Source organism: Condylostylus longicornis, unplaced genomic scaffold, assembly GCF_029603195.1.
Source record: "Condylostylus longicornis isolate FDR11 unplaced genomic scaffold, ASM2960319v2 ptg000046l, whole genome shotgun sequence".
Taxonomy (NCBI): domain Eukaryota; kingdom Metazoa; phylum Arthropoda; class Insecta; order Diptera; family Dolichopodidae; genus Condylostylus; species Condylostylus longicornis.
Window position 1 is genome coordinate 464,594 of NW_026578015.1, and position 144,179 is coordinate 608,772.

Genomic DNA, 144,179 nt, shown 5'->3' on the forward strand with positions numbered 1-144,179 from the left:
AATTTTTTAAATATCTTTGTCATAATAATATTTTTATGTATGTAGCTATCTATGTAATAATATCGTAAGATTTTTATAATGCTAAAATTACTTCTTTTTAAGAATTTGTTTGTTTTTTAGCAAAATATAATTATTATAGTACAATTAAGTCTTAAGATTAAAATATTATTTTTTCTTTTAGATATGAAAAATGTACAAAAAATATAAGAATTTTTTAAATATTTATTATTATAATTTATATATTTATAGTTTTTTTTTTAAATAGAATAAGCAACAAATTTTTATTTTAATACAAAATATAAAAAAATAAAGCTATTAAAATAAAAATATATTATAACTTTAAGAAGTAAGAGAGAAAAAAGTGATGCATAATATAAGAGTTTCAATTTATTGAGAATGAACAGCAGTGTGAATGGAAATGAACAGTAAGAGTATCTGAATTTAACTGAACTGTAAACAACTTTTCTAAATAATTTATTGATTTTTTATTTGCATACATAACATTCTGTTAAATATTTGAAAAACTGTTCAAAATTTTATACTTTTCTATTCATTATTTTAAAAGAGAGGGGTTTTTAATTTTGTTAAAATAAAATTTAACTGCTATGACTGCAAAAAATAATTATGTAAACTATTCATTCGCTGTTCAGTGCTCTTCTCACAAAATGTTCATTGTTCATCTGTGATGAAAAGATTAAATAAAATCAATGTAAATTTTTAAATTTTTTGTGTTGCTTCTTTAAATTTTTTATATAATTTTTATCTAAAAAGTATTAAAAAATTAATTATTTATTTTATATTGTTATATATATTTTCATATACAAATAAAAAGAATTATTTTCATAATCGCAAATTTTAATTATTTTTTTCATTTTCCTATTTTTTTCCTACTATTTTGCAGTGTTCGCTTGAGAATAAATTCCTACATTCATAATTATTTCTTTTTTTTTTTTATTTTTTCATTGACTTTCGCGAATTTTTTACTTTCTTAATTATTTTAAATAATTTTAATTTTTACACGAGATTACTTTTTTTTAAATATACTTATACATATTATTATTTTTATGTTTTTTTAATGCTATTTCATTTTATTTTAAGTAAAGAATAATCGGAACATATAATATAACTATATAGATCTTATAATTATTTATTATATTTTATGATAATTACTATACAGCACATCCAGGTCGTGTTCCATACATCGCTTTCAATTCGGGATATATAATTTTTTTAATTAGTTGATTTGTTTTTGTTGCTAGCATTGCTCTTCTTGAATCCTTCTTTAAAATTTTTATACCTGGTTTATGTACTAAGAATGCATTATCTAATATATGGAATTCATAATCTAATGCACATAGTGCATAACCCTGTTTTAATGAAAACAAAAAAAAAAAATATATAAAATTAAAATAAATTTAAAATTTTAAAAGAATATTTTATAATAAATAAAATATTGAATACAAAAAATATTATTATAAATGCAACTAGAACCGTTTCAAATTCTAGACAATATCCTAAGTGTCTTTCCTGAACAAATTATAAATAATTAAATTATATTAATATAAATGTATTAAAATTATATTATGTTAAAAAAAATAAGAAGTAAATAAAATTGATCGATCACTTATATTTTTCACTTCATAATAACTTGAACAATTAAAACAATTTTAAAAAAAAAATTGTATTTTAGAAAATTATAAAACAAACCTGAGTCATTTTATCACTTTTGCCTTCCCAACTTAATCGTTCATCGTAATGGGGATCAGCATGTGTTCCAATATAAATTGGTTCCCAATGTACAAAATACCCGACACGTTTACCTATATGAAAAACACCTAATTCCTCAGTTTCATTTGTTGCCATCCATTCTTTTGATTTTGGAACACCATGACAACTTGAGCATACTCTCTTATGAAATGGAATTGCTTTATTCGTTCTTAATAATTCTTGAAGTTCAGTTTTATCTTTTGGTACTGGAACGGTACTTTCAACTTCGAAAATTGACAGAGGGAAAACTCTAAAATTAATTAAACAAATAAAAAGAATTTAAGATGATTTAGAGTATTTAAAATAAATTGCATAAATTTAGGATAATATAAAGTTTAAAATATCTCAAATTTTTTGAGTGATATTTTATTTTAAATTTTTTGAGCAATTTTTTGAGTAGAAGAAAACAATTATCATGAATTAGACTAATTTCCACTGTGTTTGTATTTTTATAAGAAAAATTACCTTGGAGATTTTCTCTGTAAGTATGCATCATTTCTTGCTATCATTTCTAAAAATTTTTTAACTAATCCTGGATTCGGATATAATTCAATATCACTTGCTAATATAAAATGTGTTAAAGCTGCATCTCTTGCAATATTTCGTCCAACATTAACTGGATATAATAATTTTTTCTGTGTTTTATACAAATGTGAAGATGTTATATTAATAAATGGTGGCGATAATGTGCAATTATATGGCGTTGCTAAAACTTGATCATATTTCGGTACATTCTTTGGGATATGTTTCGTACTAAAATATATATGAAATGTAACCAATTGTCTTACTAAATTACTTTCGGGTAAACAGTCTCTTAAATATTTTATTGAATTAACAGTTGGTTGAAAATCACCACCTGGTGCATGTATTGCTATACTAACAGGTGCATTCCATCTTAAAAATTTTAAAAAATAAAATTTTTAGAATTAATTATAAATAGAATTAAAGAATATAATATTGAGGAAATACAATAAATACCTTTCTAATAAAGGAATTAAATTATCTAAAAATGTATAATCCGCATGTGTAGTATACGTAACTGTTTCGTGGCACTTTAATTCACCATGATCAGCTCTAATATAATTTTTTAATACCCAAAAATCACCTCGCTGTAATGTTTCTGGTATATAATCACGATCATGGCACTTAAGTAATGAACGTAATCGTTCATCAAAATCTTTTTCATCTCCACTAACAACATAATTATCAGTATTTGAATTATTTACAAAACCACCATTTGGATCTGGTTGACCAGCAATTTCACTTTGACTTTTCTCTTGTGCAGCTATTTCATTTGAATCAGTTGGCACTTCAAAACGTTTTTCATCAGCAGGTGATGCCACAGGATTTTCTCCATTATTTGGATTAACAACAACCCCTGTACCAGCAACTGCTGAAGCAGGAGCACCACCACTACCAGCAACATTATTACCAGCATTAGCTGTATTATCTTTTGATAATATATTACTATTATGTTGTAATTGTTGTTGTTGCTGTTTTTGACTAACTACTTGTATTATAGGTGGTGCAGCGATTTCTTCATTTGGTCCTGGTATTGTTTCTTCATCAATTTGAGCAATTTTATTTAATTTATCACTATCCTAAAATATAAATAAAAAATATATTATATTATCAAAAATTATAATATGATTTATATAAATATTAATTAAATATTTATTATATTGAAAGACCTCCAATTTTATTGATTTATATTTCAACAATATGTATAATGAAATAATGTAATATTAAATTTAATTAAATTTCCATAATCTGAACGTATAATGAATGATTCTTTTGTAATATATTGTTAAACCAAAATTACTCATTAAATTTATATTATGTTTTTATAAATAATTAACATAATAAAGCGAGTTTAAATATAAATTCTGTAATTATAATTAATATATTGTATTGTTAAAATATATTTTGGAGTATAATAGTATTAAATGAAAAAGGGCTAAATTTAAGTTAATTACATCTATACGTGCATATTATTAAATCATGTATTGTATTTCATTATTATTTATAGATAAAGTAATTAAGAGCCACAAACTTATAGTTATTGTGTAATAATTATTTGAAAATTTTTTTATTACTTATACAGTTTATGAACATTTTATATTTAAAATAAAAACAAAATGCAAGATAATAATTAAAACCATTTATTTTAACTTTAATTTAGTCTTTTGCACACAGAAAGTTTTAATAAAATTTCATTTTAAATTCAAAAAGAAAATTTTGTGGTTTTATTTTCAATTTTTGATGTGCAAAAGTTGCTAATATCCAATGACCAGCGATTACTTATAATAACTTGTAATAAGCAAGTCGCGAAATTTTTAATTAAATATTACCTTTATGATGTGGAATAATTTCATTATTTATCATTATTTACTGTAATCTATTAAATGGAGCAAGTAATTATGAAATTAAAATATTACATTACATATTTACATTTTAATGCAACACAATATTATTTTGTAACTATTTATTGTTTACTTGCTCACATAATTATCTTCAATATCATCCGGCAGCCCATATATGGGTCTTAATTCAAAAAAAAAATTTTAATACATATTGTATTAACATTTTCTATCGATCTATTAATTTGAAAAGTAATTTATTTCTGTTATATTATTAAAATATAATCTTTAATAATTACCATAAATTATTCTGTCATTATAAAAGGATAATAATTATATTTCAATATTTTTATCATAAAATTTTTCAATAAACTTAAGCACAATATTATACAGATATAAACGAAGTTATAGTACATACTATATATACAAATATTTAAAACTAACCTGTTCTTTAACTGGTTTATTACCAGAATTTTTTGATGAAGAAACTATTTTCATAATAACATCACCACCTGTACCATCATTATTAATTCTAATATTATCATCATTACTATTACTATCAATTAATTTTTGTTGTTGTTGATGTTTTAAATGATGATGATGATGTTGTTGTTGCTGATGTTGATGTTGCTGTTGTTCTTGTTCTTGTTTATTATTATTATTTTCAATTATATTCGATACAACTATTTGTCTTCTATTATTATTATTACTATTTGTATTACTATTAGGCACATCATCTGCTGATTGTATAAAATATGCTGGACCGGTAGCAAAATTACCACCTCCACCAATCATTACATGACTACATATATATAAAATAACAGCAATATTTATTAATATACTACATCTAAGTAACCAATTACGTCTCGTAAACATTTTTATTTTTGTAATAATTTAGTAATTCTTTTTTTTTTAATTTTGATTTATAATAATTAAAATAAAATATAAAATTTGAAAATAAGGCCGATAATAAAAATAATGAATTGAAAGGTAGATAATTGATAATTTTATTTTGTGAATCCAAAATTATTTTATTTTTATATAATATGAGCTTTCCCAGAATTGTCCTAAAATTAAAATAAAATAAAATCAAAAATTTAGTACATAAAATTATTTATTTTAAAATTTTTTACTTACAATTGTGCAATTATAATGAAAATTTCATTGAATTTTTAATTTCATTGATTTTCTTGTAATTTATATATAGATTTTTAATGTTATTTCCAATATAATGTTTTAATGATAACTGCAACAACTTGTTCAAATTTCCGGAATAATTTTCTTGAATATTTGTAGATATTCTTGTGAATTTTTTTTCAACAGTTGGAAGTGTACTATTATATAATATATTTAATAGAATTTTAAATATTTTAGTCTGGATGTTGGTTGAAACTGCGTATTTTTTATACGTAATAATTTGGCATTTAAAAAATATTGAAGGAACTCTTTTTGAAGAAAAGCGCGATATAGATGTTTATATATGCGATTCGACAATATAATAGTAATGGATGTATGTTATTTTATTGATGGCAATTCTAATAGTGTTTTTATTTTAAAATATTATTTTATATTATATTTATATAGACAATATTTTATTAAAAATTCAATTGATTATAGTTATAGCTAGCTACGAGCAAAAAAGGTAAATCAGTATATGTATATATAGGTGTTTTTTTTTTATTATATTTATAGTTTTAATTATTTTTAAGTTATATAAGATTAATTAACTTTTATTATAGAGAAAGTGCCAGAAAATATTTGAATTTTTGTGTGAATTTAAAAAGTTTTTTGTTTTTCCCTTTATTTTATTCTATATTTTTAAGAATATTTTCTTTTGAAGCTCTGGTTTGTTCAACGTTCATTTGAAAATTTTTTTATATTATTATTTTGATATTGTTATATTATATGATTTATTATTTTAATTCCTTTTTCTAAAATTTGCTTATTTCTTTAAGTATAATGTTAGTCTTGTATCGCAATTTATAACGTTGTAAGCGAATATTTTTGTTTTTATTCTTGACTATTATTAAAATCTTATATAGAAGAAGCAAAATATTTTTTGTTTATTGTTGAATTTAAAGTTGCGTTTTTAAAAAATTTATAAAATAGTTGAATGGAATTTAATGAATTTTGCTATTTTCTGCTGCTGTTTTAGTTGTTCTTTTGTTGTGAAGAAAAACCAATAAATATTTTTGTTTTTTGATGAGGTAAACATGGAAGTTTGTATTTAGGCCAAAAACTTTTTTAATATATAGATTTATAGTTGTAAACAGGTACTAATGTGAATATAATTATATGCTTGTATATAAAGTGTTTAATACGTCTGAAATTAAATAAAAAACAAAAAATAGAATGAAAAATTAGTTTAATTAATTTTAATTGTATTTAATTTTAATTGTGTTTAATTATAACATAGTATTTAATTTTATATATGAGCTTTAATATGCTGTTATGACCGGAATATCGACATTAAGGGTTATAACTTGGCATTAAAATTTCAGGAGAATGGGACATTCCGCTAACGATCTCTGCAGGAGTCGCTGTGACGAGTAGAAAGAGGAGACGATAATTTATTTTCTTTGTTCATGTTCAGCTTTAGCACGGGGAAGGCAGAATAACCTTGGATTGCATTCCTTTTTGTGAGTTGCAAGCCCGGCGAATGTAAATTCCAGGAATCTACAATGATTTATTTAAGACTCGGGTTGATTCAAATGAGGATCGGAATATGTAGATTCAGTTGTATTACAAAGGGCGAATCTAGGCTAAGTGTATTTTTTTTATAGCCGTGTCAACCTAACTTAACCTAATCTATTCAAAAACTTAAATGATTTTTACATTAAATTGTGTAAATAACTTTATAGAGTTGATAATACCCTAATATAATAAAGCTCATTATATGTTTCCCAAAAAAAAAGTTATAAATTCTTCCCAAAAAAATCTTCTTCAATGAATTTTGATATGGTACTTAACCGGTTAATTTTTGTTTAATTTTTGTTTTAAGATTATGTTAAAGAATTACTCTATCCGTCTATCATGAGACTATGATAATATTTTAATATTTTATTCTTATGTGATTGTTGAATAAGGCTACTATCAGCAAATTAATCAGTGTTTTTGTTACAAAACATAGATGAGACACAAAATTTAAATATATACCACTATTTATGATGGAAATCACTCTTAAAACTATGAAAAAGACCTTTAAAAATATTTTACTCTATTTTTATTTTTAATAACCTACACATGTTCCGAATCATTTTAAACAGTCAAGTCAATTAGAAATTCAAATAGAAGATAATTTTTAATTACAAATTCTTTTTAAATCGTATATGTATTTGAAAATTTCGTAAATAAATTGTATATTATAAATTTTAATACATATTCATTATGCATATAATTCTAAAATCTAATTTTATATAACAATGTAAATTTGGAAAGTGTAAAGAACTTTTAAGAAAAACTTAGCAAAAATTTTGACAAGAAAAACAAGTTTGTAATGTTTTTTTTCTTTTGCCTTTTGGGTTCAACCTAAATTTTTAATGATTTTTGCAATTTAAATATTCAACTCATTAAAATGAGTATCTAGAATGCTTTTAAAATAAGAACAAAAACCGAAAGGTAAGAGTAAACAAAAGAAAATTAGCAAAAAAAGAAAAATAAGAAAAATGTATGCGAATAAAGGTGTACGCGATTAGTAAAAAGCAAATCATTATTACTGTACAGTTGCTGTTATACATTTAATGATGTATAACGTAAATATATAAACGCGAATATGTACATACAAACGAAAAAATTTGATTTTTTTGTAAAAACTCTAACAACATTCACACATAGTTGAATATTTATTGAATTAATGGAATTCGTATACTTAATTTTATGGTGAGAAACTGTAAAAGTTTTGCAAAACTTCTTGCTAAACTTATTTTAAGAACTTTTTTTTTTCAAATCTCTTTAACGAGACAATTATATGTGGTAAGAGAAAAAAACCACTTCAACCACTCAAAAACAACAGAAAAAAAAATCTAAATTTTCATAAGTAATTTGTAGATATGTGAATGTGATTAATCATACATTTAATTTGATTGACTCATAAAATTTGTTGATTTTTTTGTTCAAAAATAATATTAACACTTTAAAAATTCTTGTAAATTTCACGGTGTCATACATTTAAAAAAAAATCAGTCATTGAACTTTATTTTTAAATTCTTAAAAAGTTTTTCCTTACAATTTCTTTACATATTCTTATATTATGAACAACATATTTGTGTATTTAAATGTAAAATACTTGTTTAAAGTTTTCACACTTTTTTTCTTACTTAATAATATGGTTAGTTTACTTAAATTCGGGTTATAATAGTAATAATAACAACAAGAAATTTAGGTATTTGCACTTAAAATTTACATTGTACTGTTACTTTTAGATATGCATATATAGACACTAAGTACAAAAATTTTCAATTCCTTGCATAACACACTTGTATGCAACTTAAAAATCTAAAAATAGCTTGTACATAAATAAAAAAAAATTGTACATTTTTGATATTAAACACAAAATGTATATGTACATACTTATTAAAATTTTTAATTGATACTATAATTGACACTCTTGTGTTTAAATACAATTCATATAACATTATTCTGTTCTGGAGAATTCTGGAGAAATGCAAAAATTTCTTAAATAGAAAGTATAGTGAGAAAAAAATTAATATACAACAGTATCCAAAAACGTATAAACTGTTAAGCTACAAAATAAAAATATGACCACTGCAGAGAGAATATTCCTAATCTCATAAGAAAAAAGAATAACCAACTAAAATTGGATTTTTTTAGATTTGTATTTTAAATTATCATTAATTCTCGTGCAATTTAAATTCAAATTTTATGGTATTAATTAAATTAATTTTGCTTTTATTTTCTTCTATGAAAACATTCAATTTAGACTCAAGTATGTACAATTAAAATTTAATGGTTATCAAAACAGAACTTAAATAATTAAATATTTTTCAATTTTCATACAAAACAACTGAATACCAATTTTATGTATTATATCTGCTATTTAATTTTAACAAAGAGTAACAAATTTTAACAAGAGTTTCTTCTCATACTAAAATTATTTTGACTATAAGGGTTCAGATAGGCATGCAATTTTTAGTTTTTCAACTGCTGTTTGATTGTAGAATCATTGCTAGCTAATCTAGCCAACTAAACTAATGTGTCCAATTCAAATCGAATGCGTTAAATAAAAATTGTATGCGATCATACAGTTGCATATGTGCGTGCTGGAATATTAATCTACAAAATATAAATAAGCAATCAAACAGTTGCAAAACTAAAAATTGCGTGCATGCTTGGGCCATAAGGCGGCATTAAGGACTTTTGTACTTCTATTCAGCATTTTGCATTTATTTTGCTTAAATTAATTTTTTTTTTTTTTGATCAAGCACAACAAATTCATGAGCATTAATGTAAATTAAACTTTAATCAAATCAAACAATATAAATGATCATTTAAAATCTGACAAAATATTATAGTTTGTAAATTTGTATTTTATTTCTAATCACGAACAAAATACTATAAAAATGTTAAACTTTTATCAAAGAATTTTAATTTTCTATAAATCTGTTAAATTATAAATTTTGTTGTATATCAAAATCTTACAATAATGTAATAAAAATTGTGAAAGTATTAAAAAAGTTTTTTCAAAAATTAATAATTTTCTTTTCATAATATTTTGTTATATTAAATTCTCATTCTTTTCATTTTGCTTATAACTGTTATAATATCATATACGTGCTCTGATTAATAAATTCCTTATTATGGTACTTAAACATTTTATGTGAGTTACAAAAACAACTACAATTATTATTAAATATTTAAGATTTTGTTTTCATTTTTTATTTTCAGGAAACTAAATTTGAAGAATAAAAAATAAAGATCAGATTTAGCTTATTTTTAATTTACCACCTTCTCTTAAACTTAAATTATATCGTTAAATTTCGTACAAAATTTAAATTCGAGAACCACCACTTGTTTTAACTTTTAATATAAAAATTTTTTGAGAATAATTTTAATTCTGAAAAAAAAAAATTAAATCTATAAATTTAAAATATTTTCTCAATTTTTTGTATTCCATCAACTCTCAATAAAGTGAAAGGTTAGTTTTTCTCTTCTTCTTTTCCTCTCTTTTATTTTTTATTAAAAATTATATCACGTGATTTTTATAAGACTACTATATGGATATTAAGTAAAATTACAAAACCAAAGAATTAGAAGAAAAAAAAAATTTTCCTATTATTTTATAATTTTCTCATAATAACATCCTTTATAGTAACAAATTACGATAATCAAAACAGAACAACAACAAAATAAGAAAATAAAAAATTTATTGAGCTTTTCTTTTTTTCTGCTATATTTTTATTCTTTTTTTTTTTTTAATATCCTTCCTATTCAAGTTCAAAACCAATTTCAAAACTTAAAGGATATATGTAACTATAAATATTGACTATTATCAATAGATTGAAAATGTTAGTATAAATGATGTATGTAGATTTATATACAAAAACAATAAAAATAGAGAAAGAGAAAAAGAAAAGAAAAAAAGAAGAAAATTAGGAAAATAAAAAACGTCCGCAAGAATAACAAAAAAGGATGTTAAATGTACGGCGTTGTTTTATAATGAACATCTAAAAGAGAAGAAAAAAAAAAAACATTAATGAAAAACAAAATAGAAATATAAGAAAAAAGAAGAACAAGAAGGATAGAAAAGAAGAAAAATAAAAAAAAAAAAACCGAATTAAATAAACTTGAAACGAAAGGCAAACATTCTCAAGGCTATAATATTATAGAATCCTCCTCAATCTATTTATTTTCTACTCATCTCCTTTAATTCTCTTATTATTATTTTTCTTTGTAAATATACAATTTAATATATTATTTATATTCTATACGTCATGTCCATGTATTATTAACAACTAATGTGTATAAATAATAGATAATAAATTTGTATATATTTTCTTTATATAAAAATATAAGCGAAATTATATATAAAATAGAGCGCGAATTTATATTAAAAAATTACACATTTATATTATTAGTTTGGTTGCAAATATTATATGACTATCGCGTGGCATGTGTGATATATTATAACATTACATAATGTATTCTCATTCTCTTTATATTTAACAAAATACTATAAGCATTTCACTATACTGACATTATAATGTTGTTCTTGCCATACTTATGATATGACATTAAAAGTATTTGCATACATGTTTTATGTATATTAGCCACAGGCGTCAAGAATAAGAGAAAAAAAAATACAAAAACTATTTGTTTTACTGCACCACACCACAATCTTTAATTTTTTACATTAATTTGTGAAACTAATTCAAAATAATAAAAAAATATAATAGGATTTTTTCATCGTCATAATTAAATTTTACTGTTGCACAAAACATGACAATAAAATATAAAAAAGAAATTGAGTAATATTGAGAAATTCTTAATTTTTTATGAGTAAGTAACAAGTTGAACTCAAAAAAATATAATTTGAGGTGTCTTATAAAAATTATGCATTTATGCATTGGCAGTTTCGCTATATTAAACAAATAAATCGGATTGTGAACAAGTGTATTAATCTCAAATTTTAATTTAATTTAAAATAAAATCAAAAGTAAATGCAAATAAAAATATAAAATCATGTAGGTAATTGAAATTTTAGGTAAGCGAAATTTGCATAAATAGAAGGTATGTTAATAAGGAATAATAGAAAGAATGTTAATAAGGTAAAATTCATATCAATTTAATAAAAATGAAAATAATACTTTAAGGTTCCCAGAAGAAGAGGAACAATAATTTCGTTAAGAAGCATATAAAAGTATTCACTAATACAAAGTTGTATGAACAAAATTTTTAAATGAATTTTCGAGATTTGAATTAAATTTAACAAATTCACCGCATTATATTAACTAAAACAACCTATTCTAACTTTTTTACTACCATGAAGGTAAATTTGAATAGTATAATATAATTACAGACAAAATAAAAACAATTGTATCATTTTAGAGATGTTAAACTACATATTGAGTGAAATTTATGTGAGCTGTCTGTGTCATACTTATTATTATTGATGATGTGATGACAAAGGGAAATACATAATATAAATTTGGTTTTCAATTCTATAATATTATTTGTATTATGTTATATAAATCTACTTATACCGTATAACCATACACTTGAAGGCATTTCATTATTATTTAAATTACAGAATAAATATTACAGAAACGAAAAAAAAAAAATTAAGTGATAACACAAAAATATATTATTTTATAAGCATATTTGTGGTATATATATACACTCATTCACATGTTAAGATATTTGTGCAAATGTAGGCAACTATACAAGGATGATTTTTCATGCCTTTATTTAAATATTAAAATCATAGTTAAACATTATCAAACATCATCGTTATCATTGAGTTAAGCAATTTATTTTTTCATTAGTTACCAAAAAAAACGAAAGAAAGATAAAGTAGTTTATTTCATCGTTATTTTCTTATTTCGAAATTTTATTACTTTGTTTTTCCATCATAATATCCTTTGACATTCACACTTAAATACAAAATTTATATAATATATTATGTATGTATGTATATGTTAAGTATATGAATTACATTAGAGATTTTCATAGTATTAAATTTATGTTAACGACATTTTCACTTGTTTTTTCTTTGTTTTAGTTTTCTTCCTCTTTTTTGTATAATATTAATATAATGTCAAAATATTTAACTATTCGTTTTTCGTACATATATTATATACATATACCAATATAACTGGTATAATATACAAACAGGATATAATATAAGGATGTTAATATAAACACTTTATGAATATATACGAGGAACTGAAAATAATATCAGGAAATTAACAATATAATAGAGAAGAATAAAAGGCGAAATATAATTATGTGATATATTCTAAAATATATAAATGTTAGCTTCTGCAGAACCGATTTTGGATGAAAATTTTGATTTCTTAATTTTTGAATTATTAAGCTTCTTTGGATTTAACAAACAGAAGTAAGCTGATTATGTTTAGTTTAAATCAAAGAAAGTTTATTTGAAGTCACTAAATATATGTTACTTTCTAAATTACGAGTATTTCTGTATATCGAACAAGTTCTTTGAAAATTTTATTGTTTGTTAATACAGAGTTTATTTAACAAAATATATACAGTTCTAAAATGAATTCCACTCGCAGAATCCAGCTAATTACGAACTTAGCTGTGGCGTAGACTTTTGAATGACCATAAATTCTACTCGTAGATATTATGAATCAGCAAAATTAGTATATTATTTCAACTATAAAATGTTTAGTTAGTTATTTAGTAATTCAGAATTGATATTATTATATTCGTAATTTTCCGGATTTGAAAGCTACGAACGGACTTTATGATAGGGATAGTGTTATTCTATAATTAGAATATAAAATTTGTAGAAACACTGTATATAATTTATTTGTATAAACTGCAATATATATGTATATTTATATGTTATATAAATATTTACATTTTCTTCATGTGTTGTAACGATTTGCTTTAGAAATCAAAAATTGTAAATTAGCCTTTGTTTAAGATATAAGTTACAACAACACAAAAAAAACACAAATTGCCTTAAATATATTATAATTTACAATAAGTAAAAAAAAGAACAAAAATGGCAAAAATATGACCTATAGTTGTTTTTATATGCATGTATATAATTTGAACACATAGTGAGAAAAATAGCAGCAACGAAAATTGTTTAAGTATTTTGTGAGGTTAATTTAAGAAAAAAATATTAGGCTGCGGTTTAGAGTGTTTATGTCACATTCAAAATTTTCACTCCTTATTATGTGATTTTCAAATACAAATGTAATTGTGTTGGCTAACAATGTTCAAAATTGGATCTATGGCGATTTAAGAATTAATATAAGGATTATGGTATTAAAAAATTAAAAAGTTCTACGAGCTTATTATTTTATAAAACAAGTCTTTCCTAATAGAAAATTTTCTCACATCTGTGATTTATATATATTTTCAGTAACAATAAATTTCCATTATTAATTTGAGTTCAATTGATATTTTTAATTTTAGCTTGGTTCTAAACTTACAAAACTATTTTCTTGTAATGGTAACATATTTTCTGCATTATTTTGTCTGCATCAGTTTATTGAATGTTCATAACATGTACACATGTATGTATATTCTTTTCTTTGTTCTTATTTAGTAGACAATAAAAATTAACAAGTTATTGTCCCATATTAGACAAAAAAAAACAAAAAATCTTAAGAATTAAAACAATTGAATAATTCACTATATGGCAACAACATCAAAGTTATTTACTTTTGAATGACATTATGATATTTTTTAGAAATTCTTTTAAAAATTTAAGAAAATTTACAATCTTTATTTACAGTGTCTTAATTATAATAATAAAATGAAGGAAAAAAAATAAGCAAAAATTTCATCTAGAAGCTTTCTTTCATTGTCCGCATTGCATTCTTTCTCTATTTTACGTGTAAGAGGCAAAAGATTTAAAAGACATTAAATAATAAAAAATGAAAAAAACGTAAGTAAAAATAAGTTAGTTTACTTAAAACATTATATCATGTACAAGTAGGTACTGTTATAATATTATAAAAGTTTTTCATTTTTATTCTTACTTAATATAATATGTAATGTGAAAAATAAACAAAAATATCTGTAGGTGCATTATTTACGCTAAAAAATATATATACATATTTCTTTTTCATAAATTTCTCTTTTTATTATAAAAAGAATTTTAATAAAAAAATTAAAAAGATATTATGAATTTTAATATAAATTTATAACAGTTATGGGAATTGAATTGAAACGATACGAGCTTAGATTGCACCAACGACAGATTGATTAGCGAGATTTAAGACTAAGAATGATAAGCAAACCTCTTTATTTTTTATTTCAATTTTTCATTAACTGAATTGAGAATAAATTGACTGACGACGTATCATGTTTTCGTTCATAAAACATAATTATTTTATTATCAAATAAGAAAAATGTTTATCGTATTCATTTGTATATAAGTATTTATTTACAAATTTGTAATTATATATATATTTGCCTTATAGTTTCCGTTTGTCATTTAGTCACTGGGTTTTCTGAATGAGTTATAACTATAATTTATATTTAGGATATTTATTTGGAAATGTAAATTTCAAATCGAGTATCTAATTAGATATTCGATTAAAAAAAAAAAAATAAGAATTATAATTGAAAATATAAAAAAAGCAATTGGAAATTCCAGATTTCAAAATTCAGCAATTGAGAAATTCAAAATTTTAAAAGTGACTAAAAAAGCTATATCTTACATTTTTTTAAAATAATGCTCTCTTATATTATAAAATAATTATCTCTTTATAAAATAATGCTCTCTTATATTACAAAAAACTATCACGGTATAAATTCTAAATGGTAAGAGTATTGCTTTAAGCCCATATTTTTTATTAAAATTTCTCTTTGAAATTTAAAGTTTTCTATTTCTTCATTTTTTGCAATTAAATTATGTAGCATTGTAGCCTATAGCAAGAGATAACAATGTAAAAATATTTTTTGTTTTGTGCTTTTAATCTTCACATCTATTCTTGCCATCATTCACCTATATACGAACTTAACGTACATATATAAACACATAACTATTATTTTAAAAAATTTTGTTAATTTACACCAGAATAAAGTGTGTACGTGTAATAAACGTTCATTTAAAGATGAAAAACAGTAATAATAAAAAAAAGTGAAAAAGTGAAAAATAAGTGCTTTTTTTTTTCTTCGTGTACTTATAAAGAAATCCGAGAAGAGGAATGACCGACAGAACAATTTACCAGCGCGTACACCCATTGTTAGCACCAAATCGGACAGGTTACAGATAACAAAAGCAAGTATAAGAAAAACAAGCAAAAAAATAAAGAGAAAAGAGATGAAAAAAAAAAAATTAAACTGAACCATCAAAAGAAAAGCAAAATTCTGAAATTGTGATAATTTTTTTTTTCTGACAGTGTAAAGTCTGCGATGGTGTAATTGTACGGTATTTTCCATGCTTTTAAGTTATTTTTGTTTTTATTTTTGTTCTATAGAAGGTGATAAAAAATTATTTATTTTATTTTAATTTTTCTCGTTTTTTTAACTGGGTGTTATATGGGTTGGTCAAAAGCATGTGATGATAAAAAGTTAAAAATTTCAAAAGAACAAAAAAAAGGAAAAAAGTTTAAATTGTTAAGTGCATCTGGAATTACTTAAATTCCTGTATAGTTTTTGTTGTTGCACATATTTTTGTTACTTTTATCTACTACAAATGCTGTGTACTCTATAGATACGACCTTTGCAATGTAATCGCATATACTTCCCTTCCCTTCAATCTTTCTCAATTATTTTTCATATACATACATATACCAATATAATTTCAATGAAAGAGGATTAAGTGCGTATAGTAACATATGATATAATGATAGTGTATCTAAAAAATTTGACATTTTTCTCACTAAACTTTTTAAAATAATTGCATATCTTCACACATAATCATATCTATATAATATACTGTCTTACATTACATTATATGAATATTTATGTAATATGTATATACCTAAATTAATTTTACATGTTATAAGTAAGCAAAGTAAGAGGTCAAAAGATAAAGAACTTTTACCATTAATGATTAGTACAAAAAATTATATTTTAAAATACAAAAAATTTTTAGTGGTGTTTGGGGCTAATATTATTTCCCATAAAGTGAATTAAGTATATGTTTTTGTGTTTGTATATTTGTGGCATACAAAATGGGTACATATATGAGAAAATTATTAAACAGGAAATTTATTTTAACAGGAAAATTATTTTATTATCATATAATAATTATTGTGATTTTATAATTTTTAGATTTTATCAAATGATTTTATGAAATATTTATAAGAATTTTAGTATGTTCTTTACACAATTTTAAATAAATTATTATGAGAGATCTTGGGATGAGTTGAAATCTTGACTAAGTTTAAATTAACTTAGTTTCTAATTAAAGATTTTAAATATTTCGAAAAATTAAGAAATGATTGTTAAAATGATTTTGTTTACATGCATGAATTTCGACTATTATAGAAGTTTAATAATTGCATTCAATAAAATTTGCATTTAAAATATGATCATTAGAAGAAAAGATAAAAAAAATTTAAGGACTCTGGAGTTATGATTCTTCTATATACAATAACAAAAATTAAGGATATCTGTAATTTATTTTTCATTGATTATGACAATATCGACAAACAACTTTTTTTGGTATATGCATTGAATTTTGCAAGGACAAAAATCTATAAGATTTAAGTTATGCAGAAGTATCTATAAAAGCAAAATAACAGCATCATATTCGACATAGAAAGTCAAAAAATTGCTATTTTCAAAAGTTTACAATTTGACATAAAAAATTTTTCCGTTATCACATTTTGCAAATAAAAATTTTGATTTCTTCATAAAAACTATATCAATCGTAACAATATACTTGCAATTTAAACTAATGAATCATCCAAATAATATCACGACATCACAGATAAGTATTTTAAAATTACATGAGTATCTTATATATTTATCACACCCAATGTCAGTATTCAATCAGTACTCCTATACACTTTACGAGAGAAGATAATGAACTATATAAAATCAACCTACATAATTACACATTTCTTATTCTTAACAATTTCTTTTTAGGTTCTGCAATTCAATAATGGCATTATTCATGAATATTAAAATTACTCTTATTATTCTTTCGCATATTTCTCAATTAACCCGTAATATAATGTTTTTAATTCATCCTATATCATGTTTTTTAATTCACTGACATCGTGGGGTTAAAAAATTACTCCAGATAATATTTATGGATTTGATAGTAATCGGCATTTTCTTCAGCTACGAGAAAGTTTTATGAGCATTCTTGTATGTACTAAAATAAAGAAAAAATAATTGAATTAAATAAGTTTAATTAAATCATTTTAAGAGTAATAATACTGTCGATAATAATACAAGTATTAATATTTTTAATTTAATAAATAAAAATTAATATATTAAAATTAATATATTTTTTTAAAGTGGCATCAGTATAATTGTGTATGTTTTTAATGCTTCAAATTCAATTAGATAAGAACATTTTAAAAGATCTACTTTTATTTTCTATTACATTGATTCACTCTTCTTTAGCTTATGCAAAATATATTTTGTCAATGAAAAATAATTCGACTATAGTGATATTTTCATAAAAAGAGAGGACTATAGAAAATATATTTAAAAAGTAACTTAGGAATAGCAATGCAATCTTATTTTGATCAATCACTCAAAAATGTGGATAAGTGAACAATACAACCAAAAACTACTATAAACAACTAAAAATTCAACTAAACACGATTTTAAACTAAATTCCTATAAGAAACCCTAAATTTATATAGAATTAACCTGATTTTTTTTAACATGAAAGTGTATGATCCCTTAAAAAAAATCAAAAATATTCAAAATTTAGAAAAATATTTTATAAGAAAATTGGTGCTTACCTCAAAATATTTATAAACAGCGAAAAAACTTATTTAAGTATAATGGTAAAAAATGGTAAAATATAAATAATTAAAATGCAGTATTTCGGTATATTTGAAGAATAAAAAACCATTAGTCGAAGATGAAAACTAAAATTTAATAATGCTGCACTTTCTAGGTTATATAAGTGTTGAGTTTAAATAAATATTGGTAAAAGTAGCTCTGAATTTAAACAATTTACAATTTTGTATATGAAATTTTGCCAAAAAAATATAGAAATAAAAGATATCCTTTTGCTTTTGTTCGTAATTTGAAGATTTTTTTTTTTCCTTTACGTCCTTCAATTTTATAATAAATTTTTCTCCTCTTCCTTTCACGGTTTTTTTTATATATCTGTCTTGCTCCTCTAGAATTTGGATTTTTATCACGTTATACTTCTATTGTTTTTTTTTTTCAAATATAATTTTCTTTTCTGTTTTAATTATGTATAATCCTTTTTCCTTTTGATTTTAATTGCTTTTGTAGGTAATGAAGAAGGAAAAATTCTTACAATAATTAATTTCATTTCCTTAAAATTTTTATATTTTCATTTACAATATAATTATTTGAGCATTTGAAAAAATTTTTTATGAAAAAAAATTATTCGCATATACGTGTTGATAAAAATAAATTCTGAATTTTGTCTCCTATATAATTATTATAAGGTTATATAATAATTATATTTTCATGTTAAGAAGAAATTTTCAATTGGATGCCTAAAGTATGTAGTAAAATTTACAAGATATTTTAATTTCTTCCTTCTTCACATATACGAAATTCTTTATATTTAAAAAGATTATTTGCTGAGTGTGTAATTATGGATGCTGTCTTCAAGAGTCCTTTTCTTTTGTTTTTTAATATTGTTAATAATTTCAATGATGTTTTTCAAGGTTTTATTTTTTTTTTTTTGTTGAATTTTTTTCGCAAATTTTCTTCGACAGAATATCCTTAAGTTGGTTCTCTTTGTTGAATGTGTAATTTTCAAAATTTAAATGGCTTTTATTTTTAATGCAATGTTATGCGATTTTCACTAAATGTTTGACATTAAAGTTGTTGTACGAGCACAGTTGATATTAAATTTAATCTAAAAATATAAAAAAAAAATATAATAATTTTTTTATGATTAATGATAAAAATTCTAATAAAAATTTAAAAATCATTTATTAAAAAATTATTTTGATATTTTAATTTAATGTGCAAAAATATTAAAAAAAAAAAATTATTACAATGTGAAGTTTAAGTTACGAGTACTATATGAAATTTTTTTTAGAAAGAAACTTAAATTATCTGAAAATTTAAGAAATACCCAAAAACATATTATAAAGTTTTTAAATCTAAGTAAAAAATAAAAAAGGAATTGGGCTTGATTTGGAATAACAAAAATTCTTAAGCCATTTTTTACTTAAATGATATTATTTTAAGACCATGGCAAACTTATCTGTTTTTATTCCTTAAAAATACTCAATTTCAATGTTATGGTTGGTTGGTTGGTTAGAGTGGCCGGTGCGACCCGACTGGCCAACACCCCAATTAGCACTGACGTGCCGTTTTGCTACCACCGCCTCGTGAAACCCGGTTGTCAAAGTACGTTGGTCCAGGGCCAGCGATCAGAGCCACCCCGTTCTTTTAAGGAACTTATTTACGTCCCCGATACTTTTACTAGAAATGTTCCCCAGTTCCATTATGTCCGTTTCCCCAAATGACAACAACCTGGCCCTTTGAAGAGCCGGACACTCGCAGAGATAGTGAAAAAGCGTCTCTTTTTTGTCTATCTCCCGACAACTGCGGCATGACGTATTATTCAATGTTATACTTTAAATAATCTATTGATAGACCCTTCAAACACTTATTCCCCTTTTCTGTTGAGGGCTAATATTTTGACATTTAATTGATGTTATACCTTTCCATTTTGTTAGATATTATTGTGCATATACCAAAATATAGTGGATCAAGCCATAATATTGCATATATTTAGGAAAAAAATTTAAAGTAATAATATTCTAGGCGCAATTCTAGGTAAATTTCTGTACATTTATAGAAAATTGAATGAACAATTTTCTGCACAGCTCTAAATTTTATGAAATTTGATAAATTGTTGCTCGAGAAGTGGGCAAGTATATAGTTAAACATTAATTCCGTTAAAACTTAAAACTCGCCCGATTTACTTTACTTACCGATTTACTTATAGGAAATAATTATCTTTAAAAAAAGGAATTGAAAGCAACAAAGGAAACAAATTTTGACACAATGGCACTAATTTTAATTGTCTAATTATATTCATCATCATGTAATTTGCTAATCTATACGATTTCTTTCAAATAAAGAAATAAATAAACAGCTTTCTGTGCCCAATTTATAAATTACCCATATGATTTGAACACAGAAAGCTATCAAAAATTTGCAATTTCACTAATTTAATCTATTATAACTTAAAGGAGAAGGAATGATATTTAGAAAATCAATGATTAATCTAGAAAGTTTTTACAATTTTCCTATATAAATTTCATTTTCATATAAAAAAATTTTAATAATACACAAAATTTCAATGTTAAAACTCATAATAAACTCAATGTTACATACTTAGATTGTTGTATATAACTATAAATTTTAACATCTGACCATATTATTATATATAAAAGACAAGTATAATTATTTTAGATTTATGATAAACGTAATTATCATTACTAATTTAAATAATTAATTATTTGGTTATGGTTTTTCATTTTTTTTTTCGAATTACCAAGCAAAACCATTAAAAATTTAATATAAATTGAAGCATAATGTTAAAAAAATTTTTTGGTTATTTTTTTTTGCTTTTTCTTTCCATATTTTAATTGTTTTGATATTTTCGATTATTTTCAAATAATTTAATAGACAATAATGCCAATCATCAATTTTAAAATAATTAAAAATTTTATATCTATGATATCCGAACATGAAAATTAAAACTAGAAATAAAAAGAAACAAAAAAAAAAAAAAGAAAATGGTATATAACATAAGAGAAGGTCGTTAATCAAAATTTTTATTAAAAAGAAAGGAAGTATTTTATGTATGACAAGGTCTTTGAAAAAATTTCAAATTTATATTTTACATAAATTTTATGGCAAAAAATTATAATTACTTTTCAAAATTCGCTTACTTTATTATCGTCTAACTCACTTTACTTATACACTAATCATTTCTATCGGCAAACATTGCCATTTGCCATTAATTACTTACATTGTTTTATTATACTTAAATATTTTTTTCTTTCTTGTCTTTTCTTTTAATAGTTTCCCATTATTTTATAGACTTAAATTGTGATTAGAAATGATGGTATCGTTATTTTTAATTTGATTGCCTCGTATGTCGTATAGGCTCCCTCCTCCGCCTCTTTTACTAATCTATACAATACAAGTTTTCTATTTATCGTAATTTTATGTATAATTTTCCTGGAATCAGGTTTTTTTTTAGTCAAATACTACTGCTGATCTTTATAACATGTGTTTATTCCATGGTTTTTTTTGCATATTAGTGAATTTGTTTTTCCGTATTTATATATGGGTGTCATTGCCATATATTATACATGAATTAATATATGTATTATGTGCATACATACAAATATTGTATGGCATCAGTTAAAACATAGTTCATAGTTTATTGATTGATTTTGTTGACAATTTTAATATTTTTACGTATATTTTATGTGGGATTTATTCCGGAAAATTATTTTCCATCTTCATACAACTTGTTTAAACATTATAATAATCTCATGTTTTTGTCATTTGATGAATTTATTTTTTAATAATCGGTACGAGTATTATATATAGCCGAGTAAAAGGAATTGTATAAATTAAAAGTATGAATTATAGTTTAAAATTTCTATTACTTCCGCTATTGGTATAAATACATGTTATATTTTGATTACGATATTATAATTATATTTACGATATCAATAATATTTAATTATTATTAACAGCCTTTGGGTTTATAAATTTTTCCCGCAAAAATTTTTTGACTTGACAACATTTTATTTGTTATATTATAACAGTTTTGTACTGTTATACAAAAGAATCGAAATATATATTCAACAAATTTTGTTTGATTGTTTTAACTCATGTGTAGGCAAAGTAAAGAATATTGAACTTTCCTACAAAAAAAAATTGACAAATTCTTTTTGCTGAATTTTTTGAATTAGTACAACAAATTAGAAATTCTCGTATTTGGGACAAAATCTGCGGGATTTCGTGTGTTTGCTATACAGAAATTCCGTTTTTAAACACAAAAACACTGCGTTAAGCATCTTTCTAATAAACTAAGATACTATATTTCCGATTTCTTTTTGGAAAAGTTTTGAGAACCGTGTGGTATAAATATAGTGTATATGTATAGATTTTTTTCAAATATAAACTACAATTTGTTATACACACATGTACTTAAACATATGCCATTTTCAGTCACTTATTTCACGTAAAAATAATATTAAATTTTTTAAATTAAACTTTCAATCATTTTTTTTTTTGTTTCGAATTTAACAAAAAAAAAAAATTGTTTATGCGAAATTCTTTTTTCTCAAATTTTTATTCTGTCTGTACTCAAATTTGTTACTGTCGTGCTGTAGCTTTATCCATAGATATGTGTAGGTATGAATTTGTACAAAAACTAATTTATCATATTTCAAGTTTTCGATACCGATCAATAAATTCGCGTAACTCTGCAGTAAACTTTAATTTTTTTTTTTTATATAAAGGTACTTTTCGAAATTAATTTGATATTGTTTTGTTATTGTTGTTATTGTTACTGTTGTTACTTTGTTATTGATGCTATATTAGTGATATATGGTGATATTGATTGAGTTGAAGTAATTTTCTGGTAGATAATTTTGACAGTAAATTATTATTTTTTCGTTTCTCTTCCTTTAACTTTATGATGTTCATTGGAGAGATGTTTTTATTTTAAATTGTTTTTAATACCATAAAAATTTATATAAGAAATTGTTGGTTCTGTTTCAAAAAAAAACTATTATTACACAATATTACGTACATACATATATTGAATACAAATTAAAGAAATTTTTTTCTTTTTTTTATAAGAAATCTTAAGTAAAATTAGCTTTCATAAAATAAAGTGACCATTACTGTTTAGTTTTCAGTGAAGAACACTGTATCTATTTAATTATTGTAATTTTAGATTGTGTGACGTTTTATGAAAGTATGTTCGCAAAATTGGTTTCGGATATATTAATTTGGGTTATCAATAATAATCCACATTTTGCTATGAGAAGTGAATTTTTTGTAAGCACCAGCAAAATTTATTCTAATTGTTCAAATTTCAATATTATATTTTGGGGTCTATAAAAAAATTATATACTCCAGATTTCCATGAGAACCCTTCCTAAATTAAAATTATTCCGGTATAGTTATTTACATTTGGCAAGCAAATTGTTTTTTTCATATTTAAATTATCAGTGTTTTAGTAATGAAATTTTTATTACATTTCTAAAGTAAAATAAATTTATTAAAATTTAATATTATATATTTTTAGTTACGAAATATTTATTACCTATACTGCAAAACAATGAATTATTTATGCGATTATAAAAATATTTTCAATTTTCTTTTTTTCGGTAATGAAATTAATACTAATAAAAAAGTTATTAAAATCTTTTTCCATGACGGCAATACAGCAAAAAAAGTGAAAAATTCACACAAAGTATAATATTATAAAAGAAAAATTCAGTTCTTTTGCAACTTTACAAAATATTATGAATTGGTGCAGTATTTACGATTTTGAATTACATATAGAATTTTTATAAAAAAAATTTGAAAAAAAACTGACTACAGGGTTATGAAACGTTACGATGAAATTACCTATAAATATATATCAAAAATTTTTAAATTAATTTATGTTATAAGGGTATAAATCTTTATTTTTTAACACTTACGATAAGATATCCCGTAAGGTATAGGATTTACGATCTTGCGATAATAAAGAGGAATCTATACTTTAAATGCTATCTTAAACGATAGACAATACCGAAGTTAGAACGAATTCAGTTAAATGCAATGTTCCCAATGTTATAAAAGCTGTTTATTTACTCATTGTGTCTATCTGTTCCTCATTCTTATGCCTATCTGTTCAAAAATCAAAACAAATCAATTTTTGTTATTGATTTCGCATTATTAACTATAACAAACCATGAGTAAAACGTCGTAAATTGCAATGCAAATATCCAACTTATTTATAGTTTTCACAGTAGGTATATCGTAATTATACTGGTATACTAAAGGATTTGTGTATTTAAATTGAATTAATTTATAGAAAAGAATAAAATTTTGTGCTATTAATACCATAGTTATTTTCCATTATTAACATCCTTGTTATCTATGAATGCACAATCTAAAATTTTTACTTTCATGACTTTAAATTCTCTATTAATTTTTGTACGGCCAGTTGATTTTATATTTCACGCAACTTTCTTTTATAGTTATTATTCCTATATCATATTTACGATCATTTACACAACATGACAACAAACACTTTCTAATATTATTAATTAATGATTTTAATCTTATAATCAATCAAAATTACTTGGAAAATCTTTAATATTACTTGTCAAAAATAAAGGATCTACTTTTATCTTCAAAAAAGTTACAAAGCACTTCATTATCCGAGTATAGTTATGACATACGAGTAAGACTCCCCCATTTTCTAGTAACTTTTACATATGCCTGTTGTTTTTTACCTTCTTATTACTTTCTCATTTTTTAAAGTTTTTAAATCAATCTTTCAAATAAAAATGCTTTCATATTGTTGGAGTAATGTGCCAATTTTTTTTCCCCCCTAACAATTTGCAAAAGTAATAAAAACTGATGAAAAAAAAAAAACTTTCAATTTTCGAATTTTTTTTTTTACCTTTACAATTTTTTTTTCACTTTGATGTCAAAGTCGTTGACGTCGTCGTCGTCGTCAGTAAAAGACAAAAACCTCAGATAAAATTACAGGAATTATTGAGATTTTAAAGAAATAAGAAAAGATTTACAAAACAAAAAAAAAAAAACAATTTTTTTTACTTTTTATTTTTTTTTTAATTTCCTCGGAAAAAAGAGGCATTAAAATATTTTCATTTGACTTTTTATTATTATTACTTTCCTTTTACTTATTTGTATTAGTCTTAATGTTGTTCTTTTACGATTTTAAAGGAAAATTTTAAAGGATATTTTTACATTTACCTTTGTGTATTTATTGTTGTCTTTGGAGAAAGGAATGAGAAAAAAGGAGAAAAAGAGATCTTTAAAGGATTTTTTTTTTTTGTTTTGTATTACTGTTATACAAGACGACTTAAGCACTCCTTTAACGGCTTTCAATTTTTGTTTTTTGTTATTAATTTTAACACTCATAAAAAAAAACCAAGAAAAATAATTTTCTTAAATTATTTACTTATTCGCCTTAGTAAACACAATAAGGATATTACTGTTATACTCGTATACAACGTTATTGTTGACAACCAGCTGAATAAAATGCAAATTTTTTTGAAAAGAACAAAACTAAAAAATTTCATTTGAAATTTTCAATTCATTTGAAATGAAAATTTTGTTCAAGGCATAATTTTTATATAATTATTTTTATAGGTTAATATCCTTATAAATTTTAAAATTTCTTGATTTTATGATAGAATTTTATATAAAATAATTTTGAATATTTTTTGGAATTATGTGCATTTGGTTACAAAATTAAGAAGATGAGTATAAAGGAGAGAAAATTAGTTGATATCTAATATTTAATATCAAGAATATGAGTTTAGTTTGGTATATGCAAGTAGTATGCAAACAGCATTCATAAAAATTTAAAAGCCTTAATATTATTACAATTTTCATAATAATTTGTGAATATATACATAACAGTAATAATAACGTTCAGTTCATTTTTGTAGATTTATCTATAAGAAATACTTGAACATATTTTTAAAAGTATATTGAAAATATAATTTGTTTGTTAACTTTAACCCATTCTTCCGACAGTGGACGTTTTTTTTACAAAACTTTAAAATAAAGCAGAAATTTTGTGTAAAACTAGAAAAGTTATCGAAAATGAAATTCAAATTTTTTAACTATGACACTCAATTACTAGAATTATTCAATTGCAATGTTATAGTGGAACTTTTTTCTAAATTATTTGATTTTAAATTTTCCCTAAATGTATGCAATGAAATATAATTAAAATTATATTAAAATAGTTTTTATAGATTTCCTCTTTTCAGGCATTAAAACCATAAAATTTCATATTTTGTCTTAAAATTTTTTTAAACAATTTGTTTTTAATCTAAAATTGCATTTTTGTGTTAATTTGATTTTTCAGTATGCAATATTACATCAATTATAGTAACAACATATTTAATATTTAAGAATTCATATTTCATATTTCTATACTTATATGTATGTAGTAAAAAAAATATCTAAAACCTTTTTAATATTTATGTAAAATTACAATTTATTTTCTTTGAAAATATAAAAAAAAATAACACGTGTGTATCATAGGTTTCCACGTATATGTACAAAATATCCTTTTAATACAGAAATCAGATCAGAAAATTAATTCTATTAAAATAGGTAAACAAAAAATTTTTCTAAACAAAACTTAAGGGATTTAAAATATTTATTTTAAAAATTATTATAAAAGAAGCAGAAACATAATATTTTTTTCAAAAATGGCAAATTTGGAACAAAAAATATCCTTAAAATTGAATTTAAATGCCACATAATAAAAAAGAAAATACATAGAAAAACATAGAATTTTTTTATTTTATATAATGTAGAATGAAAATTTTGCAGCAATTTAATTTTCACATCATATAAAATTCAGGTACAGAATAACTTTTCGAAAAATGAAAAGTTTTTTCACAAAATAACCAAAAAAAAAAACGAAATAATTTATATTGAAAATTTTCTTTTTTTTTTTTAATGGCATCAGAAAAATTCATTTCCAATTTAAACTTTATAGACTTTAAATTTTCTTTTGCCTACAATACTTATATAAGAGCAAAAAAGGTATAAGTGCGAGGAAGGGAAAAAATTGTCTGATTTACTGAGTCTTCCTAAAATCGTCTTTTCAATCCTTTATTGTTTTTTATTTTTTTCTTGATTTCTGCTTTGTTTTTCTCAAAGGACAATAATAATAATGTGAAACATTAAATTTATTAAATACGACCTTTTTATTTTATTATTAGCCCATGCTTTCATATAAAAAGTAAAATAATAATTTCTTTGAGAGTTGAAAAACAAAATTCAATAAAAAATTTAAAGTTTGGTGGGTGAAAAATGGAAAAACAGCAATAAAACAGCAAAAAAAATTTCCCATGATAATTTTTACTAAATTATTTTTAACAAAAATTGAAAAAAAAAAATTTTTGTTTTTTGTTTTAAAAATTTGATAAAAAAGAATTCAATTAAATTGAAAATAAAATTTTTTTTTGGAATTTGGAACAATTCATTCCAGAAAAACAAAACTGAAGAACACAAACAACAACAAAAAAAAAAGGGAAAAAAGAAATTCAATTGTGGTCCTTTGTCATTGGGATTAAGAAGAAACTTTTTATGTTTTGTGGTGTGTCAAAATTCCGAAAATAAAAAAAAAACAGCAGAAAAAATACAAAAGCAAAACTAAAGAAGGATCTAAACTTTTTCAACTTTCTTATATATGTATGTATGTGTATGTATGTATAAAGACAACCAGTCATTATCCTTTTTTTTTTCTAATTGACATTTTCAAAAGTATAAAAGTATTTGAGAATTTTATAAAAAAAAATTTTTTTTTTTTAATTTTAAAATTCTATTGTTTCTTTTTCCGAGAAAATTTATTTTGTGGGTTTGTTAAAATGACCATTTGACATAAAAGTCAATTTTATTAACACTTAACTCTATATAATTTATTTTCGTTGTTTTTTTTTTTTATGACAAAACTTAAAATAATATTTATGTAGTGGGAATTTTTACTCTATTCAATCATACATATAATTATATCCCTTGTAAATTATGTTTAGAATTATAATGTGTGTGTGCGAACCATAAAAATTTTGGTTAAAACTTTTATTAGATTTTTTTAATTTTCAACTCAATTATAGAGAAAAACCAAAAGTTTAAATTGAAGACGGTATTATTGATGTAAGAAAAAATATAATTAAAAATTTCGAGTTATTTGCAAGCAAGCAATTTTAGACAGAGAGAGGGATCATAAAATCAATTTCAGATCAGAGTTTTCGTAGGTATTGGTGACTATTTTTATTGAGTTTATGTCATTTTAAAATTTAAGAGAATAACTACTTTCTAGTTTCTACTCGCTTTGCTCACAAACTGTTATTTACTCCCTTAAAATTTTTTTGAGAATTTTTTTTTTTTTTTTGACAATTAGTAATAAAATATTATTTTGAAAGCTACATTGAATTTAAAATTTATTTATTGAGAACTACACTACTTTAGGAATTTGTTATGCGGTATTCATAATAAACCATTTATTTTACTTTATTTTATAATTATTCATAAAATTTAAATTGATTAAAAGTTTAATTAGAATATTATTAAAATAATTTAATTATTATAATTAACGATAATAAAGAATAAGCTAATTTTTTTCTAATTTCCGTGAGGGAAAAAAAAATAATTGAGTATAAAAATAATTCGATTTTGTTTAACCTTTATTACCTCAACTTTGTATACTTTTATATTATCCAGGATATTAAAGATGACAGGTGTATTCGGATGTAAATTAACTTTAAACTTTTTCTTTTATTTTTTGTTTTTTTGTCTTTTTTTGCTTTGAATCCGTAAATTTTCTCCGGAATTATTTTGATTGAATTATTTAGATCCTATTTTTCCTTTTCTATAATCTTAAATTGACTTTTTTTCTAAGTTGTTTCTTGCTTTAAAAAAAAAAGAGTAAGCCTACAAAAAACCAAACATTAGTTGAATATATGAAAAGAAAATCAAAAATGGAAAAGACGAAAAACTTTTTTTTTTTTAGTTTTTTTTCTTGTTGGTTTTTGTTGTCAATTTATTGGCAGCCAGATTTTTTTTTCTTTTGTTTTGAATTTTCCTTTCGCTATACACATACACAGGTATTCTACTGGAGGAAGTTGTAGCCAATATTCTTCTTAATATTTTGTGTTTTTTGTTTCTTTTTCTTTAAGAAAAGGATAATTTTTTGTATAAATAACTGTTCAAAATAAGAGAACAAGCAGAACAAAAATAAATGTTATAGGTACACTGTATTAAAATAAAGCAAGGCTTTACAATTTTTTTCGATTTGTATTAGATTTTGCTATTTTGTGTGGCATTTTAATTATTTGTATCTAGTTACCTGTTAGATCTCGAAGAATAGGAACATGAATAACTTACTAACTACATAAATGTATTAATTCAATTAAGAGCTACAAAATGTTGTAGCAGCATTTTTATAATAGTTTCAAAAAAAATGTATAACAGTTCCTAAATATTATATAAAATTGCGTAACAGCTTTAAAAAAATGTATAACAGTTTTAAACAATTGTATAACAGTTTTAAAAAAATGTATAACACTTCCTAAATATTATATAAAATCGTATAACAGATTTAAAAAATTGTATAATCGTTTTAAACTATTGCATAACACTTTTAAACTATTGTATAACAGTTTTAAACTATTGTATAATAGTTTTAAACTATTGTATAACAGTTTAAAAAATGTATAACACTTTAAAAAAATTATTTAACACCATTTTTCAAATGCTCAAGGCAAATGTACTATTTTACAAACTACATACTGGTTTTATCAGACTTTATTAAAGAAAAAATTTTTGTTAATTTTTTTTATTGTTTGGAAAACACTGTGGAATGTGCACCATCAAAAGAACCATAATAAATGAAAAGGAAATGAAATTTTCGAATTTATATTTTTTTCTCTTTTTGTTTGGTATAAATATAAATAGAAAAAACACCAATTTATTTATTGATTTTCCTTCAAAAGAATTTCGATTTTTCGTTTCGTTCAAAAAGTTTAAAAAAGTGGGCGAAAATATTTTAGAATCATTTATTTTGAAAGAAATATCCAAAATATTTATACATATTATTACATTGTTTATATGAAAAATATTACAAGATGATTCAATAAGAATATCGGATTTATGTTTCAATTAAATATTCTTGCAAATATTTCGGAAACTCATAAAATTTTTAGAAAATTTCTCATATATACAGTTGCATTTTATATAACAAAAAAGTATCTTCTTCTAAAACAACGGATTTTTGAAGAAGATCCTAATGTTTAGAAAAAATTATTAAACTCAGCTCCTGTTATAAGGCTATTCAGCTTAAGAGTATATGGTTTCAGTTGAAAGTTAAATGGTATCCTTATGTTTTCAAACCCACTCATTCGGTATATTTTTACTTAGATATTCTCAATTTAAATCTTTCTTCTTAAATTATATTAAATTTTTATATAATTGACAATTGCATTAAGAGTCGAAAGTTAAAACTTTTCAATATTTAAATGAAATTTTAATTTTTAGTATTCCGAAGGTAAAAAATTTAATCAACCTTTAAGCAAATGTCAGAGCATTTTCTGTATAGGTGGTCTGACATTTACGTATACCCTTAAGAATTCTACCTTAAATCTTTCACGTTTTCTTCTGCCTTTTTTTTTTTTTTTTTTTTGTTATATTCATGCAGGATGTTGATATTAAAGGATTATTAAAGTTTTTATTAGAGAGGCAAAGTTATAACTTTTTGTTCTTTTCTTTTTTCTTCTTTTCTTTTAAATAAATATTGAAGACAATTCATTAAAATTATTTTGATCAAAATCTGTATTTGACGTTGCGAAAAATGAAATGAACATCAATAAATAATTAAAAAAAAAAAAACAAAAAAAAGAACAAAATAAAATAAAAGTTAAACTTGAATGATATAAAAAATTGATTAGGTTCTTAAAAATTTTAAAGTATAAACTTTTACTTTATTTTGGAAATTTAAAGTTAAAGAAAACTTTATTTAAAAGAAAACTTTCTGAATTTTTAAATATTAAAAATTACAATACTTGATTTACAAGTAAAATTTCACTGGGTACTGTTAATTGCAAATGTCATTGGGTACTGTACTGTTAGCTTGTTAAAGAGTACATAGAGAGCATTGCTATAGTATAGAGAGTAATTCCTACTAGAGAGCGTATTTGTCTATTTTTACCACGATATTGCCATATGTTATAATAGTTGCTTAACATCAGAACAGTAGTTTGGAGTAACATAACATTATATTTAAATTTGATCATTTTGTCTTGAAAATTCTGTTATACATATTCTGCTATACATATTTAAATTTAGTATAAGATTAAAGTCAGTCACTTTCATGACGAACATGTTATATTAAAATTTTTTTCTAGCAAAATCTCGATTAAATATAATTGTTGAAATGAAACCTATATCATCCTCAATGTATATATACGAGAATGTAGATGAAAATTTTCATTTTTCTCAAATATTTTTTTGTTATTTTTGAAAAATTGTGTCTGTACATCGAAGATATTATTCTTTCAATATTAAAATGTAAACACTTCTTCTAATAACTTTCCACAAGGATAATAAAACTAAATAGAAAAAAACCAGACTACGAATACAAAAAAAAATAAAAATTCTCTTTTTAACTTTTCTTAAGACTTAAAACGTGAGTTGGCATAAACTTGAAGTATTTTAAAAACAAAAATTTTTCCAATTTTCTTTTTTCTTCTTTAATATTTGGTTTTTATATAAAAGTACTCGTACCATATAATAATAGTTAAAAATATTACAAATGGTTTACTAAAATACTTAAAAGGAAGACCAACATAAAAATCCATAAAAAAATGGACTAATTTTAAAAAAAAAAATATATAAAGTTTATGAAAAGTTCTTTGGACCCAGAAATTTATTCTCTATATAAGTAGAATTTCAATGAAACTATTCAGTAATATTTGATGATATTCTAAGTACTTGTTCGTATATATTTTAACAAAAAAATATAACAGAAGTTATAAAATTTTTTTATATTGATCAAATATTAAAAATTATTCTTTCTTAAAGATGCAAGATAAATATTTTATGTTAAAAGTTTGCCATTTCTACAGGATTTTATAAAATGCATGTATGTATATGAATTTTGTATGAATAACTTGCTCTATTATAGTGCATACATACATACATTTTATATTCGAATTTATTACTGTATCTTGTATACGTTATACAGAATATTTGGGGCTAAAAAAAAAATTTATTTTTCATTTTAAAGTTAATTTATAATGATTATAAAGCATGAATTTTGTACTTTTACCTATACCCTCTTTACCTTATATAACCACCTACATAACTATCATCCTATGAATAAGGATGAATGAACTTTTATTTAAGAATTTATTTGTAATTTTATTTTTGCGGATTTGCGATTTATTTGCTATGCGATTTTCACATGACCAACTTGTTTACAATAATAAAAATTTTATACAATAGAAATGTTTTGTTTTTTTGAAAAGAATTTTATATTTTTTATTGTTAAGGTTATTTATTCTATATTATATTTTTTAGTTTTAATATCCATATAGGTAGGTATATAAATATTATACAAGTATACAAGGTTTATAGTAAAGAAATTTTGTAATCGCAAATATTTTATTTTTAGTTTTTTTTTGTGATTTTATATATTACAACAGGGACTTTTTTTTATTGTGGTTTTGAAAATAATTTCAGATATTCTACATTTATAGGCACATACGAGGGTCACTATTTATATTTCGGGTCTAGCAATAAAAAACAAACATTTATCATTGGAAATGGTTTTATTGTTTTTCAAAATATTCCCGCACGAAAATTTTCACGGGACAATTCCATTTTTTGACCGAGATGAATTTTTCAAGTCACTGTAAACAAAACAATTCGCGCTCGAATGACAAAACGTTCTGAGTGAAGTTGTCCTAAAAAATGTCAAACTTTCCAATGGAAGTGTCAGATTGCACCTGGCAGCACTAGTATTGCCAGGACCCGAAATATAAATAGTGACCCTCGTATTTTACAAAATGTATCTATGTACATTTCATAAATGTACCTATTTACAAAATGTACCTATAAATATACACAACTTATTGTATGTGATGAAGAGAACGAAGAAATGGTGAATCACCTCCCATGCTCATGTCCGGGACTGGCAAACTCCAGGTGGAAATTTTTTCATCTTACTTCTTCGGGCGTATAACAAACTTAGCGAATGTAAATGTTAAGGATCTTGGCCGGTCTTTGAGGAATTTGGGTTGGTTCCAATGGGGGACGGAAGAGGAGAGATCCGGCGATACCACAATCTAACTTAATCTAATCTACAGTATTTATCTAAGTAAATTCTTTCACAAAAATATTTAAGTCCGAATGTATTGCTCGATGTTATATTCTCGAATCCTTATGAAAATTGGTCTAACAGGCCAAAAGAGCTTTCAACATTTACAATTGAAACTTCTCTATCTCGTACTCTCTATGACACAAACTCTCCTTTAACTTGAACTGTTTATTTCTGTTGAGTTAACATTTTGAAATAATTTTCATTAATACATTTTTCATCAATTTTTACAAGTGCGGATAATAAAATATGCACATAGGCACATAAATTAAAAAAGATACAAAACCTAAAAAAAGAACCAGATTAAAAATATTAAAAATTTCTTTTAATAACTAAAAATTTTCATTGAACATCCCGGAGGTCTTTTACAATAATATTAAGGTACTTAATGCATTAAAATATAATTTTCTTTTAAATTTGAAAAATATTAATTTGAATTTAAAATTTTAAAATGAAAACCTTAATAAATTTTTTCTAAAATATTTTTTGCCCTCAAAAAAGGAAAAATAAATTTAAAAAGTAATTTTAACCTTGACAAAAAAGTTGTTATAAAATTTATGGTTGCGTATAAAATTTTTAAGAGGAACGGAAATACCTTTCCCTTTGTTTTTCTTTTGTTATTGTATTTCTCTTCTTCTCAGTTTGTCGCGTACAAAAAAAAAGAGGGGCTAATGTCCAAAAATCACTTTTTTCACTTGAAATTTTATAATCGATTCTCGTTCTTTTTATTTTCGATTTTTTTTTTTTTGGAGCAAATGCATGCGTTATTTACGACGCTTAATTTTTCCTTTTTCTCTTTTTTTTTTGTCTGGATTTTTTGTTTCCTTTTCCTTATCAAATATTAAAAATCACAAAACTTTTAATATTCTTGAAATCTAATTACAAAAAAAAAAAAAAAAGAGCAAAGAAAACGAGAAAATGGAGCCATTATTTTATCGGGTCAATTTATTTTCGAGATAACAAGAGAAATAAAAAAAAAATTTTAATAAGAAAAAAAAATATTTTGTTTCATTTTAACTGAGTTGATATTTTGTGGTTATTGGTGCTTCTGTTCCTGCGTTAAAAATGCATTCATTTTTGAAAGTATTAAAACAAAATTTGCTTTGTTAAACAAAATAATATACAATAATAATAACAACAACCAAAATGTTGGCAATTCAAAGAAAGCAAAAAAAAAACAAATATATTCAACAACAGCAACGATCATCGAACATTAAAAATCACAACAAAGCCCAGCAACAAAATTTGTATGAATAAAAACAAAACAATATTATGTATGTAAGTATGTACAACGTATGTGTATTACTAATCTTTTGCGAAAATTAAAACGTTTCAGATGGAAACAATTTTTATTATTATTTTTTTTTTTGGTAAAAATTTATTTTGATTATGTTGCAAAATTTATGGTTCACTGTTTTTTTTACAAATTCGGAAATTATATTACAAGAATTTAGGTAGCAGGATTGCATGCATGTATGAAATTATGTTGTTTTAGTAACAGTATTTTCATTAAATTGAAAAATTAAATTTTTTATTACCATTGACAGTAACAGATAATTTATTAAGTATTTAGAATGTTATACATACATAATATTATTTAAGTAGTTCAATTCAAAGGGTTTAAAATGTATATACAAAAAGAAATAAGAAACTTTGTTCATTCTATTCACGGGAGATAAAAAATCAAGCAATTGTTTGATAGCAAGTCGTTTAAAAGAACATTATTGTAGCAATAAATAAGAATATTGTCTCTTATTTCACTTAAAAACTCAAATAAAAATTTGAGATGCAATGTTTTATTTAAAGTTTTCTCTATTCTATATTTTTAACCTAACAGTAATAACATTTGAAACAGTAACAATATTCACACAATAATAGTATTTTGACGGTTTTACGCTCAGTTAGCGTTTTCAGCAAACAGAACATAATGACGCGGATTTTATTTAATTAAATTAGAAAAGACATACCAACATTATTTTTGTCAGAAAGAGAAGCGAAAGAGTTGAGTATTATTCTCTCATCAATTTTATTAAAATTTACTCTTAAAATGAATTTTTGTGGTATTTTATTACAACTCAAATGTGTAAGAATAGTATAATATTTTTACATGGAAATTTGCATGAAAAATGTACGATCAGAAATATTTTACAGAAATGAAAGAAGACACGTCATTTTGCATTTCCGGACTTTGTTTATAAATATTTAAGAAAATAAAAAAGACATAATTTTGTCAGTTCCGTTTTATGATGTTTGAAAAGTTAATGATGTATTTCCTTATTTTCTATTAAGATAATCAAAAGGCAGCTTGGCAATTTTGTACCTCATATTATGTAGAAGGAAATTACCAATAACGGCGGCATTCATTTATAATAGTTTTATTATACAAACTTAAATTCCATACATCTTACAATATGTAATTTTATTTATCCAAAAAAATTTATCAAAAAATTTTGCAAAATATAAGCATAAAGAAATGTAAGAATAATATAAAAGAAATCTAAATCAACATAATTATAATTCACACACAAACATGTAAACACATATATGTATAACATATGTGTATTATGTAAAAGGAAGATATATTTACGTATATACAAGAACTTACTAACGAAAAATAAACTAACAATTCGCAGATTCTGTAGAATTCATTAACCTTTTTTAATAAAAATTAACGTTCAAAAGAGCAATAAAATAACTGAGCTCATACATAAAATTCAAAGAAAAAGAAATTCAAAAAAAAAAAAAAACATTAAAAAACTTTATGTTCGAATTTTTTTTTAAATATTATATACATATAATATGCACATATGTATATGTTATTTTATATCATCTGTTTTCACATATGTACAGTGTGGTTCAAAAGAAATTGTTCACTAAAATTTTCACTATTAAAATTTTTTCCTTTACTCTTCCATTAGAAAACTAATTGTAACGTAGCAATGCTTAAATAGAAATTAATTTCATAGAAACTGCATGTTATACAATAGCCAAAATTTTTGATCTTGATATGATTTAGTGTTCGATAATGAGGTAAAAGTGTTCTTAACTTTGTTTGTTAAATGATTTTTTAATAATAAATACAAGCAAGTGTTATAATAATCAAACAAAAAAAATATTTTAGTATAAGCAAATTTTTTTGACTCTTACTGCACTTGTTAACTAAAACGTACTGATTTATGTACATACATACATACACACATAGTATTATGTTCTTTCTTAGTTTTATATTTTATTAAAAATATTTTATTTCTTTACAAACATCATTAAAACAAGAGAATTTCTAAAGTAGTTCTTGGATGCCTTAAGGCGATACTAATTCCATTCTATTGAGTATTTTTTGAGTGTTTATAATAATTTTTTTTTACTCTTAATTTGTTTTTGTTTTTCTTTAATGAAAGATTTTTTTTTTAAATAAGAATTTCCATTTGCTAAAACTTTTCTGTCTCTAAATTTAAATGTATACAAGAAATTTTTTTGTTTCTTTAATCCCGAAAGCATTTTATAAATCAAATACCACTTTAGAATCCTAATTTAAATACATATAAGCTATGTATGTATGTATACATATATTAATTTACAATTCACTATAGTAGCCAGATTGGGTATACAATTATGTTGTTAATAAATAGAAATGGTAAATTAATAAAATTTGTTGAAATAGTTGATAGTGATAAAACTTTATGTACATATAAATACATACATATATATTTATTTTGTCGAAATTCCTAACATTTATAACACTTAAGGCGTACATAATTTTCGTTTATAATTTATATTTTGTTTTTAGTTATGTTGTTCTCTTGAATTCATGAAAATCTAGGCAAAATAAAAGTTTTATTGAACTTGTAATAAGCAGAAAACAAAAACTAAAACACAATATGTATAAGAGGACAATAATAAAAACCAAAAAGAAAAAGGAACGAAACAAATATAAAGAAACAAAAAAAGACGAAAGGGAAGAAAGAAACAAGAATAAATATTTCGATGAAATTTCCCAAGGTCTTCTCTCTCTCTCTCTCTCTCATCATTGTATACAAGTTTTAATATTATAAAAACTCTCAAAAAACATATGCGTACAAAAATTTTGTGCTTGACCCTGAAATTTTCAAGTTTTATTTTTTAATAATATGAGAAAAATGTCTTTAAGAACTGGTTTAAAAATGTGTTTATTGTGTTTATTGAAGGACTTACATATATATATTTCAAAAAGTGAAAGAGATTGGGTGATTCTCTTCTGATTGAATTTTTGAATCACTACACTTCACTACTCTACTCACTAGAAGTCTACTTATGTACATATACATATGTATATGAAATTCATGGGGCATGTATGCACATAGTAAAGACGAATAATGTGACTGTGATATATGGAACCAATATTTTAGAAAATATTTTAAAAATTACTTTGTAAAATTTACAACAAAATCTACTGACTACATAATATTACATTATGCACATATAAATTGTTGTTTGATTCTGATTCAAATATTCTTATAATCTTATACTTGTATAACAAAATTTATAAACAACATTATTTAAAATTCAAATTCATGATAAGATGATGTAATCTTTTTGGGGATTTTCTTTTTTTTTTATTTTTTTCTTTTTTGCCGTTTACAAAACTTTTTGTTATTCGATTAGCAGAAAAATGTTCCTGGAAATTATTATAAATGTCAAATGGGCAATGGTCTTTTAAGTTTTTTTTTTCTTGCCTTTACTTTTGTGGTTTTTTTTTTCAAAATTGAAAAACTAAAAATCATCTTACCATAAAGTTTTTGATCGTCATGGTTGATTTTTAAAATTAATTTTAAGGCGAAAAATTATTATTTTTCTTTAGTTTTTTTTTTAATAAAATTCGTACACCTATAACTATAAAAACTTTAAGTAAATTTAGTACACATTTAAGTGGTATAATTTCATTGATTTTTCGTTTATTCAAACTGTTATAAATCATCACTTTTGTCACAATCTCATCCCACTCCGTGTTTATTTAGAAAACGTCAAAATGTTTTATCATCTAAACTGATTGCTGCCATTTGATTAAAAGACCAAGTCATTTAATACTCGCAAACTAACTTACAGTGCCGTCTGTAAGATACTTGTGATTACCTCACAAGAAGGCGACAAATTCGATTCCATTTCGTTTGTTTAATTTCGTGCAATTGCGAGTGGGCCTTTAATACAGAACCGAAATATTTTCATCGCGTAATTAATAATTAACTAATTCAATGAGTTGAATACGTATAAACTCTTCTTTAGCTTATAATTCTTGCTTCTTTATAAGTATTAGAAATTTTAAAATACGATAAAGTTCTTAATTTATATTTTGCAAAACTTCAAATATTTTGCGGTATCCCAAAGTATAATTAAGACAAATTTCACATAATTTTTGCCTTTCATTTTTTTTACTTATAAATTTTTTGAATAGTTGAAAAATTTTTTTTTTAAATATTTTCTTCTTCATTTTGGTTAGTTAACTTTATAAGTTGAGGAAGTTGTTGTATGTAAACTTGTTGTTGGTAATTTTAATAATTGCTTAGTTTAATGATTGCTGTTGTTATTCAATGTATTATTTATGTATAATATGTACATACGCTTATGTATGCATAAATTATTGTAATTTTGGTAGATAATATTTTATAAGCATTTTCGAAACTTTTAATTTTTATAATAATTCAAGTTCAATTTAATTTACTATTAGTGGTTGTATATATATATATAGGCTTTTTGCTTTTTTACGTAGTTTTGTTGGTTATTCTCTTCAAAATGGTAATTTAATATTTGAAAATTTTAATGTAAAACTCATAAAAACTCATGTACTATAAGTGGTTAGGCTTTAAAGAAGAGTAAAATACAATTAATATTACTTACAAGGTGTTGGTGGTTCAATTATTAAGTGGGCGAAACATTGTTATTGCTTTTTAATTATTCGTTATTATTATTGATTTTGATTAAAGAAAATTTAATTTTGATGTAAGCAAATGAACTTTGACTATAATTTTTGTGTTATAATTATACAGTGCTTATAACCATTTTGTATGTGAGTCACTACTTCTGACTATAAAAATATTAAAATCAATTGAATTGAATTAAAGTATAATGTGTCGGTATTTAAAATTTAATAATACCACAACTTTTATGATTTATGTAAAGAATAGACCTTTGTTTAATATAAAACTTACTCTAGGCTATTTTACAAAATTTATTAACAAAAAATGACTTAAAAAATATTTAGATGAAGATGAATAATTAGATGAATAACTACATAAATAGTGAATATACACTAGCACCCCTCAACTCAATTCAAATTATTTATAAAACTATTCAAATTTTTAAATAATATTTTCTCTCATACATTAAAAATCATATTTCAATTTAAAATAACGCATACGAAAAATTTACCTGTCTAAATCACAAAATTTATTTACTGTTACAAGGTGAAATTTAATGTTTAGATTAATTTTCAGGGAATCACCACCATATGATCAAATTTTCATTTTTTTTTTTTAAATATAACATAGCTATGAAAAATATACAATCTCTTGTTATTTGTTGTGATTATTGCAACTAAATTTAGCAGCTAAACTGTAGTAACAACATTCATTTGTATATAGTACATTTAAATAAACAAAAAAAAATTTTTTTGGCAACTATTTGTGAATTTCAATTAAGTGAAAAGTTCATTTAAAATAACAAAAAAAAAACAAATTATGATAAAATTATAAGTAAATTAAGAATTTTGAGAATTTAGCATATAAAAAAAATTGTAGAACAAAAAAATATTGTCTGATCTATTTGAAGATTTTAGTTCGATCAACAATGTATTTTTTTGTAAACATAGAATTTTTAATTAGAAATAAACAAAAATGTTATTATAAGAAACGTATGCAAAATAAACAGGGCAAACTTGATTCAAAAATTTTGGAAATATTTTGCTACACCTAGAATATTATTCTTATATGATTAAATATGAAAGTATGAACTTACGGTAACAAATAGAATGAACTTTATGATTTATGAATTCATTTTAATTAACTTGCAAATTTTTGTTAATTAAGTAGTCAATATAATCAAGAACTTTGGTATAATTAGAAAGTAATTTATTTGGGAAAAAATTTTTAAAATAAATTAATATTTTCAATTATTTATTTGTTTGATATGTCAGATTCAATTTACAAAAAATAGAAAACAAGAGATGGCAAGAGATTAAAGAGTACCGTATGTCAACAGCAACTGTAATAAATGGCGTTAGTTATATTTTGAATGTTGAAAGTACATATATTATAAAATTCCTGTTAATGGTTTAAAATACCAGCTGAGTTATCTCAGAAATTAAAATAAATTTCTATTAACAATTAAAACAGTTTTGAGAATTTTTGTATTTGAGAAATTCAACACTCGATTATTGAGTTTGAATATCATTATTACTAAAAATTCATATTGAAGTGTTTTCTCTCTGCTTTTCATTCAACTTAATCATACTCAAATATTAATAACATTTTAATTTTAACTTGATTATTGCGAATCATTTTGAGCAAATAAATTCTTCTTGAATACGTACCATACCAATATCATACATACGTAAATTTACGATATGAATATCTACATTACGAGTATAATATACTTCTACTTTCATAATTTATGTACTCCAGCTGTATAGAGATTTGTTATCATTTTTGTCTATTAGAATTTTGAAAAATGATGTTTAACATAAGCTTATAAAAAATATGTTTAACATAAAAATCAACAATTAATTTCCCAATTTTAATACAATAAAAAATATTTTCAGAAAGAAGTGCTTTTAACATTTTGAACACATACGAGTATATTAATGAATATTATACATTAATCTAAGGAAATTGCAAATGTCATAAACATGTAAGGAATTATAAATAACATTTTTGTTTTTCTTATTTTTTTTTTTAATATTTAAGAGATATTAATGTAAACAGAAGTGAAATTTTCATATTTGATTTTGTTTTGTATTCGTAAACAAAATGAAATTTTTTTTTTTTATTTAAAAAAAGTTAAATGAATTTGATCTACGAGTAGTAGGTGAGTATATTTGCGAAAGAAAAATATAATAGAGCAAGAATGGCACATATGTACATTAACATAACAAAAGAGCTGGAGATATTTATGTATAAAAAAAGTTTTTTAATACATATACCTATGGGTACAGAATAAAAAATTCCTTAAAATTCCAAAAAAATAAAAATTTAGACGCAATTCCTTGAAATTTAACAAAAAAATTTCGAGAAATTTTCATATCTTGCGTTAAAAAATATCATAATTTACTCCTTTTCAAAATAATTCCCAATTTATTGTAAGTATTTTGAGCATTTTAATAGTTTCAATTGTATATTGACCTTTCTAACAGCACTATGTCGGAAGCAGATATTAAAATAAATACGTAAAATTATATAATTTTGGGAGGTCAACATACAACTTCCAATACAAAATATACTTATTACCTTAATAAAAGAAACAATAAAATAAAATGATTCAATGATTTTAAGCAAACAATAAGTTTATATTGCAAGGAATGCATCCCAAAAGGATAATTGTTTTTATATAAGAAAACGGTTATTGAAATTGTTGTTCTTAATGTTAAGTTTCATATAAATTTTTTGTATATATAACAGAACATATTATGCTTGTATATGTTTCCCAAAGGATTCCTTACGTTTCATATTAAACTATTTTAATAACATTTTAGAAAAGTTTTGTATAACACATGGAATGTCCAAGAAAATGTCATAATAAATTAAAAATAAAATGTTTAATAAAAATGTTAAACAATATAAAAAGTAAAGATTATTACAATAATTTTAATCAAAAACTGTTCGGGAGAAAAAACTGAAGTTAAAATTAAAAAATTTCGTAAAAGTTTGAGAAAAAATTAATTTCAAACATTTATATTTTGTTATTTTATTTTTAATATTTCAATATTTACTTTATATTTTTGAAAAAATTTTAAAAATTATTGGACATTTTTATATAAAATTTCTTAATAATCTATGAGGAGTAAAGAATTAAATGCAAATTTGATTTTATATTGTTGTACACGCAAACAAGTATGTATGAGAGTAAAAATAGGGAGCCTGATTCTGTTTTAAATTTTGTAATAATAGGAGTATTATTAGTTTTTAAGTATCACAATAAAGACAAAATGAATTAATTTTTATTTGATTCTCATTCTTTGCACCTCAATATTAATGATATTATGAGTAAAAATAAATAAAATCATTAATAAACAATGAAATTCATAAAAAGGATAACTTTTCTTTAAAAAAATTATAAAAATTTTAATAAATTTTATATTTGTATTTGCTTAATTCAAGTTTTTATGATGAAAAAGAATTTTCTTGTTAACTTCAAAGCACTACAATTTTTCGTTAAATAATCAAAGTTCATTTTGAATTTGAGTTACACATTTAGTTTCAATTTAAATAATATCGATTTAAATAAAATTCTAATAATTTTTATTAGAAATATTACATTTTTAAAAGTTTTATTGTAATAAAAGTAAAAAGACTATTGTTATTTCAATAAGACGAGTTTAAACGAAAATAGCAGCCTTATTAGAACAAGTATAGTAAATCAAAATTTTAAACAAAAAAATTTTGAATTCGTTAAGTAATTAAAGAAATAAATTCCTAATATTTTATAATAAAAAACCAATTCTTCAGTAAAATTATGTATTGAAAAATTTAAAAATGAAATTTGCAAATGTTTTAGTTAATTTTCTAATTACCGTTATATTTGAGTTTAAAAGCTAAAAAATTTCATTTTATTCCAATTTCATGGTTAATTTTCGATTAAAATCAATTTATTTTAAATTAAGAATTTTTTTTTATATTAATTCTTCTTACAAGCTAAAACTACCCATATGTATAGTAAACCTATAATATTTTCCTATTGACACTCATATGAACATAATATGTTCGTTTGCGAATTGCGTTATAGAATGAAATTTTAAGGTTATAAAGTTAATGGCCTAAGGTTATGACCAATTAGCAAAAAACCCATATCTATATATATATACATATATGAGTAGATTCTTAAATAAAAAACAAGTGTATACTATTTTTCATCATCAATTCAAAAATTTATATAGGTAATAATAAAAGAAGTAAAACTACATTATTATGAACGTATAAAATATACGGGTATACTACTAAGTACAGAAAATAATTTATGAGATTTCATCATATGCATAGAGAACGCAATTTATCTTATTATATAAGTAGATATATGTAGAAACGTGTACGTGTACGAATGCATTGTATAATAGTTTAAAATTGTCATATTATATATAAATTTTTCTTAAAATTAATTTCATATTCTTATACTAAATAAATTGGGTACTTACTTTTTATAATGTTCATCATCACCATTCAGTTTATTAAACCATATAAAATGTTTTGAGTTGCATTTCATTAATTTATTATACTGATATTTTTGGTCGATCTAAAATGAAAATAAAAAAAAAAAAGAAATTTAATTACATAGATATTTATCTTTGAATATTCTTTATTTTGTACTTATTAAGAAAAAAGAATCATCATCTATGCTATCATAAAATTTTTCATTTCATATTTTTTCGTACGGTGAAAATAATAGTAATTATAGAAATATGCTATAAGCCTTTATTATTTCTAAAAAAAAAATTTTATTTTAACTGTTTTAATTGGTATGAATAAATCAAAGTGAATGGCAAGGAAAATTAATTGTACTATATTTAAAAATAAAAGAACAAAATAAATTTTTGCCATATAAGTGCGCATATATGTATAAAGGAAAATTGGCAATTTTTTACAATGAACGCAAAAATTTTTATTAATTTATAAGATTTTGTTATTATGGCCTATAAAATTATGAGAACCCTAAAATGACTTTTTAATTATTTTTTAAAAATTTATAAGTTATGGTTAATAATTCAATTAATAATTATTTTTAAATTACTATTAATAATTTTATTATTACCGAGATGTTGATTAATGATTTTATTGGTATTTAGTTATAAAAAATTTTATTCTTTCCTTTATGCAAATCAATTTATATCTAATAATGTTTGGATGAATTTTATACGCTTCAACAATTTAAAGATATAGAGAGTAATAGTTCATAGAAGAGATGATGAGAAATGAAATCTAAAACTTTTTTACCAAATCATTTTGTCAAAAAATACATTTTAATTTTTGTAACTCTCTTAAAATTAATATTGAATAAAAACTGCCTACATAAAATTAATGATAACACTTAAAAATGTTAGAATCACATACGACAGTGCATCAATTTTTATGACTATGTAAATTCTCTTTCTTACACTAACAAATTTCAACCAAATAACATCTTAATTTTTTTCAAAATTACAAAAGTTTTTTTTCTTAATCATAAACAGAACCACTCTAATTATCATATTCTTCTTTTGTATATCACATTTATGTCAGTGAAAAGTGTTAAAAAAATTTTTTCTATGAACATTAAGAATAGGCTTTTCATATCAAAATAATTTCTCTACTTATATTTCCTATATTATTAACTTGTTTTTCTTCTTTTCTTACAATAATTCATAAATTATATTTGAATTGGTATATTATTATGTACTACATAAATTCATATACAATAATAATTACTTAAGAATCTATAAATAACATATTAAAACCGATGACATATTAATTAAAATGATATTTATAGTTGTTTTCTATTTCATATTACTATATTTTATATTAAGAATATTATACAAATAATATTAATGTACACAATATAGCTTCAATATATTTATTAAATTGGATTTTTAATATATTCTTTTATTTATATGAAAATTTTATTTATGAATCTAATAAATGGAAAACCAATCAAACACATATTCCTAAATCTAATAAATGTAATTATTAATGATATTTTTGATCCTGATGGTTTTTAAAACATATTATTATAATAACGCAGAATCATTAGAAATATTTTATTAAAAGAACTAAAATATCATTTTATGTACATACATATATATTATTATGTAATATGTACATATTTTAGAACAATAATTTTTTATTAAAATATAAAAAGTTTAATGTCATTTTATTATTACATTGATGGCTCAAGTTCAATAATTTATTATATTATAATTATTATTGTAAAATAATAGAAATTTAATTAATGCTTTTGTAGAATTGCTTAATATATGAAAAAATGTTAAGTTTTCAATATGGAAATTAAAATATTTAATTATTGAAAACTAAATATAAAAATAATATATAATTAAATACATAATTAAACTACAAGTGAATTCCATAATTACATTAATAATGAGTATACATTCACTATTTATATATAATTTATTATTAAAGCACGGATGTAATAGCTAATTAAAATTTTCAAAAAGTAAAAAAAAACTAACAATTTCTACTCAAATATTATTCAAAATTTGTGATTTGATAACTGAAATGCTACGTTATTAAATATTATATTATTAAAAATTACTTTAATTAGTTTTCGAAACGTTGCATAAGAAATTCAGGATTTATCTAAGTGGTTAATCCTTGAAATTTTATTTCAGATTACTTTAAAGGTTTTAAAATAAAATTTCATCATTTAATGCCCTTTCGGTCTGTGAAACTATAAGCATTCTTAAAAAGGCTAGAATCAACATCATGATGACATAGTACATAAAATATTATGACTTCATTTAAAATGAAACAAATTTCAGTGATCAATTTTTCGAAACAAACACCTAAATTATAATATATTATAATATCAATTTAAAATTTGAAGTGCATATATCTAGCACGTAAGCTTTAAACATTTATAGTACACAAAAATCTTCATAATAATTACCAATAACAAAAACAATTACCAACATTTCTAAATTAGATTCAATTTAGGTACATCTGTATACCTTATTATTTTTATTTTTACAATTATTTCACTTCTATAATGAAATCAAATTTACTCTATTCCAACATTACTTTAACTATAATTCAAAGTATATGTACATACATATATACTTTAAACTATACAAAATAACAAATAGAAATCATTTTTTTTGCTTTTTTTTCAAATTTTGGACATAAAGAAGTTTTTAATGTACCTTCCAACAAAAAATTAACACTTTGTATATGGGCACCACAATTTATGCCTAAAATATAAAAATTTTTTTATTATTATTTTAACTATGAAATAAAAAAAAAGTAAACGCATAATAAACTAATGATATTAAAATAAATTTATAAATAATTAATGTCTAAAGTATCTTTATTTTTTTTTTTATTTTATGTAAAATTTTTATCAATGAATCACGATAAACTTTAATTACCAACAATAATAATAAAAAAAAACTAAAGAAGATTCAACATAAACTAAACAAAAATAGCTATTTAATCATTCGTTATATTCCACCTGAGTCAGTTACCTTGTCTATGACGTTTTTTATAAATATATAGGTACTTTGTTAATAAAAATTGTTATTTTAAGTATATTTTTGTTTTTGTTTTGAAAAGATCGTCATTCAATTTAAATTTTTTATTTATAAAAAATTTTATTTTTAGTTGTTTATTTTTCATAATTTTGTTATTTTTTTTAAGGTATAATAATAAATAAATATTTACATCATCATTATTACCTTAATAATGAAGCAGAAAAAATAAAATCTATTAATAAATTACAAAAAAAAAAAAAAAAAATCCTTGATTGTAGGTAACTATTATGGTAATGATTATCACAACTTGTATTGAATATTTTCAAACTTAAACTTAATATTTGAATTATGAAATTGAAGACATTGAAATTATTAAATAAAAAAATTGATTTTAATGAAAAAAAAAATATTAAATAATAACTTCTGTCTACTTATATTATAAAAGTTCAATTTTAACACACGTTAGTTTTTATTATAAAGTTTACACAACAAGTGCTTTGTTAGAACTAAAAATATTAAATAAATCTTGGAAAATAACATTAAAAATTCTAACATCAAATCAAATCCGTTTCGTTTATTTGTATTTTTTTTATATTATTTTTATGTTGTTTAATAAAAAAAAAAAAAAATGATTATTTTTAGTATAAAAAATTCATTCATTTCGAATTAAAAATGATTTTGACCGATTGTAGTAGTATGTATAATGTGAAATGAATAAAAATTCGAGTAAATGATTCATTAAATTATAAAGAGATATTAGGGTTAATTCGCCGAATTGGAAAGAATAAGAGATTATAATCGAAATTTGTGAGGTAGTAAATTAATGTTGGATTCTTATTTCAAAGTGGATAGTGTACCCGAAATTTATTGCTTTAGAGTGAACAATATGATACTATCAATATGGAAATTTGAAACATGGTTATTCTACATACTTAATATAACACTGGTTAATCTCTTTTATTTAGAAATTCACAATTTTAAGAAAAATTTGTAATTTAAAAAATGTAGCTCATAATATGCAATACTGGATGTAATTGATAGAATTTCTAGTTGAATTTCGTGGTAAATTCATATGAAAACAGTAATTATTAATGTTTCAATATTCCAAAATGTATGGAAAATTTGAAATGAAATTTAAAACTACATAAATTTTTTTAAGAAAATTACTTGACACGCTTTAGAACCTTTAAAAATTTAAAATTTAGTTTGCCAATACTATACCAAAATTTAAATCTAAAATATTTTTTATGCCAACATACATGAAGTTTACAATAAGTTCCTTTTAATTCATAATTAAAGCAATAACATTTAGTTTTCAGTTTTAATTAATTTTTTTTTAGAACTAAGTAATTAATGAAATATCTAATTAAAATAGCCAATATATATAACAAATTTCGACAACTTCTAGAACAGTAAAATTATTAACACTAATGGCATACCATATATTGTATATTTTAAAAGTAGCTACGTTATTTACTACTTAAACCCATTATTCCAAGAGTGTAAGCAACAAAGAAAAGAAAAACAGCTAAATTGGTTAATTATTTAAAATGATCAACAATTGAACACCTGAAACTTTTATTTTTATTATAATTTCAGTTAAATGTTGTCCATTGATAAAACGAAAATTTTATTCTTAGAAAAACTATTATTGGCGTGTGTTAATGGAAATTTTTTTTTTTTGATATAATTCTATAGTATCAGGCAATTATTTATTGATTTTCATGTCTCGAATTTTAATATTTTATAACAATAATTAAAAATCAATATAATATGTAAGTATAATATATGAAACACTAAAATTTTTCAATAATTTTCATATATTACCTAGCTGCATAATATATTGTTTGGTATTGTGTTTCAAGAATTACCTTAAAAATAAAATTTAAATTTTTGATTATTATGAGGAAAATGTTATTGATGAAATCTAATTGTTTAACATTAAAATTTTAGAGTATTCTTAATTTATTATAAAAATATAATAATTTGTTATATAAAATGTTCTATAAATTGAAATTATAGATTTTTGTTTATTCTCATACACATTACGATTTAAATCAAAACTATATAAGCTATAGCCATAAATAATTTATTACTCATATTATGCTATTTTGTTCATAATTCGAAGCATAATTTTACGTTCCAGTCAATTAAATGTTTTATTGAAAACTTTGTAGGTACTTTTTCTAATTTAAACAAATTCAGATTAATTAAACCAAATCATACTTGGAAATTCAAATCAAAGATTGTTGTTATCAATTACAAAATTAGTACGTACATATTAAATTTCTAACTTTTTCGATCCAATAATTTCTTATATTTTACATTAATTTAATATTTTACCAAATGAACCAGTTAACCATTACGATTGTATTATTTCCTTTGAATGAACATAAAATCTAATTAAATCGCTTCAGGCAATGATATCTTCACAATTTTATTGAAATAATAAAATAATTCTTATATTCCTTGATTCGACACAGTCCATTTAACTAAAATAAAAAATTAACATATAAATATATCTAGAATTTCAAAAATTATTTTTATTTCCATTAGGTAAAAATTGTTTATTATATGCACGTACTAATAAAAAAATATTTAAAATGGCCAAAAACAATAAATAATTATTAAAAAAAAACTTTTATTCTATTTAAAAATAATCAAAGGATACTTATATAAATAAAAATTTGAAGATATCCTTTCATAGCTTAAAAAACAAACAAAAAAGAAAAATATAATATATAAAAGGATCCATTTTGGTCCAGAAATGGACAAAATGAAAAGCAAACTTTTAAAATCAATTTCTAAAAAACTTTTGAAATTAAAAATTAAAAACTTTGAAGTGGAACAAAAATATCAAAAGAAGAAGTTCAAATATTCTTTAAAAAAAAATAAAAAATATTTTATTTTTTATCTCATTCCTTGTTAAATACAAAAAAGAAGAATTGAAAAAAATAAAATTCTTAAACGACGAATTCATAATGAGATGAATAAACTTTAAAAAGACAAACGATTTTAGTGAATTTTATTAAAAGCCATTAACTTTTCCCATAATGAAATTTTAAAGATAAGAAAAGAATTATAATTTATTGAAATTTTTTAAAATATACATACTTAATAATATGTACATGTTTTGGTAGCAAGATACACCTATGTATACAATATGCATACGTCCTTTTCAGATTAAAATGATATACCTTGTATTTTAATTATAATAGCCATACAGCTAAAAATTTAATATTAGAATAAGTTTTTGTAAAATAACTGTTAAAATACTAATTTTTTTTATCAAGCTAGATAGATAGGTAGGTATTTAACTAAAAGGATTTAATGAAAGTATGGACTCAATTAGAAAATCCGAATTCATCAAGACTTCTAAAGAAAGTCATATATCAACTGCTGTCGGCTTATCGGCATACATAAATCTGTGACTAGAATATTCAGCAAGAAATGATCGAGGATAAATTATCCAGCAAGAAATAATCGAGTTTGTAATCGAGTTTGTAATCAAGTTTGTAATCAATGTTTGTAATTATTTGTAATCAAGTCTTATATAATTCGATGATAGTTTGTGCTGAATAAAAAGTTTTCTTTAAGGCATACTATGTATTTAAACTAATTATAATTTTTACAACTTTATGTAACACTTAAAGCTGCCTTTGTCATACCACGTACTACCAAAGAAACTTAAAGTTCATGAACTGTTTTAAAAGCAACAAGGAAATGCATATAATATAATAAAAGAATTAAATTTTATAAATTCATAAACTAAAATTCAGAATTAAAAAATAACTTGGTTTTTCTCTTTTTCATCAATTAGTAATATAAAAAATAATCTAACTTGTTGTAAAATGTTAACATAATAAAAACAAATTCTTAAAAAACTTGGAATAATAATATATAAAATAACAAGTATGTGTATTTAATAAAGTACATTTGAAAACTCTTAAATTTTTAACAGTATGTACTTGGGTACCTAGATACCTATATACGTACATACAAAGATTCCATTTTATTTAAATATCTACATAAGTAGAAATTTCTTATTTCTATTTTTATAGGTAAAATTCTTGTTTTCATCTTAATATTCAACACATCATATTAGATTCGTGTTGCATATAACATTTTATATTCCTATATAATCTTAATTCGGTTTTTCCTTAAATTATATGATATTATAACCATTAACTTCTTATACAATTCTTATATTATAGGTATCTATGTGTCTACTTGTTATATTATAATAAAGTATGTATTATAGTATCATTTTTGTTTTATAACAAATCCTTAAAATAATACTGTATGCCAGAAATTTCATATAATAAATAGGTAAAAAGTTAAGCACTCATAAAGTAAAAGGAATAGAAAAATGAAAATTTCATTTTATATAACACTCATCGTAAGTTTATATATTTTACGTAATATATGGATGAATATAAGTTACATATATATATATGTATGTAATTTTACTTACATGAAGTGAATACAGGTGAGTAGTTGATTTTACTTGATATATCATAATATCAGCTAATAAAATTTATCATGCCATTAAATTGCACGCGTAAATAATACCTTTCTAACATTTTGTTTTATTTTCTTCTCTTTCTTGTTCTCCCATCATTATTCTGTATTTTCTTTGTTGATTCTTAAAGTAAAGTATGATGGGTACTCGATAGACAATCAGGTACATTCATAGATATGTACCCAAATTATGCATGATGTAGGAATATGTTTTTACATATTTATTACAAATATGTACCTAGCTATTTATGCTAATTTAGGTAATGCCTATTTAGGTAGGTAAATATGTACGATAGCAACATCATTAGATTTTCAATAAAAATAGCGGCGCACATCTACGTATAAGTATGATGTAGACATAATTTTTGTAAATCCTTACAACTTCCTATTTCTTAGATATTTTAGTTAATATTATTAAATTGAAATTTTTAAAACTCCTACTTGTTCAAAATTTGAAACCTCTTCTCTGTAAGACTGCTATAAATTGTATTGGTTTTCCCTCAAAACCAATTTTGCTGCAAATTTTCTTCATATTTTCTGCGTTTTTATACATTATGTTCTTAATTCAAATTCATATTTGCAAGTTTCACCATAATAAAAGTATTTTTTACTGTTACAAATCCATACAATCTTTAATAGCTTATTATCGGTTGTATACTTATAAATTTTGATATTTTCTGAGAAAAACTGAAAATTTTACCCAAAAATATGTAATATTGGAAAACAAATTTAAATTCCAAACAGTTAGACGCGGACTAACTCTATCAACTAAACTGAAGTTGACATTAATCCATTTCCACAATTCCATTCCAATTCTCTTATTACGATTTTATTCGAGTCTCTAATTATTTAGCGTCTTTTTAACTTTACACTTTTAAAGCGGATTAGAGTTGATCGGATATTGTACAAAAGTAGGTTTGTGTCAATGATTGTCAGGGAATGACAATATGAGAATGTAAGTGGCATACATTTAAGTTGGGTCCAATATTTGCATAATATCGAAAATTTTTTATTTTTGATACCTACCTACTACAAATTTAGTGTAGTAAAGAAAATAAAAATAATTGAAAATTTTTTGTGGTTTTTCCGGATTTTCTTATAAAATGCGTATGACTACATACCTACATACTTGTTTTATTAAAACTATTTCAATATCTGTGACGACGATGAATTACCTAATCGACTGTATCTACTATCTTGTTTTGAAAACTTTGAAAAAATATTTTTAATTTTAGTGATGATCATCTCATAGACACAAACTTGTACATATGTATATTTAACCCAGCGTTTCATTTTCGTTTTGTTTTTCTCTCTTTCATGTTTTTCATGGAAATTGTATATTAGCTCTTAATAAAAAACAAAATATAAAATAAAAAGTAAAGTTTTTCGCATTTTCTTTCGAAGTTTCTAAGTAATATTTTGTGATTTGATTAATGTGCGTTGCCTATAAGTACCTGCATACATACAGACGTATGTATATATAATCGTATGGAATTTATGTAACTTTTTGCAAAGAAATTATGACCTTATAAAAATTTAATATAAATACGTATAAGTGTATATACATGTAATACATAAAATATCTAGTATAACTATTTTTAAGTTGATTTAACTTATAGAAATAAACTTGAAAAAGTCAGCAAAATAATGACTGTAATAATGTAAATGAGGCAAAAATAAAAATTTGTTCTACTTATACCGATGTAGTACATGTATAAGAGATGTAACTTTTTTTTTGTAAGGATCATACATAATAGATGAATTTATGTATGCAGTAGCTGAATATCTCAATAGCATTAAAGAAATTAACTTCAATTTATCATCTAGGTTAAAACTGAATATAAATGTATGTATAAATGTGTGTATGGGTAACATTAAACTTATTTAATATTTGTAATATATATTTGCGAAATAATTTAACTATGTATTTTAAAAACTTTTACCATATGAAATTATAAGCAAACTTTTATCAAGGGCGATTAATTAGCTTATAGGTACGACAGCTTATAGGTAAAAACGACTTATACGATACTTCCCTATCGTTCTCATAAATGACGAAGCTGTCGCTTAGTGATTGATATTCGCATATTGTGACTAAATGATGTTTTATTTTTGCAACGTCAATATTAGTCGTTATATAATTCAATTAAAAAATATATAATTCAATTACCATTTACAAACTTTTAATAATTCAAATTCTATATTTAGTTTTGTTGAAATTTAGGCGGTTTTTGGAAATTTTGTTGGAATCAACTGGGTTGATCTATGACTCTTTGAAATATAGATTTGAAAATAATTTATTAATATTACAGAAAATTTTATGATTATAATTAATGTTAAAAAATAAAATTTTACACAAAATACTTTAAATAAATTTTTCGGATCTTAGTTTAATTTTTCCAAAGAACTTTTGTTAGCAATTTCTAAAGAATCACAATATAGGTATATGTGCTTATGTAATCAATGTTTTCTCCCCTTCACCCCAACACTATAACCTATTTTGCTGTATATTTGAATTGCATTAAACCCGCCTTTTCTTTTGCAATTTTTTTTAAAGTAAAAAACCTTTTTTTTTCTTATCATTTATTACTTGCATGATTTATGACTTTAAAACGAATATAGCATTCAGCGGTATTTGATACCTTCCTTTTAAAGATTATCTTATTACTTATTGTAATTTGATGACACTTTTGTCAATTTATTTTGACACCACATATTTCTCTTTTGTTATACGTAAGTCATATGTATATAAATGTATGTGTATTGTATAAATTTAATGGCATTTTAAACTTGTTATACCTACAGTATAGATATAGACTTCCTTACAAATTTAATATATGAACTTGAATTTTGTTTTTCTTTTTAATATTTTCAATAAAAACTTGCAAGTGAAAAGACTTGTTTTTCTTTTATGTAAGTACCTACATATATAATTGCATATTGAATAGTGTTATTGTATTGAATTATAAATACCATAATTATACAATGGTAATACAATAATAATAATAATGTTATATAAACAAGCATAATAGTTACTTTAAATTTATTACATAAAAAGTGTATTATGGTCAACTTACGAGTACGTGTTATCTACATACATAAAATGTACATAAATTTACTACCTATAAGTTGGTAAATATTTTTCATTCTTTCTGCGTACATATCTCTTTCCTTATAACAGGCGTGTTGAATTTCTACATACATATGTACATATACAAAGGTATACGTGAACTTGGAGTATAATACTTAATTTCATGAAATATTGTAAATTCATCATATGCCACCGCCAACTTGCATTATTTCCTCATGCAACAAAAAAAAAAAAAAGAAAACGAAAGACGTAAAAGGAACAAATATCTACTACAGTATAGAAAAACAAAAACAGGTTTCTGGTTTTTGTGAGCACATAAATATAAAAGTGAATAAAAATAATCACGATACCAAGTTCGCGTAATTTTCTCGAATAACTTGATAATTAATTAAATCGGATATGCTATCGCATTTAAATTACAAAAAAATAATAATTTAAAAAAAAAATAATAATTTAAAAATAGATGCATGCTTATTTCTGAAACAATTAAAATGAGATAAAATGTGGCTGAGATCGAAAATCTCAAAAAATAGGCACTTCGAAAAGTCTAGATTCTTAAGAAATTAAAAAAATATGTGATTTACAATTTTTAAATTTGTTTTAAATTCTAACTATCCATAACTTAAAGTACATTATGCCAAAATAATGGTAATACACCTTGATTAATTCCGAAGTAATGGACAAAAATTTAAAAAAGTTCGAACTTTTATTAAGAAATTAAATATAAATTTAAAATTCGATTTGCTATTCCTGTTTTAATAATTAAGATTAAATGTCGAACTTAATTTTTGGATAAGCCAGTTTTTTCCATCAATGTATATTAATCCAAACACGATTTATCCACTAGCCCTAACTGCATCCGGCATTTGAATCATAACACTGTCAGCTATTTAATATTATTCAACCCTCTAATCCATTAACTACTTCATAAATCGAGAAAATGAAAAAAAAAAAAATAAGATGCATTTTAAGAAAATCAAGTATCACATAAATATTATTATAATATTTATATACATAAATACTTGTATAATAATAACAGACGTAAGTACTTTACTAACTGAACTATATGTATTAAGTATATGAATGCATAAAATGGGTAAAATCATATTTCAATGTTACACACCATCTACAACGGATAGATGACTTTATACTTTAATCTCGTATTCATTTTGTTGTTTTTCATACATACTTATGAGTATGAAGTATGTATGCATTTGTGGTTTTATTTTCGCAAATTGTTATACATATATCTAACATTAGATGTATGTAAAGTCTATAATTTGAGAATGAATTGGCAACTTGATCTTAAACTATGTGTTGTGTATTAAAAAAAAAATTATTTTATTTAATTGTGGTATATAGTGTAAATGTGCAATTAATAAATACATACAGGTTGTAATGCGATTTTTTTTGCTTTTAAAGTGTATTAAGTGAATAAAACGCATGTGTGTACCTGTAAAATAACTTTTATAAACAGATAAAATTTCAATATCAACCGCTTGACCATCAAGTTAAAAAAAAATTTTGTTTTACTTATTTTTACTTTTTATTTTATACAAAAAGCGCATTTTGTGGTATTTTAAATTTGTATAATGATTTTTTTTTTTATAGTACTCGTAGAGTGTTGAAAATATTTTGCATATATAAGTGGATTTTTTATACAAAATTAATGAATTTTTATATGAAATTTCAAGGATGACAATGGAAAATATTATATGGTAAATAAAATATATTAGATCGGTTGAACTTAAACGGAAAATTTATTGAAAATGAAAAAAAAAGAGCAAAATATATAAGACGGCATCCAGTTTTCCTTTCGGTAACAAATTCGAAATATTTTAAAGTTTTTAACAGGACAATAACAATTGTGTATATTTGCGCGAGTACTTATGCATAATAAAATTTTTCAATTATAATTTTACATCGGGCCGTTTATAATTTTTACAAATTTAGATATATTTTTATAGATGTCAGCATATTTTCATGAGAACGGAAATGGTTGAAATTATTATTAGCTTTTGACTTAAGTAAAATTATAAATATTTTTTGGAACTGTTTGGCAAAAAGACTGTGATGAGAATTTTAAGTGACTCAATTAATAGTCGCTAAAAACACATTCAAATAAAATTTAAATATCTTTCATTTTCTTCGCTTTCACCTCTTAATTAATTAAGAATCAAAAGGATTTTATATTAAAGTGTTTTGAGTATAAGCACGAAAAATACTTCACCGTTTCGAATACAAAGCAAAAACGAAATTCTTTTCTTCTCTTAATTTCGTCTCACTTTCTTTTCATATACAAAAATCAATTTTAATTTGAATGAATTTTTTCTTTCTTATTGAAAACAACATTCAAACTAACAAAGATGCAAAAGAAGATAATGAGAAATTAAAATGGAAAAAAAAACTTAAAACAATGAAAAAATGAAAAAAAATAATAATAATTATTCATCATTTACAATTTAAATTAGTTTGAATTCATCATTTTGTATAAATCCAATATGGAATAGAAAACATCAGTTAATCGAGCCATTTTTCCTTTAATGTCCGTTTTAAAAGATTTTCATTAAATTCTACGTTTTCCTTTATACATATAATTTTATCCTTATAAATATTATATAAAAGAAACACCAGTTGGTGTATCGGTAACATAGTTTAGACGTTATTTGAATTTTAAGTAAAATTTTCTTCTTTTTCATTACACGAAATAATTACACGTTTAAAGAGAAACGAGACTTTATTATATAAGGATAATAAAAAACAAGAAACAACATTAAAAAGAAAAAACAAAATATGCCAAAGAAATAACAAAATTGTTATAAGAAAATTGAAAATTTTACAACAATATCTATAAGCCTATACAACCGTTATTAATTTTCTACATTACTATCTATTCAATTCCCTCTATAGATCTCTATAGGCTATAATCAAACAATGGTAAGATTTGTTTTTAAAATGTCGCTGTTTCTTCTTCAATGAATGAAATCAAATTTCATTTGGATTTCTTTCTCTTTTTTTCTTTTTGTTTTTAAAGAATTCTTTTCAGTTTAATTTTGCCAATCTGTAAAAATTGTTAAAAATATTCGGCTGAAATGTACCGCAATTAATATTTGTTACAACAAATTCATTAAACTTGGTATTCTTAGGCAAGTGTAATTATAACTATGAAAGCACCGATAAATATTTCGTTATCTGGAATTTATTTTATTTGTCTTCAGCTGCGGAAACCAAACAGACAAAAGGAAGTTGTATGGGTATATTGGAAAATAGCGTTTTTTGAAAATCTGAATTTTTACAAAATTTATGCTACTTGCAAAACCTTAATTACAATATAAAAGAGCACAAATTGAGGAAGAAAAATGTTTCATTTAAATTTTTTTAGCTTCAAGGCTGTTATAGGATTTATTTTTTTGCGATTTCCAACACTCGAGATTATTATTTATTTCAATTTAACGTGCAAAATTTTTTTACTAATATAGACGCAGCTGGTTCTATACCCAAATAGTATAGTATTGTATAATATACAATTTTCACTATTAATTTAGAAAAATTACAAAACTTTTGAATAGTAATCAACTATTTATAACTTTTAAAATTTTCAAAAAATTCAGTGTAGCATTTTAAATAATTCATAATTTCGTTTTAGAATTTCGAAAGATTAAATATTAAATCGTGGATTTTAGAATACAGAATTTTTATAGGATAAGAAACTGAGAATTAATAAAATAAATAAATGTTGACTTAAATTAAGTAATTTTATCGAGCTAGTATTAAAAATAAAAGCTTAAAATAGAAAAATTAATTTTATTTTTATCTTAAAAGTATAAGTAAAATTAGCAAAATATTTTTCAAGTAAGATCTAATTTACGATAACATTGTATCTCTAAAATTTTCAATTTTCATATTCTTCATTATATTTCAATGTTGGATCAATTTAAAATACGATTTTAATAATATTTGTTTAGGTTAAAATAGAATTTTTATAACATAAAACGTTATACTCCAACAAGATTTCATTATTATTAACCCGAAATTTCAGTGCGATACTACAATATTGTCACTTAAATCAACAACAAAATGATTTCAAATGAAGCCAGAATTTTTAAACCCAACAAAATTATTTCTTTTTTTCTTGTGCTTACATAAAATGTAAAAAATATACAACAAAACTTTTAATAACATATATTAAAAGATGGATTAAGTGAATAAGTTATTGTACAAACGATGTCCTTTGTGTATTCTTTTCTCTCTTTGTTTATTGTTAATGATGTTCCGGAACAATAACGAGCAAAAACAAAAAATAAAATCGAAAAAAAAATTTTTTTGTATAATTTTAAATATTCAATAATTTTTGTTGGAAATCTTCTTGGAATTTGAATTCTTTTTTTTTTTTCAATTCTTGGAAAATTATATAGGATTTTATAGAAAACAAAAAAGTAATCAAAACAAAATATGTAAGATTTTTAAAATAAATTTACTCAAGATTTAGAAAAAGTAAAGAATAAACTTATGAGAATGAAATTTTTTAACCGAGCAGATGCCTAAATCTTTTGGGTTTTTCGTTACACATAATTTTATGGCGTATAAGTAAGAATGATTCTTCAATTTTAAAAATATTTAGTAAACGGGTGAGTATATACCGATTGTTTTAGTGTAAACCGTTTTCTTCGGTTGGTTAATTACATCTATTATTAGAAATTTTGTACAACCCTTGAAATTCAAAGCAATTGCACGTAGGCTTATGAAACTAAAAGATAAAAAGAATTACTGTGACGGATGAGGATTTAAATAGCATCGATTTTATAAAAACCTTAAATATCTGTACATTATTTATTTTACATAAATAAAATTAAATTTTGTGATGATTACTTTATCGGTAATGAATAAAATCTACATATTACATATTATAACAGACTTTATAGTGCATGCTTTATCCTTTGAAAAGTGTTAAATAAATTTTACATTTTTACAAAATAAAGAAATTAATTGAACAAATTTATATACTACAGAGTTTTTCTTGTTATTTTTGTTCTTAACTTCAATAATGTACTTAATAGTTAATTTCAATTTTATACAATTACGTGAACATGTACATCTATACATACATTAAAATCTCAATGAAAATAAGCAAATATCTACAAATTAAATCGTAATAATCCTGTGGTTTTTATCTCCATTTTTTTTTTACAATCCAGATATTATTGTAATCAAATACTAAAAATTTAAAATGAAATTTTATTAACATTAATGAGAAAAAACAAAAATATTTTAAGTATTTAATCAAATTGTAATTATATCAATGTATAAGGATAATAATAATTAAATGCGTGTAATCTTAAATGTGACATACTAAAAATTCTTTATCGTTTATTATATATCTTTTAAAATATTTTTATTTATTTTCAATTTAATGTCTACATAGTCAATTTTAATAGACCTTATGTTATTATAATAGTTAATTAAAGAGCTTTTATAATATTGGATTTACTTGTTCACAATTATTTTATATATGTATTATGTAAAAATATACTTGTACAGAATCAATTTATGTACAAGTAAATTCAATATTATAAAGGTTCTACATAATTAACTATTACACTAAGGTCTATTAAAATTTACTATCAGAAAGCAATATCGCATTTAATATTATTATTGAAAATATTTTTTGTCCTTTAAGAATATTAAATAATGTTAAAAAAAAGCAATTAAAAAATACAAAAGAGAATTAAACATTTATTAATAAAAATTAAATGAATTCCTCTGAGATTTTTATATTATGTATTATTATTATAAAATGAAAATTAAATAAAAATAATAAAACATATGTGTTTTTATGTATGTTTACATATATTGTTCAAGTGACATTCGTGGTTATTATCTCTACTCTTATAATATTCTTTTATAAATGTGTTAAATGTGGTTACTGTACAGCTGCATATTATGATAATATGGTAAAAAATATGATATTATATGGGTCCAGCTGTACAAGATAATATAAATATATTAATACTTATTAAGTAATAAAGAAAAATACCTTAATTAATAATATATGATATTTCAGTGAAGGGAATTAAAGTACATATAAGAAAACTCTACAAAACTAACATAGGTGTATTTTCATAATTAACACAGGTTGTTACCGTATACCATACGATATTATTTATATATAATATAATTAATACATATAATTTTGCAGGTCTTAATATTGATTTTGGGTTTCCAATATAAAAATCAATGTACGCGTGTGTGTTTACGTTTCCTATAAATGCGAAAATTATACTGATCTAGTATTCATATATTGAACTGGAATCTGTATACAAATCCTATATTGAATTGATAAAACTAATTTTTTTTCTACATACTTCCAGGGTACGGAAAACTTTCGAAATTTTCCGATTATTATAGACGTTGTTATATAATATACATAGATGATGTTTGTTTTCCTGTAGTATGCAAGTATATTTTCTTAGAGTTTGTGAAGGAAGAGAAAACCACCCCCTTGATAATGTGTTAATAGCGCTTTGTTCTTCAAATTTCAGTAAGGTTTTTGTAAAAAAAAAAATATACAGATAAAAAGATTTGATTCTCGAAACAAATTCATTAAGTTCCTAAAATACAACTAAAAATGCTTATAAATGCGATTAATGTAAAAAAATTACCTTAAAATATTTTGTAATTATAATTGCGTTCAATGTAGTACATTTCCTTAAAATATTTTATATTACCTGTAAAGAAAAAAAATAAAAATTTCAATTAATATTAGAAATTTATATTTTATATAAATTATTATATTTCATAAGTATTGTTTAAAAATTTAATAATAAGGAAGCTTAAAAAAAATTTCAGGCCCTTGGCGTGGTTTCATTTCAATGACAGAGTTTTTTAAAGAAGGTTCAGTTTTAGGTATTATATAAGTCATTAATTTTATAGTATTAATTCTTTTTTTAATTTTAAATTGAATATGTAAATAAAAAAAATTTTCTAATAAATCGCAACAATATAATAAAACTCATAAATATTTTAAATTAATTTCAAATCAAAATCAATTTGCCTGCATTGCAGTGGTTCATTAAATATACTTGTTACACAGAAAGAAATAATTCTTGTAAAATAAGACGATGAAAGTGTCAAATCCATATTCTTTAATTGCAAAATCTTTAATATATGAGAACAGAATATTGTAAATAACAAACTGAAAACAAATCAATATTTTTTTATAGCTAAGCTAAATCGAAACTGTTATATACATATATACCTATATACAACTAATATAACAAATAAAATAAAAAAATCAGAATCCTTATTACAATTTCATTAATTTTTTTCTTTTTTTTTTCTGTTTTTCTTATACTATTATATTTTCAAGGATATCATTAAATATGGTATTGTATACAAGGTTATTTCAAAAATATCCCTATACTTATTAAATAATTTCTATAAATTAATTTTTTTCACTCTATATCCTTACATAGTTACACTCGCTTGCTTGCGACAACATAATTTACGTATATTCAACACTCATAAACACACGCTTATAAATTAAAATTTTTGTTTGTAGACTCTTTTTTTTCTTTTCATTTCCTTTAACAATTTTCTTTTTCTTTTTTTAAATATTACGACAACAGATGATACATCACGAATCAAATTATATTTAATATTCAAATTATATTCTAATTTATAAATATTATATGTAAAACATTGCCACCAATACTGTGCCATAAAATAATGTAGTACACATGGCGTATACTTATATGCGTATATAAAATTCTTATTTACGTACCACATTTACATAATATAACTATTTTGCCGTATTGGATGTATTTTGTATATTATAGAGAATTAATAAAGTATAAATACCGTTAAGATTTTGAGAAAACAACAGAAAATCGAAATTAATAAAAAAAAAACTCAAATAATATGCAAACGAATCCTTTTCTCTTTCTCTTACAACACATAAATTGTAAAACTCTGTTGTTGTAGGCATTATGCGTAAGGTGAAACAACATAAATATTTTATAAAAAAAAAAAAAACTTATGAAAAATTAAGCTAAAATTTGTGATATTCAAGTTAAATAAGTATAAGTTCGGTATTTTGTATATTTGTGTAGATTGTGTTCTTGATTGCCGGTAAAATACGAAAAAATACAAATATTTTAAGGTTTTCATATTGCCAAAATATTTCTTAAATAATTTTCCCGTCGACTAAAGTCCTCAAACCTATTACAAATCCTTTTCAATATTCGGAAAAATTTTTCTTCAATGTTTTCTTCAATGTTCTTATCGGTTGAAAACTGGTAATACTGATGATACACGCAGTGAGAATTTAATTTTTAAGAAATAGAAAGAAGGCAATATAACCATCAGTAAGAATTATATAGTTTTTGTCCGGAGATTCGTTTACAATGATATAGCTTTTTTTTTAATAATTAAAATCACAAATCACTTTTAAGTGTAATAAAAAAAATTGGAACACATTTAATGGATGACACTTAAGCTACGATTGATATTGAGAAAACTTGACGTTAACTTGCTGATTAGCGGAATTCTGCCTGTCCAAAATATAGAACGTAATAGCAAAAATCAGTTTTGTTCACCTTACAGTTGAATAGTTGAATATTTTACGTGAACATTTAGCAACCTTAGTTAATATTGTTGTAGATCATGAACAAACTAAAATAGAAATAACAAAATATAAATTATTATGTATTATTATTAAAAGTAAAACTAACGATATATACACTTAACGTCTGTAAACTATAACCATTTATTTATTATTTATGTTATACGAGAATTTTATTAATTTTATTTTTAGTTTCTTGCATAATAAATTTTGTTTTTTTTTTTCTGTTCAGGGTTTATTTATTTTCTTCTATTGTAATATAGAGAATATGTCGTTTATTACTTTCTTTAAGTTTATTTTTGAACAATATTTTAAATTTATATATGTATGTATATAAAATTATAGACGCACCTCCATTATATTTTTACATATACATATTCTTGTATTATTGAACACATCCTTGATTAAATGAAAAAGCAAAGTCATAAAGAGTTGAGTTATGATGAGATACGAATTTTAAAAATAATTTATGCCGAAAAATTATTTTTTGCTTTCTTATTTTTTCTTATTTTTTCGTTTAATAGAATTATAGAGGCTTATAAAAATACTCTTACAATAAAAGTATATTCAAAAAAAAAAATGATGAAGAACCGAATATAATTAGGGCTCTTCATTAAAATATATTTATATATTTAAATTAATCAGAGAGGACAGGAGTGTAGAAAATCTATATATTATTAGTTATAAGTATATATAAGTATAAGCATTAGATATGAATTATGTTCTAAAAATAGTTAATCGTGTGTGGAAAGTGAATTTAAAATTTTTGTTTAACTTAATTAGAATATTAATTAATCCTTGCCCATCCTTTTCAAATAGACCATCAAGAGGTAATGTTCTTTGAGTACACCTATTAATAGGTTGAAATCTGGACGGCTAAGTATGGGCAGCTCCCGGTCACTCGGTCGTAAGGGAACATAAATTTTTTTGTAGCGCGGGCAATTGTTTTAATGACAAACTGTGGTCCGTTCCTCCAACCGTTCCTTGCGCGGAGAACTGTTGTCCTTGGAAATTTTAGGATTTCGTTTAGTAGCTTTTGGATTAAAATATAACTTAACCCACATTGTTTGAGAAAACAGGGCATTTTAATGGAAGTTCACAACTCCTTGTTCATATTATATTTTATAAATGTGAATACATATCTTATGTAAACTGGTTAAAATTTCTACAAACTACTGGTGTAAAAGAAAAATCGCTGTTATAATCAATTTGGATGATTTTTCTACATATATGTATAGGCTTTGCTGTTTTGTTTGTTAGAAAATCTTAGAATACGGGTAGGCATATTCATTCTATACATATTATTTTTAGATATATTTTAAATTCATTTCAAAGTTGTTCTTCCTGTTTAAAATTAAAATTAAATATTTTATTAAATATTAAGGGTATAATGTACAAGCAGTTGTAAAATTTTATTTCATTGCCTCAAGTATATCGGAAAATGTAATTGAAAATATTTATCACTATGAATTATTTGCAATGGTTTTAACTATCCTTTTTCTTATAAGTATTTATTTAACTATTTAGTGACTATAAGAATAAAATTCGTTTTGAAGTACATATACATTTAATGCGACAATAAATGACGTATATTGATTTTTGCATTGCAATTGAAAATAAGCATTAATAAATTTAAAATAAAAATTCTAGGATCGTATTACTTTTGGAAAATCGTTAATTGAAATCTATTCAATGAACAATATGTGGATTTGGACGAGAGAAGTTGTTGAACGGAAAAAACATAAGTGCAAAAAAACCGAAAAGCTTTGGTTATATTGTCAGTTAAATCTCAAATGTTTAAGGATTCTTTAAAAATAAATATCGAAATTATTGAATAATTTTCCCTTTCTTTTCTATAAATTTATGAACAACAGAAAAAAATTGGAATATTTACTTATTTAAGACTCCTACAAACGAATAATACGAATTTTAAACTTTTTTTTTTTTTATTTTATTTCTACAAAGTTTCCTTTATATCATGTTATTATGTTGAAGAAGTGTTATTAAAAACTTTCAGATCTCATTTTTCGAACCACAATTCTAATACAATGCGTATAAAAATACCTAGGACATATTTGAATAGAAAATATTTTTTTTTATTTAATCAGTTGTTAATCTTTTCTTCTATTCTTTTAACATAAGGTACATACCCATCTACATTATTATATTAAATCAGGTATGTGCAACCCATCGATTGGATTTAACCCGCATTGTTTTTTTATGGGGCTGGCCAAAAATTTTCAAGGTGTTTTGAAATATGACCTTGTAGCCTTAAAATATTTTTCGATAATGTTTATGAGTGTGAGTATCCAAATTCGATAAAAATAAAAACTCTCCTTCTAAGAAATCTAATCATACCCACTGAATATTTTCACGAAATTTTTTAACTTTTTAATCTGATTCACAGTTCTGTAAAGGTTGTAAATGTCTGATTAAAATAATGACTTTACAAGAGTATTATATTTACTAAATGTAATTGCTCGTCCTTGTATATTGTCGGAAGTTATAGAAAATGAGAAAATTGCGTGTATAAAAATTATTATATTTAAATGAAAAATGAAAAGAAAATAACATTTAATAAATTTATTCATTAATAAAGTGTTGTGTTTTGTTGATGAAAATTTAGTAAATGTTATTTTGAAATATTATGTAGTAAAAATTCTAATTCTTATTTAACATAATTTTTAAGTGAGAAATATTTTAACAATTTGAGTAGAATAAAATTATATAGAAATCAAATATTTAATAAATAATTATGAATAAATTAAAAAATTAATTAGATAGTGTAATTTTTTTGTCATCGAAAAATGAATTTCTTCTTTACTATTATTTTTAATGAAGTTTAATTGAATGAAGTATGAACTAAACCCTATTGGAACTACAGGAGTTTTAAATAAAAATCGAATATTTTTTAATTGTTTCAGCTTAAACGAATTACGAGAACTATTTGGAGAAGCTTCAACTATTTTCAGTAGCTTTAACTATTCGGAATTGTTTTAGAGGTTACTCGCCCGTGTAATACAAATTCAATGAAATATAGGAAAATAAGCCATGAAGTTTTTGTAATCCTATGATCTCGCAATGACTAAGTCAAGGAATGCAAAATATATATTTTGCGAATTAACCTTCTCTAACTGTGAAAAAACGTTTATACATACTTAAACATTCAACTACACACCACATTTAAACTGATAATTATATTTTACTTATAACTTTAAGCAATATTATTCTATGATTAATTTTATTAATAATCATATTTTATAATAATTACAAAATGATAAGAGCAGAAACCTCTAAATAGCATTAATTTCTATTTCTAATTTTAACTAATTTCAATGCAGGTGTATTGATATCAACAGAATAATAACGGAGGCGATGTCATTGCTATAAATACATTATATGTTCATCTATGTATGTATATATATATAGACATATAATTTCCACCACTCACAATATACCCAAGATCAAATTGAAAATTAATGTGTGATATTATATAAATATTTAATAAAAAGTGGAATACACATGAGTTTATAAAATAATGATAACATTATTTTTATATAGAATACACTTGACTACCATATGATTATTACAAATCTATTAATAATACAATAAAATTGTTCTATATTTAAAAAGTTGTGTATGTAATTGAAATAGAACACGCTTCTTTTTTAATATTTAAACTTTATTTTATTTTTAAAAAATAAAATAGAAAAGAGAAAATTCACTTAACATAATTGTATAATAACGATAAAATAAAACATTTTAGATTTCTAATGTTTCTAGGGGTATATTGAGAATTTTTTTTAGAAAAAAAAGGCGTTCATAGATTAACATTAGATTGCATATATATGTTAAAGGAATACCTTAGAATAATTGCAGAAAGGAATTCAAGGAATATAAAATATGCCCATTAGTTTCATTTTGCTTTTCCAAACTTCCATTCGCTTTTTAAGATCAAAAAGATGAAAATTCATATAGAAGTAGGCTCTGTGACGAGAAGGCAGAGAATCGAATTACACCTATTTAATTGTCAATTTTGACTTAAGTAAAATTCAAACTTAAACATAAAATTGCTTACTAGTCTAATTCTTTAGAAATAATTAATTTTAAGTAGTTAGTATAATTTTTATACAAATAGATTAAGAATTAAATCAATAATTAAATTAATTAGTTTCAAACCAAGTAACAAGAAGTTTTTCAGTTTAACTACCTAACATTTGTGGAAGCTTAACTAGGTGTTTTGACATAATTTAAAAAAAATCTTTCCTTTCCATTTGCTTAAGTTTTTCTCGGAGCCAAAATATACTACTTGAGAAAAGGTCCATGCTTAATCGGTATTGTTTAGGAGTTGTGCGTTGTTAGTAGCCAGCGCTTTTTAGGATGTTCATAACATGTAATTTATCTTATATATACGTCTTGTTTAATTGTAAAGTTTCCTGACATGGCATCATTTACATATTGGTTCGCAAATGCTTCTACTGTAAATGTATTTTGTTCTTTTGTACATAGTTTCTGTTAGGTTTTCATTGGATGATTGGATAAATATGGAACTGCAGCTGTTCCATAGGTAACTTTGTATATCGTATACTCTTGAAACGGATCATTTGATAAATATCATTTTTTGCACATATTTGTTTTTATTATTGATTGATAACTAGCGATAATTTTTTTTAATGTCAACCGTATAAATATACTTGTGTTTCCTCCATCGAGTTTTAACAGAAGTTTCATCTTGCTGAAGCTTAAGCCCTGTCCTCACGACATCATTGATAGTTTTACATCTTTTCATATAGCCTAGTTTCCCATTCCCATAGATGCCTCGTAAGTTTTCATTTTTTGTGAAGTTTTTCCATATTCAATAGGTGTACGATTGCGAATTTACACACTTCTTTGAATGGGATTCCATCAATATATCTCCCTTCAATATTGCGCTGAATAGTAGCTTCAAAAAATGGCTTCACATTATGTTAGCGCATATAAGTGTTTACAAAACTCAAAAATAAAAGAAAATCAAAAACAATAATAATTTTTCAATAATTTCAATAAAAATATTTTAAATAAAATAAATTCTTTAGGTTTTCCATGTTTAATAAATTTCAAAATTATACAAACTGTTTGTATAGTATTTTTTTCCATTAAAAACGCATTGTTATTTTATATTAATGATCATATTAAATTTTGATTTTATACAATTCATTAAAAATACTTGGCAAATTCTTGAATTTTATGAACCATATAAGAAGGATCCCCATATTCATTGAGCATTAAATTCTTAAACATATTTTAAAATTATCGTTTGAATATCCCCTGTTGATATGCAATAAATATTTCATATTCTATGTTTGCTTTTTCATGTTTTCATCTTATTTTTTTTATTTCTATTTAATATTATAAGAATCAAGTGAACATTTTAAGAAAATAAAAAACAAAAATTCTTATTTTCATATGTTTAATAGCTATTTAAATTTCTTGCATTTTTATATTTTTCTCGAATCGAATAATGGTTAAAATAAAAATGAAAATTTGTGTAAGAAAGAAAAAGATGGTTTCGCTTATTTCTTTTGCTCCTTTAATTTTATTTGATTTTTTATTTTATAGCAGAAAATTCAAGAAAAACATTTTATATGATATTAAAGAAGGAGGTTAAAAAATGAAATCAGAAAATGTTTTTTTTTTTTATTTCAAAAACAAAATTTTTCTTCGATTTTACATCTTTTATATTTCGAAAGAAAATGTTTTTCTTAAAAATTCATTTTGATTTTGGATTGGAACAAAAGTAAAAAGCAAATAGAAATAAAAATAAAATTTATGCTTCAATATTAACCAATTTATGATAAAAATAAATATCTAACTCTAGATATTTTTACAATTGCAGAAAGAAGAAAAATATTTCTTTTGAATCTATTTGACAAAAAAAAAAATGGAAAATTGAGGACACAATGGTTGTTGAATCATAATTTTTTTTTGCTTCTAAAATTTTTTTACATGGTTTATTTGCTCCTTTTCTCTTTTATCCTTGTTAAATTATACAGTATATATTTTTTTTTTATTTTTTTTCTTCTATAATTGAAATCACTTGACTTGAGTTAAATTTTTTTATAAAAAAAAGAAAAAAATCAATTTCTTTCGTTTCGATCTACTACACGGCACGGTACACATTAAAATTTTCTCAATTCAAGAATTATATGCATACTTCTATTATTTTCCAAATACTCCACTCCTAAAAAAAAAAAAAAATAATTTTTTTTTATGAAAATGAATGAGCGTAATATTATTTCTCATATTCTTTGTGTGGTTAAAAATATATACTGCTATGCAATATTAAATTAATGATAATAATGTAAAAGTGGAAGAGATTATAATAAGAAGATGTTGAATTTAAGAAGTGATACTTCTTGAGGAGTACCTATATGTTTATATCGAAGAAATTGAAAATTTGATAAAGTTAAATACAAATTGACTTTCTCTATAGACTTTCTCTTTTAGAATGAGATAATTAAGAGAATGAAAAATTAAGAGTAGAGATAATTTAAGTGATCACTTATAAACACTCTTTGTATTTATAATTTGCATATATTTTTACAAAATCTATATGAATCTTTGGATGATATTAATTAGTTTTAATAATATTATTTGTTTTAACTTTTTCATAGTACGGTAGTTGGTTCCTGGTATATACGTAATATAGACATTCATGTGTTCTAAATATTGGGGCCTCTTGAGTTATAAAGCGTTAGAGCTCACTATTTAGCTTAAAGTGCTGAGTATTTCCGTGACTTACTTAACGAAATTTAGACACAAAAACATGTAATAGTTGTTATGAACGAGATTTGACAGTTTGAGCAGAAAGGTAAAGCCCAGATAAATTTCTGTTTATATGGGTTGAAGTCTTCCACTATTGATAGGTCTGTTGATAACAACTCTAGTCCATCTAAAAAAAATTAATAGTATTTAATCAGAAATTTTACTTTAATAAATAATCAATATGTTTGATATGAATTTCATCTCATATCGTTTTTCAGATAAATTTTTCTAACCCCTATTTTTTAGTTTATTTATGAAAATTGGTGTTAAACCAAGTGTAAAGGTGTCGTGAGTATTAACATGTTTACTACGTGTTGATGAACATATGAAGAAGCCCTAAAACATATATGGAAAATTAGTGTTACTGCTAACCAATATATAATTTGAGGTTTTGAGAGGGAGAGTAAAAATTAAAAATCTGATTAAATTGCGATCAACAGTAAGAATTAATAAAGTTTCGTTATTTTTAGTAAAAATTTATTAAACAGTAATAATTTTTTTATGGTTATTTTAAATTTATAGTAACAAATGACAAAATAAAATGAGAAAGTTTTAGAGAAAATTCTAAGCGAGTTATCCAAATGTTGTTATTATTTTTATAAATTACTATATAATATTTTTTATCTATAAAATCAAGCTATAAATTCATGCATGCATTAATAAAAATTTTTATTTTCCAACAAACTTTAATAATTTTTCTTGTAAGTTGATCTTAATATTCAATAAATATCCTATTAAAATAACAATTTTTCTTATAACACTATTATTGCAAAGAAAATACAATACTTTAATATTATATAAAGATTATAGCTTTAAGGCAAATCGCATCTCAATCGAATAAATACTTTGATTTTTGTTTATTATCCGTCTTTATGTTTAAGTACTGATTTTAGTTTAGTTGCTCATATTTTTTTTTATGTTTGATTTTTTATTTTTTTTTTATAGTGGCAAGCGATTACTACAGGCAAGAACAACAAGCGAGATCTATTATTTGTATATATGTAAAATGGAAAAAAAGGATAGCGAGTAAACAAAAAATTTGCAAAAAAAAGATGAAATCAAATAAAAGACGAGAAAATATATAAGAAATATGTCTACATTATAATAATGACTATGTGAAAAAGAAATTTTAAGAAGCTGTTATTGTTTGTAAGTTATTGTTTAATTCAAGGATTAATAGAAAGTGTTTGAGATATGAATGCGATTACAATAATATTTTTGCTTGCAGATGTTGGAATCGAAGTTTTGTGATAATTCTTAAATAAGTCTATATTAGTTGTGTGTGTTAAACAGTGCGTATATCTAAAATAACAATTCTGTTTTGACAAAGGCAGGACGGTTTGTTGACTTAAGAATTTTGCAATGAATATTCCCATTTGAATCAATTCATATTATTTAAACACCGGTTAAAATTCTTAGCATTTACATTCGCCAAGTGCATAATTCATAAATGTATTCTAAAGGCTCATCAGAACTAAAACGAGAGAAGTAGAAAATTTATTATAAAAAAAAAACTACTTATTTTAATTTTAATTTCAGCCGAACCCATAATATTAAGTACAAAAATTATAAAAATCCCAGACGAACTGAATAACCTTCACTGCAGACAATTTTTAAAAGATCATTTTGAACAAAAAAAAAAAAATCTGATAAATGAAGATAAAAAGGAAATTTTTTTTTTCTCAACTGCAATAAAACTCAATTCAATTTGACAATAAATATTTAAAAAAAAAAAAACAAATTTCCTTTTTGTTGTTGAACGTATTCTTTGTTTTTCTTATTGTACTCCCTATTGAATTCATGCCCTTAAATCGAAACCAAGAGAGAAAATAAATTTTTTTTTTTCATTTTTGTCGATTAAGTATCATGTATATTATGTGTGTACTGCAATATCCTTGTATACATGCAACTTGGGTATCATATTATATATACAAGGATAATATAAGAATTCTTTAATTTTATTGTGCATAACTTTATATATGTGAATATGTGGGTATATATATAAGAGTTTCAAAGTTTAAAGCTTAAAAATTATATTACAATTGACATTCACGATATGTCAATTGAACATGGTGTGTGTGTGTACATGAAAATAAAAATAACAGGGTGTTAAACTTTCTATTGTATATAAAAATTCTTTTTCACACCATAATGTTTTCAGAAAATGAAAAAAAAATTAATATGTGATTGATTTTACAAGAATGTTTTGTTCCAATAGTTGCTAATTCGAATTTGTAAGGAATTGCTATAAAATACGCTAAAATTAATATGCAATAATAGTGTCAAATTGTTTTCTCAAATTAAATATTATTATTTTTGATTATATTTTTAGCATGTACCAATACAATCCAAATTTTGACAATAATCTGAGAAATAAAGATAAAGTTCCTTTAAAAGTAATTTACATAATAACACATTATATTATTGACTCACACAAAATCAAGTAATTTGAAATATCACTTCCGCCAACATATATAAATAGGTATAAATTGTAATTCTAATTTAGACCAATATGAGACTAACCCAGGCATGGGGAACCTGCGGCCTTAAGGCCGCATGCGGCCTTTTAACTGTTTTTTAGTGGCCTTTGTCCTTAAAAAAATTTATTTCTTATATTTCTTAAAAATTAAAATTTTGCTGCCAAATTTTCGAAAACAAATCAAACATTTAGAAAAATAAACCGTGCACATAAACTTTCAAATTTGAAAACTAAAAATTGGAAAATTCAAAGCCATGAAATTTCTAACAACGTTTGAATTCAAAATTTACATACATATTTGTTTGAAAACAAACCCATATTACTATTTGAATCCTATTAATATTATGAAATAAACTGTTTTATGTTATTTTTTATATTCTGACATAATTTTGTTTTCATCAACCTACACAAAGCAAAAACCTTTGGACTTTTTTTAAACATTGCGGCCTGATTGACTTTGCATTGACTAAAATTTGGCCTTATATAGAGAAAAGGTTCCCCATCCCTGGACTAACCTTATTGATTACCCATGGAATTTTTAATTATATCATCAAATATTACTTGATTTGACTAATAATAACACTATCCTTATACATTTTTTAATAAATTTTTTTCAAAAAAACTTTAAAAATGCCCTAAATTTTTAAATTATATATACATATTACATGCTATGAGTTGATTTAGAAAATTGAAGCAGATCATTAAACATTATTATAGAAAGAGAGCTTATATTTCCAGAATTCTTTATGGAATTTCATTACTAAAAATATGATTTAATCCTTGTTAAGTAAAATTAAAAAACAAAAATAAAATATGTACTTATACTAAAGAAAATGGAATCCATTTATATCCTTGTAATTTTTCTCCCCCAAGTTGAAAAAGAAAAGAAATATAGTCAAATATTTTTTCTATATATTTTTTTTTAACTTCAACTCCTCCTCTCCACAATAATTTATTTTTATTTCACTCATTTTTCAGTCATTACAAAAAAAAAACAGCTTCCAAAGTCATGGAAAATTTTAACTTTTCTTTCTGAATTATTGTTGTTCTTTTTGTTTTTATAAAATCTCTATGGAAAATAAATTAAATTTTTTTTTTCCTTTAGATGCATTCATTTAAAATTTATTTAATGTCATTATACATATGTATGTATGCATATATATGTACATTTGAGATATACTGCACCGATAGTGTCCATCAAAGTAGAGTTAGGAGAAGTGAAAGAATGAAAACTATATAGATTAATGTTGTAAAAAATATTATGAGTGACATCAGAAATTATCTATGTACACCTTTATAGCTATGACTTAATCGTAAAAGATAGGTGCTTTTTCCGCGAATTTTTCAAAACTTCATCAACAAAGGTTTGTTCGATATTGTGAATATAAAAAATCATTGAATAACTTATCAAAAATTTCGAGAATCTATAAATGCTACTCACATGCTGACTAATTTCCAAGAGGTACAGGCTTTTTAAGCAAACTTTTAAAAAATTTTCATAAAAGCAACATATTACTAATTAAAGAAAGACAACGTATTATTAATTTAATAGCAAAATTAATTTCATTAAAACTATTAAAATTCCATTAAATTCAACATTTATCAAATTACATATGTAAATACATAAATTGTCAATTTTTTTTGTCCGTGTGTAAAGCTAACCGTTTTTAAGAATAGTCGTGTTAAACGCCAATTAAGAGCGGTCATAATCAAAATTTCCTGTATCTGCACAGGCAAACATTTGTCGCAAACATAAGGATCTATCGCAATTCTGTTGTAGACTTAATTTAAACGTTTATAAAACTAGTCAAATTATCTAGGATTCTTCCATTACTCTTCTAATTAAAAACCTTAAAAACTCTAAATTTTAAAATAAAGTTAAAAAGTAGCTTTTTTTAAAAAGGTATCGATAGTAGACCCTTATAATTGCGTGATTTTTGAATACTGCTCTTAGCACCGCCTTAGAATATTTCATTTCAGCCGGCATTCGTAATCGGCATATCATGTTTATGTAATTATAAACTGAACAATAAAATTTGATCTCAAAAAACTAATTTTTAATTCATAACACTATACTTAAACCATGTACGAGTTAAAAATTGAATGTGCGTAGTTAACAAATTGTCCTTTCAAGAACACTTTTATTTGATGCTGAGGAGGCATCTATATACTTATTAATTTTGTTGTCTTTCCATTTCATATCGAAATTATTACAAATCAATAGGTAATAAAGAAAAAACCAATCAATAAATTTATCGGTAATGACATGGCGCCAAATGTTTAATAATTTTTTATGTTTTTTTTCTGGTTTCTATGCTGTCATGCTAGTTTTTTTCTTAAGAAGAAGTTTATTTCGCTAAAAAAAATATGCAATCAACATTAATTTTTTCTTTCAAAATTATTTTATAAAAATGTAATCGTATTACCGTTCTCTATTTCTTAGCATTGGAGTTCTAAAATGTTATCGTGTTAAAATACCTTAAATTTTTCTTTTTTTATAATATGCTCTTGTTTAGTTCCCTGTGTCTATAAGCGAGTGCGTTTGACCACAATCTCACGTATGAAAAATTGCTGAAAATAACCTGTTAGTAAATACTTAAGTACCTACTTTTTTTTTTACATTACTTGTACCTACACTTCTTATAATTGAATTTTCAATTAATATTTTTAGTTTGTTTTCTCGGTTGGAATTCCTTATTTTTATATTTTTTTTATTTCTTAATGTCATATGATTTTGTCTTAAAAGTTAACAAGTTTGATAAATAACACTTTCTTAAATATTATATGTAATTTGTAAAAATATTAAATTATTGTATAAGTATGAAAAAAAAAATTTAATACGACATAAAATATGACAGCAGACAAAAATTGGTGTTACCAGATTTTAATAGTTTTTGGTATAAGTAAAATAAAAATGATTTTAAATTGAGTAAATTACATAAGTATACCAAAGTAATGACTTTAGGTTTGATTAAATTAACATTGCTTTCTGAAGGGCACATTAGCTACACAATCCTTTCTTTTTCGGCTAAAAGATTTAGCACAGTAACATAGGTTAATAATTCGCAGAAAAAAGAATCATCTGAAAGAACTCCGTCTTCTGTAAGCAAAAGCCGAACATGAATTATAGTTTATGTAGAGTTCATTAGGCGAACGATTTGGCATATTCGGTATTTAGAAAATATCCATGCAAATTAATACTAAAATGTGTTTAAAACTATAATACAGTAATATAATTTTGTTTTAGGCAACAAAATATAGCACGGCGTTAAATCAGTCACAAATTCCTAATCGTGTGCGAAATTTGCAAAAAAAATCCTCTATTTTGAATAATTTGATGATTTCATATAGGAGAGCATTTTATTTGTATTTAAAGCATCACTATATTATAATTTTGGAATATTTTCTAATATAGGGAGGATATATTGGAATATCCTCCCTATATTGAGTCTGAAATATTAAAATATTAATTCACAGAACTTGCTAAAGCATAAGCAAAATTACTATTACGTATAAGTATAAACATGGTCTATAATACATAAGAATGTATAAAATATGCTATAAAAATGCTTAAGTCTCTTTAGATTTCAAATTTAGTTTTATGGAAACTCACAATATCATTATAATTATTATTATCAATACAACCCGTATTTTATTTTATTTTTGTATTTTTGTATTCGAAAGTTATTTTTAGTTAATAATACTAATAATAATAATATAAAAAATTCCTAATTTTATGTACAATTATCATTGACATTGCAATCACTATCACTATCATTATCATTCTATAATATAATTGTACGTATAATTATAATAAGCCTTCGTTATTAACAACAAGTTTATTATTATACTTCTTTATCATTAAAAGTAATAAATGAAGCATACCATTAAGCCTGTCTTATTATGTGGTTTTACAGACAATAAATTAAAAAAGGAATTTTATTTTATCATAAATATTATAGAAATTGGTTCTAAAGCCATAATTGTCACATTTGCCATAAAAATGCAGAAAAAAAAGGATTTTATAATATTTTTGATTATAGTTCTTGTTATTCATTTGTTACACTATCTATATACCATATTATATTTTTATATATTCGATTAAAAGTTAAAAAGATGTATTTATAAAATTAACAAGCAATCTTTATTCCTACTACGGCCTATAGCAGAGTTGGTGAGGAATTCGACCAAGTACGAGAAAGGTGATGGTGGCAATAAAAATTGGTCCTCTTTATGGCAACTGGAACCTGAATTATAATTATATACAAATTGGGACTAAAAATGAATTATTTGTGTACAATTTTGATTTGAAAAATGTGAGATGACTGAGAATATTTTGTACTAATACGGTTAGATATGAATTTTATGATGTGTACTAACCTATACTAAATAATACCACGTTGAATGGAATTTTTTAATTGTAGGCTAATATCATTTAGGCATTTAAGAACAACACCGAATTAAAACAAAATCTACACCATCCTTTACAATTGGCTTTCCTTTTTTAAAATAAAATTATAGGTTCATTTTACAATAATAAATATTCTTAAAAACTAAATACTATCACATAAGGAAATTCCACTTTCTATATTTTATAGAAGATGACATTTTCTGCAGCTTAAAACTATTTGTCGTTTCATATTTAAACTCATTTTTTCTCCTTAAATCGACGTATTTTAAATTCCTTTTTGTATAAAAAAAAAATTATTAACTCAGTGTCAGAAAATTAAAATAAAAATTTTGATGCGACCACAATATTATAGACGATGATGTGTGTATTTCTTTGAAAGACGTACTTAAACTGCTTCCACAAATTTATTTTTCTATGAATAGCAGCGAATAATTTGGTCAAGATCATGAAAATATTTTTTTTTTAGTTATTTTTAAAAATTTCATGAAAACATAAATATAAAATCCCCTACTGCTTACTAAAAAGAGAGAATCGGTTTCCATTAAAAGTTTAGCTTTTGAAAGTCAATTAAATCGAATTACCTGTTGGTTTCTTAACACAAATACAAATCTGTATATAATTATTTTTTTTTTACAAATTTTACACGATCAAAAATATACATTTACTTTAAATTTTAATTTCAGGATACCTGAGACTAAACTACGCTCAAGAAGCTGATGAATTCATTACGTTAACAAAGAAAACTTGAATATAAAATTTTCTGCCCAATTAAATTCATGATAAAACACAGACTCCAATCCAATAACTGATAAGCGGACGCGAAAAAATATAGAAATGCATCTCTGTTTGGCAATTGAAAACAAAATGTGTTTCAATCACAATACCTCGCTTATCACAATACGGTCGCTAAAAAACAAAATAAAATATATTCATGTATAGTGCATATATAAAACAAAAATAAAGGAAAAAATATTCTGGAATTCACTGGACAAAATATCATAGCAGCCAGCATCCATTCCATTTTTTTTAACCGCATTATACAATGGATTTTAATCGCATTACCAATCTGAATGTTCTTATTTTTTTTTGTTTTTATGCGTTCTTTCCTCACTTTTATTAATATTATTATTAACATGTATGTATACATATTTACTTTATATTTATGTTTAAAATATTGTGTTCAATGTTCATTTAAGCATGCCTTATTCGAATATCTATTTTTATAAAAAAAAAAAATCAGAATTCATTCATTTCAATTCATGCGAAAACCTAGTTTCATGTTACGTTGCGTAAATATATACACGATCTTTTAAAGGGATATTGATAAAAAAAAAACAAGTAGAATAATAAAAACAAAACATATAAGTATATACAGTGAAAAACATTCCAGCATAGAGAATAATAAAAGGAATATGTTAGGTATAACGATGCGGCTATAAAACAGAGAAAAAGGAATGAAGCGAAGGCGACAATGCTTATACTACTATTAAATATGTATATAAAATTGTGTGTATCCATACATTATACGGATATGATAACGAATATTAGAGGGATGACGATAACAAAATGAATTGATATTGCTGTTTTTCATCTGTGCTATTTTTAGAATTGAATTAGTTTCAGTTTTTTTTTTTTAGTGATAGCATATTATAAATATATAAAAATAATGCGCGTTGATACAGGAAATTTCTCTAGAGACTTAAAAAGGATTTTTAGATTATTTTACAAGGCATATACTATATACATACAATATTATATTTATGTGATTAAAATTGTACGTTTGTGCATATATAAAAAAATGTCGACTAAAAAATATTTATTTATTCTTGCTCCAAACAATTTCTTAAGTTGAAAATTGTGTATTTTCGAGGGGCAAAAATAAAATATTAAATTGAAGCCATTATTAATATGAAAATTAATTGAATAATTTTAAATTCATATGTGACGAGAACATTTTTAAAATGAAAAATAAGAGAAAAATATTTAGAAAAAGCGCAATATCCCAAGTATGCATATTTTTATGAATTTTAAAATTTTAATGTTTTTTTTTATGATATGACGCTTGTGGAATGTTTTTAAGACTTGAAAAGGAGAATATAAACTAATTTTGTAGCATTAATTTGTCTTTAATATTTTAAAATTAATTGGTAAATTATTTAAATTTATGAACTTATGACGATACTCCTTATATGTATATAAATTTAAAGAATGTTTTATTAAAATAGAGATAAAGATAAAATGTGTATAGAATAAATGTGCAATGCATTTTTATAGCATATAATATAAGTGGAGATTACGACAAAAATAACTTGGGGAGTGTTAGTTATAAAATTATGAATTAGTTCTGCATGACTATATGATTTCCTTATATAGTTTAAAATAATAATTATATTCTGTATTTTATGTTAGTAGAAAATTTAAAAATAATTTTTTTTTTAATTACATTTATATTTTTCTCTAGACTGTATCTGATAAAATTTTTAAAGAGCCTTTTATTAATATGCAAACTGATATGAAACAAGAATGCAATTATCCAGATCCAAGAATGTGGAAAATGCACAAGACAGATGCATCTAAAGAGAATTTTGAGATTTACGAATATATACTGTTTCCCATGAGAAATGTTTTCCTTCTTGTTTGATATTGTTTCTCTCATATAAACTCATTTATTGTGTTTCTATACAACATTTTGTACAGAAAAGAATATGAACTATATACTGCTGACTTAATAATCTCAAATTTTCTGAGATTATCAGATAAGGAATCCGTCTAGCTGGATAAAACGCGCCTGAATTTTGTTCAGATTTTAGTGGACTCGTACCACAAGCATATCTACTGTGGGTATTTCTACTTTCCAAGCACCGGGCGTTAACCTATAAAACTTTTATAGTAATTAATAGAAAGTTTGAGTAATTGGGAGAAGCAAAATATATTTCTCATTTTTACCAAATGTACTTAAGAAATTTAATTAATAAATATTTATTAAATTAATTATTTTCCATGTAGCATTAAATACATAATGATAGTTTTAAATTAAAATTCCTACATAAATCTAATAATGAAATAATAAAATTAATATTTAGATATATATGCATAGTTGTATATACATACATACGTATACATGAAATCATAAATATATATGTATATAAAAGTAATATAATACGAAAATCTTAAATTTCTTGGAATAATTAAAATTTAATTAAAGTGTTATTTCACCTTAATTTTATAAGTATCTTTTTTAAGCGTTTATTTATTCCTTAATATTTTTTGAAATGTTACAGAATTGAATTACCTTAACTATAATCCGTTTACCTAATAGAAATTAGTGTTAAATTGAGATAAAATTTTGTAATACGTTTGAGAGGAATATTGGGAATGTAATAGGAATGTCGGGAATTCAAAATTTATGTGTACATATAAAAATTCTGGACATTTATATTATAAATTTTGCGCTATAATCCTAATGAGATTCTTTTGTTAAACTTACTTAATACTAATTCGAATACTAATTCTAACTCTTTATTTTATATTATTTTTGTTTACTCTACCTCCACAAGTTTTAAAAATTTTAATATCATAAACAGAATGCTTAAAATCTAGATTTCAAACAACAAAGTAAAATTCTCTCCGGACATAAAATATGAATAATACGAGTAGTTTTAATATAATGGAAAACTGATTTAAAAGTCAAATTAATTTTATCTGAAAAAAGGATATTTAAATTCTTTTAAATTTAATATACTAAGAAATATACACATATATAAAAATAAATTTGATAAATTATTAAAAAGAATTCTAAGAATACATTTAATTATTTTAGTTGCATTTTATAGTTTGATTAAGAGTTGTTTGATATGAGCTTTTACCCATACTATATTGGAACTATGCAAAAATTAATCCTTTACTCTCAGTACTTTTGGACGCTTGAGCTACATAAATTAAATTTTGGTAAAACGTCATTGAATAAAAGTCATATTTTAAACGCAATTGTCAGTAGCACTCATTAACACTTGTTAGTGAAAAAAAATGATTTTTTCATGCGGTAATTACATTTGTATATATAAACTAATTCATATGAAATAATCTTCATTATTTATTAACATTCTTTTTAAAATTAGGTGCGCATAAAATAAATATTTTTATACAAAAAATTTGTATACGAATAAATTTCCATTCCAACTCGTCTTCAAATTAATGTATGTTGATATAATGTTACTCAATGTAGGTTCATATAATATGTATATGCATATAATATGACGATCTATATTATTACACTATTCATAAACTTTTAGGATACTCTTGGGTTGAATTTATTCTCTTAACTTTATTCTTTGTAAATACAAAAATTCTATTTAATTTTATTTTATTTCTATATATTAATAAGTAAGTGATCTCCCTGTATGTGTCCATTAAAAATATAAAAATAAATTTCCTCTTTTTTTTTATTTCCTTTGAAAATGAAGTAAAAATGTCTAAATAAAAATAGAATTTTAGACAAGGGAACAGAAAAAAATATTTCATAAAAATTAAAATCATTGAAATGTATATACATTTACATGACATGTACATAATTGTTAGTATGTCATATTAGTTTATATGGCATGTCAACTTGAAACAATAAGGTAATTTTGAAAATGCATTAAGATAATAACGTTTAAAATATTTTTTTTTAGATATATATGTGATTTAGTTATTGAGTAGAGTATTCTTTATATTTTTTAGCGTAATATAAAGAAAGGGAACCATATTTTATGGCAGTATAGAAATAGTTAAATGCACAACCCATAACAACCGGTTGTTATTTATATGATAGCTCTCAAAAATGTCGCGAAGTAACCACGTTCGCTTCGTTCAATTTCAAATTCCAAGTGGTTATACTGAAATTTGTTCCGTTAATGTAGGTATAGGAGTACTCATTCTCTTAGTGATGATAATCCCTTCTTCTTTAATCGCTAAAAGTAAAGAGAAATGAATTAATTAATAGGATACTCTTTTGGAAAGAGAAAGACTTCTTAAACAAAAAAAAAATTTGCAATATAGGGACAATTGGTTTTTAATTAATTGAATAATTATTCAATTGTTACTTTATTTAATCTTAGCGCTTTATTTAACACTAATTACGCTTTATTAATACATAAAACGGGTTTTAATATTCACAAACTCCAACATATATGCAATATTTTACTATACATTTATTCAAATTAAACTATAAACATGAAATTTTCATATTTGAATTTAAGAATACAACAAACTTATGATTCAATTCTTTATATCTATATAGATATTTTATCTTTTAAAAGAAAATTTAGTGAACCATAATTGGTTATTGTCCTTTAGATGTCCATTTTGTCTGTTGGTCTTTATCTTTACTTTTTAAATTGTCATTTACTTTCTTCTTTTAATAGTTTTTCATATACATATATGAAATCTATTCACAAACATTCTAACACCAATACATTTTTTTCCAATTACAATAATAATATACATTTAGATAAAAAAATTTTTATTCTATCAGTGACACTAAAATAAAAAAAAAAAATAAAAATTAGAATGAAACAAAGAATAGAAAAAATAGCAATACAAATATAAAATTTTTCTACATTTTTATATGTTATCCTCGGAAAAACCTTTAGGGATGTAAAAATTTTTCTATGTATTTTTTTTTTTGTTTTTATAATATTTTCCTTTATAATGTGATTAGATATTTCTCTTTGTATATTTATTTATTTATTTTTTTTTGTATAGTTTAAAAATATCAGTTGTTTCAACTATTGTTATTATTATTTTTATTTGTTTTCTTTTACTCTTATCTTTTCTATAGTTAATATTGTATACAGTCTAACAGGTTTTTGTCTCTTATAATATTATCTAAATTGTTCATAAGAAAAAATCTGATAAAAGCTACATGGGATGAAGTAATTTTAAGAGTAAAAATATAAATATATTAAATAGAGAAGAGAAAAACATGACTGAATTAGAAATAAAAGTAGAAGCGAGATAGCTGAGAGCAAAAATCTTTTTCATTTTTATTAATTATATAGTTAAATGAAAAAGGATATACAATTACAAAAAAAAAAAAAAACAATACAATTTTTTTATTATCCTGTACCTACAATTTCTCTATTTATATACAAACTCATATATAAATGTAAAATCTTCATAAAGACCAATTCGATTTTAACTTAAAAAATGCTTTTAAAATACTCAAACATTTAAAATAATCAAATTTACAAAGGAATTTTAATGTAAGCATGTATTTACAAGAACAATAATAATATTAAAAATTACAATTCATTTCATATTGTTTGACTGTTGTTTTTTAATAAAAAATGTAATTTTGTAATTGCAATAAAATCATTTTAGGTCAATTTATAAATTACATTTCATTTAATAAAATTTAAATTGATTTTCTGTGATAAAAATATATTGGAAATCAATATGACATAAAAACAAACTTTGAATTTTTTGGTATTGTTATTTTTAGTTGGAATAATAAATTATATATTTTAATTTCATATAACTAATATCAACTTAATTCGAATTCAAATTGAATTCAAATCAAAGAGACAATCTTAAGTAGACCATTATAGATAATCAATTAGTTATTGCAATAATACTGAAGTAATTTATTGAATATTTGCGATAATTTAGGTCTGAATTATAAATGAGATGAGATGATTCTACGTAAAAATTTGAATTCCTGGTATGGCATAGATTTGTTAATATGGCTGGTCTCCGTGTGGTTGATATTTTAAGTGAGCATCTTTATATTTTTTTTTTTGTATATTTTGTAACACATTAAATTTTGACAACACCTTGTAGATTTTTTTTTAAAATATTTAATTGTATTTTTGGGCTAAAAGAAATACATTTTGGGAATATTTGAGTAGGCATTATAATAATATTTTGAAGGTGATTTTAATATTTCTTTCTATTTTCATAGTGGTTAGTTTTGGTTTCAATAAAAAATTTTTTGAAAGACACTATTGGGAGAAATTTAATATTATTCTTTACTTATTATTTACATCATGTGTGTGTGTGTGTACTAAATATATGCTTTTACAAAAAAGCATATATTAATCTATATATCGAGCACTTTACTTATTTACATAAATTTACTTATTTATTTACTAAGTTTTTTGCACTTTTGATATTTATTTTAGTAAATTTAAACTCTATTAAGAAGAAAATTCACAAAATATAAAGAAAATGTTCTTGAGAAAAAGGAAATTATTTTTGGAAAATAAAAATTTTTGAAATGTATAAAAAATTTCCTAAAAATAAAACATTTTAAAAATAAATTTTATATATGTATATTTTTTTTTGTTATTTGTTGTTGGTGTCCCTCATGATTATTTTAATGGTTGTGATGAAGTTTGTTTATAATAGTAAGAAAAGAATTATTACATTAAGTAGGTGAACCTATTTTTGTACTTTTGTATGAGCTCTGAAAAAAAAAGGAAGTAAGGTTATATAATATATTTGAGGAAGGACACACGTACTTTATAAAAACAAAAATGTTATTTGAAACTTAAATAACTAAAATCTAAGATGTTGCTAATGTAAAATATCGATTTTTATAAATTTAGAATATATACGGGGGGTACATAATACTTTAGTTTTATATTTATAGTTAAAAATAATATTGTATATTGTCATATTTCATATGTCAATTTTAAAATTTTTTCAAAATTTTTCATATTAAATAAAAATATTTATATTTTACTTAAGAAAATGAAAATGTCAGTTCCATAATTTACTGTCATAATACTATGATGGAAATAAAAATAAAAGAAATGCATTAACTTGGAATTTAATAAATTGAAATATGTATTTTATATATGTAAAATTATGTAAGTATGTAAAATATGTTAAAAAAACAATCATTCAAAATTCAAATAAAATTCAAATTTTGTTTTGTAATATTAAAATTCTAATTATTTTATAAATAAATTTAAATTAGAAATTTTAATTAACTTTTAACTTTCTATATTACTTAGAAATTATGTATGCAAAATATTTATTGCACAAACATTCTATTATATATTCTCATAAAATGTGGTACAGAAAATATTTGAAATATTTCTTTGTATAATATGTTAGAATTTAATTTATATAATTATTTTATTATTTCACCTAATACTTAAAAATCAGTTTTTCATTTCAAAATCACTTCTTCTATATTTCTTACTCTTACATATTTGAAAATGAATCAAAGATCGAGGCGAAAAAAGTTTAAAATATCAAATTCTAGGAAAAAACTTTGAAATAATAATATCAAAAATTATAAAAAGAAAATTGTACATTTAAGATTTTATTTACAGAAATTTTATAACTTTGTAATACACGTGTATGAAAATTAATATAAAATTATAAAGAATATCATTTTTACAACATGAAATAAATCGTAAAATATTAATTTTAAAGAAAAAAAATATTCTGGAAAGCAATTAAATTTAATAAAATTGGCTTAAGGATATAAAATCCTTGATGTTTTCAATGTAAAATCAAAAAGAAAGAGTAATAAAAAATTTTAAGATGTTCTTTAAAAGAATTTTTTATTGCATTTTATAGCTTTCTATAACGAAAAAATGTTTTTATGAATTCATAATTTTTAAGTTGCTTAGATTTTGTAAAATCTAAGTAAAAATATTTTTATTTTTTATGGTGCATCTTGTATAAAATATAAAATAATTTATTTGTAGTATTATTGTACGCACTTTTACTACTAAAACATTTGTCATCAATTAAAAAATAGAAAAAAATATTATTAAAAGTTGACATTTTCTATTTTCTACTTTTATTTTTGTATATATACATAATATGTACATATATGTAATAAAAATATATTAGCATTTTATATTAATAATCAAAATAAAAGCAAATAAGACAAGTTATTTAAATAAGAAAAAAGAATAATAAATATTATAAGGGTAATAATTTATCCAGGACATTATTAAAATAAAAAATATTATTACATATCATAATAATAAATTAGTTAGAATAATAATATTGTGTAAATATTTTCTAAACAAAATATTACTGCATGTATACATACATAAGCATATATACAAATAGATATTTTAAGTTCTGTAAACTTATATATAATTTTTTGTTGTCATGAGTTTACCTAGAAATTCTCACAATTTATTTAATACACCTACTTAATAAATTTCCTTTTTACATTTCAAAAAAAATATTATGAAATGAAACACAAAAAATGTAATTATATTGTTCCAACTAAAGAAAAATTTTCAAAAATATTAAATATTGTAAAAGAGATAAGGGATAATTACTTAAAAAAAATATTATGAATGGTACTCGTATATTACATCGGTAAAATATATATTGGAGAATAAAATTCTCATCCAACAGCCAACAACGTTTCAGCCAAACAAATGTTCTATACCGTACAAATAAATAATAAAATAAAAAATTCTCATATGTTTTCCAATAATTACTTATTAATTTACTAAAATCAAGTATAAAACGGGAGTAAAAGTAATAAGATTTAAAGTTCGGATCAATTCTTAATTAAATTTCATAAAAAAAATTTCAATTAATTTTTTTGGGTTTTATACTCCCAGAAACTCAATAAATAGCACTTAAAACAAAATTTCAGATATTTTAAAAATTTAATTGTAGATTACATGTACAAAAATTTAAAAGATAATTTAAAATTTTACTCGAACATAAAGATTTCTAAATTTATATTGATTGTTTCAAGCAATCAGAATGGGTGTAAAATCTTTTAATAGTTCATTTTAACATTTTTAACTTAATTTTTAATATGGACAGACAACACTTTCTCTCTAATATTATACCAGTTGTTATATAATGTAACCATTAAAATTTGACAATGTAAATATAAGAAATAAAAAGTACATACATATATAAACATTTTCATTTCCATTTTCCTATTTTATATTCTGGTTTCTTAGAAACATTATTCACAATTTCATGCATATTTATTAATGGCATGGTAACATTTTATTATTCTTTTTATTTATATATTACAAATATTTATAAAAAAGTTAAAAATACTATAGTAATTTTATCATAGTTTACGTTATGTCCAACATTTATGCAACAAAAAAAAAAAACAAAAATTAAAATAATAAAAGCAACGGAAGGATAATAAACTAAAAGCTTTAAAAATATAAAAGTTTCCCGGTATACACATGGTATAAAATTTTACTTTATTCATTTTTTCTTTTAATTTTTTGTTGTCTTAAATAATTTGTTATTTTGGTATTAACAAGAGGATGTTTACTTTTTATTTTTCGACTTTTTTACATAACAAAAACCAAAAACTCAACAAAACTTTAACTTAGGAAAATAAAAAATTTTTGTTTTTTCCTCTATACAGAATTGCTTTTGATATGGAAATTTTTATTAAATTTCCCTTTAGAAAACTGGAAAAACTTTAAATAAAGTATCTTATATTTCATTTGTATTTTTACATAAATATAGGGGGAATAAAAGTTCCTTAGCAAAAATTCGTACCTGTACAAATTTTTTTTTTCTTTAAATGCATGTTTTTCTTTTGTTATGTTCAATTTAATAAGGACTATGGTTTTAAATTTACAAAATGTAGAACATTAAAGTAGAATTTACCAAAAAAAATTTTAATTTTTAAATTTTAAATAAAATTTTTATACAGGAAACGTAAATTTTCAATGAATTGTTATAATATGTGTATGTACTTTGTAATTTATTGTTATACTAAACAATTGGTATACCATTTTCACAGATTTTATATTTTTATAAAAAAATATACATAATTTAATACTATTGTTATTAAACTAGAATAAACAATAATTATAATATTAGAAATTGGAATATTTTTTATGTCAAAAGTTTGTTTTTTTTTTTTTCATATAAGTGCTATCTATATGGATGAGTTTGTATCTCATATATCTAACTATCATCAAAATATATGTACATGAATCCAAATCATATTGTATTTAAAATTTTATTCTTTTGGATTTTAAAAAACCAAAATCTTAGAATTTAATTTTAAATGTTCATTAATAATATTAAACGAATAATTAATATTAAATTGCATTTTTCCGATTATGACTAACTAATTTTATACTTCATATATGAGATTACGAATTCAAAAGTGCTTTTCCATATAGCATTCAGCTTTCGTATACATAACATTCGTATAACAATAATAATTATATTACATAGATTGATTTAATAGTTACATTAACATAACTTTAACTTGTACTAAAAAAAACCCAATTTACAGGACTCATTCATAGGTAAGATATTGCTACTATTATACAAGTTTGGTCTCATCTGTGATTACCTATATTGATTATGATGAACAAAATATTATACCTAAAAAAAATTAAACAAAATTTTATCATCATTGTAAAATAGAATTAGAAAAAAAAAATTACACGAAACCGTTCTCTTAATATAATTTTTTTTTATAAAAAAGCCAATTTATAATTCCTTTAGAAACCATTAAAAACTAATTTTTTATTGAAAATTATTATTAAAAAAAAAACAATAGCAATAATAATAATAACAATAATAATAAAGTGGGTTAATTGCTCTTCATAAAAAAAAGTTTTCGTTTTTTTTTTGTTTTTACTTTCGATTTTCTCATTATTATCATTTATGTATTTTACGAAAATGATATCTCTACAAATTTTATACAACGCGAAATAAGGTAGGTTATGTACAAAATTAGGGGACTAAGTAAGAAGTAAAAATTTTGTACTCTTTATGTATTTTGGTGAATATATAACAGTTTTTTTGGAATGAATTTTCAAACAAAATACTGAAACAGCAAAATTTTTATTAGCTTCTAATAGTATAGAGTACCAACACAACGTAATAAACAACATCACAATATTTTTATACTTATGTATAACAATAACTGCAATTATATATGTGGCGTTAATAATATCGTAAAAATAATAATTATTATGAATGAATGAGCGATCTCTTGAGTGTATTTAAGATTTTCCTTGAGTATTATTCAAAAAACTTTTTTTTTTTAATTTTACTTTATTTTTAAATACAATGGAGTTTAAAATATGTAGAAAATTAATGAATTTATTAGAAATAATTATTTGTTTTATATTTAAAATGAAAATTTGAAAATAGAAAATATATTTTGGGTATTTTATTGCCCAGATGCATATTAAAGCTTAATTCAAAAATTTTTTCAAAAAATTTGCAACAAATTTTTTCAGGGAATAGTATATTAAACCAGAATTACTTAAGTATTAAGTAATTCAAATTTTAAGTAATGTTTTTTGAATATAACCCTATTTTTGAATTCATTATATGCTTTTCAAAATTTAATAAACTTTTCTGAGTGATTTCTTTATATTTTGTGCTCAAAAAGTTATCTAAGGCCAATTTATCAACAGATATTGTTTTATTATCACAGAAATAATAATAATTAATTTAATTAATTAATATCCAATTAATAATATCTGAATTGACATACTTATATGCAATAAAATCTAGGCATTATTTAAATTTATTATATGTATACAAATTGTTACATAATACAATACATAATATTAAAATTATTGTTAAGAATCCTTCAATATTAATTGCTTCTGAATGATAATTAAAAAAATAAATTAATATTTTAACTAATATAATAAAAATGAGAATTTATTTAGGTACGTATGTACAAATATATTATGATTATATAAAATGGTATCTAAATGACATTTAACTAATCTATATTTTATTATAATTAAATTAATTAATTTTGTAACTATATGTTTTGCTCTATAGAGCATTTAGCAAATGCTTTTAGTCAAATTAATTTCATAAATAATTCAAAATGAAAATCGATCCATGTGACAATTTTCATTATTTTATATTTATATATCAATATAGAATTTATCTAAACAAACAGAATGACAAAATGAGAATTGACTATTTTTTTTGGGTATATATAAAATTACAAAATCATATGTTATCATAATTATAAATAATAATTTGAACTGTATTTCAATTATTGAAATTGAAATTATGTAAAATAAATTGAAACTATTCTATTTAAATTCATTAAGTGAATTTCATTTAAAATGTAAAATCTATAGTCTAAGCAAGTTTAAAATAAATTAAAATTACATAAATGTAGCAATTATTACAATTTAATCTAATATTTACAAATTTACGATGAGCCTGATTTAATGTTAAATATGATATTAAGTTTTTCGTAATTGTATGATTAAAAACTTCATTGAAATTTGCCTTTTACATTAATTAATACATCAATAGTTTTCTATTAATTAATATAATTTTGAAATATATTTTCTAAATCTACGCTTTATATGGACAAAGGTACCAATAATAATTAATATAAATAATTTCAAATAAGAAGACACTCATTTTTCGTCGAGAAAATTACTGATCACACTAGTAGAATTTAAAAAAATAATGATTAATAAATGTGTGTATTTTTAAAGAGCATCGATTAAGCAACCTTGAAAAATGTGATTACGCAATAGCAACTAATTTTTCTTAATAATTTGCAAATAAATGAAATACAATTTTGCTTAAATACACGCATACGAGCGTAAACTAAAATAATTTTCTAATTAAATATTTCAAGTTTTGATTAATTTTTTTTTTCAAAAGTTCTTTTACAAAATCTTTTTCTCTATACTATTTTTTTCAATAAGGAAACACTTAAAACAAAAAAAAAATCTATAAATACTATTTTTTTGTTAAATTTTTAAGTAAGATTTTAGATTTGGTTATAAACAACTTTATTTATATTAAATATATATATAGTATATAATTGTGTTTATTATGAAAGACTTCCTCTTCAAAAAAAAATGTTTTGTTTTATGAAGAAAAAATAATGTATTAGACGTTCATATTAGATTTTGGGAAGATAATCAAGGTTTCTTTAATATATCTAATGTATTTTGTTAATTTCAATGATTAATAAATTGTTGATTGACTATTTTTCGGTAATTATATTATTATTAACCTTCAATAGTTTTAAACTTGTTCAAAGGTTATTTCTATTTTTTGTATTATAAGAAGATTTCAGTTTTAAAACATTTAATAAAAAAATTGTATAATTATTAATCAATAAACAATTAATAAAAATTAATAATTATTTTCTGAAAATTTTAATCAAAGTTTTATTGAAGATTAACAAATAATATTGCTTAGAAACTCGCGAGATGAAGGCAAGTAATTTAATAACAAAATACTATGTGAGTCATAATTATTTATAGCTCTAATTATTCACATATACAAAATAAAATTTAAAATTGCTCTAAATAATACAATTAAATTTAATAATATGTACAGATAAGAAAATTAATTCCGGAATGAATATATGAGCTTTGACAAATTTTCTATATAAAATTGCTAAATATTGGGAGAAAAAAATAAAGTTAAGCCTTTACATAAATTATTAAGATAATCATGAGAAAATATAAAATTTTAGCAAAAACTTAATCTTTAATTCTAGTTTAAATTGACCAATTTGAACACGGTTTTTGGCAAAATTAGGTACAAAATTCCTTTAAGACCTACTAAAATATTTATAAAAAAAAATTATTAGAACGTTATTTTCTTCAAAAAAATACAGCTAAATATTACAAAATTAGATATACTTCAGCTTTTTATAATGACATTCATTAATAAATCTTGAAAAATTCTTGAAAAATTAAATCTCTGGTTTACATCTCGTGTTAAAAACGAAAAAAGAAAATATCTTTTGTGTTTAATTCTATTTAATAGTATAAGCTTAGTGATTGGTTTTTCAAAATAAGCCCACTATTATATGATTACAATAAATATGAGATTCAATATAAAAATTAAGTGAAATAGCATGAAATTCACATTTATTTTAGTGATTATTTAATAAAACCTAGTTTAATATTATTCTAAGAAAAATCTTCACTTCAAAAAAACCTTCGGATCAACTGAGAATCTATAAAATTATATACATATACTGAATAATAATACTTAATACTGAATAATATATTATTCTATAATAAATTATACATTTAATTTTTTACTATTATTTTCATTAACATTTCAGCTTTCTATTCAACAAAATAAACTTTTTAAAAAATCTCCCATTCATTATAATATAATACAAGTATTTAAATGACTTTTTAACTTTTCAATAAATTTATCAAAAAGTTCTTAAAACATTAACAAATTTTTAAACTATATTATGTATATATGTACAGTTGGAAAACTATATATAGGTTATATATAGGTATTATCATTAAATTTTCACTTTTATGAATGGTTAAAAATATCCTTTTATTTTCACAGATCATTATATTATTGGACTTTAACTGAGAGGGACACGGGAACAAAAATATATAGATATTTGCTAAGAAGTTAACCAAAACAAAATATTAAATAAATATAGAATTTTCAAAAGAGAAAAATGACATATATATATATATATTATGATATATACAAATATACGTTCATATTTATGTTCATATAAAACACAAGGATACCTATTTCTATAATATCTATGAAAGGGTACAATACTCAAAGCACAAACTTTATATTAGTTTAAAGATATATTCGTGTAAAACTGTTATAATATATAGTTACAACTTACAACCCTTATTATTTATACTATATTTGCATATATACATATATATGCATATTAATGTATATTTGAATGTTCTTATGATCAATTAATTTTCAACTCTTTCTTTTTTACCGACTTTTTGTATTTTTTTTTTTCATTTTCTTGGAAATTTATTTTCTTTTGAACAGGGCCGTAGTAAATATATACTATATGTATATGTTTATGGTATATATATGTATAACAGAAATTGATGGTCATGAATTTGGAAAATTTCAGATTTTTTCTGAATGAAAAATAAACATAAAAATATTTTTAAGTTAGTTATAACATTAACTTAACTGTGTTATTTCATCTGGCACTTTCGTTTGTATAAAATATAATTTGTATGGTATATGAGTGTATATAGGTATATTTTTTTGGTTAGTGAAAAAGCAATCCTTTATTTGTATCCTTAATTTTTTATTTTTGTGTTTTGTAACCATTCGAAGTAAGTTTATCAAAAAATATAATAACAAAAAGGCAAACTTTATACAACACAGATTGAATAATATAATTAATTATGTACGCTAAGTACCTATTCTTATATAATATTTTTTATGTATAAGGAGTACTGGGAATTGGTTTTTATAATTGATGTTTTAACATTTATATATAAAAATAATTTTTAAATATTAAAAATTTTTTACATTTACATAAAATTCTGTTAATTTAATAAATTGTTAGATACTTTACAACTTTATTAAAAAATTTGTTAGACATACTTATTTAAATCTCGGATTTACTAGCCCATTACTTAATAGCATAAAATTTTAGAATATTAAAATTTTCGGAAATACTGATAAGATTGGAGTTGATAATTTTTATATAATAGAATTTTCAGCAAAAGCTACGATTTTATAAACTCTTTGATGTTTGGATATGCCTAAAAAGAAATTCAGTTATTTAGTAAAATATTTTAAAATTTAAACTTTTAAGAATCGTGTTCAAACTGGAACCTCTTGTACATAATATAATATTAAGGTTCATAGATAATTTGTTAATGTAATTATTTTAATTTTATTTTCCTTTTATATCGTAATTTTTCTTTAGCATATTTTCTCTATTTTTAACCACAAAATTTTCCGTCTAAAATTGTTATTATTTATAGCACACAGTACAAAGTTTTGGACGTACTTATGTATACCAAAAAAAAAATGTTGTTTTTTCTAATTTATTTGTAAAGCAATGATAATTTGTTACTTGATTTAATTACAAATTTTTATGAATATATTACATCAAGTCCAGAAAATAAACTTGAATAGTACTACAATAACTATTTTATTGTAACCAAAAATGGGTACAGTGGCTGGCTGAATAAAAATATTGCTGAATGAATTTGAATAAAAAAAGTGGAAAAAAATTAAAAAATAATATTTTAAGAAGTAATTCAAACGTAAATTATATAATATATGTATAACGTATCTGTTCGTTATATAAGAAAATTTAATTTGGAAATGGAAATATTTAGAGTACGGAAGATGCCGAAAAAAAAAATAATTAATTTAAAATGATAACTAGTTCTGTTTAAAATTATTTTATTGTATGCTTCTTTGAATTTATAATTTTAGGGTATAAATTAATGTGACTATAATTATTTATAATGAAAAAATCTATGGTTTGGTCAAAACTTAAGTAAATTTTATTTATTACAATAAAAAAATGAATTATCCTAGAAAACTACTTATTATTAAAGTTACTTGTCCTTTTTAAATTTTTTTTTTTTGTGGAATATACTAAATACACATTTAAATTTAGAGATTTCTTCTCTCTGTAAGTCTAAAAGAAAAGGGACCATGCATAGACTTAAATCTAAGAGTAATTACACGCGAAACAAGTGTAATTCAGGTTTTAAAAACAATATAAAGATAACATGTTTAGAAATAAGTTCAAAGGGCTTTTAGTTGTGTCTTAGAGTATAAATGGCGAAATAATATATGTGTATTAATAAATTATTAATATACATATAATGAATTTCCGTTGAATAAACTTCCATTTTTCGTAACAGAATGGCTATGTGACAAATATTTGATTGTAAAAGTTTACTACATTTATTATAAAAATGTATTTAAAAAAAACTGTGTACCGCAAAATATTTTCCTCATTATGACACAAAAAATTTTTAATAAAACTTAATTCAAAGTAAATTCAGAATTTTTATGAAATATGTATTCAAAATAAAGTCAAAGATATTTGTATAGTGTATAATACTCGACGAAAAAACCACATAACCGAAAGTTTTAAATTAAATGAGAAAAATAATTTTCAAAATTGCATCATAATGATACTTCATACTTTTCCATGGAAATTTATCTAATATTAGTTTTTGAGAGTTTTAAATTTTTTAAAAATGAAAAATTATTCCAAATGCCATACTTAAAGTTTAGGGAAAATACTTGCTGAAAATAAAATGTTAAGTTTTTCAGAATCTTAATATTATTAATAATTTAAAGTACTGCTAAAATATTTTTTAGTAGTTTAATATCTGCACTTTTAAAACTAAAATTTTAAATAGCTTTTATATTTCAACTCTTTTTGGAAAATGTAACACTAGAAAATATGATATAATGGTCATATATTTAGAAAATATGCCTATATATGTATAAGAATGATTCATTATGATATACACCCTTGTTATTTATTCAAATAAATATAATTTCAACAAGTACTCATGCTGAAATACGAAATTATTAATAATTATAGATAGTCAAATTTCTTAAATATTTACAAAGAAAGGCACTTAATCAAGATGTCATACAATACAAGAAAATAAGCGTTTCATTTCAAAATATAATAGAATTTAATTTTTTCTACAACATTCTGAAAATTGTAACTTTTTCTATTCCTGATAAACGCCAAAGAAAGAACGGAAAACAATAAAAACGCCACGAAACTTTTGTTCTCTGTTATTTTTGTTTTCTTTTTTGTTTTAAATTATGCCGCCTTTAAGTCTAAATTTCGAACAAGGAAAATAAAACAAAACTTTAACATCCTTAGGAAAACTTCAGCTTCTTCAACTTTGTATAGTAGTCAATATGAAATTTTCAATAAATATTTTGTTAACGTTATTGATTTACGCTAAAGAAGAAAAACAAGTAAAATAAAACAAAACAAAAATTGAAAACCAATAAATAAAAGAATTTTTTTTTTTTAAATATTTTCCTCGTTCTATTCAGGCAAAAATTTTCTATTAACATTCTAAATTAATTTTTGCAAAAAAAAAAAAACAAATTAGGGAAAAATATACGTATTAGAAAATTTCAATTTTACACCGAATGTCGCAGTATTGAATAGACTTTTACTTAAGTCCTCTAGCTGTTTAATTTGATATTTAAAGAGTATTTTATGAAATTTTCAAAGTTAAAATGCTAATAAGTAGCTTTATGAATTTAATAGAAGTTAAAAAAATTTACGAAACTAAAGAACTAATTGCGATAGGCATGGTCTAATACACATAACAGACATAAAATAGATGTAAAATTGTTTACTTATAAAATTTTATTGGTACACGCACATGCTTATTCCTAGTTTTAGCATACATTATTCATCTTAACACTGAATTCAGATGTCAGAGAATATTTAAAGCTTTAAGAATTAGAGCCTACTCGTAGTTCTTATTATTATGTAAATAATGTTCTATCTTTAGAAATAGATGACTAAAGGCAGTAGCTCAGCCGGCCTCTTACAAACCCCGATTTTAAATAATCAAACATAGAACAGAAATCACTTTATCTAGATGTATCTAGATACAAACGTGAACCTGATACTGCTTCATTTATTACTCTATTTTACTCCTAATGCAAACATTCCTAACAACATTTTACATAATTTTTTTTTTGTATTGGATAAAATATTAAAAATTAATTTCCAAATATTTTTAAAAATTTTTCTTTTAAAAGTTCATTGGAGCGAAGTGATTTTTTCTTTTTAACTAAAATCGATTTTTATATTATTAATTTTCCTCCCATATAAAAATATTGAAAACTGAAAACGAATTGAAAACCGATAAAATTGATGCACGTTCGTACGCACACATATTTTAAAGATATTAGCATGTGTATAAAGTTTATAATATTGAAAGGAAAAAAAAAATTTCAGTGGGTATTAATTTTAATATTTAAAAAAATATTCTTTTAACACATCTGGCTTCTTAAAACCTTAACCTTAAAAACGATAAGAGGAGAGATAAAAAAAATCATAATACTTATTATTTTATCGGTGAGGTTCTCGAATTCAAAAGATAGACTCGTTTTTGTTTTCCGTTAGGGTTAACAACATCTCGTATATTATAATAATAATAAATTTAAAAAAAAGCAAGGATATTTCGTAAATAATATTTTTTTTTTGTATATTTTCATTGTATGAACATGGCATAATATTTTCTATGCGAGAAGAGAACAACGAGAACATTTTTAAATATGAAGAAGATTCTGGGATTTTTTTTTCCAAAAGATAGACTGTCGAATAAGACTAAAAATGAAAGCATTAACAGAACAGATACTTATAGATACATAACACACACGCACACCACCCATTCATAAAATATAATAGAAAATTTGTGACTGATATTTATGCATGAATTATTATTATGGTTGCGGCAAATAAAAATAAAGTTTTTTTTTATTTATAAAAGTTTGAATAGAACGCAACAAAAAAAAAGTAAAAAGGAACTTTACGATAAAATGCTTTTATTATAAATGTGAAAAATGTGAGTGTGAAAATTTTTTCGACTTCTTTGGTTTCAAGTTATTGTTACAAGAAGCCTCCCTGTGTAAACGATTTTGATATTGAATTAAAATAAAAATAAAAATAATATTAAGTACAGGATTTGTATACAGTTCAATTGTAAAAGTTAAACGATGAAATTACTTTAAATAAAAGAAAAATTCAATGATTTAATTTAGGAAAGAAGAATTTGAAAAATTTACATGGTTTTTTCCAAACAAGATTTTGAAACTAAAATAAAGTAAAATTCAATATAATTCGGTTTGTATTCCAAAAATTAGATTTTGAGTTCAAATTCAATATAATTTCTTATATTTAATTTTAATTTCTTAACCCCGCTTGATTAGGACTATCTTTTAATTCATTATGTCGCGGCTATAAGTAATAAAGTAAAACTTTTCAATTACTTCTGTAAATGCCCTGCTCTACAAATAGTCAAATTGTTCTTCTGTGGGAAGACATAGTTAAAGTAATCACTTGTAGGAAAAACACCGTTAGGAATACATCCTGATTCCTAAAAAAATAAGTTTTTGTTGTGTGAAAATTAGCGGGTAACTTCAACAAACCAATCAACTATTAAGTCACATAATTAGAGTATTTAGTCTTAAGAACACTTTTAGGAATACAGATTGATTCCTAAAAAAATGTGCAGAGATTTCTAATGTGTAAATTAGCAGATCGATACCAGTAACTTCAGTTAAGCCACTTAACAACTCACTACTCAACAACTCAACAATTAAGTCTTAGTTAATTTTAATAAAAACAAATATTAGCAGTTTTGAAAAAACCTATATAATTCTAACGTCATTTCATATATTCGAAATTATTTATTTAAAACATTTTATTTAAATCGCAACAAATTAAATTTTAATTTTACTTCTATTTAAAAATTTCAAAAAATAAAAATATGGTGAAACCAAAATAAATTTGAATAAAAGACAAAAAGAAAATTAATGAATCATGAAAGAGTGCTCATCTAATTTGATAAAATCATTGAGAATGTTTCAATTGATAGGAAATAAATTCTAATTATGCTATAAGAGGCATGATATTCCTAAGTCGTAAATCATCAAATGCAGATTTATTAAGTATTATTAGGTAATGGACAGTTTCGTAAGTGTCTGAGCAATAATGTAAATAAAAAAAAAAATTTTACAATTATGAATAATAATTTGTTGCTGGACAATTTAGGAACAGTATCCGATCCTCTCCTATATCTAATGGTCATTTAATCATAACAACTAATTATTTCAAAATCTTATATTCGACTGAATTTGATTTTAATTTGAAAAATGAATTTAATTTTCCAATTTATAATAAAACTAAAATCAGTTCAATTATAAGAAATTTAAATCAGAAACTTAAACCTTTACTTAAAACGAGATATCAAAAAACAAAATAAATAAGAGAATACTACTAAATGGTTCGCTCATAACTTGACTCTTGGTTTTTTTTTCATCCAAAAATTACGTCATTTCCAAAACCTCCTAATGAAAAAAAAAGTCGTTTATATTTCTTTACATTTTTCTTAATAATTCGAGTGTTAAATTTGATAAATCCTTGACAGAATTCAGTAAAATATAAATAACAAGACAAAAACCAAAAAAAAAAAATGGAATAAAGGATAAAGAGAGTGAATACACATACCAATATATCTTTTTCATTCAATAAATCTTGAAAAATTCATTTTTCCATCATCCTGAATCCTTATTTTTCTTTTATTTTCTTTCCAGTTTCTTTCTATTTATTTAAATGCGCGTACAAACTGCTATGTTTTCCTTTATCTTTTTTCAAATTTACTTCTTGTCTTCTTTTTTTTTTTTTGTTCCTTTTCAATATCTTTTTGGTATTTTATTTTGTTGCTGTTTTTCGTGTTACTTCCGTTTCCTTATCACGTCGTCTCTTTTGTTGCATGCGAAATAAAAGATATGAATTCCTGGTTTTCTTCCTTTGTGATTATTTTTTAAAATTTTCTTTTTGAATTTCTTAAGACAGCGAACAGTTTTGGTTTTTTTTGTTTAGCTTTCCTTATTCTATTTGTTTGCGTGCTCTAATAATTAAATGATTATCCTCGTTAAACTAGCAAAATTTTTATTTGTTTGTTCCACAAAAAAAAACCAGAATCTAAAAATTAGTTTTTAATAGATTTAATAAAATAATTAAAATAAAAATGAAAAATCGAAAAAAAAAGGATAACTTGATATAAATTTTTTTTTATTTTCTGAAAAAAGAAAAATACTTTTTCTTTTGTTCTAAAAGTTTGTAAGGAATACTAATATTTCTAAGGAAAATTTTGTAAACCGTTAACAATTGTATGGAAATGTGAAAAATTTTCAAGGGAAATTTTATATAGAAACTTTTATGCATCTGACATGTTTGAATGTCTGAAGAAATTTCAATTTTAATAAGGAAATTCGTGAAAAATAATGATTGCAGTAGTATTTAATTATCATTTAATGATGATCTGCAAAAAAATTAACTGTTGCAGTCTAAGTACTCTACAGAATTCTTATTAAAAAGCGATTCAATTTAAAATCGATTGAAATTAAATTAAAGGATGATTAAAATTGAGTAAGAAATGGAAACCGGAATTTTTTTAATTTGAAATGTCGGAAAATGTTACTATAAACGAGGAAATTAAAAAAAAATGTAATAACCTTTCGAAAATTTTAAAAAAATAATAAGAACCTTGAAAGAAATAACAAGCTGATATTTATAAATATCGTTGTCATTTACAGGAAAATTACTTCTTGAAATTAATGAGCAAATGAAATAAATTGTGGAGAATGTGGCCATAGAGAAATGTTAAAGTATCTATGTATATTAAAACTTTAACATGTTTTAAATTTATTTTCCAAAAGTTATTAAAACAACTTTTTAATATTACTGATTTTATTTCACTAAGATGGCTAGCACTGAATATTAAAATCCTATGTAGTAATTTGGGATTAAGGCTTATATTCAGCGATTTATTTCCAAGTGCAATCAGATTAAAAAACCGAATCTCTGCAATATGTTCTATTGTAATTATTTATTATGAGTTTGAAATATCAAGACAAACAGCATTTTTAGTGTTATGCTATATTTTAAAATATTGATTAGTATTTATTGTTGCGACATGAAAAATTAATTAAAAATTTTTCAAAATATTTTTTCAATGCCATCTAATTTTTTAATCCTTAATTCCATTCAAGTCTTCAGTAGTTTAATTTTTTCTTTAAATAATTAATCATGTAAAAGACAAAATAACTTTTATAGCAGTCTTTTATTTTTTTAATTTTAAAATCAAAGAGAAAATTCGTTAAGTATCCAGGATACAGTTATATTAAAGCAAAGTCTACATTAATCAGAAGATCAACTTCATATTGTCCTTTTGAAAATTAATGAAACGAAAAGAAAAAAGAAAATCTTTTGATATACAAAGGGAAAAATTAAGTCAGTTAGAGTAAAAACATTAAAGACAAAATGAAATCATTAAAGTGGAAATTTCGTATTTAGCAGTATTGATTAACTAAAAATTTATACGCAAGAATTACCATCGACATTTAACTAGACTTTTTAAAATTTTTTAATGTTTAATTAAAAATTTAAGAAAAATTTTTGGTTTTTGGATTACGAAGCAATTTTTATTTAATATTTTCATTTAGTAATGTAGAAAATGTGCTTATTCTTAAAACTTTGTTCTTTAATATATCATAGATTTGCTTCCTTTCAATTCTCTGAATTAATTTTTTATGTTTATAGTTGATAGTGTGAAGCTGGAACAGATCTCAAAATCTAAAACTTCAAAATGTTAGTTTTTTGAAATTTATGTGCAGAATTCCGAATTAGAACAATTAACTGTAATAAATACTGCGATGAGAGTTGCAAAATGCTGGACTTGACTCCATAAAATACAATTGTTTCAATATATAAAATATTAATAATAATATCAATTATTAATTTACAATATACAAATTATTGAATAAAATTCTATATGCATATCTACTTTTAAATATCATTACAAAATAAAAATAAAGCACAACTTGGCAAAATCTAAACCTGATCTACGAATCCTCCGAAAATATTAAAATTTATTTGCTGTAAAGCCTCGAAAATATTATAATATCAAAATTTAAGATCTTAAAATTACTTTTTATTATCGTTTAATTTCTAATACTTATGAAATCAACAAAGTATTAAAGGTTAAGAAATATTTTATTTTTATTGCAAAGCAAATAAAATACTAATGGAATTTTATGGGTTCCTCTTCTATATTTATTTTTAGTTCAAAAATATATAAAGAATGAAAACGTGAAATTTTGTTTTCTACATTTAAATTTAAAATAAATAGAAAGGTTCGGAATTCCAACAAAGCACTAGTCATTTGAAAGGTTATACAAAATTAAAAATGTTTTTTTTCCTTACAATAGCAATTCTGTTTAGAAAATTTCAATATTTTCTCATTTTATTTCATTCGAACCCAACCTTAATAAAAATTTCTTCCACAATAATTTTCTTTAAAATCTCTTAAACAATAACACAACCTTAAAAGAAAAAAAAAATTTTTATTTAATAAAATAAAAATTTAAAACAAGTGAAAATTTTCCTTATTTTCCTCTTTTCAGTTCTCAAGGAAACCAAAATTCCTAATTACTTTATTTTAAGAAATTAGAGATTTTTTTTTTTTGCTGGCATTAATATTAATTTTTGTTAAAATTATTTTATAATTATCATTTATTTTTTCTTAGAAAATATTTAAAATATTTTCACTGCTATTCTTTCCTTATCACAAAAAACGAGACGCAAAGTGAAAAAATAAAATAACAATAGAAAAGGTAGAAAAAAAAAATAAAAACAAACTACAAAAGAAAAACATTTATTTTGCTTTTTATAAAGAAATTTTTGAAAAACAAAGCAGACAAATTATCCTTAAAAATTCTATATAAAATATAAAATATCCTTTAGAAAAACCTAAATCAAAGAAAAAAAAAAATAAACAGAAATTAAAGAGAAAAAAAGTGAGAAGGGAGAGAAAATGAATGTATCCTTTTTTAATATCCTTATACAAATTAATGAATTAAGTTTAAGAAAATTTACGATTTAATTCACCTGCATAATTTAAAAATCTCAATTAACAATTCTTATATAATTCTTAGGTACGCAAATGTATGTAATGTTGAAATTACCCACTTAATATAACAGTGTTTTACAAATGCTTAGATTAGGGCTTAAAGGCAGCACGTGAATTTGAAAAAAAAAAATTGTTTTCAATTAATTTTTTTAGCTTATCGTAAGATTTCGAAATAAAATTTTTAACATTAATAAACGATTTGTTAATAATTTCTTTATTTACGTATAAGTTGATCTGGCAAAAAAAAAACAAAGAAACTTCAAAGTATTGTTTTCTATGCACTTGATAGTTCTAAATCTACAACATATCATTAACATGTTGATAGGATTGAAAATAAAATAGTAAGTTTAAAATAATTTGTAAACTTATTACAGATTTTATCTAAAAAAAGCGGCCGTTTAAAAAGCAGTAAATCGCATGTTGGTGGCAAGTTTGTGAAAAACATTTTTTTTTTGTTTTCTATGCTGAGTTTTGTTCTGATGTTCATTTATAAAATCCAATTTTGAAGTTGAACTTCCAAGAGTTCCCACAATGCAAGTTAAAATTTTCATCATTGCATACATATTTGGAAAATAATAGTTTTTAAATACATAATAAAATTAGATTGAAAAATTGTGTATATTTTATTTTAAAAATTAAAATACACTTTATAAAAAAAATATTCTGATTAATAAGGAGGAAACAGAAACGAAAAAAAGAAACAAAAAATTAAACTCATAAAAAACTTAAAAGCTCATTAGTCACTTCTATTATATTCCAAAAATGTATTTAAAAAAAAAACCATAAAAACGTGGAGGAAATAAATATAAAGAAATTTACTTTAACCTGATTTTGATAAAAAGCGTAAGAAAAAAAAAAAGGTTTAAATTCTATTAAGATCTCATTCTAAATTTTTTCAATCCTTTTTTTTTTAGAAAAGAGTTTATAACATTCCAAAGTAAACCATAAACAATAAACGCAACTATTACCATCTTTTTATCTTTTCCCTGTAATCGTACAGAAATTTTGTATGGGTACTCTGATCTTATAAAAAAAAAAAAAAAAATAAACGAGGAAATAACTTTTTTTTCTGTTTAATTTTCTTTAATACTCGTGCCTTGAATCACATACAGTATAGAAAGTGTGTTTCTTTATAATGTCTGCAAGGAAGAATCTAGAAAACATTTATGTTTTTAATGAAAGGATCAAGGAAGTGATGGAAAATATCATGGTTTAGGTTTCTTGTTTTGTGGATTTTAGTTTTTTTTTTTGGTTTTTCGACTTTTTTTGAAATTTTTAAGGATATTTTAAAGGAATGTTATCTAATAAAAAATGTTTTTCAGATAAATTTAAAAAACAATTTAACATTTATATAAACGTTTTCCATTTGGTTTTCTTTAGTTTAAGGTTGAGTTTTATGATCTTGTTAAAATTTTTATTAATTCAAAAACAACACAATGGTTAAATATTTAAATTTCTTGATCGCGCGAAATTTTTTTCGAAACAAATTATACATATTCCTTTTCAATTATTTGGTAGAGCAAATCATTTTATCAAAACTTAATTTACAACAGAATTATTTCTAGAGTTGTTTGAAAACAAAAGTGTAAAAGTTTTTAATATAAAAATTATTTATGCTCACCTCAATACTTTCAATTAATAATTACTTCAAACATTTAAATTCAAAAATATGTTGTTTACCTGAAAATAAACGAAAAATAAATAAAAATTATTAATAAGTGTTTTAGAATACATATTTTTGATTTGGTATAAATAAAAATTGTTATAAACTTCACAATTTTAAATAAAAAAGTTATGAAGCGAGCAGTTGGTTTCTATTGAATTAGAACTCTTGATTATGAATAGTCAAACTTCATCTTAATTAAAAGACGAACATACCTATCTGTTCCTTTTAATATTATTTTCAGTTTAATTTATAATACACAGCATTTTATAGGGTTTGATAGACTTTACTTATTTTAATTTAAGGCTTTAATACTATTATAGGACCACCTATAATTTTTAGATACCTAACTACATTTTTTGAATGAGATAAAGAATCTACTCAGTCATGCCTAATTATATTCATAAATATTAAAATTTACATACCAATTATTTTATAACCGCAATTCGATTTCCCAGAATTTGTTCTCATGACTATGAATTCCTGTTTAAATTCGGATTCAATTTTTATTATGTTTTATTCCTTTCTAGTGAAAATTTTGATACATCAAAACTTTTAATCCTCTTCAATCAAATTTTTTATAGGCATACTTACATGCATATATACATGTATGTAGGTATTTGCATATTTAAAATTTTTGCCGTATTTTGAAATTTAATACAATATTTTCATTTTGTGTACATTTTTTCAATTCTTTTCAATGTCAATAACATTTTTTTTTTATCTTCGAATCTGAATAGATGGGTTAAAAATATAATACAGGCATTTTTGCAGCATACGCTAAAAGAAAAAAAAGCATTTTAATGTTGTTTTTGAAGGAAAATGATAACAATAAGTATTCTTTGAATATTCCACATTATCCTTTTTATACAACCCATATCAAAAGCAATATTTTATCTTTCTTGCCGCTCTTTTTTTTTTGTTCCGTATTTCGTTCCAAAATTTAATCGAATTAAAATTGTGAAAAACAATTTTTTCACTTTTTTGACAAAATTTAATGTGGTAGGCCAGATAATCTGGTAAAGATTTTAAAAAATGATTTGAATCCAATATGCAAAATTATTACAATTCCTTTAAATATTGACATAACCTCAAAATTTACCAGATCCATTATAATTCTTCCAGTGAGCTTGTGAATGTTACATGATTGAAACGATATTTTGAACTCATATGTACATAAATGTATCAATTTCAATTTTTAAATTTCATCTTATTTGAATAAGGCTGGATGAATTTGTTGGTATTCAAATCTGTCACTCCTAGCAACACGTTTAATATTTCCATAACGGTTTAATAATTGTAGAACAGCCGCTTTAGTGATAGTTTATATTCAAGTTCAATATTAGCTATGTAGGTGCTTGAAATAACGGGAAAGAATTGTCTTTTAACGCATTGTTACTCGGCGTTGCACATTCTCATGCAATAGTTCCATTTCAATAAATAGAGCCAACTGATGCCAAATTAACGTCTTTCATTGTATTTTATTTGGTTGAATTAAAATAAACTGTAAACTTAACTTAGTAGAATTTACTTCAAGTTTAACTATAAAAAAAAACTACGTAAAATGTATACCTCCTAGGAACAAACTTTTTCAAATCAAACTTGAATTGCAACTGTTCTTTTATTTTAAAAAATTAGTAATGAATATTGAATTGTCATAAAATTGAATCTGACATTACATATTTTCAATGTCATTGAAATTTGACACTAAATAAAACCAAGCAATAAGTTTCCAATCTCCATCTAGTTGCAGATATTATAATTAATCGTTTTTATTTTTTAAAAACGAATTGCACGATTTTTTTAAAATGCGCATTTAAGCGAAGCGTTTTAATGAGAAATTGAATATTCTTAGAAAAACCGAATTGAAATTTTAAGTGACTTTCGTAATTTAAAAGAGTTCTTAGAATTATCTGATTTCAAATGTAATAGCAGAGTTCTATTATTTAGAGACTTTTATCGCACATCATTTCATTTTTGGAATCAGGAAATTTTACTAATGTTATCTAAGGTGGTTTTTAAGCGAGTTCTATACATCATCTAATGGGGTCTATTTTGATATCAGTATTGAAGTTACAGTAGTATTCAGTATTATTCAGTAGACACAAAAAAGTTTTTGTGTCTTTTACGATAACCAATTCATTTGGATGAATTGGTTTGTGTTTACAAAAAAAATTTACAATTTGTTTGTTTTTTTTATTAAAATTTTTACGATAACTATTACTTTAAGTTCTGTAAGTAATACAATTTAGAAATTTCGCTGTTTAAACCCTCCTGAAACAAATCAAATTCAGCTTCACTGTAATTTGGAATTAATTACAATTTTTATTTGAAAAATTAATTAAATTTTGTGTTAAAGTAATATTTAAAGTAAGTACAATATATTTAATATAAATAGGTATACACTCTTAAAATCTCAAGGACTAACATAAAACAACACCATATTGGAATCATAACACAAAAATTAATTTTCATTATATTTTATCACTGTATATGTACTTTAATTTTTCGAAATAATTTATTTCTTACCTCAATAAATTTCGGCCATATATTATTTATGATAATGGGAGAACCGCACTAATAGCACAGGATATATATACGTATACATATGTAAGTATAACCGAATAATATTAATATTTAAACAGTAAAACACATAAAATTTAATTTACAAATATTTTTGTACTGATTTACCGATAAAGCAATGATTTTTGCTTAATGTAAGTTTTCAGATGAATTTTATAAATCAAACTGTTCAAATTTAGTTATAATTTTATTATAAAGAATGCAGCTTTTATATATACAGTATACGTTCATTTATAATCAAATCATTAAATTACCGTTATATATATATGTATGTACCTAAATGCTATTTCGAAAAGAAACAACAATACTTTCCATTTCTTTTTTCATTTAATTTCTTTTATTTAAAAATCGTAAAAAAAAATGACAAATATTCATTTATATACTTTACACCCACACATAAATTAAAATTATATTATTATACTGAGAGATGGAAAATATATGATAAAATTTTATTTTATATGCTCACTACACATATATGTATATGTATGTAGAACCTATACTTAATTTTATTGTATTACATGAGATAAAGCATGTATATGTATGTATTTTTATAAAATGAACCTATCAATGTTTTTAGTCACCATTATATACCGTTTAAATATCACATAAAAGAATTCATGTTCTAATAAAAAAAAACAAAAAAAAATAAACATCATTATAGATAAAAACATAAAAGTAATTCACTGTTGTGCCAATCTATAAAATTGATTGAGAGAAAATAATAATAATAACAGTAATAATATAAAAATGTATTTACTCCATTTAACTGAAATCGAAAGTTAAAATTAAAGTACATAATACAATCAAACATGTATGTGCGATATAGAATATAATGAAGTTATATATTTGTAGGCAATTTATTGTATTGTGATAATATTTTGTATAACAATATACCTATGTATATACTAAATTAAATGTGAACGGTTCAGTTGATTATGTTACCGTGGTGAAAGTTAGGAGAATTCTAACCTATTAAATTATAGGTTTGTACTGATATTGGAGGTTCAAATCACTGTAAATACTGTAAATATTACTTTGATAATATTCGCTGGCCATAAACAATATTTATTATAATAAAATTTAACATTAACAGGGAAATTTTATTTAAAATTATTTGTGCTTTCCTTTGATTTCTTTATACCTTTAACACATCTTTTGATTATCAGAATTATTACTCTTGCACTGATTTTTGATAATTTTTTTCAAAAAACAAAATAAATTTCAAAAATTACAAAATCGAAAACATTATCTTAATAAATGTACATACATAGATAATATTCTTTTAATAAAATGGTTCAGATTTACGATAAAATGATGATATGAGCTTTTATTTTCAAACAAAAAATAAAAAGGTTCATTTTCCACATTCTATATTACATGCTTAATACATCGTACTGTTTTATTCTTAATTCGGGAAAAAAAATCCACTGCAGAGAGATAATTTAGCAGAATTAATGATGTAATGATGATATTAGAGTACAAACTGTATACTCACCTTTGTGTGGTATAACATCATTCAGTTTAGTATTCAAGGTTTAAAAAATTAAGATTAAGCACATTTTATATTAAAATTATTGAAAAAGTTTTTTTAAATTTATAATTGTTGAAAATAATTTTTGTTATAAGAAATAATCGAATTTGAAAATATACATTTATAGACACATTTTGTTAAGAACTATAGATAGCAACATAAACTAATATTATGTAACATTTGAAATTCAAAGTGAAGTTTAATGAAAGTAATGAGTTCTCCTTTCATATTCTGTCATACAAGATACAAATTTTTTAATATTTTCACCATACTCTATAAATCATACTATATCTTAAAATTTTGTGAAGTTAAATTTTATGTTGTTCTCTTCTCTTCATTGATATTGTTCTCATTGTCATAAATATATAATATTATTATATGTTCTCTATTCTCTTATACGTATATGAGAATAAATTATTAATGAAGAGATAATGTATGTTTGAAATATATCAAATATCACAATACAATATAATTATGTTAGATAATTTAAAACAAAAAAGGTTAAATAATCAAGGATATTTTCTAAATTAGAATAAAATTAATAGAATGGAGATTTTTTCTTTATTCATTTATGATTTTTTCCCTCTTCTACTTTCAAAAGGATTTATATTACGTTTAAATAATTTTCTTTTTTTTTTCTTTTCTTAAAATCTAATGTATTATATAATTTATTAATTGAATCCTTTGTTCGAATAAATTACTAAAATATTGTACATAAAAATACAGAAAAATAAAATTAGAATAAATTTATAGATTTGATGATTTTTTGATAAGGACGTTTCCTTTTAGCTCTCAATATAATAAATTTATTTTGTATACGTTTCATATGCATGTATTAAATTAAGGATAAGAATCGCATATTAAGTATACTGAATTTTGAAATATCAAATGTTAAAAAGTCAATTTACTTAAATAAAAAATATGATTGGAATTTTAAGGTAAAAACACAACAAAATTCTATGAAATAATGAAAAAATCTCATATTACTTTTTTCCGTCCTATCATTCGTTCTGAATTAAATTGATAATTTTGGACAAAATATAAATAAATAAAGGAAAAAAAAAATAAAAAATTTTTATTCGGTTCACCCACGTTATTAATCCTTCTTAATATTAATAAAATTATACCGAAGCAAATTGGCTTCAAATTTCTTGTATAATTTTGAATTATGATTTCTTTTTTTTTTTTGTAAGGATATAATAATTTTATATCTATTGAATTTAAATTAAAAAAATTAGATATATATTTTATAATATATCGTATAGGTAATATATCGTATAGGGCGAATATTATGAATTTTTGATATATTTAAAAAAAATATTTTGATTAATTTTGAATTCACTTAATATTCCGGAAATTTGTTATAAAATTCTATTGGAAATTAACTATATAATCATTAAAATCCTTTAAAAAACTTATTTATAACTAAGTATATGTGAAATATTACCATGTCTTACAAGTCTACAGGGTGATTCACTAACAAGTTACGAACCGTATACAACAGGGTAGAAGGTTGAAAATGAGTAAAATTTTTGTTCGGAATATATTATTAAATCGGAACTGTTTGCAAACTACAGGGTCTTTTTTTTTTTAATTTTACTGTATAAAGTAAAATAATATTTACATTCCATTCATATAATATTCCTCCATATTGAACAATGTTGTAAAATTATATGGGAACTGTTCAAAATAAATTACCTATATTTTTTTCAGTAAAATATTTATTAATTAAAAAAAATTTAAATTAGTTAATTATCAAAGATTTTCCTTAAATATATCCGCTACCTAAAACTATACCCACATTAAAAAATAATATAAGTATGAAAAATGTTGAAAAGTTTAATTATTTAAATTTCAACCATATCAAAAACTATGTTGTCCTAGTTTTTATTTTTAAAAAAAAAAATTATATTTTATTTGTTTTCTTTTTCTATAAATATCAAAATATTTTAAATATAAACACCAAAAAGGATCTAGTATAAATACATGTATGTATGTATATATATGTATGTATAGTTCCTAATATCCTTTTAATATTATCAAATATTCAACCTACAATGCTTTTTTATGTCAATATATTTTTCCGGGCTGTCACTTCAATTCTAACTAAATACAAGGAATTTTCATAATATCTTTTTTATATTTTTTTTTCTTCCCCAATGTTTTTTTCTTTTTATTGTAATATTATTGTATATATATATATATATATATATATTCTTATTATTGTTATTGTATTTGTTAAAGAATCCATATCGCCTTTTTGTAAAAATATTTCATATTCGATATATATACACAAATACACAAATATATCTTAGTTAGCTTAAAGGATAATATTCAACCTATATAGAGAGACACAATCAAATATACGAGTAGCTATAGTATAAGAAAGAAAAATTCCATCTAGTATGATTTTGTAATTTATTATTTATTTATGGATATTTTATTTTTTATGTAGATACATACATACAAAATACAAATATTTTATATAAGATTAAGGCTAAAATGATGTAGAAATCATAAAACATAAGCCTGTTATACAAAAATAAGAAAATATAACAAAATTGTCTATGATATAAGCAAAGAATAAATCCTATATTTGTATATATTATGTGAATATATGTGTGTGAAAATTAGAATTAAAATTGTATCCTTTTTTTTTTCTATCTTACATAATATGGCATGTATATTGATGCTCTTTTTGTAAGGATATTAAAAGAATATTGAATAGTACTACATATTTCTCATTTCTATTCTTATTTGATTTCTAACATTTCACTATAATTTTTCTTGTTATACATTTATACAAAAAATTTTATTGAGAATAAGGAAAGCAAAAAACAAAAATACAATTGTATAATTTATATAATAAAATTTTAATATATAAATAACATGAGAAATGTTCCAAAGGAATTGAACGAAGGGCAAAGGCTCAAAATTTCTTTTAATAGTTTTTATTATTTTTTTTCTATCTACTTTATATTTTTTTGGTACAATTTTGTATTATAAGAGAACAGAAAACTATAAATATATTATTTTTAAGTGGTATAATATTTACATAGGCCTGATGAATGTGAAAATTTCTATAGAAAATTTCTTTTAGTAATTAGCATTGCAGTTAAAGAATATAGTCCCAAAGAATACTTAAAAAATACATAAAAAATATGAACTGAGCTAGTGAAATAAGAGAGTTTTCGTTAAAATTATTAATTTTCAGATAGAATTACTATGGGGGCGCATAAACGATAAGAAAATTTTACAGTCAAAGCACAAATAAGCAAAATTATACCATAACTATAACCAGGACATAAATTCGTAGCACCTTTATATAAAGGAATGTGCTTTATAATATATAAACACAAATTAAAATTTATAGAGTTGTCTGAGGTTAGGTTAGAGTGAGATGTGGTTCATTTAGATCAGTTGTGGTGCCACTAAACTCCTCTTTTTCCATTCCTCGTCTGAATCAGTCTGAATTCCTCAAAAACTGGATAATCTCCTTAGTATTTACATTCGCTAAGTCCTGGAAAAAGTGAAACTCTAAAAATTTTTGCCCGGAATCTGTTTGCAACGAATATGAATATAAAAGATGGGTCACAGTTTTTCAATATTTCAATAGATTTTTTTTTTACAACATTTAATTCGATTAAGAATCTATTTAAAATATTTTAAATTATTAGATTATTTGAAAAACTATTCAAAATTTTATTTGAAATCTGTCTGAGTTCACAAAGCTCTATAACATCGTTACAACCATAGTAAAGTATGTGAGTAAAAATCATTTAATATTCATTCTATCGTATTATGTAAATTCTGGTTGTTTCATAAATTCAAAAATTATTTGCATCAAAATACACTTATGTATGTATATAACAATTTCCTTTTAAATAAAATGAATCCCAAGAATGTCTTTTTTTTTTCTTCTGCTCGTTTTTGTGTTTCATTCATTAAAATAGATCACTCGTTCTTCATTCATTCTTTTATATGCTAACCATATGTCAAGCTAGTAAAATGAACTTTGCATATAAAGGAAAAACAGAAAAGAGTAAAAAAAAGAGAGAAAATGGATCAAAAATATTTGCTTGTTTTTTTCTTTTTTTTTTTTCTTTCTTTATGTATATTACTCTCCAATATGCTCGAAATGGTTTTTCGTCCCTGAATCACTGATAGATTGCTTTTACCTTTTTTGTTGATTTTGAATTCTTGATTTTTTTTATTCTAGTTTTGTATCTTTTTCTATGTATTACGTAATATATTTAATATATAAAGATTATTTTATTATTTTGTATATTTTATTTTTGCATTTACACGTACATTTTATATGTGGGTTTCCCACATACGTACACAAACAGGACGTGATATTGAAATATTTTATGATTATATAAGTTTATATGTTGAAGAAAATGAATAGAGAATAGCACTTTTCCTTATTAAAAAATTTCTTTAAAAATAGGTTACGAAAATAATCTTTCTGAAAAATTGCATACTTTTAGGTGCACATATATTTTAATTAATGTAATAGTATAAACCAGAATAATATTTAATTGTCTTTTACAATTGTAAATTGGATTTCAATTTTTAATTTCTAGAACTATATAGAAACTTGTTAAAACATCTTAAATGCTTTATTTTGTACTCTACACCTTATATGTAACTTTGGTATGGCATTTGCTATGGAGTTTGTAACCATTTCAAGGAATCATCTCTAGTATGATCTTGTGTTCTTGTTTAAAGTAAAATTCTGAGTTAATTTAGGAACATGTCCGTTCATCCGATCTTATGACTATTCAGAAACTAATGAAGAATAAACTAACAGATAATAAAATTTTCAAAAATTTGATATTTTTAGAAAAAGGACAGCAGCTATTTCAATAATTCGAACAATGGATTAAGGTGTGTGTGATACTACTCCATGTGATTTATTTTTATTATATCGAATTTTCAAGGTATTGAATATAAATTTAGTTAGTTAAGACAGTCTAAAACGTTTTTTACTTCTTTCATTTTTTCAATTTTCAAAGACATTAAATTTTCAATAGAAAATTGTAATACTCGTAAAATATATACCAAGAATATGAGATTTCTCAATACAAAAATTACGAACTGAGTCAACTTAAAATTTAAGAAATTAACAATTTGTGTATGTTAGACTATCAAACTAGCAGATTTGATCTGATTTATCTTAAAAAAATCAACTTCGAATAATTTATATATTAAAGCTTAAAAGTTAAAACAAAATATCAATATTATTTTGAAGAAAATATGAAAAAATAAAGGATCAATGAGGTAATAATAAAAAAAAAAAGAACTACAATAAAATAAAAAGAAAAATATTTTAACAGAAAAAGGAAAGTTTTCTATTAAGGACACGCACACGTTATTTATGTTTTGATTTTTGTGTATATTACCTCTATTTTCCTGTAATTTGTTCATTTTCATTTTTATTGATATATGCCCTCTTGAAAAACAATAAAATCACTTTATATATATATGTATGTATGTAAATATATAGTCGATATTAGAGATGGATTTACACTTGTTGAACTAAAAATATTATTTTAGTTTTATAAAACTTCAATATTTTTATAGATTTCGAATACTACTTTAATACAAAAGAGCTGCAAAAGGACCTTATATAAAATAAGGGAAACAACTAGTACAAAGTAAAATCAATAAATAAATTAGGTATATGTAAATATTTTTACGTATGTACTTTTCTAAATTGAATATTGATATATTGAATTTCCAAAAATCATCTTTGTTATTGAAACATTATTAAGGTGAATTAGTTAGGGCTTTAATATTACTTTAAAAATTTAATTTTTATATACTGCATTCTTTGTTTTTTTTTTTAATCAGGATATCTGGACAAAATCTATTGAGAAGTACATTTAACTGATTATTTCGTGCAACTGGATTAAAATGCTTTTAAAAATAGAAAATTAAAAATTTTATGCAGTGTTAAAATCTTGTAAAAAGAACTCTTGTAAAAATTTAAATTATATGTAAGTGTGAGTAATTTTGATTGAGAATTGTAAATTACCATATTAAGATCAAATTGAAAATTTTACATAATTGTCAACAAATCAACAGTACACTCAAGTGGACATTCATGCATTATTGAGAAATAATATTGATGCTATTCAGAATGGTCATTGCTAATTTCTATTTAAAAATTTTGTCTTTTCTATCATAATTGAAAATTTTTTCTTTGTCTTTATTATGTCCTTACATGTATGCAAATGATATTATATCCTTCAGTATTGAGCTTGAAAATTTTAAATTTAATAAAATTATAATTTTGAAATAAATCAAATAAAAATTTTAATTACAAAATTAATTACTTGCTCTCCCTTTCCTCATTTTCATATCATAGGAACTTTATTTTCATATTGTAAATCTACATTATTTTTATTGAGCATCTATATTTTGAAATTTCTCATTATAAATTATTAAACATTTAACAGAATTGATATTTGAATATTAGCACTGGTCAAGTCTCTTACTGAATTTTGAAATTTAACAAAGAGAACTATGAAATGTGAGAGAATTATAATGTTAATGGAAGAGAATAAATATGATATAAAAGAATTTTTTTTATACTATTTAGCTGTAGCTATAATATTTACATTTATGCTAGTGCAATCACCAGTATGCCTTTTATATTACTGCATTATATACTCCAGTTATATGCACGTTTAAAAACAAGGAACTTAAATTTCAATAATATTTAAAATTTCGTAAAAATTTATTTTCAATTTATTTTTTTATCTTTTGTATATACAAATTTAATTTGAATGATTATTAATGTATAAAGAATTTTTAATTATTTGAAGTGTTTTTAAATGTCAGAGTATCATATACCTTTAAGGTTACGATCTATATTTATAACATTTTTATTTTACGAAATAATGAAATTTAATATTAAATTTTTGATAATTTCATAAATTTCTTTATACATTATTTTTTTTATTCAAATTAAACTTTTGATTTCCTCCTTTGAATTCAAGAATTACATCAAGAATTTGACTCGAACTTTGGGTAGTTGAGGTCTTTACATGTTAAGTTTTATAATTTTATTTAATTTATTAATAAATTTCATTGAAAATATTTGGAAATATTGGAATATTTTTTTTGTATTTGTGTACGGTTTTGTGATTTCTCTTATTATTTTTATATCATTTATATAAATTGAATAAATTGATCCTTGAAACAGGAACAAAAAAAAATAAGAAATTATTAGGTTTATAATTTGATATAGCATATCGTACATTTGCGAGAACAATGCCATAAGTCGAAATACAGAGTCACAAGTCTGTAACAAAATAATACAGAAAATTTGTTCATACATATATGCTTTTAGAATAGTTCTATACCAATGTTTTTTAACCTGCCATAGTAATTTACACTCGGCTATAAATACCTTAAATTTCGGAAGCCCAATTCATATTTTTGAGTTGTGTCATTATTCTTCTCAATGTTCGATATGTACAAATAATGGGTGTTTGTATATATGTTCATACTACAATGTATGTAAGCAGACAAAGTTTTCAAATCAAAAATAGCTAAGAATTAGAAATTAATTTTTTCAAAATTTGAATATTAGCAAAATAATAATGATCATGATATTTATTGCAGGATGTGTTCATTTTTATGCTCATTGTATTTAAATATAAATATGTTTCAAGTAACATAGGTGATTTATATTACACCAATATACATAATATACGAGTATGTGTATACAAATTTATAGATATTTCAATAGAATTTTATATATTAAATTACTCATTTTAAATAATATTTTTTGAATTGTAAAGAAACAATATTCTTATATCATTATTTTTGTATAAGGAAAAAATTGAATTCTTTTAATTTTCATATATACATACACACAAATTTCCACTTGAAAAATTTTGAAACCAAATTATTACCCAAAAAAAATTTTCGTAAAAATATTAAAATTCCAAGATAATGGTAATTATATATGTATAGGTACATAGAATTTTTTTTTTTTTCAAAATGAAAAATATTTATGCTTGATATATTAATCTAATGATTGCTAAATTTTTGGTATATATATATAGGTTTGCTGTTTGGGTATATATAGGTTTCAATCATGTATATTGAATGCCTGACGTTATATATAAAATTATGGATTATTTAAATGAGAATTATAATTTTATAAATTTATAACATATTTGGTAGGATATTGGGAATTCAAAAAATTTAAAACAATTGAAAAATCTTATCAATTATATCCTTAAAATTCTAATATATATTAATTAAATTCAAATTGTAGAAATGACAATAAATAATGTACAGTTGAATTAAAATTTTTGTTAAAAATTTAATTAAATTTTATGAAGAAATTATAAAGAAAATTATTTTTAAATTAGTTTTATAAACGACTTCAAATTTTGGGTAAAATTCTTTATTCAAATCGTAAGACTTGTTTGCAATTTTGTATTAAAATAATGCTCATAAAAAATTCTAACTAAAATTGTATAAAATTTTTACAGTATCAATAACATTTTTAAAACAATTTGAATAAATGGCAGTGTACTGACTAACTATAGATTACATCTATTATATAATATGTTTATAATATTCATTTAATTACAATTTTCTATAGTTGATTTTACTATTTAAAAGTTATAAAATCTTAAAAAGACGCTCCAATAAAATTATAACTATATACATGTATAATGTATTGTATATCATTCCTTTAATATCACACTATTCTCATTTAAGAAAATGTCATAAATTTATTTTCCACAATATATTTCCTTGAAAGAGAATTCATTTACTTACAATCTTACATGTTATCATTATTATTTATTTTCATATTAAACATAAGCTTATATGAGCTCATTACATTTACGTATACCTACATTAACAATATTCATATAAAACTATTTACGAGTAGAACAGTAACACAGCAACCATTTAAAAGCAACGCAGCACAGCAGTTGTCATGTTATTATTTTTTATTGTTTTCTATATATACGTTATACTTATAGCATTACGCACGCACTATATGAAAATTGAGAGAAAGAAAAAAGAAATTATATATGTAAGTATTATTAAATTTTTATTTTTTTTTTTTGTTGTCTTATTGCAAATTATAAAAATATTTATTAACAAAATATTAAAAGAATTGGGAATTAAAATTTTAAGCATAGCTATAAAATTAAACGAAAAAGCAATACAATAATTTTTAGTGTCGTAAAAATTTTTTTAACAAAAAAAAGAGAAATTTTAAATAGAATATTGTGATTGTATGAAAGGCAACAAGTAATACTTGCAAAAGAGAAATAAAAGAGAAAAATTTTGTAAGATGGAGAACAATTGTCTTTCATATGTTTTTCATTTCCATATGTAAGTGCGTTTTAACATACTGTTAAGAAAGCATAAAGAGATTATTAAAATTCATTGTTGTTCTCAGATTTATTTCACAAACCATATTATTACGTTACATTATAAAATACTCATATTCAACACAATTATTTATTATTCAAATGTCAATTAATAATCAATAAATATGAAAATTTTTGATTATTCTCAAAATGATTCTCATTATAATAAAATCAAAATATTCACTCATAATAATTACGTGTGAGTAAGTTAAAAACATAAGAAGAGTATATTTTCTTTTAAAGAAATTCTCTCAAAAATTTTTTTTTTAATTTCAATAATAGGAATTATCATAAATGGTATAAATTTTGAGTTCAATTTGATAATTATTTATAATTGGAGAAAAATTGTTGAGATTATTTAAAAAAATTCCTTAAAATCTAAAGAAAAAAAAATTTTAATACTTAAATTTAAAAAATAAAATATTGACATGAGCCATTATATTAATTATGGCATTCAGGAATGAGCTATTGTATTAAATGATGTTTTCATAGTCTCTAAAAAATTGCTATTTAAATTTTTAGAGACTATAAAAATTTAAATAGAAATTCAATATCAGGGAAAAATTTTTACATAAAAAAATTACAAAAAAAGAACGTATACACGTGCTAAGGCTTAAAAATTGCCTACTCTATCTAATTTCTTTAATTTTCTAATTCTATAATTTTGATTAATTAAAATAATGACATTTTGTCACTGTCAACATTATAAAATGAATATTAATTTAGAATTTTATGAAGAATATCTAAAAAAAATTAAAGTTAAAAATTATATGGTCATTATCCTTTTAAATTTTATTCTTCGCTTATATATATATTAATTTCCATAAGAAAATTTCCATCTAATTAATTTTTATCAGAATAAAAGAAAGGAAAATATCATGACGTAATGTGGTGGTAGGTAGCCTATTATTAATTTTAAGAAAATTATCGCTCTTTCTTTTACATCATCCTCAAAATAATAATATTATCTCACATTTTCTAATTAATAATTTTTAAAATTAAAAAAAAATTTTAAATAAAATACATGAAAAATTTGTGAATTATGTTGAAATTTTGAATGTGAAACATAATTAATTTAATTTTATTGTGATACTCGTAAGGAAGAAAATTTAAAGAAAAATTTTGAAACTATTCGAAAAATAATATGAGTTTTTTGTACAATTTGAAATGTTCAATAATTCTATGGTTTGCCTTAAACTTAAATATTAGTACATATACTTGTATTTAGAAAAATTGTTTAAAAATTTTGAGTTCTATATTCACTAGCGTCAACAATATCAGAGTGCTAGAATTATAAAAGACTGAAGAGCACATTATTTTATAATCGAAATCTGAAGGAATTTCTCAACAAAATTTTAAATGTTGCAATTTCAATTGAGAATTTGTGATTAGAGTTTTCATTTTAAAGCAAATATAAAGCTTCATTTGAGCTTCTATTTTTAAATAAACAATATTTGAATTAATAAAAAATAAAGGCATTTGAAATAAATCTAATAATTCGCAATTCTAGATCGTAATATTATTATGTAAAGCAAATATTTAAGCCTCTTTTGCCATTGATATAAAATAAAAACCTTCTTATTTTCTTAAAAAGCAAAATTAATAAACAGGCTTTTCCTTATATTTATACTCGTATCAAACATTTTTTCTGAAATCTTAGAGTGATTTTAAGAAAAAAAAATTGTTTTTGTTTTTCATTTTCACTTCAAATTTAATTCTAAGAAAATTAAATGAATTAGAAAGTTAATCCTTTTAAAGGATATTTTTTAAAAAATTAAAAATACTTTTGTATATATATGCAATATATAGCTGAAGATGGTGGGATGGTTATCAAATTGGATATTTTTTAAAAAAATAAATTCTTACGAAATTTGAAATGAAATCTAATGAAAATAAAAAACAAGACATTTTGAGCAAATAATAAAACAAAAAAACAGAAAAATGAGAAAAAGGAAAACAAGAAAATATTTAATTTTTTCCTTATACATGTATGATGGTACGATTGCTTTCAATCAATATCATTAACAAGGATATTATTTATAATATTTTATTTTTCTTACCCATTTATTCTATACTCTTACCCATTTCTACTCGTGTATTTTGAATCTTAATCTTTATATTCAATTATTTTTTTTTCGATTCGACTAAATATATAAATTTTATTTTATTTTCAGAATTTTTGTTTTTTAAATTGAAGATTAGGTCTCTACATATTATACTTTTCTCTCATATCCTAATATTGTAAGGAGATTAGAAATCATTTGGTGTTATAGAATAAATAAAAATTCACCATGTTCGAATTTTGATAACTAAAACAACAAGCAAATAAAAAAAATTTTGAAAATAATCTGAAATAAAAATTTAATTCTAAAGAATTGATAATAAAATAAGTAATAAAAGAGATAAAAATAATATTTGAAAGAAATTGAGAGCAGGCTGTCATGTCTATCACCTGACAAGAAGATTATAGAATTTTAAATTATGTTATACGTACGTATATTTAATTCGAATTACATTTTGTACCTATATCATATACTTATATAGCAAGTTTTTATTCCATAATGTGTTCAAATAAAGAAATATATGTAAGTAAATATGTATGTAATATTGAATTTGACAAAAAATACTAAGAATTTTTTTTTTATTCATATACCAAAAATCGAAAATTTATGTGAAATTTACCATGAATTTTTATTTTGATTTTCAATCGAAATTGACATTATTTTAAAATTTTTGAATTGGAAATGAAAAATTATATTTTTGTAATTTCTTTTTTTTTTTTTTTGTTATCAAAGTATGTAATTGTAAATATTGTGATTAGTGTTGTAATAGTTGACAATTTATCCAATTTTAAAGTATATACAGCAATTCTTCAATTGGAATTGAAAAAATTAAATTGCTTTAGAAATGTTTCAAATATGCAGGTTGCCAGTTTATAAGTAGTGTAACGAATAAAAGAACTCCAATATTGCTCAGACTAGTCGTAATTTAAACCTATATATAGATTTTATTCCCTATTCTTTTCTGTACAGATTCTTCTTTAAATTTTCTATATATTACTTTAGTTGTCGTACCTCTCTACTACATACGCACGTATGTAATTAATTGGCATTTAAAAATGGATACCTAAAAATGGTATATAAAAAACACAATAATTGTGAACAGCAACTCCGAACTGGTTTTTAAAATGAGATTAATTGAATTAACTATCACTGTAATACAAACAAGATTTTTATATATGCGACTTCATTAATTTAATGAGTGCAATTTTTGTGAACACGAATAAAATTTAATATTAAACACAACTCTAGAGATTCTCTATAGGTTTTTAAATTTCTATTCTTTTTAGGTTATGAAACTGCTACTTTAATAGTATGAAATTATATAAAAAATAAATTTAATTAGCTTCTAAATTACTAGGCAAGCTATAACAGCAATTATTTACGACCTTAATTATCGAAATTTTAGCAAATCAACCAGGAAATGAAAACTAATGTAGTGTAGTAGAGTTTTTTTTAAAAAAATATACAAGTTCATTTTTCCTTGCCAATTTTATATAAGCACATAAATTTTATTATGTTTATATTGCAATTTAAGAACCAGACCTTCTTCATAGTTTCCGTTTCATTTTTTTTTTAATTTTTGAAGAGATTTTTAAACTAAATCACTATATTATATAATTAAAAAATATTTAATGAACTCTTTGCAATCTAAACTAAAATAAATAAAATTAAAGAGTGTTATATTTAATTTATATACATATTAGAAATAACTCTAAGAATTGAACAAGAAATAATATCGTAAAAAATAAATTTTAATTATTATTCTTCCCCTTCTGTTTTCAATTTGATTTAATTAACTTAATTATTATGCATTTCCTGATAATAATTTAAACTGTACTTATATTACAATTAAAATCATTATATATTCAGTTTATTATAGGAATTCTTGTTAAAGAATATTGCAAGGAGCCTATATACCATTTACCAAACAAAATGTAAATTTAAACTATGAACGTAATTAAAAATTAATGAATAAAATAATGTGGGTTAATTTTTAATACTCTTAATATTAAGGAAATTGTGAAAATTGTGAAAAACTGGGATAAATTTAAAAATATTACTTTGTGTGTTAGATATTATTGTATATATATAATATACTAGTCCTGTATTAAATCACTAGTCCTATAATTGAAATAATAAATTAAACAAATATACAAATATACTTACGAATACGCAATGAATATTACTTATTTTATATATAAAATTGTTATATTGCCATGAAAAATGTTATTCACCTGTAAATAAATAAAATAATGAAAATAAAATTAGTTTAATTTATTTTTAAATAAATTTAATATTTGCAATTTAATTAAACAAATTGTAAAATATTATATTGTTGTTTAAAAAGGCAAAAAGTATAGAATTAAAAAAATTCATACAGAATAGAATAAATAATATTAACATTATAATTATTCAGAATTATACTCTGACTTAGAGAGAATAAGAAAATGATTTTATAATTAGACTATAGTTTTAAGAAAGTTATAATATGCAGAATGGCAGGTTATTATTCAAAAGTAGTCGAATTCACATTATTATATCTCAAAATATAAAACAGATAATGAATGCTGTTTATTAACAAACCACAAAAAAGCCCCTATCGTAAAATTACTTTTTCGTTCTACCTTTCAATTGTATATAATATAATAAATAATAAAAAAAAACAAGTAATAATCTTAATACAGACTATTTAAATTGCCCATTTTTTACACATATTTACACATTATACATATATATACACATAATTTTCTACAAGAAAATTAAATTATATTTAAAAAAAATTTTCAAAATGTGTCTCAGTTTTCAAAATAATATTCTTTAAAATCTTGTTAGAATGAAATATTATAATTACCGAACAATCTGTTAGAAAATTGTATAATAATTAAGAGAAAAGTGTCAACAAAATGAAATTTTTTTCTTTTAATATATCATTTTTTCTAAGATTTTTTTTACATACATACACACATATACATATTATTTTATTAAAATACTTCTCCCTACTCTACATACAAGCATAATATATTTATGTAATAATAATTTGATTTATGATATGTTATACAGTGCCTATATCACATGTACCTACTATATATACCACCCTCTGTCTATTTACAGTATGTTAAAGTACTCTTAAGACAATTATTTTATAGGAAGAATAATAGTATATAGGCATATACAAATAAAGAATACTCAACCCATATAAATTTAAAATAGCAATTAACAGATAAACTTTTTTCTAAGTTACACAATGTTCCAAGAATTTTTAACTATTCTTGAACAAAAAAAAAAAAAAATTTATAATTTTTTACTCCCTTTACTCCTTTTTTTTGTATAGATAAAGATTATTCACCTGTCACGCAATCTGACACGCAGCCTACAGAGGCAACGTCATCTATATTCAACTTATCATAACCAGATCATAATTATTATTTATTTGTCTCTCATTTTTTTCTCTTTTTTTTTTTTTGTTATTTTTATTTACTCAATAGAATATTCACACAATCTTAACACCATATTACAGAAAAAAAAAAAATAAGTTTGCCGTTTAAAAAAAAAATAATTATGGGAATTACGACAAGAAAATGTGAACGATTTTAACATTTTCAGTAACGAATAGCAATAGAGATGATGACGACTACGAGTATACGACAGAGTCGTTATGTTGACAGAGTATATATACTCGTACAATAAAAAGTAAAAAATGAAAGAGAAATATTGTTGAAAATAATTACAGATTCTCATCATTAAAAAATAGCAACAAAATATTTACATTTATACAAAACGAGTACATTATACCTTTACGGCTGTACTACTTCACCTACATGCTGTCAACATTTTTATCTGATGTTAAATCAAAAAAAAAAAAAAAAAAAACCTAACATTAAGGTTCAGTTTTGTTGCAAAAAAAAAAACAAAAGAGCAGTAGAAAACGAAATTGTAACTGGATGTGAATAATAAGAGAAAGGAAAAGCCCAAAAGAAATACACACCAAAATAAACAATAGAAAAATAATGTTGAATTCGAGAAAATATACGAAAATTCCCTAGCGGAATCAATTTGAATTAGTCAGGTTGTATGTAATTAACATGTAAGTAATCGTTGAGATTTTTTATATTTGTTTAATACATACATTAATATTAATCACGGTTTATGTCTCGATATTTATAGGAAGATGGAATTAAATAGTAGATTTCCAGTTCTTGTTGAAATTTTTAAATTGTTTTTTGAATGTGTGTACAATTATTGGGGATTATTCTGAGCATCGAATCACTAAATGATAATTATCGTAAAAAATTTAATATTATTACTTTTTTTTTACTATAATAAAGTTTTTGAACAGTTTTACGATAAAAATCATTATCACTTGGTGATACGATGCTGATGGGAGGCCCCGTAGACCCAATTATCTCCTATTTTCGCACTATATGTGCTATTGATAATATGTTATTTTATTATATTTGAAAATTATGAAAAATTCTAATACTGAATTAAAACTACAAACAGTAAAAATTTCGGTTTACGGTAACAAAATAATTTACGATTACAGTTGCAATAAGGTTTTTTTTGTTTTACAGGATAAAAAAATGTATTTTTTTATGATGAGCTTAAAGTCTGCCTTTAAAGTATAACAATTCGGATTACTAAAGTAAGAGTTAGAAAGCCATCTATCTATCTTTAGAGCTATCATTTATTACGATAACATTTTCAAATTCTTCTACCAAAAAACTGACTTTTAAGAGTTGTTTGGGTTTTAGATAGCAATTAACCTATAAATTTAATATATATTGAAATTATTGTATAAAATTAATAACAAAATTTTATTTTAGGAAATTTTTTTACGATAAGTAGTAATGGCGAGAAAATTACATAATGACGTTGCTAAGATTTCCTTATTTTTACTATTAAATAAAATTTTGCTTGATTAAATATTATATTATAGAAGTATATACCTATATATGTGCATTAAGTACAACTTATAATGAGATACTTGATGAAAATTCTTTGCGAATAATAATAAAAAAAATTAATTTTACACTTAATGATTAAAAGTTGAAATCACGTAACACAATTTTTATGTTTTTGTGTTTAGTAATTTTTTTTTTTTTCTGAAACACCATGTATAACAAAGTGCATTTAAGTGAATAATGAACAATAAGCAGATTTTTTTCTGTTTTTCATTATTATTCATTCTAATTAATTATAATGTTATACAATCATTATAATATTGCAATATTAAGTAGGAACATTCAATAATTAATTTATTTTTCTGTTAATGACTTTGTTACATTAATTTATACAAATTGTATCCAATGATTAAGTTCAAATTGGATTAGTATTTTTCTTTTATAAACTTTTGAGCATATTAAATTGAGCATAAAATTTGAGCACATAATATTAAATTTGATGTTTTCTCTTAGAGAGTAATAAATTGAATTGCATATGATGTTATTTGGAATTTGTATATTGCGCTCACATTTAGCGATTATTTTTAAGTTGTATACGGTTAACAAGAACAAGATACACTATTCAATATTTTATTTTCTACTTAAATTATTAGTAAATCTACCAAAATAATAATCTTGCTTTAAATATATTACATTCATGACAATTACTGTTATACAAATTAATTACACCGTTATTAAGAATAAATTTGTGTACGTACCCAACTAGTACTTCAATTATAGACAAGTTTTTATTAAATTTTAAGCATCATGAGAATGATCGCTTTCGAAAAACTTTAATTGCAACTTTATCTAGTGCTGCAAGTTAATTAACTATTATATAACATATTAAAATTATGTTATAATTAACGTTTAATAAAAAGTTAGTCCTTGAATAATAATTTGAAGGTTACAAAAAAAAAATATATCTACGTCTATATTTTATTATGTTGCGTATAATAATTTTAAATTCACAACTTGTTTACTACAACAAAATCCCTTAATTAACACTTCTATGCTATTTAAAATAAAACTATGTAATTTTAAACTTACCTCATTCAATTAAGCTCATTAATACTTTTTAAAATCATCTTCAAAAAAAAAAAAATTTTCTATATATTTAATATTATATTGTCATCAACATCACGGGCAATTTAATATATAATAAAGTTGGGTCAAACCAATGGTTTGCATTGTAGCACTTTTCCCTTCAACAAGTGAAAATTCTGCTTTTAAATACAGTCTATGTATACCTATCAAACTATTAAAATTATTTTCATTCATATACAAAACTATTTCTAGAATTGCATATATTTAGGATGACGCATATATGCAGTGTTTGAAATAAAGCAAAAATTAACATAAAAAGGAGTTAACATAATGCTCGATTTTAAGGGTTAATTGTGCGAGTTAAGAAAAATAATTATATTTTTTAATTTCATGGAATTTACCGTTAGCTTTTTGCGTTTATAAAAATTTGGAAAAGCTTGCGGTTTCGGAAATATAAGGTGTCAAAAATTCAAATTTTACGAATTTCAAGAGGTGATAACTTGAGAGGGGGTGGAGATGGAAAAAATTTTCTTCTAACAAAATAAACTATTTGTTAATGTCTAAAAGCTCCTAAAATTTCAAGCTTCTACAGGCTGGGGTCTAGAAGAAAAATGACATCAAAAATTTGGAAAAAAAGGACTTTGATAACGGTAAATTTGAACGGCCATTTTGTTTTTCTAAAGTTTAACTATAGTATACCGCGCTAGGGAAAGCAAGCCATTGCCTTTCTGCGTTTGCAAAATTTCAAAAATGCTTATGGTTTCATTGCAACAAATATTTAAAAAAGGCCATTTTTAGGGTTTTTGGGGGGGTATAACTTCTAGAGGGGGGGAGATAGGTAAAAATTTTGTTCTACGGAAATAAGTTTCTAGTGAAGATCTATGTACATATGAAATTTCAGCTTTCTGTCTTAAAAGGTGTAGAAGTTTTGTAAACAAAAAAAGTATCCACGGACGGACGGACGGACGGACGGACGGACGGACGGACGGACGGACAGAGTGAAACTAATAAGCACTTTTTTCAAAAAATTTTTTGGAAAAGTGCTAAAAACGATACAATACAGAACAACTAGATACTGATGATGATAGATCATTTATGTTAATCCTCTGCTTTTGTGTTCTTTTCGGCTTTTTCATTCAAAATACGTCATCCAGAACTTTTTATTTTGAAATTTAACACATCATAATTTAATTTAATATTTTTTTTATTATACTCGTATATATAACTAAATATATTTTATTATATTGAATTAAGAATTTAAAATTATAATGATGGTCTGTTGAGTACAAAAAAACTTCTAATGTATTATTTAAATTAAATAGATCAAAATATTGTTTAAGTGCCTATATAATACAATGAAAATTTACGAACCATAAAATATCAAATTGTAATTGTAGATCTTCTTACAATAAAATAACGTGGGTAAAATAAAAAAAACAAGTAATTTTTTTTTGTTTAAATAAAATTGACAATTAATTAAAATGGTGTGATGTATTATGAATTAAAAATGAATTGAGTGTTGAATTATTAGGTAAAGATGCATATTTTACGTTATAAAAAAATGAAAGGTAAGACACTAAGGCATGGAAATTACAATTTCTAATAATCAGATTAATCTTCATCTAGATAGTACGATGAAATAATTCTATTATACCAAGCTACTATACTTATATTTTGTAATGTTACAAGATTAAAGAGAAAAATGACTTTAAAGAAGTGTTTTGAGCATGGCATCTAGTACTTGTTCGGGAAGAACTATAATTAAAATTTGGATTCAATCAAGATGCAATATCACACCAATTTTATAATCAATCTGCAAAATCAATAAAAATTGTTAATTTTTCAATAATGTTCAATTTTATCGTATAAGATTATTAAATATAAAGAAACATTATTAAATAAACAAAATATTAAAAACAAATATTAAATAATTTTAATTAATTAAAAAAACTATTAAATAATTTAAATTTCTTGAATTTCAGTTTACGATAACTTAAAAAAAAATTACGATATAAAAAATATTTTTACGATATTGTAAAATTTCACTATATTTAACGTAAATTGTAAAATTTCACGATAATAAACCAACGATATTATACAATTTCACTGTATTGAATTTACGATATTGTAAAATTTCCATTAAATTATTAAAATGTAGTGTTATATCTACATTTTAATTACAAAACTGTTACTAAATCTGTTAATTATGACAGAATATCATAACTTGTATTAATATTATTACACAAAATCGAGGTTTATAACATCATTTTAATTTTTTTTTTTTTAATTTCACCGTTTAAAACATAAATTATACTTTCCATAATAAAATACTCCCCAACATTATGGTATTGCATATTTAAAAAAAAATAATAATAATTATTAACACCTGTATGTATTGCGAAAATTAGGTCAAAAGGTAGATTAAGTTGTTGACAATTTTTTTTTTCTCCTTTAATAAATTTAATTAAAAACGTGAAATTATATTTAAACACATATTGAATGTACTTTATACAGTAAAATTATTGAGCGTGTTTCCTGAAAATGCTGTGTTAATGTTTTTTTCTCCACCAAATGTTTTTTTTTTTTAAAAACCAAAAAAAAAAAATGATATTTGCGTTTTTGTTATTGAAATTTAATATTACCTGCTTTCATTTTTTTTTATATATTTATAATAATTATTTTAATAAAAAAATTTAATTGATTGTGTCATAATAATGATTTGCTAAATTTTATAAATTGGAGAAAATTCATGTTGTTAAGGAATTCAACAAATAAATGCCTCAAATAATATTAATGTTGACGTTGTAATTTCAATAAAAATGTTAATATAATTTCACAATATTAATTGTTGTGTGCAAAATTTGTGTTGCTATGATTTCATTTTAATTTTTTGTTGATATACCAATGGAATATTTTGTAAAAGTTATATAGAAATTTAATTTAATACTTATGCTTATTTAGAATAAAATAGAATGATATCATTATTTACGGTTTGAGTCCAAAATCAAAAATATACTATACACTTAAATGAATTTTTAATGTCGTCCCACTAACTGTATGCATAATATACCTAATTCAGAAATTTGTGATTTTGAACAATATTTTTCATATTACTCAATACATTTGTGTATCTCGCTATATTATAGTTTACCATAAGAGAATTTTAATTTTCAATCTATACACTGAAATTTCACAAAAATTCTTAAGAAGATTATTTAAATTATAAATTATAAATTATCAAAATTTAATCACTAGCTTACATGAACTTTCATCTCCTAATTTCAGATTTTTCAACAATTTCAACAAAATTTTTTCTACCATCTCAGTAAATTAATTGTTTTACATAGTAGAGAGATGATATTAATATTCTCTTAAACTCTCAGTTATTGTTTAGCCAATACGTCGCTTATTAGACATTTCGTTGAAAATTGTGTTGTATGACATTATACAAACTATTTGGTATAATTACGCTTTGATAGAAGTTATTATAATAGCAACATGTTTGAATTTATATGGAATATTAAGCAACTAGTTCTTTTACCCAAATATCCTCAAAAAATATGCAAATTAAATTTTATCAAAGAAAGCAGAAATTTTATTTAAAATAAAGCAAATCAAATAAAATGTTCTCATTAAATTTCCGATATTTTTTAAATTTTAAAATACATATACCAATATTATAAAAGATTTTAATTAAAAATTTATAAAAATTTAAAAATATGTGCATAAAGAGAAGAAGTGACGGAAAAATTTTTATTACTGTCATAAATTCTCTTACTCCTTTTTTTTTTTTTTTTTAAATTTACTTGCAAATAATTTCATTATTAATTAATTAAACACTGACATTTTTTCACTTATAATATCCTTGAAAAAAATATAGAGTCTTAAAGTATGTAATTATGTATATATGTAATGTAAAATACATAATTCATTTTCACTTTTATATACGTTGTACGAATAAAAACAAAAAACAAGAGATACAAGAAAATGTAAAAAAAGGATATATACGATTATTGTTATTGTTATTATTATTAAAAAGTCCCATTTAATTTAATTTTATTATTTGTATTCTGGTACTTTTTTTATAACATTATCGTATATAAAAGGCGCGAATATTAAAAGGAAAAAACATTAAAATTCAAGGACTATATTATATACTCTTACTTTAAACTATCCTTTTCTTTAATGAATTTATTATATTACAATGGTATATACACTCACATACTATACACGTTCACAAAGCATAGAAAGGCGATAATTTATAAGGAATAAAATAGAAGGAAACAATGTAAGAGAAACATTGTTTTTGTTTTGTTGTAAATAATCCCATTATTATCTCTATTTTTAATATACCATAGTATAACCATTGCTAAAAAGTAATTTTATCATAAATTTATATAAAAATTTTATTATATTGTTTTTATTATTATTTTTGGTTTGATTAAAATTGTTCTTGGTTTTTAATTCGATAGGCTTATTATTTGAGAGCCTAAACAATTTTTAATGTACCCTATATAATACTGTTATATATGTACATATATGAATGTATACACGTGTATTAGGGTTAATATAATATCTCAAGAACATTTTAATAAAACATAATATTAAAGATATAATGTATGTAGTAGGATATAATTTTAGGTTTTTGTTAAAAAAATAATCTAGGGAATTATCAGTGTCCAGAATTGATATATATATATGGGAAATCATTTTTAGTATATATTAAGTAAAAAGGGAAATTTTGTAAAATTTCAAATTAGAAAAAAAAATATTTGCTATTTTTTTTTGGTTTTCGTAAACAATTTTAACATTATCAAAATTTATTATAACACTTTTAAAATTATTTGCAAGAGCATATGTTCGCAATAGCATGGATAATGTTAAATTTCTGCTTTTGGCCAGGTATCTGCCTGTTTTCCACCGAAATTTAGGTTTATCGTAAAAAATGCCATTTATTAATCTAACAACCAATGATATTTTCTTATTATTTAAATATTAACCAATTTTTATACAAAAATTGCTCTTGATAAAATTTATTAAATTTATACAAAAAAAAAAAAAAATTGTTTACTTAAGCCTTGGATGAGTAAATATTCTGTAAATTATGATTATTTTTTAATTATGTACGAGCATACTGTTATTACAATGATACATTTTGATTTACATAAGAGATTACATAATACATTTTGAAATTTTAGCGTATTTCAATGATAACACTTAAAATTTATTGTAGATTCTTTTTACAACCAGATTCCACATAGTGTTATTATATACGAAGATAAACGGTCAGTAATTTTCTTCTATATATATTCTTACTTTTTAGGAATATAATTTTGAAATAATTTATAAATCTGCGCAAATTGGAATTTTTATACAACTCCAATACGAAATGGGTGAGAGAGGGTTAAAAGTGGATGATGGGCATCTCTGTTGTCTACAACTCTATTTGAATGTTTCGTTTCCCCTTCCTGCTCCCGTATAACATAAAAATTAAACTATTGCAAACCTACTTGTAAAGAAATATTTTTCCTAATTAATTTTCTTATTAAATTTTTTTTTTTTATAATTCTTACAATTCTGTACACGATAATATTAATAACTTTTTTTTTAAATATCAATTATAATTTATGATATTATCTAGACAGACGATTAAAATAGGTTAAGCACATAAATATTAACTCTATATAATATAAGAAATACAACAAATAATTAATATACTTATATACTATAGTTATTATATACAAAATTGTATTTCAACTATATGTGCACGTATATGGTAACAAATAATATCGTACATAAGCTCCTTAAAAGGGGTGTGAACGTGAACGTATAATATTCATGTATGTACTTTAACCATAAAAAGAAAAACTATAGAATATAATGAAATTACATTACAGGAATTATAAAATGGTATAATAATAAATTTCGAATTAAAATATATAGGCAAATGTATAACAATAACGAATAATATTCTAATTACATAATTTAATACTTATATAGATAGATAGATTGTTGAATAAAGTGTTAAAAATATATGGTTAATACTCTAAATTACTTTTAATAGTAATAATTGTCTGATAGTAATTGTCATTGGTAGAAATGAAATCTATATAACAGTAATGTTATTTTTATATATATTAGACGGTTATAATATTTTATACTCATTTATTATAATGATATTATGTTTATAGGCCGTATGCTATTACGTATGTTTATAGGTAGTTAATAAACTCAATATAAGTAAAGCACATTATACTTAGTATGCTTAATATTGCCTTTAAAATAATTATAATAATAATTATTAATATTCAAACTGTTATACATTTACGTTCGCAAATAATTCATACTTTCAAAACTGTTCGCTTAATATGTGTAGGTCCGTACTTGTATAAGATATTTTTATATTGAATATTCTTAGAAATTTAGAATAAAAAATATCCAATGTCTTTCTTATTATACTTAGAAAATATTGTTGTCATACCCTCATTTAAATAAAATATTCATTTCTAACTTTTATTTATGTAAAATTTTAGAACCATTTTCTGTTAATGAACAGCAAAAGAATTAAAATAATGAAGAGAAGAATTAAAAAAAAAAATTAAAAATGGGTCAAAAATCTTATTGAATTTTATCAAATCAAATTTCGATTTTTCTCCCATTTTCAAAACAAAAATCCATAATTTAACAAAATCTACTCGAATATTTTAATGGAAATTCATTTTAGAAATTTTTTTTTTTTTGCCTTTAATTTTATTCATTTGGAAAAAGAACAAGGAAGAATTCATATAAAAATAAAAAATACTTTCTATAATGGCATCAAATTAAATATAGAGAGAAAAATAATTTTGTAAAACAAAAGAAAACCCAAAAAAAAAGAACAAACATAGAAAAAAAATTTTTCATCATTAATAAGAGTTTCTTATATAACAATTGGAATTTAATCGTCCTGAATTTTCATTTTCTTCTTCTAATCCTTTTTTCCATTCATGTTTGTTTTCTTACACTTATTTATAATTTAAAATTTTTTTTTTTATAAAAGAAATTTCTAATTTTTTTTTTAACATAGTACTCGTATAACAGTATACAAAAAGGTATAATATTTTTCAAATTAAAAATGTGTTACTTTAATAGCGTTGATTATTGAGTGGAGCTCAATTTCAGAAAGCAATTTTGTTCAACTAATATCCGAAGTATTAAGAAGTAAAAAAAAATATAGGACACAATTAAATGTGAGTAACAATATTTTTTAAATAAATATCGAATTTTAGTCTTATATGTTATTAAAATTTGAGAAAAAAACGAACAAGATGAAAAATTTAGTCCGGTCTTGCACTCTTTCTTTTAAAAAATAATTACTTTTTTTATACTACAAATTTGTTTTACGTTGTAAGTGGGTGAGAAAGGGTTAAAAGTGGATGATATAGGCATAACTGTTGTCTATTAATAATCTGCGATTAATAGAGAAGGTTATTCATTACACGTATATTTAATTAACAATTATTATAGGATTAAAATAGATACTTTTTAATATACATATTATACAGGATGTCTCGTATCATTGTATAGGACCTTATGAGTAGACAAAACTTTGATATGAAGATGATATTCATAGCTCAACAGATTCGGAGTTACAGGGGTTTAAAGTCAATTTCAATTGATTTTCTTATGTTTTTTGAAATTTTAAGTATAATTCCATGCCTGTGTAAAAGAGGTGCGTTATTAAATATGATTTGGATATTCATACCATATTAATGTTCTATTAAAGCTGTATATAAGTGTCTATTTTAAGAATATGATTTAAATATAGCATTAGTTTAGAATCAATCAAAGATTGAATCCCCATTTAACAAAATCCTAAAGAATAATTTCCTATGAAAATTCCGATAAAAAATTTTCTGTCTTGATATAATAATATAGCGAGCACAAAAACATTTCTGACTTCAATAAATTCAACGGATTTCTCATAAATTTTCAAATTACTCGAAATTTTCTAAATTGAATTCTACTTGTTAATGCAATCATATTCCTAAATCAAATTTTTTATATTGAAATTTATTAAATTCTTCTGGTACTCGTACATATAATTACGGTATATGATACACTAATTTCTAAAATGAAAATCTTAAAGCATAAACTGAATTCGAAAAAAATCACACAGCAAAAATTTTTCATTTCATTTTTTTTACAACAATTATACAAAAAAACAAAAACAATAAAAATTTAAAAGTGCGATCCTCGAAAAATAATTTTAAGGACAAAACAAAACAAAAAAAAAAGTGTATAACAGTTTTCGTTTTTCTTATAAAAAATAAAAAGGGATTATGATTAAATTAGGGTAAACTTCCGTTAATTCACAAAACAAGAAAAAAAAAAATACATATATATTCATTTAATTCTTAATTCTCTTCAATGAGGCTGCGAGAAAGCAAGAAAAAAATAACAACAAAATCGCGATTTACAATAAAAAAATGCAAGAAAAAAACAATTGAATGAACGAACCTTTATTTTTTTTTGTTTGTTTTTTTTTTTTTATTTTAAATTAAAACAACAAAATTCACTTTATGTAAATTTTATCCTTTAAAAATTTTAATATTTTGTTTTCATTGTATTTTTAAAATATTTTTAATTGTATAAAAAAAAAATTCATTTTATCCTCAATTTTTTTTTGAATCCTTATTCCTGAAAAGCAACAACAATTTTAGTTAACAATAATTTCGATTTAAAAGTGTCATAAAATGAATTTTTCGATTTTTTTTTTTGGTTTTGCAAAAATTGCAACCTATTTTCAAGAAGAGTAAAGCAGAGCAGAGTTAAAAGGAGTAAAAATGAAACAATAAGGATAATTAAGAAATTTTCGAAGTTTTTGTTTGTGATTCTAAAATTTGTATAATTTTTTTCCAGATAAGTTAATTGGCAATATTGAGCTAAGAATTCAAGATGATTATATTATATTTTGTACAAGCAAAGTATAAGCGAAATAAATTTAGAATATGAAGCTAAACTTAGTTAGAATTTATTTTATTATTTAGATCAGTGATGAGAAACCTTTTTTTAAATTGGGCTAAATGAGAAAAACCAATCGTTTCCCGGGCCGCAGTTTTCAGACAAAAATGTTGCAGTTTCCAAAAATATTGCAGTCTCCAAAAATGTTTCAGTTTCCAAAAATGTTGCAGGTACCAAATATGTAGGAGTCACAAAAATGTTGCAAACACCAAAAAAGTTGCAGGATCTAAAAATATTGCCTGCACCAAAAGTGCTGTAAAAATAAGTCAAAATATGGATGTGGTGTCTAAGTACGCATTGAGCATACTGCGAAAAACCAACATTTAACCAAAAAAATATTGTCTTTGGGAAATCGTTTTTTTAAACAATAAGTAAATAAGTGAATAAGTGAAACAAACTTAATTTTTTTTGTATGTCGCAAAAAAAAAATTTGTCGGGCCGCAAAAAAAACATCAGTTGCTGGTTGCTAATCACTGATTTAGATGATCATTAAATTCGAGTTTTTTCTAAAGAAAATTAAAAAATTTGGAATTTATTGAGGAATTTAATGCTTCTAAAAATTTAATTCTAATTTTTAGAAATCTAATATAAATTCAAATAGGTGGGATTTTATTCTAGAATAATTATTTTTAAAAAAATTTTTATAGAAAATCAAATATTTTCTAATGAAATGTAAGAATTTTAATGAAATTATACAGTTGACTTGCCTTTAAGTTCGCATATTCCACATCTCTATTAGAAATAATATAAAACATGAGATTTTTAAAGCCTGTTATTAAAATATACAAGTAAATTTTGTATATGCAAGCAAATTATATATGGGATTTCATTATATATAGGATACATGGCCAAATTTGAAAAATTTTAAGAAAATAAATAAAATATTGAACAAGTTTAGAATATTGTTAAACAGTTTCGCTTTGCACTAATTTCTGATTAACTCTTATTCTTCTTAGAATTGGTACCATTATAATTATTATTAGTACTCTGTAAAAAGAGTTCAAAACTTACTACCCCAAAATATTTCTCAATAAAATATTTGAATAACTTTATATAGAACACATTTTAGTAAATTAATTTTTAAAATCCATTGAATATAATACACTTATTATTTAAAAGAAATTCACAAATTATAAAATAGTAGGTAATAATAATAAAATTAATAGAGAGTAATAATAATAACCATTTATAATGAAATATGACAGTGATTTTGATTGTAATTCTTTAAATATCTATATTCATACAATATTACAGTATTATAATAAGTGTAGATTTTATATGGAAATAATGGTATGTGTACTGCCTATATAGAAGTACACAACTAGAGTCATTAATCATTAAATTTTTTACTCTTCATAAAATTTAATTTTAATTTGTTTTTTTTTTTTTTAATATATTCCATTATTTTTCTCTAATATTTTTTCCCCCTTTTATAAAACTTCTATAATACAATTTAATGATATTGTTATACACAAATCGATATACACGTTTTTAAAATAAAAATCTTGAAACAAAAAAAAAATTAATTCAAAAATTTTCATTTTTAGCACTTTTCCAAAAAAAAAATTTTGAAAAAAGTGCTTATTAGTTTCACTCTGTCCGTCCGTCCGTCCGTGAACACTTTTTTTGTTTACAAAACTTCTAAACCCTTGAAGATAGAAAGCTGAAATTTCATACGTACATAGATCTTCACTAGAAACTTATTTCCGTAGAACAAAATTTTTACCTATCTCCTCCCCTCTAGAAGTTATACCCCCCCAAAACCCTAAAAATGGACCTTCTTAAATATTTGTTGCAATGAAACCATCAGCATTTTTGAAGTTTTGCAAACGCAGAAAGGCAGTGGTTTGCTTCCCCTAGCGCGGTATACTATAGTTAAACTTTAGAAAAACAAAATTGCCGTTCAAATTTACCGTTATCTAAAGTCCTTTTTTTCCAAATTTTTGATGTCGTTTTTCTTCTAGACCCCATACTGTAGAACTTTGAAATTTTATATTAGGGGCTTTTAGACATTAACAAATAGTTCATTTCGTTAGAAGAAAATTTTTTTCCATCTCCACCCCCTCTCAAGTTATCGCTTCTTGAAATTCGTGAAATTTGAATTTTTGACACCTTATATTTCCGAAACCGCAACCTTTTCCAAATTTTTATAAACGCAAAAAGCTAACGGTAAATTCCATGAAATTAAAAAATATAATTATTTTTTTTAACTCACAAAATTAACCCTTAAAATTGAGCATTATGTTAACCCCTTTTTATATTAATTTTTGCTTTATTTCAAACACTGCATATATGCGTCATCCTAAATATATGCAATCCTAGAAATAGTTTTGTATATGAATGAAAATAATTTTAATAGTACATAGGCAATATGCATAGACTGTATTTAAAAGCAGAATTTTCACTTGTTGAAGGGAAAAGTGCTGCAATACAAAGCATTGGTTTGACCCAACTTTATTAATTTAACACCTCTGTTACTACATAAAACTGAACAAAATATAAAAGTCAAAAAAAAGAACTAACTGTTATAAAAATATTCGCGAAAATTTGGTTTTTAAAACAAAAGTATTTCTTATATCTTCGGTTAAAAAATAAAAATATAAAAATTTAGAAATTTCTTCATTTTTTTTTTGAAGGTAATTACCCAAAAAATTTAAATAGACCTTAAAATGTTCTATAACATCCTATCTATATATTTTACAGGGTATAGTAGTGTATTAAGAAATTATAAAGAATTAAAATATTTTAATAATAATTGTATGTGTATAACATTTTTGTATTTATTTTCATCTACGTCAGTCGCCCGATATAAAAGAGAAATTTGTGAAGTAATTGGAAAAATCTTTAATGTTAATATAGTACACATTGGGGTTATGTTAAATGCGGATATCTCCAATATCCTTCTCCAGTTTAAGAATAATAAATTTTTCTAAATTTATCTTACATTAATTTTGTTTTATTATTAATAAAATCCTGATCTCTTTTAGAAAATTTCAAATATTGATTATAAAAATTCAAATATTACATTGTATCTATGTGTATAACACTTTCTAATATAATTTAATTAAATTGTAAATACTTAAAATTTAAGAAATTTAAAAAAGAAATTATTATTGTTATACTAATTCTTTAAATCTTAAATAGAAAATCGATTTTTTTGTTTTCTTCTTAATTTATTTTTTATTTGAAATTTATTTTATCATTTCTTATTCTAAATATTTTATATAACATTTTAGAAAATAACAAAAAAAAATGCGAATTTTATACTTGAGGCATAAATACTTATAACACCAAAAAGAGTATTTTTTCTCTTATATTGCTCACAAAATGTAAACGATTAACTCATATTTAATAATTTGAATAAAACCGCAAACAAAACAAGTATGCTAAATAGCTATATTTAAGTATAACATTAAAATAAATGTCTATAAGTAAAAATCTATACCTACTTATGTATTGTATGTATACGTACATTTAAGAACAATTTAAAAAAATTTTATATTATCGTCTATATGGTATAATATTTACAGTGTTTAGCAACCTATGTAACACTAAGTCTGTTAACATGAAAAGGTAAGTGGACAAAGGGGATAACTAATATTTTGACGAAAATCGAGCTTTTCTTATAGAACATCATAAAAATTTCATATATTTTCAATTGCGATTACTCTTATAGCTAGAAACTTAATAGAAGACGAGATTGACAGTGCACATAGGAGATCTCATAAGTTACAAAAAAAAAATTAATAGTTTTAAAATTTGTTAATGAAAAAATGTTTCACAATACAAAATTAACCCCTTTGTCCACTTACCTCTTCAATTTTAAAATTTAATTATTAAAACTGTTACTCTTTTTACTCAAGAGCGTTGCTCTTGAGAATCACCTAAATTTTCCATTTCAATTCAATTAATTTAAAATCTTTACGGCAAAAATAATAATACCAATTCTCCACGCAAAACTTCTTCAAAATTGGATTAGATATAACATATACGAATTAATTTTAAAAATATTAGCCATTTCAGCAATTTAAGACCATGTCGCTTGTGGCACATTCCTTACAGGGAATAGTTATTTGAGTTCCAAATATTTTTTTAAGCTTCGGCACGTACACCACACTCGTATTTGAGAGGACTGCATATAGCATATTGTTCTTGATAATTTACATTCTTGAAAACCAAGAGAAAAACCGCAAATAAACAAAAAAAATTTATGAAAAGAAAAAAAATTATTCATAAATTTTCATTTACACTTGTTACATTCTTTTATTTCCGGTATAATTTTACTGAAAAAATTTATATTCGTTTATATTATGACGACATTAAAATATTGAATTTTTGATCGTATATTTGGATCGTATTTTTTACTCCAGTAGGTATAGTCCAGTGCAAATTTGAATTTGTTACAAACATGAAAAGCTAATTGAAGTTCTTGTTTGAAATAAAAATTGAATTGCAACTTTTGCTTTTTAGAGAGAACACTAATATAGAGAGAGAGAGAGCAACCTAAGATCCTACAATAACGTTCATCTTTATATCTTACATTACGCTAAATATCATACAAATATAATGACGAAAACCTAGTGACTGGTAGTTTGGGTACCCAAAGAATGAATTTTTTTGTATGTCTTGGTCTAACGTGTCGGATTTGCATAACATTTTTTTTTAATTTTAAGCATCTTAGACTTCATTTTGTATAACATGTTTTGTATTCCAAGGTTATTCAATCTATAACTATATAGATTTTCTCAATTTATTTTTACAATTTCATAGAAAACCAATTTAATTTTCGGTTTTTTTTTGTTTTACATTTTTTCTCATTTTCTTTAAATAACCACCAGGTGGCATTATACTTAGTACCTTCAAGTACCACCTTCAATTTTCATTTTCTTTTTATATATTTTATATTATTATTATGAATTTATGAAAATGAAATTTTCATTTACCCTTATTTTTTTTAAAAAATAAAAATTAAACGAATTTATTTCCGGTAAAACGAAAAAAAAAATATTGTGAATTTTCATAACGGGTGGCAAAAAATAAATTCAATATTTTTAATATTTCTTTTTTCTATGTTTAAAAATAGAATTTTTAATTTTTGTTTTTTGTTTAAATATTTTATGTACAGCAGGAAAAAAAACCACAATCTTTTTGTAAAATTTAATTTCTGTTATAGGAGTTGTATAACAATATAGCTGTTATAACACAATATTATTTCATTGGGATGAAAAATGGTCAAAATTCTGGCGCATGTTAAAAAATTATAACATCCACCATAACAAAACTGTGACTATTTTAATGAAAATCGAAATTATTTTTAACATTATAACGTGGTCGCAAAGTTTTTAGAAATAAAAAATCATACTGTTAAGCAATTTAATTTTGGTTTATTATAAAAATATTCTTTAAGAACATCGTGATCCCAATCTAGTTTTAAATGAAAATATAAATTAATAATATTTTTATTATTTACCTACCTATATATACAATATAATATATCACTGTTCGATACATACTCCTTTTAACTTCAATAAAATTCTTAAAACTACAAACAGAATTTCCATTTTATTATTGTAAAAAGTGTGTAGGTTTTATTTTTTGTATTTAAACACGCGTATATCAAAATTTAACATCATAAATTTTGATTATATTTTTTTTTACTATTTAAAAAAAATATTTTAAATTTATATTATGTACGTCGTACATAACTACCTTTGATCTGAATTAGTTGAGCTTCAAAAATTAATTGATTGAAATTATTTAAATTAAAATTTTATTTTAAATGAATCCTTTCACTTAAATGTTATGTACACATATATATACAAAATATATTTTTAAATTAAGATAATTAAGTTGTTATATTTGAGTGATTTTAAATTAAAAATTTTAAAATTTAATTTTTGAATTTCATTTTATAGATACTCGTACAAGTGTATTGCATAGTCTAAAAATTAAAAATTATTCTTGGCTATATTAAGAATACTATAGGATTCCAGGCTAGCTATTAAAATTATTGAATTAAATATAAGTAAAATTTTATGTTATACTCGTATTTTAAAGAATGAAAATTTTAATATAGCAAAATTAAATTAAATTATTTTTAATAACATATTATTATAATAAAAACTCTCATGATTAATTTAAAATATACAATGCATAGTTTAACAGGCACAAGAGAATAAACTGTTATAAATATTTTATGTATTCTTTTATAAATTATAATGCAACTATTATTCCTAATATACAACCATTTTAAAAAATATTTACACTAAATACCTACTTTTTAGCACTTTTCCAAAAAAATTTTGAAAACAAATGTTTCACTCTGTCCGTCCGTCCGGCCGTCCGTTCGTCTGTCCCTTGAAGATAGAAAGCTGAAATTTTGTATGGCCGTTCAAATTTACCGTTATCTAAAGTCTTTTTTTTTTCAAATTTTTGATTTCGTTTTTCTTCTAGACCCCAGCCTGTAGAAGCTTGAAATTCTTTAAGGGCTTTTAGACATTAATAAATGCTGCATTTCGTTAGAAGAAAATTTTTTTACATCTCCACCCCTTCTCAAGTTATCGCCTCTTGAAATTTGTAAAATTTGAATTTTTGACACTTTATATTTCCGAAACCGCAAGCTTTTTCAAATTTCTATAAGCACGAAAAGCTAACGGTAAATTCCATGACATTAAAAAATATAACTATTTTTCTTTACTCACACAAATAACCCTTAAAATTGAGCATTATGTTAACCCCACTTTATATTAATTTTTGCTGTATTTCAAAGACTGCATCATCCTGAATCATCAAAAATCGTTCATCCTGAATATATGCAATCCTAGAAATAGTTTTGTATATGGATGAAAATAATTTTTAGAATGTGTGATAGGTATACATAGACTGTATTTAAAAGCAGAATTTTCACTTGCTGAAGGGAAAAGTGCTACAATACAAACCATTTGGTTTGACCCAACTTTATTTAAATACACATATGTAAAATTAATTGTCTATCAAAAATAAAATCATCTCTATAGAGAAAATATTACAAATATTACTGATATGAATTAATTGAAAACACTAAAAATATTTATACACACATATACACAATATCAATTATAATTAAATTAAATATAAAACGAATTATTATAATTGAATTCTGAAAAAAAAAGAAATCAATCAAAATTAAATTATAAAATATTAAAAAATGTAAAAATAACAGGCAATTAATTTTATAAAATTTACATATGTACATAGATAAATTGAATGTTATACAGATTATGATACAAATTTCTATTATATACATAATTAGTAATTTAATTTATAATTTATAAATTTTAATATAATGGATGTATATACACAAACAAAATAAGGGTAAACATAGCCCTATATAGAAATGAATTATATATAGAAAAACAAAATAACAAAATTGTATTTTAATATTTTAAAATCTTATTAATATTTTATTAATTTGAATGCCTGTGTTTGTATATATACTAATTCTATTCAAATTGAACTGCATAAATAATTTATTTGTATATCAATCATAATTAATATTATAAATTAAAAAAAATAATTCCAAGAAAATAGTAACAAAATAATAATTAAATATCACAATTAAAAACTATCAAGAAAAAAAAAACAAAAATCATTAATAAATTATTTATTTAATTTTCAAATTTTACACTTGATTAAATGCAATTAAAACTTAATTGTGTTGTTGCAATTGAAATGTAATTACTCTTCACTGTACATTATACCTCTTTAATATTAATTAAATGCAATTCTCTTTGAACTGTCCCGTATTGTGTTGCAAGTAATAGCAATTAAAATTTGTATTGAATAAAAGAATTTTACGTATTATTTTACTTATAGCACTTAATATATAGTACTGTCACAGAGAAGAGAGAATATTATAACTTATTAGTTAAAACCGTAACATGATTACTCAAAATATTTAATCTCTTTAAATATAATAATGTACTTCTACCCTATACCCTATACTGCTACTAATTGAATAATTTTAAGAAATTTTTTCGTGAGAACTTTAATTGAATTATTTTAAAATACATAATTATCTCTGTAACATTGTTTCTCATATTTTCATTTGTATCAACATTTATTATCATAATAGTAAATCATGAATGTTTAGTAGTACAACTATTTATTAAAAAATTGCAATTGAGTTATAATAAAAAAATTCTCATTAATTCCGAGACTATTAAAAAATTCTCAATAATTTCGAGACTATTAAAAAATTCTCAATAATTCCGAGACTATTAAAAAATTCTCAATAATATTTTGTAATTTAAAATTAAGAATTGTTGAATTTTTGAAATTCTTGAACCGAAATATTTTCTGTACATCATTAGTAAATTCTATTACCGTATATAAAAAAATTATATATGTATATGAGCTATGAAATAAAAACAAGACACTAGCGAAAATTTCATTGCACTCATATCGTATATTATTTTTAATTGTATAACAAATTACATTAAATATCGTAACAGTAATTCAATGGACTATTATTTCAATACTTCGATTTTAGGACATTAGATATAGGAAAAAATATTACATTTATTTTATTCTGCATATTATGTAGATATGTGCAGAAATATGTATAATACACAGACAGAAACAAAAAAAAAAAAAAAAACAATTTAATTAAATTGAAATTAATATTAATTTCCCTAACTGCAAAATATTATTTATAAATGAATAAATTTAAAATTATTATTATTAATTTTATTAAATGAAAAAATATTATTTAGGTTAACATATGCGCATATGCCTATTAATATGTATACATTTGAGACCATAGTTTAAATATGTGTACAAATATACAATTTGTATAACAATTTGATTAAATTTGAATTCATTTTGTGGAATCATGTATACACTTTACAAATATTCCTATATTCTATATGTCTATATTGTATATCCTTTTATGGTTAAATAATTTTATTTGCTTTGAAATATAAATATACAATCAGGTGTTATACAATATAACATTATAGTTATAAACAGTTCATGACCCCAAATGATAATATGTATTATGAAAATTT

The 144,179-nt window shown here is 22.5% G+C and overlaps 1 protein-coding gene across 2 annotated transcripts; it reads right to left on the reverse strand.

The window, feature by feature from the left end:
• Positions 1–376: 376 nt before the first annotated feature.
• LOC129610659 (beta-1,4-glucuronyltransferase 1) lies at positions 377–104,569 on the reverse strand. Of its 2 annotated transcripts, XM_055523296.1 has the most exons (11): positions 104,511–104,569; positions 99,424–99,900; positions 61,793–61,858; positions 44,477–44,574; positions 18,725–19,827; positions 5,265–6,450; positions 4,572–5,194; positions 2,746–3,368; positions 2,233–2,661; positions 1,708–2,017; positions 377–1,367 (listed from the first exon to the last, which is right to left on the reverse strand). In XM_055523296.1, the coding sequence occupies exons 7-11, from the start codon at positions 5,001–5,003 to the stop codon at positions 1,170–1,172; spliced, it is 1,992 nt and encodes a 663-aa protein (XP_055379271.1). In that variant the 5' UTR covers positions 5,004–5,194; positions 5,265–6,450; positions 18,725–19,827; positions 44,477–44,574; positions 61,793–61,858; positions 99,424–99,900; positions 104,511–104,569; the 3' UTR covers positions 377–1,169. The 2 variants fall into 2 exon arrangements, with proteins under 2 accessions (XP_055379271.1, XP_055379272.1); XM_055523297.1 differs by lacking the exons at positions 61,793–61,858; positions 99,424–99,900 and having other exon boundaries at positions 104,511–104,533.
• Positions 104,570–144,179: the final 39,610 nt, after the last annotated feature.

Coding starts and splice junctions, on each gene's coding strand:
- LOC129610659 (XM_055523296.1), bottom strand. CDS start 5,003: ATGTTTACGAGACGTAATTGGTTACTTAGATGTAGTATATTAATAAAT. Junction 2,662..2,745: donor TTAATTCCTTTATTAGAAAG/GTATTTATTGTA, acceptor AAAATTTTTAAG/ATGGAATGCACCTGTTAGTA. Junction 2,018..2,232: donor TTACAGAGAAAATCTCCAAG/GTAATTTTTCTT, acceptor AATTAATTTTAG/AGTTTTCCCTCTGTCAATTT.